Raw genomic sequence first — 144,179 nt, forward strand, 5'->3', positions numbered from 1 at the left:
CTCACCCTCACCACCACCACTCACCCTCACCACTCACCCTCACCACTCACCATTCACCCTCACCACTCACTCTCACTACTCACCCTCACCACCACCACTGACCCTCACCACTCACCACTGACCCTCACCACTCACCCTCAACACTCCCACTCACCACTCACCCTCATCACTCACTCTCACCACTCACCCTCACCACTCACCCTCACCACTCACCCTCACCACTCACACTCACCACTCACACTCACCACCTCACCCCTCTCCCTCACCACTCACCCTCACTACTCACCACTCACGCTCACCACTCACCCTCACCACTCACCCCTCTCCCTCACCACTCATCCTCACCACTCACCCTTCTCCCTCATCACTCACGCTCACTATTCACCCTCACCACTCACCCCTCTCCCTCACCACTCACCCTCACCACTCACCCCTCACTAAACACCACTCACAACCGTCACTCACCCTCACCACTCACCCTCACTCACCCTCACCAATCATCTTCACTACTCACGACTCACCACTCACCACTCACTCTCACCACTCACGCTCACCCCTCTCCCTCACCACTCACCCCTCTCCCTCACAACTCACGCTCACCACTGACCCTCACCCTCACCACTCACCCTCACCACTCACCCTCACCAATCATCCTCACTACTCACCACTCTTCCTCACCACTCACCCTCACCACTGACCCTCACTACTCACCCTCACCAATCATCCTCACTACTCACCACTCATCCTCACCACTCACCCTCACCACTCACCCCTCTCCCTCACCACTCACCCTCACCACTCAACCCTCTCCCTCACCACTCACCCTCACCACTCACCCTCACCAATCACCCTCACCGCTCACCACTCACCCTCACCACTCACCCTCACCACTCACCACTCCCCGCTCACCCTCACCACTCACCCCTCACTAATCACCACTCGCCCTCACCACTCACCCTCACCAATCACCACTCACCCTCACTGCTCACCCTCACCACTCACGCTCACCCTCACCACTCACCCCTCACTAAACACCACTTACAACCGCCACTCGCCCTCACCACTCACCCTCACTCACCCTCACCAATCATCTTCACTACTCACGACTCACCACTCACCCTCACCACTCACCACTCACTCTTACCACTCACGCTCACCACTCTCCCTTACCACTCACCCCTCTCCCTCACCACTCACGCTCACAACTGACCCTCACCCTCACCACTCACCCTCACCATTATTCTTTGTTTTTTTTCGGTAAAGTCACGTATAAAGATAAAATAATAAATTAAATAATAGCATACGACGTTTCGATTGCAACACAAGCAATCATCATCAGGTATAAATGAAATAGCAACAAAAAATCTAACCAGAAAACTATAGACAGACATATAAGCAGACAGATATCACCAAGATACATAGAGAGAGTAACACAGGTACAGAGAGGGGGGTCGTCTCTGTGGGGTGGCCTTAAATAGACAGAGGGGGGGCGGAGGTAGAGAGGGGGAGGGTATAGAGAAAAAATGTACATGTCAATGAGTACGAAGAGACGCGTAGTAAAGTAAGAGAGAGGGAGAAAGAACGCACTAAATTAAACAACCTAGCAAAATATCGAAATGTTATGTAATACAACACAGAGAGTCGGTCAACACACAATTAACGCATAGCCTGGTCGATTACATAAAAAAACGAGTGTAGACACCGGGCTTTGACAATACCTTAGTATATGTGTATATATGTAAGGTTATTAAGAAATATATTTTTCACCCGGGCAATGCCGGGTACTTCTGCTAGTTGTTTATAAATATCTACCGTTGGTAGAACAGGACCCTGCGGGGTGGGCTGGTAGGAACGAATAACCAAAGAATATAAACAATGTATTAATACACTTGTTTAGCCAGGAAAGCCCCACTGAGTTGAAATGTTTTTGTAGGGTCCTGGCAAGTGTTTGCAGTAGGGGGCGATGTTGCTACACCGAATCGGACGATACGAAGGGAGACTTTGAGGCCTATTTCTATGCTTTAGGCCTAGCTGTAGGCTTTAGGTCGCTGTGAGTTAATTTGTAATTTAAATGTTTTAATTATTTATGTAAAAGCTTGAAATTTAAATGTTTCTATTTAAAAGCATCAGGGAATGTAACATTGTGAAACATTAACTCCCTTTCACACACGCAGGGGCACAATACGAAGGGAGAGTTTGTGGCCTAATTCTAGGCTTTAGGCCTAGCTGTAGGCTTTAGGTCGCTGTGAGTTAATGTTTAATTTAAATGTTTTTATTATTTATGTAAAAGCTTTAAATTTAAATGTTTCTATTTTAAAACATCAGGGAATGTAACATTATTAAACATTAACTCCCTTTCACACACGCGGGGGTACGATACGAAGGGAGACTGTGAGGCCTAATTCTAGGCTTTAGGCCTAGCTGTAGGCTTTAGGGCGCTGTGAGTTTTGTATTTAATTTCACAGTTTTAATTATTTAATTTCAAAGTTTTAATTAAAAGCTATCTCAGGGAATTATAAGGGAATGTTACACTTGTTTAGCCAGGAAAGCCTCATTAATTTAAATGTTTTAATTAAAAGCTATCTGAGGGAATTATAAGGGAATGTTACACTTGTTTAGCCAGGAAAGCGTCACTGAGTGTAAAGGTTTTTGTAGGGTCATGCCAAGTGTTTGCAGTAGGGGGCGATGTTGCTACACGGACGGACGGACGATATAATCTATTGGTGTCTGGTCCACTTCGTTCCTACCAGTAACAGGACCCTGCGGGGTGGGCTGGTAGGAATAATACTTAGTACCGGTACAGGGATATCGACCGGGTATAGAGGAGTTAAAGAAAAAATTATCGTGCACAAATAAGGCGATTAAATGTATCTCGTCTCTGTGTTAATAAGCCTGCTGCACTAGGCCTCGCGAAGCCTGCTGCACTAGGCCTCGCGCCGTGCTTTTCGTGCACAAATAAGGCGATTAAATGTATCTCGTCTCTGTGTTAATAAATGTTTCTTGTCTCTGTGTTAAAAAAAACGTGCTGCGTTTCAGTAAAGTAATTTTTTAAATAAACGTGCTGCGTTTCATCTCTGTGTTAATAAGCCTGCCGCACTAGGCCTCGCGAAGCCTGCCGCACTAGGCCTCGCGCCGTGCTTTTCGTGCACAAATAAGGCGAGTAAATGTATCTCGTCTCTGTGTTAATAAATGTTTCTTGTCTCTGTGTTAAAAAAACGTGCTGCGTTTCAGTAAAGTCATTTTTAAAATAAACGTGCTGCGTTTCATCTCTGTGTTAATAAGCCTGCCGCACTAGGCCTCACGAAGCCTGCCGCACTAGGCCTCGCGCCGTGCTTTTCGTGCACAAATAAGGCGATTAAATGTATCTCGTCTCTGTGTTAATAAATGTTTCTTGTCTCTGTGTTAAAAAAACGTGCTGCGTTTCAGTAAAGTAATTTTTTTTTAAATAAACATGCTGCGTTTCATCTCTGTGTTAATAAGCCTGCCGCAATAGGCCTCGCGAAGCCTGCCGCACTAGGCCTCGCGCCGTGCTTTTCGTGCACAAATAAGGCGATTAAATGTATCTCGTCTCTGTGTTAATAAATGTTTCTTGTCTCTGTTAAAAAACGTGCTGCGTTTCAGTAAAGTAATTTTTTTTTAAATAAACGTGCTGCGTTTCATCTCTGTGTTAATAAGCCTGCCGCACTAGGCCTCGCGAAGCCTGCCGCACTAGGCCTCGCGCCGTGCTTTTCGTGCACAAATAAGGCGATTAAATGTATCTCGTCTCTGTGTTAATAAATGTTTCTTGTCTCTGTGTTAAAAAATCGTGCTGCGTTTCAGTAAAGTAATTTTTTTTAAAAAATAAACGTGCTGCGTTTCATCTCTGTGTTAATAAGCCTGCCGCACTAGGCCTCGCGAAGCCTGCCGCACTAGGCCTCGCGCCGTGCTTTTCGTGCAAAAATAAGGCGATTAAATGTATCTCGTCTCTGTGTTAATAAATGTTTCTTGTCTCTGTGTTAAAAAAACGTGCTGCGTTTCAGTAAAGTAATTTTTTAAATAAACGTGCTGCGTTTCAGTCAAGTAATTTTGAAGCGAAGTTTAAAGTTTTGCCGTGATGCGCCGGAAGCGACGGCCATCTTGTTTAATTCACAGATCGCAGGGGGAGCGGGCGGCCATCTTGTCGGACAGGGTCATGCCAAGTGTTTGCAGTAGGGGGCGATGTTGATACACGGACGGATGGACACGGACGGACGGACGGACGGGCGGACGGACGGACGCGGACGGACGGACGAACGGACGCGGACGGATGGATGCGGACGGACGGACGGACGCGGACGGACGGACGGACACATTAATCTATTGGTGGTCTGGTCCACTTCGTTCCTACCAGTATAAGGCAGTTATATCACTTTCACGGGAAGGCCAATAACATGACAAGGTTTTTCTTAATTAGAACATATTGTCAGGTCACTCACAACAGCCCCTAGTGGCAATGTCACGAGCCGCCACAGCTGATGAGCAATGAACAGGCAGGGAGGTCGGGATAAAAGGGTCAGAGATAATCATCATCAGCCACGATCAGTCCACTGCTGGATGAAGGCCTCCTCCCCAAGCCGCCTCTGTATGTATGTTGGTCTTCTTTCACACCGTACGTAGCCAATCGCAGGTGCGGGGGAAGGCCAACAAACTAAATGCAAAAATCGGTTCTAAACAAATGAGTTTTGGACCAAGATGATTTTAAAAGTGGATAGCTCCAGGGGCTTCGTAATAAAGGAAGAGCGTTCCAGACGGCCGCAGATGCGCATCTTAAAGCGTGGTGTTAGCCAGTGAGCCGCTGCTCGGGTGACCTCTCGAGACAAGTTGCAACGAACCACCTATAGCACCTACACACCAGCTGATGTCATCGCTCCATCTCCTCGGTAGACGTGCACTGGGACGCGTTCCATCCCTTGGCAGGGTTTCCGTCTTTATTCTTGACCGTGGGTCATCATTTTGGACGTCGTATCTCTTACACTTCGATAACGGTGCAGTTTGTTGGTGGCCGCTTTGACGTGTTTAGCCCTATGTCCAAAACAGGGGTCGGCAACCAAAATAAGAAGAGGCATTTTTTGTTCCAGTTGGGTTAAAAACGTTACATTTCAAGAGCCGCGATGTATTTGAGTACGAGATGGTTGGTCCTTAATCGTCACGAAGCAGTCCTCAACGAGCCGCATGTTGCCGAACTCATTATTTTATTCTATTCTAGATTTGAAGCTTTCGTGACTGCAAGGAATCATATTCTTAGGTTTTTTCTCATTATTGTTGCAAGGGGCTACTAATTATATTATCCCTTGGTTTAAAACTCAAAATAGACAACATAGAAACGTAGATAAATGTTTCTTACCCATATTTTTTATTTATATATTTTAAATAATTATTCTTTTGATTTATGCATGATATAATTTTTCTAAGAAAGAGGACCTATATATTCAACTTGTTAAAGAGGGGGTGGCCTCCTTGCCTCCTACTCCATCTGGCAGTTCACCAGCATACTCTTAGGTTTTTTCGGTAAAGTCACGTAGGTAAAAATAAAAAGAAATAATAAAAGAGTAGACATTTAATAATTATTTTATTTCTGTTATTAAAAAGAATTATTTAATTTCTATTATTTCTATTATTTTATTATTTATTTTTATTATTTCCCCCCTTATATTTTTTTACCTACGTGACTTTACCGAAAAAAACCTAAGAGTATGAATCCTTGCAGTCACGAAAGCTTCAAATCTAGAATTAGTTCACCAGCATTTGCTTCAAGAGGCCTGACTGCTGATGAGACAATGGGCGTCGAAACCGGTGCACAGTTTTGTTTGTACAGAGCCAACTTTTTTTAAAAGTATGCGCTCTCGGGAAGGCCCATGGGGGGGGGGGGGGTGGTGCGACGACGTAGCTGTCTAAAGAAACACTTTTATAAATTAGCTGTGCACGTAGAGAGAGAAAGGCACGAAATGCGAAGGAGACGACGATGCATCGTCTCCTTAAAGTCTCCATTTACGAATCGCGTTTCTCGCGCGCCGCGGGTCCCCTCGCGGCCGCCGTCGCGCACTGTGCCCGGCTACAGTAGGTGCAACAATGAGCGCGCATGGAGACGAGGTCCCCGAGCGAGAGGAGGTGAAGAACGACGAAAGGAACGAGAACGACAAGGAAAACGACGGAGACGACGACGAAGACGGCGAGCAGAGCTCCGAGCCCAGGACCGCCGACGATAGCGGCGCCAGGTGACCCCAATCGCGGGCACGGCGCGGAGCCGCGAGGCCCGGGGCCTGCGTCGAACCTGGCTGATGGTGGTCAGGGGCAGGGTCAGACTTGGGGGTAGAGGCACTGTGTAGGTGTAAGGACTATGCCTAGGTGTAGGGTTAGATTAGGTGCAGAGGTAGTTTACTGGTAGGGTTCCGTTAGCGGCTGAGTTAGGTTATGGGTAGAGTTAAATAGTTCGACTGTTAGGTTAGAGGTAGGGTTTTATTACAGGTAGAAGTCGTTTATGGGTAGATGAGGGTTAGGGGGTTTTAGGATTATATTTAGGATAATCTTATACTCGGGTAGAGGTAGTTTAGGGGTAGATTAGCGTTGTGGTTATGCTAGGGCTAAGGTTACATTGGGCCTATAGCTGGCTATGGGCAAATGGTTTATCTATATGGTTTGGGTTAGATAAGGGATACGGTTAGATTTGAGATAAGGCTGGGGTTTAGGATCGGCTAGGGTTAGGTGTTCGGTTCGGAGTAGAGTTAGATTAGTTAATTTAGAGTTAACGATCGGGGTTAGGGTTCCATTTATATAGTGTTTTTGTGAAATTCAGGTTGTGGCTCAGGGTTGAGAGTTAAGTTAGTGTTAGGGGAAATTATGATAAAGTCTAGAGTCAGGGATGCTGTAACGTATGGAGAGTTGGTCACTTTCTGCTTTATTTACACGAGGTCTCCATTGTGTCCGGTGCTTCCTCTCTGCAGCCGCGCCCGTTTCCCCCTCCTCCCACACAAACATCCCTGATATCTATCCCTCTGGCTCCACCTTGTCATAACCTCACCACACACATTATGCATGCCTTGATATCATTATGCATACAATACATGTCTTAGTAGTAGGTTTTTACCCTTTTAAACTGGTACAAAACTGACACCTTTATTCAAGGCATCATGTTTGCAATAACCACAACACAAGTAGTCAAAAAAGCAAACAAAGAAACAACTCTGATAATGATAATAATATGCACTGTCCTTGAAGTTGACTGGTCCACACCCGAGACGGCTTTCTTTAGAGCCTAGTCCCCATTGGTGTTGGACCAGATGACACCAGAAGGCGTACAACTCAAACACAGTGCAATATCAGAGTATTGAGAGCTCGGGGTAAGCATTTACACTATGAGATCTCTTTTACCAGTGGCAAAATATAGTAGTAGGTTTTTACCCTTTTAAACTGGTACAAAACTGACACCTTTATTCAAGGCATCATGTTTACAATAACCACAACACAAGTAGTCAAAAAAGCGAACAAAAAGAAGCAACTCTGATAATGATAATAATGTGCACTGTCCTTGAAGTTGATTGGTCCACACCCGAGACGGCTTTCTTTAGAGCCTAGTCCCCATTGGTGTTGGACCAGATGACACCACTGGTAAAAGAGATCTCATAGTGTAAATGCTTACCCCGAGCTCTCAATACTCTGATATTGCACTGTGTTTGAGTTGTACGCCTTCTGGTGTCATCTGGTCCAACACCAATCAACTTCAAGGACAGTGAATATTATTATCATTATCAGAGTTGCTTCTTTTTGTTTGCTTTTTTGACTACTTGTGTTGTGGTTATTGCAAACATGATGCCTTGAATAAAGGTGTCAGTTTTGTACCAGTTTAAAAGGGTAAAAACCTACTACTACTATATTTTGCCACTGGTAAAAGAGATCTTATAGAATACATGTCTTTTTTACAGTAACTGAATTACAACAAACATTTGATGTAATCACTTTTAAGTGATGTTGCTAATGGCTGGTTTTCTGTACATTTATCTATTTTCTGTACATTTTTCTTTCATATAAAATAGCACTGACTTGGGAGTGTCTGGTGGACCTGGAAAGACTCCGATCAGTTTGCTGCAAGAGTACGGAACCAGGATCGGAAAAACCCCCGTGTATGATTTACTGAAGGCTGAGGGTCAGGCACATCAGCCAAACTTTACCTTCAGGGTTTCCGTTGGTGACGTGAGCTGCATTGGTGAGTATTTGGGTGAATGTGCTGTTTTGGATATGTGCAAACGTTTGATACCTCTGCGATTAGCATTTATATATTCCAATATTTATTTTGTATCCTGCATCTATTCAGTTTTGTGTGTGTATTGTCATTAACATTGTTTCTCATTAGGACAGGGACCAAGCAAGAAGGCAGCCAAGCATAAAGCAGCTGAAGCTGCCCTGAACATCCTTAAATGTGAATCAATGCAGGGAGACGCTGCTTCATGTGACAACGGTCACAGGTGAATAATATTGAGTATTGGCGTATTTTCAGTTATTGTTATTTTTGTGGTAAATGTGGTTGTTCATTGCTCATAATTGTATTTAAATTGATCTCATCCTGCAGTCTGGTTCACGTTGAAAATGGAAGTTCTTTGCCATCTCAGCCAAACTCAGACAACAACCCTGTTGGTGCATTACAGGTCTGTTTTAATATTTCCTGGCATGTAATTAACACTTTACCAATGTGTGATGAGAATATAAAGTGAGTTTATAGAAAAATTATCTTTGGATTTGCAAACAAGTTCCTTTTGTACATTTTGGATCTTGCTGGCAGACAACTACAGTATCTGTTATTTATTGCTTTATACTTTAGATTTTTAGTGCAATAACTATGGAATTGTTTTTAATCCTGCATACTGTGTACAAGCACTGTAAACTAAAGTGCCGCCTGTCTGATTGTAGGAGCTGGTGGTGCTGAAAGGTTGGCGTCTCCCGGAGTACACGGTAACTCACGAATCTGGCCCCGCACACAGGAAGGAATTTACAATGACCTGCCGTGTGGAAAGCTTCATAGAAACAGGTGGGTCCCAAGATATGTTTTAAAATAATGCAAGTGATAATTTACAGTGAAATAAATATAAAGCTATCATTCAAACATACAATAATTCAATACATATTCTGTTAATGTTTTGGTTGATTGATGGTGTGCTCAGGCAGTGGAACTTCAAAGAAGTTGGCTAAAAGGAATGCTGCAGCGCAGATGCTAACACGGATCCGGGACCTGGTTCCGGAAAGGCGGGAGGCTGCTGAAGCTGAATGTGACGATGGAGACCATGCTCCACTGGTTAGCAGCTGAGCATGTTTGAGGTTGTGGGGTTAGGTATCAAAATACTAAGAATATTATTGTGTGGCATGAAAATTAAACTGATTAAAAAATCCATTGACTTACATCCAAAATGATAAGGTTCCTACATAACTTTGGAAACTAATGTATATGTATACTAAATGCATTTTAAAATGCATTATTTACAGTTAATGACAATCATGTTATAAGAATAGGTTTTCCCTTTTTTCTGGCAACAAACAGGTGTTAAGATGTTGAAACACCAAACTGAAACCTTTTACAAGGAATCATGTCTGCATTAACCACAATACTTGTAGTCAGAGTGGAAAAAAAAACACTGATAATATATGCAGTCTTTGAAACCGATTGGTCCACACCAGAGACATCTTTCTTTTGAGCGTAGTCTCAAAACGGTGTTAGACCAGAGAATGCCAAAAGGCATATATTGTATTTGCAATATCTGGAAGATAATGTAAAATGTTACCTTGCTCAAACAAGTGTGAGGCAGTGCCTCGTCTCTTGATGGATGTGAGATTTGGAAAATCTACAATCCTATAGAAGTGGGCAGGCTTTCAGTAGGACAACCACTTCTGTAATGCCAATAAATGATGCTCATTGACCCTGAAGGGGCCAACATTTGGGGAATACACAAACTGAAGCATATTTTGTGACATAAAACCCATGCTATTTAAATCTTATTTGTAATATTAAAGCCTGGTTTAAAAACAAAATTAAACCAAACATGTGATATTTGTAATTTTATTAATGACATGTATTTTCAACCAATGGAAATTTAAAACATTGCTTTAGTTTTTTTATACTGGCATAACATACGTATTGACACAATAAAAATAGGTTTTAAATCATGCTAAAAGATTCAGTCTTTATTGGAGCACTTGTTAAATTAAATAGGCTTACATATTTTCTTACTTTTAAACAAATATACATCACAACAATGCTGAGTGACAATTCTAACAATACAAATTTTCATTTTACAAGAGTTTTGATTGCAGAAATGGCTTTTCCTTGTTTATTTTGTATTACCCACAGTTGTACCGTGAGTTCCTGCTATGTTTTTATATCTTGTATTTCAATAACAGAATACATTACATTTTGTATGGGAGCTCTTAGTAAATATCGTAGCAGGAGTTCTGTCCCATGGTCTTATTCTCAGATGTATAAACATTAGCACAGGCTCTGGCTTGACTGATTTGCGGAACTGTTCTTTTAGTCTTGATTTGAAGCTTTCGTGACTGCAGGAATTCATACTCTTTGGTTCTTTCGGTAAAGTCACGTAGGTATAAAATAAAATAAATCACGTTTCGGGCGCAACACAAGCGTCCGTCATCAGGTGTTGCAGTCAAAGTAGAATGGCCTTGGGTTATTTTTTACACATTTGAGGGATGAGTCTTACCACAAGTGCAAATATGCCAAGAAGAGATGATACAGGTTTGCCATCTACATCTTCAAAATGACTTGAAAGACATTGCATTTATTTTTTCTGTTTTATGCATGAAAAAAAGGCCATTACTTGAAACTTGCCTACTATATATTTACATTTAAGACAGTTTTTTTTAAAAATTAATGAATGTATTTTTTTATTTGTGCACTCACCATATAGTTTTCATGCTTAACCGGAACAAGGATGCAGTCCCATTTGAATGTTGAACTTGTTGCCATTGTCTAATATGGATTATACATATGTCTATTGTAACTTCATGTAGCTGGGGAGGGATTTACAAACTTGCTGTGCTTTGCTACCTTATCAATGCAGTGCATGCATTTACACGTTTTGTCGCGTTTGTAACAAAGCTACAACCTTGTGTTGAGAACAAGGATAAAACCTTAGAACGTGAAAGTGCTGTTGCCACGGTGTTGTAAGGGCACTTGTATGTTGTGAAAATCCTTTATAGTCTATTACAGGTAATATTTTTTTGCAAAGCTTGTCAAGAGGGGAGTTTTAATGCAAATTATCTTTCGTAGTTCCCACTTACCCAGCAAAACAACAAGTTACATTTATCCAGTTTTATTATACTATTGGCATTACTGTTGGGTTGCAGTAAAGTCGATGAGTGGGTGTTGAGAGATGTTGCCATGTTGCTGCAGGCGTGTGGCTCACGGGGCAAGGTCACTCAGGGCTGCACCTGGGACTCGCTGAGAAACTCTGCCGGGGAGAAAATTGGTTACCTGAAGAAGGTTCCATTAGACGCGCTGGGTGAAGGCTATTGCAAGCTGCTGCAGGAGCTTGCCCATGAGCAGCGATTCCACATCACGTACTTTGATCTGGGTGAGTTAGGCACAGTTCATTGTGAACTCTTGCAAAGTGCAATTGCTGCTAATAACATTGGTTTATACTAAAGCATGGGTAAATATGGAGTGTTATTGATAGTATATAAATCAGGCTCGTGAGCCTTTTATATATACATTAAAAAAAAGTATGCACATGTCTTCTTCCCACTTGCTGCCTTCCCTCCATGTCCAGACATGAGCCGGAGTGGAAGGTGTCAGTGCTTGGTGGAGCTCTCCACTCAACCAGTGGCTGTGTGTCATGGCTCTGGAAATCTTCTTGGTGAGGCCCATGCTAAAGCAGCCTATAGTGCCCTGCAGTATCTCAAGCTCATGGCTGGTCGCAAGCAGTAATGAAACGAGTGGTGGCAACATAGCGATGGTAAAAATCATAGTAGCATACAAAGTCATGGTCTCAAGAGTTGTAGATAGAGCAGACAGAGGCTGACAAGTTATGTTACAGTAACTTGATGGCATGGATTACCATACATGCGCCCATGGTGACTACCTCGAGCACGTGCATATCGTTTTTGAAACCAATAGAAAATGTTCATAAGAAAGCATTGCTGTTCATAACAATTGACAATTATTTTTCTCATTTTCTGCCAAGGAGTTATTTTTTAAATCTAGTATTAGTTTTTTATATTAGTTCTTATGTTGGTGTTTAACACCAGGAATGCTGCTAAACGTGAATGCTCAAGTGAAATTAGTCTCATGGCACGAATAGAAAATGTTCAATAAACTTTTACATTTTCATTCCTTTGACCTGCATTTGTCCAGTGAATGTTGTGTATATCACTTGTTATATTTGCATGTGCCTTCCTAAGTTATGGTTTTACAATGTATTTATGTGTTAAGTGTAAGATATCGTTTTAATATTCTTAAAGCCTCATTTCAACAAGCGCTGCCCAAACATGCAATCCTCACAATGGAAAAATTTGTTTACTCATTTATTGAGGCCTTAATCAAGTGGTTTAGTAATTTCTTTGAATGGGAGAATAAATGACAGATTTACATTACGGATTTCATGGGATCTTTTCTTTTACAATAGAAAGCAATACGTGATACCATTACCATATTTTTGGCCAGTTTGGACTTAATTTTGTAAGGAACTAAAGAGTGCATGTTTGTACTTCTGTAATAATCCTTCTTGAGACGGCTTCGGAATCAGTCCTTTTATTTCCACTTCCACAATACACTTTACTCACTCACTCTCCGTTGCTGGCAGACAACGGAGAGAGGACAGACTTCACACTAAGTCCCCACCGCGCACGTGGCACCCAGAGCCCCCGTACATGCGTGACCCTGCTCTTCTTGGTTCCCAGTCTGCCCCCGATCGTTCTTTCTCACTCGCTCTTAATCCCTTCGTCACGTGGTCCCCCCAGCCAATCGTTCATGGACAGCCTTGACCATTCTCGATGGTTCCCTGTCAATCCCGGGACCACGCCTCTCATCCGGCTCCCCATTAGCTGGGGCCCCGAATGGCTAGGCCAATCACTCCTGATGACATGCCGTGATCACGCCTGGGCCATGCTCCCTATCTCAACCCTTATTGGCTACAAGCAGGACTGGCAAGCCAATCCCCACGTGAACCCTCTATGGCTGTTATTACACTTCTATTACAAGCCATTACAAGGTTGGAAAGCAGTTTACCCATCTTGGGTTCGAAATATAAATTGTCTGACGATGGAGATTGTATGACCATACGTCACCAGGCTTCTCAGTATGGGTTAATGAAGGGCGTGCCCAGAACAAGTTCACATATTACTCACCACTGATGCTGGCCAGGAAGCCAAAACGAACTCGAAGTGCAGAGTAACTTCGAAGTGCACCAGTGCTGCATTCCCAATTATTGAAAATAATTTTTTAAAATGGTAGTATTACAAATGTAAACACTACATATGGTGTACCCAAAATAATTTTAATTATCACGCAATTCCACTAAACTGAATTGTTTCTACAGGGTTATGGCTATTTAGAATATAAAAAATGCTGCTATAGTTGAGGAATGTTTTTCAGATTCATTAAAAAACCAAACTCAAGAGAATAAGTTGCAGGAGTTTTTATGATGTACTTTATTGTAAACAGCCCAAAGATTGCACTTAAGAAAGGCACAGCCAAATATCATATACAAACGAATCCTATGATCTACAGCAGAGTTCAATACTGTATCTACAACCACACCCGTGGTTCTATCTACATATGAAACGCATGGCAAGAACATTGTTATAGGTCTGGCAGTAACTATTTCAAGTATGCTGTGTTTGTAAAGTAAATGTCTTTAAAGTTATGATTTCACACAAGGTGTCCCTTTATAAGAGTAACATTTAATGCCTTGCAATTGTATTGCAGTATAATCTTCTATAAGTAAAGATGGATTGTTACAAGTTATGTTGTCTCTTTTAACCTATCCCTTTTGGGGTTGATACAAAGAGTGCCACTTTGTGGAATATTCATTTTGGTTGTCCTATGGAAAATCTGGTTAATGTAACAATGCGGAATTCCCACCACTGGCTCGGTACCACCAGCCATACGTGCATCAGAGAAACAGGTGTTTTTAGTTCGAATAAACGGAAGTCAAAATCCTAATTAATTCATTTTTGGCGACTCCGTCCCACCTGGCGCGGATCATTCTGTTACGTCGTCCAAGCACAGCGAGGGCGAATGCGCAGAAGAAACAATATTTTTAAACTTTGATTAGCGCATCGTGTAGAGCTCGTCGAAAGGAATAGATTGCCGTATCGTTTGCCTTCAACAGACATAAAATGACGCTGCAACGCAGTTTATGCGAGAGCCGGGGGCTTAAGGGGCCCCGGGGTCCCACCATAAGGTTGATTTGTAAATGCAGTAAACACTTTCCAAAATTTTACAGCCATAGGTTTTTGTTTCACCATGTATATTTGGCGAATACCACAGGGGAAAAATCACTTTGGAACACATCGTGAGCAGGATCTTCAAGGGGTTTATACAATTGTTCACGGTCAATGTCAATTGAGACTTGATATTTTGTTTACCTTGAACATGGACTGTAACCATGACGTTGTTTGCTACAAAAAATACAGTAGTGTTTCCAGGCAAGTACAGGTATCTGTAACCTGTGTTAAGAATAGTTCCAATTAGTACTGCTCCTATAACTGCAAAATACCTGCTTGTTTAGCATATGCATTATTATCCCACAGCCGTTTTATTGAATGCCAATACACCACTTACAGGTTCTAAATATAAATAGCTGCTGAAAACAAATTCTTGCAAGCAAGTGCTTGGGCGTTTACTAGATATACAATTCTCTACAATAATTTTGACAGTACAGGCAAGTAGTCACATCTAGGATGTACGTTACCTGTTTGTACCATGTATACTTTAGATAATGTAAATTACACAGGCCCAGAAAAAAAGATACTTCCCCATAAATATTTAAGACGATTTCAAAGAAAGACTGATTTAATGTTAGATTAAATATAAATACAGCATATGCATATCTTATTCCAGGAGTGGGCATATGACATTTTGGAACATGGTTAAAGTAACTGAAACATTTGTGCTTTACCTCAAGCCCTTCTGCCGAGAAAACTAAAAATGAAATTATTTTGTGTCTCGACTTAAAGCTTCCGTGACTTACAGGAAGTCATATTCTTGGGTCTTTCGGTAAAGTCACGTAGATAGGTTCAAAGAAAATAATAAAAAATAACAGACTACGACGTTTCGATCGCAACACAAGCGGTCGTCTTCAGGAAGCGGGGGGGGGGGGGGGGCGATCGAAACGGAGTTTTATTTTTGATTATTTTCTTTGAACCTATCTATGTGACTTTACCGAAAGACCCAAGAATATTTGGTGTCTATTTGGCTTTTGAATACATTTTTACTCAACATATCACTTGCAGTATGCCGATAACGCCATTACACTGCAATAATGTCATTACATAATTCTACATTGCAATATATTGTTAATCCATAAAACCACAACCTACTCTCTTTAGACTATCCAACCGTTTCAAATGATTGGTTACATGCTCTTACAGTCTTGTTAGGTTTAGGGTAGGGACCTTTGTTAAAATCACCGAATATTTTCATCCATCTTCAGTAACGCACTCATGCATATTTGGGACCAGATAATTGCATATTCCCTCATCGCAAAAGATATGCCTAGAAGTAAAGTTGCACTTTGGATGTCAAGGATAACATAGTAAAATGCAGCTCGATAAAGCCTAGGCTTCACTATGTTCTCCTTGTGCTGTGTCACCAGAGGACAGGATTGTCTATTTTGCTGAATCCTGGATCTTTCCTGAGCTCCCAGTACGTGTTGTTCATCAGCCATTCCTCCCGGCTGTCATGTGTAATATTTTTTCTGCAAAAACAATCAAGAGACACAAAACAAAGTTCAGTGTGTGATCAATATTTCAAGAAATTCTAAAACAATAGAAGATGTCGATTTGTTTGGTTGTCACATTTTTTTTACTCGAAAGCTTTGAGTGCATTTATTCTTCTGTGGTTTTCTTTGACTCAGCAGTTGTGTTGTTGCCTTTAATTACACGACAAATGTAATGTGTGATCACATCAGAGCCTCTTTCAATAGTAATTGCCTGCATCATCCATCAAACTCCCCCTAACATAAAATATACCATACCAAAATGCTTGCTTATAGGTGTATGAGAAAGTAATACATTTTAGCAAAGCTCTGTTAAACACAGCTCAGTTTTGTCAACATACATCATAACAATGCAGAGTGGTATTTGACACTGTCGTCGTGGAAGGGATGTGGGACACACCTGAAGAAGCGTGGTGTGTAAAGTATGTTCTTGTCCTCCATGAGGCGGCGCTTTTCGCGCTGGAACTCCTCGATGCGCAGCTTTTCCTGCTGGGCAGACTCCACATTGCCCTCCTCCAGGAATCTGTTGACACATTTGAAGTACAAGTTGGCATGTTCAGGTGAACAAAACCATAAGCCCAATGCTGGAGGAATAGCATGGGAAGGAAAACACGTTTTTTATGGTACGCCTTTATACATTTGTAATGCGGGCGTAAACGACCTCCCGGAAGTGACGTCATGGGGGGAGGAGTTACGTCACGTGGGGGAGAGGGGAAGGGTCTATAAGGGGGGTAACCGGAAGCAGTCGGGAGTGATCGGGGACTGGGAAAAGTGAGAGGCCACGCAGGGCGAAGGGTGAAAGAGAGTGGCGAGGTCGCCACACACCCGAGCCACGAGGATCGGCACCGTCGGCCAACGGTGACCGACCCTGGGGCAGGAGGAGCAGCGAGGAGGCTGCAGAGAGCAGCGGGTCTGTAAGGGAGGAGTCGGCAGCAGGGGTCTGCACGACGTGACAGCGGCGGCTCTGCTAGGAGGAAGTTGGGCTACGTGAGCGACAGCAGCCTGGGGCTGCAGAGTGGGGGCTACGTGAGCGACAGCAGCCTGGGGCTGCAGAGTGGAGAGTTTATAGGGGAGTACCGTGAGGAAAAGAGATCGAACCCAAATAAAGGACACAGGACAGAGAGAAGCGTCCGAGTCTTTTATTACACATTTATGGCCAAAAAACAGCGCATCTTGTAATCGCTGAATTAAGTTTGTCAGGAGAAAGTAGAATGAGACTTGCCTCTGGTCAGGTCGGAAACGCGTGTCCGTGGGAGGAAGGTGTGGCCGCAGCACAGGGTCGAGCTCGTTGAGTTCGATGGCGAAACGCGTGAATCCGTAGTACAGCTCGTGATCCTGGGGCAGGGAGCCTGGGGACATTGGTGGATGCATTTAGTGCAGTGGTAGTCGAGGTTATTTCAGTGAATGATGGGGGAATCGTTGGCGTCAATGTGCTTTCAACTGGAGTGGAATCATTTATGTCAGAATGAGTTATGGGGCTGTTGGATGTTTTTTTTTTCTGGAAAGGTGAAAATGAATTTTTTTTAATGAAAATATTTTTGTCAGAAGCTACCACTTGCATAAATATAATAATGTAATGCTAGCCATTTTTTGTCTCTTGTAGGGGTAATGTATGTATTTTAGTGAAGTATATACTGTATCCCTGTCCTCTGCAAGCACAAACCCCATCCCCACAATTTTTTAATTCAATTAAAGCAAGACACAAAAGGTGTAAAAAGCACTCAGCCTTTGTGTATTATACACAAAAACATCCTTTTTCAGAAGATATGCATTGTAATCCTCTTGTCTTTCATTACCATCCAAAATTTCTTAGCAATGTGACCAACTGACAGCAACAGCAATGCAGTGGTAGATATATGTGGACCGGTTTCATCCTAATTGGGACTCACCAGTTGTACAATGTGATGTTTACCTGGCCTCCAGATGCAGCGTGCTGAGCGCTGAGCACCACAGTACATCCCCTCGTTCCATTTGCCAAAGAGGCGGTGCAGCACACGGCCGTTTTGATCCGTCACGGTGCCTTGAACCTGGTTTGCCTCCGAGCTCCAGTAACTTGCCTAGACCAGGGCGGAGAACCACGTTTTAGTCGGCCAATTTGAGTTAGTAATGAGTGCTGTGACTAGGCAGCCAGATAGGTACCTTGATGAAGTTGATCTTGCACTGGCACACATTGCTCTTCTTGTTCTTAATGATAACTTCTCCGTAGTGCTCGATCCAGCGCTGGCCTCCCATAATGTTGTGGATGCAGGAGGTCACTTTGTTCCACTCGTATTCATCTCCATACCTGGGATGGCATGCCCAAGTATTGGAACAGCACCGAAACAGTAAGAAATCTACAAACAATATAGCGTTCTTCTCATGCTTAGCATCTGTCATTCTGTGAGTTAATGAGCAACGAGAAGTCATTGTTTCGTGAAGGTTGTTCAGCAGGAAGTGGCAATAACACTCACTTGAGCAACTTGACATTCACTGTGCCCACAGGGATAATTTCCATCGACTTTCCCCAGAACTTGTTCTTCAGACGCACATCTGCGTGCAAACATATCGTCACAAATCACATCTCTCCTGTTCACTTATGCATGCTATGTTTCCATTATTTCCCCATCGAATAAAATATTATTTACAAATGCTGGAAAATGTAAACACTGGCTTTTAAGGGTTTTAACATTTTTTTTTTACATTTCATTGCACGTTCTTCGAGGGGTTTTCCCATCATTCAGCAGTTTCGACTCTTAGTTCAATATTTAAGTGATTTTAAAACGTTAATTACCATTACAAGGAGATGGCATGGAAATGTATTTTCTCTATATACAAAGGTTTCCTTACAAAACTGTGTTCTGTGAATTTATAAAAAAAAGAACAATGGACAGCTTAATGTTATCACAATAATCAATTTACATATACAAAACTAAGCCAGTTTAATTATAACAGGATAAGATTTCAGAGATATTCACCTAAACATAGAGCTTTCATAATAAATGGATTTGTCCTCAACGATTGTTATAACAACGACCAACTTGTATTGCAGAATTCGTATATTTATTACATAAATATACCTACACACAATTTGTTTTTTTTGTTGCAATACGAATAAAGGAATTAACTTGAGGTGAAAAAACCTCATAGCTTTAACAGCTTTGTACAGGATGCCAAGCCAATCAGCTGAACTACAAATCCAATTCCACTACTCACCTTGCCAGAGGACAAATTTTTTTGAATCGCAGTGGCAGACAGAAATTGGAGGGTGGTGGCTGACCTAGAAAGATAGACCAGGAACAGGAAAAACAGCATAATTCAAATTCTGCTGATCAAAGCATACAACTTACTGTTAGCACAATTAAATTAATGTAAAGTCTTGATCTGATATACGGATAAAAAACACAAACTGTGCGGAGTAAAATTCAGACAGCATGACTGTTATATTTTATCACTCTGTACTATTTTTTTATATGAGCGTACCTGCGATTAGCACGGTTGGCTACATACGGTACGAAAGAATATTATATTCTTGGTTCTTTTGGTAAATTCATGTAGAAGGGAAATTATAAAAATAAAACAATAAAATACGTATGAAGTTTAATATACATACTGGATTCACCATTTTCAAAAATTTTAACCAGTACAATGGGTAAAACTAATGTAAAAAAAACATTTGTAGTTGAAATGCATTCACTAGAATTTGCTAAAGAAACATTCCTCTATGACCAATTTTTACGCAAGAGAAAATATCATCACTTGGAAGTAACTATACTTGCATTCTATACATTTTTGTTTACTAACATATACTGCCAAGTACCCTTTGTTGGTGTACCTTTGCCCAACTATGTTTATCTTAATGGCTCATCTGGCCTTTTATTCTATTGTGTCCTCTAACGATCCATGCGCATGGCTGTCGCAACGATCTCTTTTTGCACCTGCTCTGCGATGAAGCGGAAGCCGCGGTCCTCTCGAATGCACTCGTATGTCTCGCCGAGCACAGGGTTGAACGGTTTTCCTCCAGCGCGGGAGATGGTGGAGGCATAGGTGGACACGGCAAAGGTTGCCACCAACACCTGTGTAAGCAAAGTTGAGATTTGCTACATCATGTGGCTAGCATAACGGAGTGATGACTGCATTGCGGAAAAACAAATCAGGGATGTGATGTATTGAGGCGTGTTGGAAATGCGTCATTAGTGAGATCTGCTGTCCACGAATTCAAATCACATGAGTGTTCTTTAAATGTTAAAGATGCATACCAGTTATATTCATTATTGTTCATGCAGTGTCTCATGCCTTGTAAATTTTACAGTACGATATTTATTTTAGAAAACTTTTCTAATATACCAGGATGGCCCATTTTATAGTAAAAAGAGCAACCACTTCCTGTGTGCTTGAACATGCACTCGGTTTATAATTTATGAGAGCTATACTGACCTTTTCATCTGTAATAAACAGACGCCCGGGCCTTCAACACTGCCTTGTTAATAATAATAAAGAAAGTGATTTGTTGCTTTAAATTTGGGAACTATTTAAGGTTGTTCCAGCATAAAATAGCAAATCGTGCCTCACGTGCACAAGCACGATCACTAAGTATGCATCGCAAGCACAAGCAGGTACCATGCGCTGGGCTGGGTCGTCAGTATCTGCAGCGCGGTCCAGTAGATCGCTGTATTCCATCTCCTCGCACAGCCTCTGCAGCACATTTAATGGCTCGTTGAGCTCCACGGGCATGGCCACTTTGGAGAGGTCCTTGCCAATGTTCTTGCGCAGGATGTCCCAGAGGCCAATGCTGCTGGTGTCAGCCGCGGGGGCAGGCAGGTGCATGCGGCGTCCCGTCTGAAACTCGCGGTTGCCATCAAATGTCTCTGGATTGCTCGGAGCTGCATATAAACACAACGCACGTAAGGAATGTTGGGTGCTTTTAAAGCTGTTTCCTTATTAGACCAAACATTATTACATATAAAAGCAAGGCTGCCGTGTATCACATAAAAGATTAAGCATTTATCAATACCACAGCCACTCACTGCTGCAGTTGCCTTCGCTACTAGCCTGGAGGTGTATACATTTATCTTTACGTAAGGAAATTTTTATGCTTTATTAAGATAAACTTTCTTGTATTTTTATAAACACAGCTTTTTAGCTTGTCATAGACCAGCCCACTGCCAACGAATAATTTACTTGTATACAATGATTATCAGTGTTGTAAAAACCCTACTGTTACTATTGTTACAAACGTTATCATTTTAAAATATGTTATGAAACCATTCTAAAATTATAACAATGATTAGTTTTACAGACAGCGTCCTATACGCCGGGCGTCTCAGAGCACCTTACACAACATCTCATCTGAAACATCTATTAACACGAAGGTATTTCACAAAGCGGATGCAGAGGGTAAGCATGACCATTTTCCTGCAAAGCACAGTAAAAATATCCACTGTATGCAGCAGATATCCAGGGATGCTTCTTGGCAGCAATGGTTAAAAAAACAATATTAATGTCTTACATCATATTCTTTCTTACATCATACTTTCTTTCCTTTCCAATCCATGCATGGCTATACAAAAGCCAACATACCATACAAATGTCCAAGTATGCTCCAGCTTGACAGATGGATTCCCATCAGAATATTTTTTTTATAAAAGTGTGTGCATGAGCGTAAATCACTGCAGCAGCCTCCGCAGGCTGTAAGCAATCGAGGTGTGAGCGAGGTCACGGCAGGGGCGAGATTGTGCACACGTGAACGCACCATTGCTCTGCTGAGACTTGAAGCTGGCTCGGCTGCCTGTGTCCTCCGAGATCGTGTCGCTGACGTCATCACTTATGCTCGAATCGTCATCGTCCGTAGCCTTTGGAGGACAGTGCACATTGAATTGGGTTTGCGAGCAACCATTGGGGAATCGGCGGCCCCAATTACACGACCACCGAGTCTTTAGGGGCAACAACTATATTCTCCCAATTAATGTTCTAATAATAGAACAAAATTAGAAAAGAATAAGTGATTCACAGCTGTGTACACTTTACATTTTTGACAAGAGGAAATATATTACTGCTATCCAGTTATGCTTGACAGTTTAGGTGTTCATTTTCTGCTTCGGTGAACGTATTCTAAAAAACAAGATAATTTTACTGTTACAGAGAACAATACATATTTAGATGTTTTAGCTAGCTGTCCTTTGGAAAATATTGAGGTTAACAGAGAAGGGTGTTTTATGTGTATACCGGGAGAGGAAAGGTGGGCTTGGGTGGTGAGTGGTGGGAGTGATACTAGGATGATAACCAGTCAGCCTGATAGTTAGTGATGGTATTTAATTAACTTGTAATTTTATGATTGACTCTTAACTTCTACTTCAAATATAAACTAAAACTATTTCAACATAATTTATATTTTACCATTTAAGGCACACTGAGCTATATAGCTCTTTTTAATAAGTGACCAGGCCACAAATAATAGCTGAACAAAGTGGCTTATGTGAAAATTTATAGCAGCCAAATACTCTAAACGGATGTTTCTAAATGTGGAGGGAAAAACTGGACAACCCAGAGAAAAAACCACGTGACTATGGGAAGAACATGCAAATTCCAAATGTACAACAGGCATCAGGGTCGGTATCAAACCCACGACCTCCTGTATACTAGGCGAGGTAGCTAACATCTCACCACCGTGGTGCCCTGAGACAATAATTTTTTTTTACAGCATCTGAAAGTGGTGCTGTAATAAATTCCAGTACCAAGTCAGAGATCTCTGTAAGAAAATGAGTATTTATTTGGTGGCATTGTGCACACAAATAAACTCATACTAGGTTATTTAGCCAGAAAAAGTGGAACCATCGACAGTAGTGTATTCTCAATGTGTTTGCCTATTGATCTTTGCATTGGACAGCACTCATCAGCTTGGACGGCACTCAGGCAATCTTCAACCGCTATTTACTTCCCACAAAGTATTTTTCAATGTTACACCCCAGAAGGATGATGGATAGAGTAAATTCTCCACCTGGAATTAAATGAAAACCGTTTGACAGTAATAGCACCTTTATCGCCAGCTGAAGTTGCCGAAGGAAGGGGTGAAGGTGTGCAGCCAGTTGTCTCACCTCTGATGAGCTTGAGGATCGCAGCACCTCCTGGGCATCATAGAATTCGCTCTCTGACACGGAGAGCTGACTTTCAGACAGCTGGGCCAGGAGAGGCCGCCCGAGCATCGGCCGCTCAGTCGCCTGTTGCCCACACCCACACGAGTGCGTAGTGTCGCGTTACACAGCCATGATGGGACGCTACTGCACACTGGCGATTGCCATGTAGTTTTGCAATAACTTTATCCGAACAATACTTATTCTTGAGTGTGGGGCTTCCTTCAATGATAGGTCTTATTAGACTCAGTCATGTGCTTGACAATGTTATGACTTGCTGCAATTGGATCAATCAGTGTGAAATTCGACAGCACTGATAAATGTAGCACGGACAGTTGTACCGTTTATAACGCTTAAAGATATGCTCACTCTATGCAGCCAGTGATTTCGCACATGACCAATTAGTGGCCAAAAAGGGGAAATATTATAGTTTGGTAAAATCTTTATTGAATAAAACAAACACAAATAGTTCGGTTAGGTTTTGAGAAGGAATAACTCAGAATATTTTAAAGCAATATGTTATGGTTATTATAAAGCTTTTAATCAACAAATACATCCATTGATGCAAGTGGTTCTTACATTGATAATGAAAATAGAAAGAGCAAGTGTGCATATCTTTAATATCCTGTTCAAAACAGTCCAGTATAATATGTAATCATGTATATACGCTTGCATTCTATACATGCTGTATAAACGCACATACAACCGTTTGATACCATGTATAAAGTGCAGCAGGGAATGGTCATGAAGGGATGACCAAAGTGGATATAGGGCTATGAAAGCAGGGTAACATGTAGGACTGATAGGGAATACAGTTGCACAGGAATGCAGATTGGGCATCATTATGGAGAATACAATGTAGCAGTGGATAGAGAATGGCTGGATAATATATAATGCAAATTAAACAGTACGTTTATTGGAACATGCAACATTGCGTGACTCTTGAATATCCAAAATATAAAACAAAAAATAATCCCGCTTATTCTTGGCGTACTAAACATTCGTGTTTAGTAAACAGTGTTTAGTGTCCCACTAGAGTTGCAGTATTATGAAGAGCAACAGACTTTCAATGTGCGTTAGGCAGAGCAAGTGGTGATGTCATCACAAAAAAGTGCTGTGATTCTTGTTCACGGAAACACGATACACATAAATCATGCCGCATATAGCACTTCACATCACTTGTCTGTCATTTGAGTCAGCGTATTTGATTAATGCCTCTCAACACATGTTAATGCCCATAAGCTGTTATGCGTTACTTTTTCCAGTGTAGCCAACATGTAATGGACTAGCATGTTCAAATGTGTTTATTCGAAAGAAATCAGCAGCTCCTAAATATTTTTGAATATTCAAAAGTCAAATAATGTTTACGCATACTAACATAATTCACGTGCGTATATACCGTGCATGATAGTATATACTGCAAGTAATGGACAAGCATTTCCATGCTCACTGAGAAATACACTGTTCATACGCAGGTTTTAATTCCATGCAAATGGAATGGTCTACGATATTTTTGAACACTCACTAATTCTGCACCAGTGGGAGCTGCTATGAGCTCACTCAGGTTGGACTCAACGTGAATTCTGCTCAACCGGTTCGTCAGCTCCATATTGAGTGCTACCGCCTGGCGACATGGGACAACACAGACGTGTATGCGCATGACCACAGCTGCTTGCGTAGTGTGTGCCAAAGATGAACACATGCCACTGCACAGCAGCGCACGAGCAAAGTAAAGTTAATTAAGTTTGGATTACCCAGGCCACAAACTCCAGGTTGATCAGATTAATGTCCATTCTTGGAATAAATAATTAATATGTACGTTACTCGGTGTACTGATAGGCGATTGTCAATACTCTATGTCTGAAATAGTCCAGAAATTAAAGTGTAAATTATGTGCAAACCTTTTTTTATTGTTTTTTGTGTCAGGATAGAAAATGTATTCCTTACCAATTTTGGTTAAACAGATGTTACACATAACACTTACAAGGGGGAAGCTTTTTACACTATGCACTATCTACAATATAGAATATAAATGCACTATATACTACACATACATAATAGAAATACACTATATCATCAGCCATTATAAATCCACTTCTGCTTGAAGGCATGTCGTCATGATCCCTTGTGGTCCAGTGAAGGAACAATCCATCTTGCTCCTGTGTATGAGCTGAGCTCATTGCTCCATCTATGTGGTGGTCATTCTCCAACGTTTGCCCTTTTAAGGCTGCCTTCCCAGGACTCATGTATGCACAATGTATCCAGCACTCATTAAAAGGCTACGTCGACAGACGGCAGGCCCAAGACCAGTTATGATATCACTCGTAACTCACGTTCGTCGTGGCTGGGAATCGAGTCACCAGGTTCATAGCGTAGTGCACTAACCACCGTGCCACTGCTACACTCCACACAATGTATTCCTGGACCTTGTCTATAGCCAAAAATAAAAATCCAGCTCGTTTTAGTCTGAATTGATTTAAGATTTTATATATATGTATTCTTCTATCGTGGGCACTACATGAATAGAATGAATAACGATCTTGGCAGTCAAGTATCAGTGGGCACTGCCATTATGCTGCACTATTTTATGTGGATGGGCATCACGTGAAAACGTTGACTTTAGAATGGTTCGTAGAACCTAATAACTCCCAATATAAACTTTCCAGTACTGCTTTGTGCAAGGACTAATGCTTTTGTTTCAAACATATTTTCATGCAAATGTGCAGAGCAAATTGATGTAAAAACATTTATTCACAAAATTAGCATAGCCTCTCTTTATTGAATCATTTATGATTTAGGTGCCTTTATTTGATTTGATTTGCTAATGTGATGAGAGGTTGACAATCGCCTATTAATACAGTTGCAAAGATGTGAATTAATGGCTTGATTTCTATCCCCTTAAAATGTTTACAGGTAAGAGAGCCACAAACCTTGGGGCTCTCGCTTTGCAATGGATAACCCAAACTCTCACATTGCACTGTAAAGAGAGTTGTGAGTGTGTCAGAAAGCGTAAGTTAAGCACTGGAAAGCGAGTTGTGAACGAGGGGTGTGAATGTGCAAGAGGTCGTTCTGTGGAGTCCGTTACCTGCGAGAGAGACTTGCGCAGAGTCATCAAGTGTACAGCGGCGCCTGCTCCCAGTGACTCCTGCTCGAGCTTCTTCCCCTTCTCCCGCTCGGAGCTGAGTGCCATGTGCACTGCGCACAGACTCGTGTGCACTGCACGGGGATGGAAGAGAAAAAACAAACCCGACAAATCTGTGACTGCACACTTAGCTAGAGATAGTGAGCACGACAATGGTTGATCCAAAGATCCACTGCTCCACCATGGGTGGAAGCTATTATGACCCCACCATCTGAAATTCTCCCCATAGGCAACTCCACCAGGTCCTCTCCTCTCTGCTTTAAAGTCTGTGTTCAACACCTTCCTCTTCATCCGTTCTTTCAGATCCATAAATTGGGCCATTTCCTTCCTTCCCTTGCTCAGTCCTCCCTCCCATTCCCTCCTTTGTATTTCCAAGGTCTGAGACGTTTGTTACGTTATGAGCACATTATAAATATAAGCGGTTGTTATTTTTGCTTAAACATGCCATTGCATGCAGTAATTTTCAAATACATGAGGCAGGAGCACCTTGATAAGCCAGCAACATCTAAAACGTTTGCATGGCCGTGTGGAAGAATCTTACGCACCTCGCTGTGCCAGGGAGTAAAAGTCCTGGCAAAGCCTCCCATGCTCGGGTGAAATGTTGAGTCCATCTGACAGGCTGGTGGAGTAGTTGGCTAGGACCGCATCTGAACCCGCAGATGCCAGGTTTGGGTTGGAGGCATGGGATCGCAGCGGAGATGTGGGCATGCTGTTGGGAACCTGGAAGCGAGAAAGCCAAAGGATACTTCTCAGTGTTCATGGACGTCGAAATAAATGCTCCTGCACCCGAAGATTAATACTGTACAATTTGATGAGGAGCATCACGCAGACGAGGCTACTGCGTCAGAAGGGGAGCGAAGACCTCACACATATCATTACTTGTATACAATGAGATAACATGATACGGTTTGGATTACATATTGAATGTAGGATGAAATGAAGGGAAATAATCTCTTCGGCATGCATGTGAATATCCAAATCGATAAAAACAGCCAATGTTAAGCACTGTTGTCAAATATAGATACCATTTACCAGTGAAACATGCGCATACCTGACAATCCAAAGCTGTGCAATTTTTATACCGAAGGTGTTCGACTGTAATGTTGGGTTTTCATGTGAAATTGACATCTCACTTATGCGTGTGCTTCACAGCAACAGGTCAGTGCGTCGGTATTAACACAAAAGGGTACCACGCGTTATTCCAGAAACACCATGGACACCAAAGCTTAGCACCGCGCGTGAGCAGGGATTCAGCAAAGCGGCTCGGCGATACCTGCAGCAGCGGTTTGTTATCTTTGAGGGAGGACTTGGCTCTCCACCGCCGGCTCACACGCTTCTCTTTCTTGCCGTTCTCGAGGCATGCCGCCTACAGCAAGCGTATTAGTGCGTTAGTGCCCCGCCACCAAGTGCACATGCCAACATCAACTCGCTAAGCCTCTTCGCACCTTGCAAGAGCATGCTTGCAAAAGTACCGCAAATTATTTGGCTGACTTATGGTAAGGGCGGTTCAATGTCCATTTAGTCACAGTTGGATTCTAATTTAGATGCCGCTCACATAATTGCACTATACAGACCAGACATGCTGCAGCTGAGTCTTGTAAGAATCATGGGCCGTGTGTCAGTATCAGCCAACCAAGTGCCATGTTCTAAATTGAGCTTAAGACGTGGGTCTTAAGGAACCAGACTGAATTTTTATTGGTTGACTTTTAGTCACGATTTACAACTGGGCCAGCGTAAACCAAACTGAAGATAAACGCGATTTATAATACTTGCATCAATCTTGCAATTGCTAAGAGGCTTAAAAGCACACACAAACACACCAACATGCTGTGTTATGGAAACCCACAACTGTTGTTCACTGAAGTAAATTATAAAACATCACAAGTGCACCATACTGTGTTGCTTACAGTTTGTAATCCAGCTCTATCAGATCAATATTTTTTACAGATACAGGCTGTGTAGGCTGGGGAAAAATGGGGTCATCTGAGGCTTGGAAGCAGCTGATAACACTGAACCTTCTCCTTATAATAGGTCTAAGTGTTCAATAAATAATCCTTATCGTCCCCCTAGATACATAATGCAGAACTGCATTCAATAAGGATGCACATATGACATTTATTTTGTATGTAAATGCAATAAAAATACAATGTGAAAGGTCATGTACAGAAAGTATATGCTTCAGGAAAGTGCGGATAAAAAACGACCCCAGTCTTGGTATTTTCAGTTCATGTGCAGCAGCGAGATATGCATGATAGCAGGACTGGACCATGAGGAATGGTGACATCATGAGGAGGCTTTCAACAAGCAGATATACAATGGCCGATGACGATGGTGGTGATGATTGGTATTCATCAAGATTTTAACGTGAGAAATTTTATTTCAGTAATTTGGGGCTTTCAATAGACTCTTTAAAATAAAATAAAAACTCTCATTCAAGATCTATGGCTTTTTGTCCTGTTACTGAAACAGCCAGAATAACCACACAGAAATGGTTAAGTACGGTCTTTGACTTTATCCATGCCTGACATGTGGTGTGCTGTTGGCGTTGACCTTTAGAAAAAGGTCACAGTATCCTCATGCAGCAGGTAAATGCATCAACTGTATTCTCAGCTAAAAAGTCATTTGGCATTTTCAATAATCGCTTTTTGGTCAAATATAATATAAACCCACATGATACTCGCACTGTACATGAATAATTGACTTATGCCAATTTTTCTGTGTGAGATACATGGAAAATACTTTGAAAGTTCACTCATGCCCATTTACAGAAGTGCACAGGAAATATCATGCGTTTTGCGTTGTGGGGGTCCAACAGGATGTGCACGTCAGTATGGCCCAAACTTGCTTGCCTCATCCGTGGCAGATGCACACACAGTGAGTCACACAGTGCCTCTGCATGCCTGCACCTGCACACTGAGTACAGAAGTCAGTCTGTGCCAACTTGCATTGTGCGCACGTATGAACACACATTACACGCCTTCACTGTTAAATCCAAAAACTTGTAAAGCAGAGTCAGGAAAACACTTCCTTCAGTTGCCAAAATAATGTCTGTGCACAACACAACACACCGTAAGGATCAGCACAAGGTCACTGCATAATTCACTGTGCAGTGCAGCACAATCTCTTAAGAGGGTTCTTGGGTGATTGACAGATATTCATGACATCACTCCTGCAGTGTTTTGTTTGCTGAGCATGTGTTCCTCCTGCCAGGGGTACCTGGATGTCGCTGAAGGAGGTGGCCGACTGTGACTTGTGTAGACTCTCGAGGCCGTGCAGCATTTGCTCCATGTCGCCGAGCCCACTTTGGCAATGCAAGAGGTCTGCGGGGGGGGGGGGGGAGAAAAAACACAGAAAGAGATCAATTGTGCAACACGCCACGTACAAAAGCATCGTGTTCATGAAAAATAGATTGTAGGATAGGGATGAATGAAAAGACGATGCTTTTATTCGGTAAATTCAAACTAGAGGAATTCATGCCGTATCGTATATGATGCATACATTGTTTATTTTCAGTGTTCCATTAATGAGCTCCATGTAAACATGCGGTCATTGCACACTTATGGGTACTGTAGCTGAGTATTGTATTATACAATTCGAAGCCTGGTTTATGCATGGTTCATTCCTTCGATGAGAGCTTTTTAATGTTTTCATATTCAAGGCCACTGAGGATGAATCCCATGCATGTATTCGTTGCGTTCTGCTACATGTGTGGCAGAGCTCCCTAAGCAGGCATGTATGAGGTTAATTCAAACACGGATGCTGAGTTAAATGCTCTTCATCTACAAATTAATACCACCAACGGAATACGTTGTGGGGGGTAGCCTGAAGGTCGAAGTCAATTTCACACCCTGACTTAAAGTTTTCGTGACTGCAGGAAAGATTTTCAAAATCATGAGCAAACACAAGATCCAGGTTCGATTCAACCCAGTTACATAAAATTCGTGATCTGATCCCATTTGTGAAGGATGTGATCCCTGACATGCAATACCCCGGTGTCTACAAACTAAGCTGTGTCTGCGGCAGCAGTTACATTGGGGAAACTAAGTGACATGTCTTGGACCGTGTTCGTGAACATAAGGCAGATCTGAAACACGGTAGGACCAATACCTCAGCCGTGGTTGATCATTGTTTTAACGCTGTGGGCACACATGAAATAGATTTTTCCCAAGACGAAGGTAGTCTGCAAACCCACTGGCTATCAACAGAGATTCGTTCATGAAGCCATCCAGATATATAAGCAGACAATTTCAACCGAGAAGAAGGGTACAAACTGAGCAATCATTCGAACGACGTTATTAACCAGTTTAAGTCATAACTGGCTGTGATGTTTCCATCCTACCTGCCGATGTTAGCAGTTATTTCCGACTCTCTGAGTTACATACACGCTAAATGTCTCACTAACACAGCAACCGTTGCTCCCTGTCCTCGAGTTGGCGGTGTCCCTCGTTTTTTAACGAGCTGGATGTCTCACTAGCACAGCCACCGTTGCGGTGGCTCGCTTACATTGACATGCTAATCTCCCACAATACAATGGCCACCTGGCCACCTCCACAGCTGCGTCGTCGTGGAGATATATCAGCTCTCTGATCTTACATTTACATGCAAATTCCATCTCTAGCACCGCCCACTTACACTTGGGCTAAACCCATTTCAAGCCTATATAACATCCTGCTTCAGAAGCTCTCCCGCTATATTTTTTCACCTGATGACGATTGCTTGTGTTGCGATCGAAACGTCGTGATATTTTATTACTTTTCTATCTACGTGGCTTTACCGAAAGAGCCAAAGAATATCAATTCCGCACCATTCAAAAAAGGATTAATTTGGCACATCTGTAAGAATTACATCGCTCCCACAAATATATACTTCTGATGTCAGCCCAGCAAAGGCATGTGACCTTAAGATTGCTGGTAACATGATACATGATTAACTTTTAACATGCCACAATGTGAGAATAGGTTTTCCCCTTTTTTCTGGCAACAAAATAGGTGTTAAGATACTCTTTGGTTCTTTCGGTAAAGCCACGTAGATAGGAAAATAACTAATAGATCACGACGTTTCGATCGCAACACAAACAATCGTCTTCAGGTGAAACAATACAGGCAGGCGGACTGCTGAGGCAGGAAGAAATGTAACGAGAGAGCTACTGCAACTAAAGGTTATATACGTTTGTGGTGGGTACAACCCAAGGGTAAGTGGGCGGGGCTAGGGATGGAATTTCCAAGTAAATGTAAGATGCAGAGCTAGCATACCTCGGCTAATCCGAGGGGGGGAGGGAGGGGAGGGGGAGGGGCTGCCATAACGGGCGAGAGGGTGTGGGTGAAATTTACAGAGGGAACAAGGTGATAGAGAGAAAAAAGAAACAAAAGATCAAAACATAGCAAACTTAGAAATGTAATGCAACTCAGAGAGTCGGCCAACACAAAAGTTAACACTTTCCTGGTTGATCAATGTCCTTCCAAAGACTGCAAAATTTTGCTTCCATTCTCTCGGTTAAGTCATGTATTGTGGTTAATGCAGACATAATTCATTGTAAAAGGTTTCAGTTTGGTGTTTTAACATCTTAATACCTGTTTTGTTGCCATAAAAAAGGGGAAAACCGATTATCATATTTTGGTACTGCTAAAGGAGGTCCCATGATGCCACAATCCATTGAGCCCAATTATTTTTCGATTTTTTTTGGCCATGGAAAATGCTGTACATGAAGCAGCAGACTGTACTGCGAGCCTAAACTCAACTCAAATGGGGCACGAAGTGCAGGGAGGGTAATGATTTGTACCTCGGTCACATTTCTCCATGTCCTGGGAGTCGTGGTACCACCCAGCAAGGCGTGATTGGGGCCCCAGGGAGGCTTGTCGATGCAGGCTGCTCTGCCGACGCTATCACCACAACCACACACACACATACGCGCACCTATAAAGCGGACGTTTGAATAGATTGTTTTAAATTACATGTGTAAATGCCGCAGACAAATGCATTATAAACCCTGAAAAGTATCTCATGCTCTTCAAGCACTGCGTCACATTATGTTAGGTGTTTTCATTATTATTACAACGGCACAGAACCACAGAAAGGTTTAATATGGGCAAAACAATGTCACAGCAGTCACTAAATACAAACAGAAAGATGACTTTGAGCCAACATATTTCGTTGTCAATATTGGGCTGGAAATATTCGTAACAAACAAAACATAAATATACCCTGTATAACCTGAACAGACATTTGGGGGAAGTGCTGTTAGCGAGCACCTAAAAAGGTTGGCACGGCACACAAAGGGGTGGGTGGCCAGAACCACGCCTGGCCACCTTTGGCTCCCTAGTGGCAATGTTTATACACCACACCATTACTCATTTGGGGCTGAGTCGACAGTTCAAGTATTAGCCACTGTTATTGGTCGTGAGCAGGTATCGAACTAATGTGGCTGGCTTTGGAGTGCAGCGAGCTAAACCATTGCGCCACTGCCGCCCTATATTATATTCATAATACACAGACAATGAGGAATAAGCTTGTACCACGCCTCCCCCTTGATCCTGCTCTCTCTGAAGTCCACCGACTATTGCTGCTGCATGCAGCGCAACAGTGATGCCCAAAATGTCATTACTCTTTGGTTCTTCCGGTAAAGTCACATAGAAAGAAATTTAATAAAATAGTAATAGAATACGACGTTTGGATTGCAACAAGCAACCATCATCAGGTACATATGAATGAGAAAACAAACATAGTAAACTTCGAAATATAATGCAATACAACACAGAGAGTCGGCCAACAAAACAGTCAACACCCCACCTGGTTGATTACATTCTTCCAAAGATTGCTAAATTTGAGAGAGAGACAACACATAGACACGGAGACACACCTGATGATGGTTACTTATGTTGCAATCGAAACGTCGTATTACATTATTATTCTATTAAATTTATTTTTATGTGACTTTACCAAAAGAACCAAATAATAATTCCTGCAGTCATGTTTAGGAGATTTTAAAACTCACTCACACAGCTTATATTTAAAATATTACGGGTGCATCGCAGGTGTGTGAGGGATAGTGGCGACTGGGGAGCCCTTCATCCAACAATAGATTGATCATGGTTAATGATGCTGTGTGTGAACCTTCAAGAGGTTAATGTGTATAAATCATAATTTGGAATGTATTCCCATACACCTATGATTTAAATGAAAAATAAACACAAACCTTGATGAAACATTACAAGTGTCAGTTAGAAGAGACACTAAGGCACTTTAAACATTAAATATTATCACTGTTTGCAGAACCAGCAGCATTAAGTAGTTCACTGCAAATAGTTTACATTGCTCTATGCAACCCGAAGCAGCTTAACTTGTTTACGGGAATGTCCAAAGGAAGTGGTTATTTTGCAATGTGTGCAATCTCTATATACATTAAGGATATGATCTCACATTGTCAACCGCACAGCTTCCTTGGCTGCAAAAGTGAAACTGATAGTAAACTTGCAAGCTCTACCTCGTAAAATAGCATATATACTTTCAAATATTTTGCCAACTCAAGTCGGGGAAAATTGCTTAATAACGAAATGCATTAAGACTTGTTACGGCTCGTGAAAGGTGGCAGCAGCTTGGGGAGGGCCTTACATCCAGCAATGACTTTACCATGGTTTATGATGATGAGACAGGTTAAGCAGTTGTATTTTATCCTGTTATAGTGTATGGCTTTTGTAGGATGCATGTGCTGTATTTCTATAAGTATCTCTTTGACTATCATTAAATATTTCATTTAATTTAACATAAAAAAATAAAAGTCACATTTGGGTGTAACATTTTTGGCACATTGGAGTAGTTAAGCCACAAGGCTAAATAGCCCTAAACCATCACATCGAAACGTGGGGCTACACCCAAACCCGGAATGTGAAGATTTCCAGCCCAGGTGATGCGACCACAATTCACATGTAGCAGTGGAAAATCAAAAAGTCTAACACATGCGCAACCAACATGTTCGACACACCAGAATGCACCTGTATGCAGGTGAGCGTGGTGTGAATGAAGCACATTATATATAGCAGGCACACGGTTAATGAGAATAATGTGACATGCTGACATGTGCAAGTGTGCTTGCCTGTCCAGCCACGGCACATACAGGGGTGTCTCCATCAACCGAAGGGGCCTTGGAGATGCTGAACTGCCGGTGCTGCCGGTGGTGGCGCAGACTCGACACCCATTGCTCAAAGTGCTCCTTGGACTTTGTCTGGAAGCAGACACCGACAAATGGTACATACCTACTATAATCACCCAGGAATGTCTGTCCTTAATGCTCGTGACGTCACTCCACATCGACCAGCCCCCCTAATTAATATTCATGAGCAGGTGACGTCGTCCAAATGGACACCCCCCCCACCCCTCCTCATTAATAATCATGCGCAAGTGACGTCACTCCACATCAAACAGCCCCCTCATTCATAATAATGAGCAGATGACGTCCTCCAAATGGACACCCCCCCATTATTACCTACTATGAGCCAAGAATATCTGTGTGTATCGCTCGTGACGTCACTCCACGTCGACCAGCCCCCCTCATTAATAATCATGAACAGGTTACGTCCTCCACATGGACCCCCCCCCCCCCTCATTAATAATCATGAGCAGGTAACGTCATAGGGATCCGAGAGGCCTACGTCGGGGCCTACGTCGAGGCCCACGTGGGGGCCTACATAGAAGCCTACGTCGGGGCCTACGTCAAGGCCTACGTCGAGGCCTACTTCGTGGCCTACGTCGGGGCCTAAGTCGAGGCTACTTCGAGGCCTACGTCGGGGCCCACGTGGGGGCCTACGTGGGGGCCTACGTCGGGGCCTACGTCGAGGCCTACGTGGAGGCCTACATAGAGGCCTACGTCGGGGCCCACGTGGGGGCCTACATAGAGGCCTACGTCGGGGCCTACGTCGAGGCCTACGTGGAGGCCTACATAGAGGCCTACGTCGGGGCCCACGTGGAGGCCTACATAGAGGCCTACGTCGGGGCCCACGTCGAGGCCCACGTGGGGGCCTACATAGAGGCCTACGTCGGGGCCTACGTCGAGGCCTACGTCGAGGCCTACTTCGTGGCCTACGTCGGGGCCTAAGTCGAGGCTACTTCGAGGCCTACGTCGGGGCCCACGTGGGGGCCTACGTGGGGGCCTACGTCGGGGCCTACGTCGAGGCCTACGTGGAGGCCTACATAGAGGCCTACGTCGGGGCCCACGTGGGGGCCTACATAGAGGCCTACGTCGGGGCCTACGTCGAGGCCTACGTGGAGGCCTACATAGAGGCCTACGTCGGGGCCCACGTGGAGGCCTACATAGAGGCCTACGTCGGGGCCCACGTCGAGGCCCACGTGGGGGCCTACATAGAGGCCTACGTCGGGGCCTACGTCGAGGCCTACGTCGAGGCCTACTTCGTGGCCTACGTCGGGGCCTAAGTCGAGGCTACTTCGAGGCCTACGTCGGGGCCCACGTGGGGGCCTACGTGGGGGCCTACGTCGGGGCCTACGTCGAGGCCTACGTGGAGGCCTACATAGAGGCCTACGTCGGGGCCCACGTGGGGGCCTACATAGAGGCCTACGTCGGGGCCTACGTCGAGGCCTACGTGGAGGCCTACATAGAGGCCTACGTCGGGGCCCACGTGGAGGCCTACATAGAGGCCTACGTCGGGGCCCACGTCGAGGCCCACGTGGGGGCCTACATAGAGGCCTACGTCGGGGCCTACGTCGAGGCCCACGTGGAGGCCTACATAGAGGCCTACGTGGAGGCCTACATAGAGGCCTACGTCGGGGCCCACGTCAAGGCCCACGTGGGGGCCTACATAGAAGCCTACGTCGGGGCCTACGTCGAGGCCTACTTCGAGGCCTACGTCGGGGCCTACGTCGAGGCCTACTTCGAGGCCTACGTCGGGGCCCACGTGGGGGCCTACGTGGGGGCCTACGTCGAGGCCTACGTGGAGGGTGCTCGTCAATGGAAGCAGAACAATGAAGCTGATGGGCCAAACATCTCGCCTCTCCACGTCCACATCACGCAACTATTCGGCCTCGGCGCCTCCAGGCCGCACGCCCCCTGCTGCTCTGCTGTAGTACACACAGCTGCGGCTGCTTCGTGTATGACTCCTGCAACTGCAGTTGGGTCGGCTGCAGCTGCTACAACAGCTACAACAACAACAATAGCAGCTGCAACAACAACAGCAGCTGCAACAACAACAGCAGCTGCAACAACAACAGCAGCTGCAACAACAACAGCAGCTGCAACAACAACAGCAGCTGCAACAACAACAGCAGCTGCAACAACAACAGCAGCTGCAACAACAACAGCAGCTGCAACAACAACAGCAGCAAGATGGCGGCGGCGTGTGCGGCCGTGTGTGCGTTGTGCTGCATGGGTGTGGGCTGTGCGTGAGAGTGGGTGAGGGTGAGCTGCGTGTGAGTGAGCTGTGTGTGTGTTTAAATTTAGTGTTTTAAAGATGTCAATTCACCTGCTGTGTATCTTACTACTGTCCCTCCCGGCCATATCTAGTGCCACACTCAACTCTACAAACGGCTACCCGCGTTACTTCGCGTCAATACTTATTGCTAAATTTGCCACTACACCTGCTAATGAAACAACTTATAGACACTTCTACACTCCATCATTGTATCCTTTTAAACCCTATCTTTGTCCCATTACTTCACCAGCACTCCTTCCAAACTTCATTCTGCTCTTAAAAATAACACCATCTGCGAGCTGCTGCTATTCGTCCAAGGTTCGTCGCTCTTCATCCTTTCACAGAAAATACCTGTGCAAACTATTAATTCTACTTTTCTTATTTCTGGGTGGTATTGAGCTTCATCCTGGCCCAAATGTAAAGAACTCATATAATTCTGTAGATTTTTCTGGCAGAAAAGGTGTTGGTGTTCTACATGTCAACATCAGAGGGCTTTTGATTAAATTAAGTCAACTAAAACTAGAAGTAGCAAATCTTGACCCGGACATATTTTGCCTAACAGAAACATTTCTCACTCCTGCCGTCAATGACTTGCAGATTACGATTGACAACTACAACCTTTTTCGGCTTGACCGAGGATCTAAAGGAGGTGGAATTGCCATCTATGTTCGTAATACTATTGCATGTTCACCAGCTCACTCCTTGTTTAAAAAATGTTGCTTTGAAGGTCTGGCTCTCAGAATAACTCTCCCTAATAATCAACACATATTGGTAGTGTGCTGCTATAGACCGCCTAGTGGTAAGGATGTTGAAGCTGCATCTGCACTGAGAGAGCTTATTGGGGGCCTCCCTAAAGGTGAAATAGTTTTAGTGGGTGATCTAAATTGGAATTGGCTAAACCCGCCGGCCGTGGCCACAAATTTTGCAGATGAATTTAACCTGTTTCAATTAATAAATGTCCCCACAAGACCCAACCTAAAAAATCCGGGACAGTCATCTCTGCTTGACGTCCTATTGACAAATGCCCCTCACAATTTCGCACTGACTGGTGTTCTAGGTAATAACCTTAGTGATCACTCCTTCATTTTTGGGGTGAGATCATCAGCCAGACACAAAGCCCCCCCTAAATTGGTTGAGAAGCACTCCATGAGACACTTCAGCATACAGGCATTTACTAATGATGTGCTTCACTCGGATATTGACAAGGTCTGTGATATTCCAAACCTGACTACGGCTTGGGAGACCTTCAGGTACACGTTTCTACAAATTCTTAACAAACATGCTCCGTTGGTTAAATTTAAAACTAAAGGCAATCGTCCACCATGGTTTGATCCTTTGATTACAAAACTCATGAAAACTAGAGACAAGGCTTGGGCATGTGCTCAGAAAAGTAATTTGGTTAATGACTGGCTAGAATACAGGATTTTAAGGAATAGATGCGTCAAAAAAATACGGCATGCAAAAAATGACTACTTCTCTTCTACTCTCCTTGAATCTCATGGAAATGCCAGGATTTTCTGGAAAACAATCAAATGTATCGAAAAGGCATCCAAAACAGATCATCTGCCCGTTCAGCTTAACCGAAATGGGGAATATTTTTCAGATCCCCAAAAAATAGTTGACAATTTTAACCTTCATTTTTCTGAAGCTGGTACCCTATTTGATAATCTATTGGGAGTCACCCCTGCTCATGCAAATTCCTACACCCCTATCCAAACATTAAGCGAATTTAGTTTTCAGCCAATCCACGAAAGTAATGTTCTGAAACAACTGTCCTTCCTCAAAGGGTCCTCCTCTACCGGAGCAGATAGTATTCCCGTCTTTGCTCTACTAAGTGTTGGTCACCTAATATACAAACCTATAGCCCATATTTTCAACTTGTCCATCAAAGAAGCATCAGTTCCTCTAGAATGGAAACATTCCTATGTTCGTCCACTTCACAAAGGGGGCCCTAAAGATGATCCAAATAACTACCGACCTATCTCAATTTTGTCCCCGTTGATGAAAATTTTTGAAAAATTATTGAACTACCAAATTATCAGTTTCCTGTCCGCCAACAATCTATTACATCTAAAACAATCTGGGTTCCGAAAAAAATACAGCACCACATCTGCTGCATTAGACTCTATGAATCACATTTACAGTAGCCTTGATAATAAGCAGTACTGCGCCTGTCTTTTTCTTGACTTGTCCAAAGCTTTTGATACAGTAGACCACAACATCCTGCTTAGTAAAATAAGTTGCCTCGGTTTTTCCGAAAACACAGTAAAATGGTTAAAAAATTACCTCTTTTCTCGCACCCAAACTGTATTCACAGATGGTTGGAGGTCAAACAGTGTTAAGATAACAAAAGGGGTTCCACAGGGTTCCATTCTCGGCCCCCTCTTGTTCTCTCTTTATGTAAATGACTTGGGCACTGAACTGGATTATTCCAGGGTAAATCTTTTTGCAGATGACACGGTACTAATTACTGCTGGCCGCTCTCCGGATGACGTGATTGCTAAGCTCCAGAGTGATTTCAACAAACTACAACATCAGCTAGTTGCTCTTAAACTAGTCCTAAATCCTGCCAAAACCAAGGTGCTATGCTTCTCACCAGGACTAAAGCGGGAAGTTATTTTCCCCAAATTACATTCCTTAAATAATGATCAAATAGAGCAAGTTAAGATCTATAAGTATCTTGGGATCATCCTGGATTCAAAACTGAATTTTGAAGATCACATTGATTATATTGGGAAAAAGACAAAAATTAAAATTGGTTTTCTATATCGACACAAGCACTGCTTCCCCCCTATGTTCCGTTTGGAATTGATTAAAGCTACCATACTGCCTCTACTTGATTACTGTGACATTGTTTATAAATCAGCCCCAAGTACTGTACTGAAGAAGCTTGACTCAATGTATCACTCGGCCTTAAGATTTGCATTGAACTGCCCATATAGGACTCACCACTGTGACCTCTACATTGGGTCAAACTTAACATCTCTGAATGTTCGACGGCTTGTGCACCAGATCTTATTTATTCATGATGTACTTGCAAAAGAATCTGCAGATTACCTGCTGGATCTCATCTCTGTTTCAAAGAACAAATTTGACCTAAGGTCTACACTCATTTACCAGCTTAATATTCCCTATTGCCGTACATATACTGGAGGAAGGGCCTTTGCTATTGATGCCCCCAGGGTCTGGAATGCTGTTGCCAATAAATTGAAACTTGAGTCACTACCTATGAGATCTTCACTCAAAACTGCTCTAGAGGAGTTGTACACCCCTAGCTGCCAGTGCTATTCAGTGACCTAAAATAAAATGTTTCGCTCCGGATGATCGCTACAAAGTATGACCTGTGTTTTGATTTAGTGTGCTGATCTTAAAGGTGGAGTGACTCATGCAGCCAGCTATGGCTGCAGGGTTTTGGTAGTACATGTTGTTTATGCCATTTATTGTCAAAATTCTGTCACAGTTCCTATGATTGCTTTTTCATTGCTTTCATGGCTTTATTTTGGTGATTTCGAAAAGTGTATTGGTTTAGCCATGTTTGTTTGTTGTAGTACAGAGTTAGACTGATGGCCTTAATCTAAGCTGTCGTGTGGTTGTTGTTGTTGTTGTTTGACTTGCATCCCACTGGGATTTTTGCACACAGCGTTGGTGTACGGTGTTTTTTCTGCAATATTTTGCTGTCTTTTCTTGGATTTTCTGTTTGCACTTAGTCACATATTCACTTTAAGATGTTTTTTGTTCATGTTTTTGTTTTTTGTTTGTTGCGGTTGCACCCGATTCAAGAGCTGAATGGCTCACAGGGCTATACCTAATAAATGAACTTGAACTTGAACTTGAACAGCTCCCCTCATTAATAATCATTAACAGCTCACGTCCTCCAAATGTACACACCCCCCCCCCCCCCCAATTCATAATAATTAGTGGCTGACGTCACTCCACATTTGGGGCCGAGGTGCCTCATCCCCCCCTCCTCGGCAGCAACCTACAACCATCACTACAAAGGCAGAACCCTCACGTCACGCAATATCTCCGTAACGATATTGAGACATCAAAGTAAAAAGGACGTCATGATGAACAAGGGATTATAACCTTGAAATGAAATAGGTCTGTGTCACCACGCCCTTACAAATTGCACACACATTAATGCAATGATTATTACGTCGTGGTCTGCTTTTCGCTTGCATGTTTAAGATTTACTGCAATACACCTGTTCTTGGACGGGCAAAAGGCTAGTTCATTAATAATAGCTGAAAGACATCTAATTGTGTACTTTCATAGATTTGAAATGTATATAATTTCAAGAATAGGCTTGATGATAGCTGGCACTACCGATATGTGGGATTTCCCTGAAGGTTACTGCACATACCTTGAGGTGGTAAATGCTCTCCTCATTATCCAAATCAATGCAGCCGGCCTTTCGCTTGATGGACATGACAGACAGACCAAGGTCCATGGAGCCACGCAGCCTGCCCCGCTGTACCTACACGAACACAGAGACGCAGCCGCACCTTCAGAGTTTACTAATGCGCAAATTAACCACTAATGGGACAGACTCCTCAGTGCTGCCTGTGAATTGTGTTAGAATAAAAGTAGTAGACTATGGCAGGTTATCGTCACACAAGTGTGTAATTCATCATTTGAGGAAAAGCAATGGTAGACCACAAAGAGATCATGCATAAGATGTCCAGTAGCAGAGCTATGGGGTGGGCCTGTAAAGACAGAAAATCAAGTAGGTTATCACCTATCAGCAGAGCCGGCCCAGCCACTAAGCGATCCTTGCAATTGCAAAGGGCCCCGTGGCCAGCAGAGGGCCCCCTAGAGTCACTGCTAGCTAGTGGGTGAAAACAATCATACATCAAAGGGGCCTCCAACCAAATTTTGCTTAGGGCCCCCAAAGGTCTAGGGCCGGTTCTGCCTATCAGTATAGACTTAAGTGCATTTCCATAATCCAGGTACTCCAGTTTAATTTCACATAAAATATACTCAATAAGGAATTTACCAAGTATTCCAACTAGGAGCCTTCTGAAAAAGAGTCTTGAGACTCATGGGCATTCTTTGATATGGTAAAGGTGCAGCTCTTGAATTCTTGCTTAATTGAATGTTGGCAGGTTCTCAACTCGAGGAAGCCCCTCTATATATTCTGGGTAAATAAAAAGTAATTGGATAAAAAATGTAATGTGTTGTGGAGAATACTGAGATAGCTTGTGTGTGGCAGTCGTGAATATGATGGTATTATTGGACAATTCAATAATAATTTATATCAAGGTACAATTTTCTCCCAAATGTCGCATTTGTGAGGGAAATCATCAGAAGTTGGGCAGGCAGATAGGGTCAAAGTGACGCATCTTGCTTCCACTTCCTGCGTGCGCATTGTGCCCTATGCTACATTAGAAATAGTGTATTTATCCACAAGAGGTTTTTAGGGTTAGATCGCATAAATATATAAATGTGTTGTTAAAACCCGCCACCACCCGACACAGCCAACTAGTAAGGGTTGTCACGTAAACAGAACATGCCAATTTGTCACTAGTACAGTAAACCGGTGTGTTGGAGAGCCAAGCCATAACATTCACAGTCTGAGTACGACGTTTCGCCAGTAATTACAACTAGCGTCATTAAATACAGTGTATTTCATTTGACTGCGCGGAAAGGAACACGTGCATAACCAGAAGTTTGTTTATCATTGTGTGGAAATTTTTCATTTTACAGTTAAGACAAAAATAATTTTCTCAAGCATATGTCCAAAAAAACCTCCAAATTATATGACAATACTCTGGTGTTATATGTGAGACGGTATAATACATTAGATGCAAATGTTAATGTGTGATGCGCATGATAGCTAGACAACATAATCCTCACTATCCTGCCTTACAAAATTGTGTGAAAATGCTTGAGAGCACCGAATCAGCACGCATTTTCGCTTGAGCGTAAACACAACTTCAGTGAATATTAACCAAATCAGTGAGGCAATTACTCAAAAAACCCATTACCTTCAAGTCTTTGTGTATTACATTGTAAACATTTTAAGTTTAGTAATTCTGAATCAGAAACACTGATACATGTGGCTTCCTTTGTATGCATCTGGGGAATTATTTTTGTTTTAATGTTTGACATAGAGGTAGTTCATAAACTTGAATGCATGCTTTAGGTGCAAGGTGTAGGTACAGCCCTCCAATTTATTGCTAATGCCACTGTTGGCAGAAGGGCCTCCTTCATGCTGGCCAGATGTCTTGGATGAAATGTAAATACCCACTTTATCCTACTACAGGTGAAATGCCGATTGACTAACTGTGGCATACCCATTTATACTGCTGGATGGAGAGGCGGTGGGAATTTAAGAAATTTGCCCATTTTTAAACAACCGCACCAGATCGAATCAATCCGGCAATCTTTGGATTGCAATCCAGTATGCTAACCATTACACGACAAAAGCACTCTTTGAATTGTTAGAATAGCTAAAAGTATTGAAGGGTAGGTGGTGTTGAGGGAAAACGTAATGCTAATGAAGCCCAAATGAGAATGGTAACATATATCAAAGGGACACATGAGGAAGCAATGAGTATATGTGTGGCATGTAAGTGGAACGAGGGTGTCATCACCTTGCAAGACTAATTGTGAGGTATAACCATAAAATATGAATTACGAGCATATTAGAATAACCAATTAGTGTATGTCAACATTTGCAATCACACATTGTGTTGTTCTGTATTGGGGTAATTCTTTCATGCTATTACCAATGACCAAAATACATGCAATTATTAATTGCAACATGTGTACATATCATTGCTTTACATGGTTTAATTCCCTATGGGGCTGAATTGTATTTAATTAGATGTGCTAAATGGTTTAGGTGTGATATTTAATAACATGGATTCCTCACATATAGTAACATATTTAAGTCGACTTTATGGTATTAACAGGTAAAATAGACATATGGCATAGGATATTCTGTCCAATATTATTATTTCAATATCAGGGTTTCATAAACTATAAAAAAAAATGGGTTGTATTTATTCACAGTGTTAAGGTATGTCATTACTTTGATATACGTACTGTATATATATTGAATATGGACGTCAACCAAATACATAATCTTAGCTCTAGATTGAAATTCATTTCATTAGAACTGCTTTTGTGTTTAGTTTGTTCTCCTTCCCCCACACGGAAGAAGTTAAACATAAGTATAACATACACGTACAGTATGCAGTATACAATTTTCATCGGAATGTCGCTTTTACTGTCCGTGTGACAGTAAAGGCGGTTTGTGGATGAACAGGCTGCTTGTTGGCTATAAGATGAGCGCCATGATAACACACAATAATATACTCGACACTTCACATTTCACTCTGGTTGCTACTTACATCTATGGGTGTCTTTGCGTACTTCAGGATCCCGTTATCCAAAGTGAAGAAACGCTGAGAAACAAAAACATATCAACAAGACATGATGTTGGCTTGCCTCATACCATGCGTGATTCATTAAGACTTGCCGATCCAAACCAACATTTGTGCCCTACTTACTGTTTTAAATGGTCTTTCACATTGGCTTGATATGACCATGACATGATCATTCTCAAAGGGGGAATGTGGAACATGTGCACTGCACATTTGTTCTTGCCCAGTTATCTGGCTTTACGACGGTCCAGATATGAAATCGAGCAGTCAATGTAATGTACGTCTAGTTATTTACAAATACAAAACAGAAATGCGCCTTTCTCTCGTGAGTGGATGATTAGAGCAGACAAGTACTGAAGCAAACCATTACAATTTTAGTGTCTCCCAAAGTACCTGGTGCCAGCCCTTCAGGGGCCATTTGCGTTTCTTATGTAGGCAACCTTCCTTCCGAACCGGTGGTGTCAAACTGCCCTGGCACTCATTCATTCCATCCACAACTTCCCAAACTTCTCCATCGTCCTGGAAAATCAAAGACATAAAAACACATACATATAAAACACAACCACAAACATTTCTAAGTAAGACTGTCGTGGCAACTGATGTTAATGAGCACTTATCAAGGTCAGTGTGGCACACAAGAGGATAATTTGGCCAGTTACTTAGTATAGGCTGAATCTACCTAGAGGGAGCTCATATCGAGTTCATATATACACTTGTCTTGTGTTGTAGGAACTGAATACCGGTTCCTGGAATGATAGAATAATGCACACACATCTATACATCACAATAATAGTTATGCCAATAATAGGTATATGTACCGAAATGCATGGATATTTTCCAGGAATGGAAATCTATAATAAATGCATGGGAATCCTTGAACAATTACTAGCATCTCAAACATTACAATCAGTGCTATTTTTCTATGTCTAATATTCATTCACTTTTGGCAAGTAACACTGCTTTGAATTGTCAAAGGCTAATCAATACAATTGAGTGCCCTGAATTGTAATGCTTATTATTTCATAATCGAGCCTGCAATCTTTTTTTAGAGTTCAACATTAACAGTGCAAAGTTTATGTACGTATGTATGTTCAGCTTCTTTTGTACCGTACGTAGCCAACCATGCTAATTTGAGGTATTGATAACCATTGCAGTTCATCTTCTACTTTATCAAATGAAAATTGTAAATTTATTTATATTTTCAGAATCCTCGTTTAAATAATGATCATCATTATCAGCTATGACCAATTCACTGCTGGAAAATGACCTGCCAAAGCCGTTGGCATCTGTCACGGTCCTGCGAGGGAACGATTCACCAAGCACCTGCACACAAGTTTATTTTCTAGTTTTAATAGTTAGTGTAATGAGGCACAGCCAAAAAAAACATCTCACTTTGCTAATGGTGAAGAATGATGATGTGATCTTCAGTCTCAGACTGATAGCTGATTTACCAAGAAAAAGTGCCTACTTATTTCAAAACCTTTTAGCTGTCAATCACCTATCTGGGTGCAGGATTGTGCTTAAGATAAAATGAGAGAGTGGGGGGTGTGCACTGCTTGGCTTGCTGGACATGAATAATTCCCTTTGTCTTTTGTCATTCTTCAGTGCCATGCGAGGTTGCGAGCATTATGTATCTACAATTCAGTCACGCATAGAACACCCGTGTTTATAATAACACCAAAAAAGGAGGCGAAGACCTATATGCAGTTGAGTATAATGACAGGAAAGGAATTTGAGCTGGAATCCTGTCCTTTTCAATAAAAAGGCGCTGTTAATGTTTCTTTGATCCTAATCAAACTGTGAACATTTTTTTGTAAAGGTGCAATGTCAGAGCAAAGGGAGAAGCAATGGATTGAAGCATACTTAATAGAGCAGTTATGCTGCTGGACAATAATTGTTTTGGCCATCAAGTACATTGAGGTTTGTGTCAGAAAATATGCTCTATAAAATAAACTCGTAATTATGTTAATCATTATTGACAGAGCATGATAATGATGCTTTTTCAGGAGGGTCATGCATTGGGATACATTGGCGAATTCCTTCATGAACGTTTTAAATGTGGAAACAATCAAGTACCAAGTAAAAAAGATATGTGCATGTGAGGAGAAAGCACTACAAACTCAAATTCTGGAACGGAACAATTGCCCTCCACCCCTACCGTCATCAGTGGGAACGGGTGGAGGGAACAGGGTTATGGGAGTTGGGGGCCCTATAAAATATTCCATTAGAAATGAATCCCTGGTGCTCATGATGATGGTAACGATGAGGGCGAGTAAAATTCCATCACAGCAAATAACGCCTGTTGGAACAGAATAAGACGTGGCGTGTGTATGTGGTGCTTCCCACCTGCTGTCTGTCTCTCTGCGAGGAGCTGCTCTTGCCTTGCGCTGGGGGCTGCGACCCAGCTGACCCTCGGCTTTCACTGCTTGCACTTTTACTCATGTCCAAGGAGCAGTCTTCTTTTCTATCTCGAAATCACGATGACGACTTTAGTCCCAAAGAAGGTCCTGCCCTTCCGTGAAACTGGCCCTTTGAGCACAACCTTGAGCTTTTGTTTGTTGGCTTCACAGGCCGATGGAGAACATGTTAAATGATGATGTCACCGCTCGCAGTGTATTAGGCCAGATCCCCTCTCTCTTAAGAATTAAATGCGCTCCAGTCTTGCTTCATGCGAGATCACTTTGTCATGGGGGATGGTCTCTTAATGCAAATGTCAAACCCAAGGGAGGAATAAAAGAACATTGCCCTGCTCTTCCAGCATATATTTATTGATGAGTGGTTTTGACCATGTAAATCACCCTTTCTGTTGGCTCTTCCGTGAGTGGGTTCTGCCAGATGTTCTCTTAGTTTGCTACCGAGGTCACAGATGTGTAAATTTCCTTCAGAAATAACCTCTCTGTGTGGTTGAATAGCGTGCACGGCACCACGGTTCCTGAAAGAAAATGCAATCAAGTGAATGCCTCTAAAAAGTCATCAGGATGAAATGTATTTTTAATTTCCTAAGCCCTGAGTAATGTGGCACTCACCATCACACGGTAACTAATAATCATATCCTGCTTTTCCTATCAAACAACGCAAGCATTTTAATTGTGCCTTTTCATGTTGGTTTATACCGAGAGACTGCACACCGCTTTCTAAATGCAACGTGATAGAAACCTGCTTATGAAAAACAACAGGATAGTAACTCTGCGTGGAGCCACACACTGCAGTCAACGATATCTTGTAAAGCTCCGACGAGTTCCTTCACATCAACACAAGCCTAATGAATGTTTCAATCACGTATCGTGCTTTGGCAATAACTCCTGCAGAGACTCTACCAGGAATGAGGTGAATGCAAAATGCAGCAGCATTCTGACATGAGAAATGTGCTGTCCTATCAATCACGATGTGGGGGCAGGGTTGAAAGTAGTTATTGGAACTGTACAAAGCACACATGCAGTAATGGAACTACTCAACACACTATCCGCAGCAGCAAACAACATCATCAAACACAGGCATCTGTGCAAAATTATCTGAGCTGCCCTGAGAACACTGTCCTCTGCTTATTAAATTACATTCAAACTCGAATAAACCCCATCTACCTTAAGTGCCAGTTCGTATTAGGAATTGTACTACTGTATAGACTTACTTCACGTTAATCTGCGTTACGTCCTCACACTCTCTGCAGAATTTGCTTTTAAGGTATTGTGTCCTCATTCAGCTCTCAGCTTTGCAAACAAAGAGCCAATTTTAGGCCCTGTCCTATTATTAATTGTGCCTTTTACAAGTCACTTGAAATACAGAATGTATTCATTTTACTCCGAAGCTTTAAATTACACAGTTGAAGGTTAGATCATTAAAATGGGACTATTACTGCAAATAGAGTATGGTAATAGGAAATTAGCCTGACTGTTTAAAAATATCACCCACGATTAAGAGGGGGTTTGGTAGCGTAACATAAATCAAATTCCATAATCGTGTTGAGATTTTTCTGCAGTGGTTATTCATGTTCGTAAGGTTAACTCTGAAGCTCGCTGTGACATGGTGTGTCAAAATTTGCTAGGCCAAGTAGCATGCTCGGGTGTAAACTGGCCCGTGCACTTTGGGTGTGGTCTGTATTCTGTGGGAGCCTCATGGACCCAAATGAAAATGCTTGTGCGAAATTACCCACTGCATTTTTTCCCATACAAATCACTCTGCGTTCCCTTGGTCATGATCACGTAACATAAATTCCAGCCATTCTCAATCTACAAATGGATGAAGGCTTCCCCACACCTTGTTGGTCATGGGTGTTTTTACTACCATACTGCAACTCTGTTCGTTAGTGCAGGTTAGTAAAGGGGTGAGAGGGGAGTTTCAAATTGTATTTATTCAACCAAATAAGAACTCAAGATATTAGGATGAGTCTTATATGCAAGAGTGGCCTTGGGCATTAATCTGCCAGTAGGGGGCGATGATTGCTATGTATAATCCCCACTGAGTAATTTCCAGGTAATTTTAGAATGTGGAAAATTTAGACCCTAACGCCAGCACACAATGGCTTACTATTGCGAATGACGTGGTTACCTTAAATATCCACTGCAAATCATACGACGCATATTGTTTTGGTCATTACAGTCAGTAATTATCAAAGCGGCCACTGGATTCAAATCGTTAACCTCTGCAATGCGTGGCAAATACTCAACCGCTGTGCCATGTCACAATACAGAAGACAGGCAACAGACAGGAATGGTTCGAATATCAATCGTCACTGATGCTAGCAATGGCTATAAATTTAACTTGGGTTGTCAGGTTCATAAGACAGCACACCAATCATTGTACCGCCGCTCACCCCCACCAACTAAATTAATAAACCTTGCAACACATTTGTATATTTTTTCAGTCTGTGCAGTTAAATTGTTTTAAATTGACCATTAAAGAGCTGCCTTAGTCTACAATACACGTATTTAATGGCTGAATTAGACACTGGTATTGCTTACCTCACATACTCCTATAATGTAGATCTTCCAGTCACCATGCCTCACATCAAGCCAAACAAGACTGATAAATCCTCCTCCCCGTGCCTCATTAAATATCTCTACATTTATTACAGGAAAAGGTATATGTGCAGCCCTGCAATTACTTGCACATGCCATTACTAATGGCAGGGCCTCCAGAGGAATCCTTAGAGCCCCTCCAGAGGGCATTTGGCCTACTCTTCCACACTGGTCAGACATCTGTACCCCACTAAATGTGACATTCTAGATTTGAAGCTTTCGTGACTGCAAGGATTCATACTCTGTTTTTTTCGATAAATGCACGTAGGTAAAACAATTAATAAAATAAAATAAATGAAAACTAAATTAAATCACGACGTTTCGGAGGCAACACAAGCCTCCCTCATCAGGTGTAAAAAGGCACAGCAAAATAACTGTATAGTTATTTAACTGTGCAGTTATTTTGCTGTGCCTTTAGCTGTTTTCATTTATTATATTTTATTAATTATTTTACCTACAATTAATGAAAAATCAGAGATTATAAATGTGACATGCCAATCAGCAAAATATGGTGTACCCATTTATACTCTTGGGTGGATACAGGCAGGCGGATTTAAACAAAACTTGACCATAATTTCCACTGTCACACCAGGAGATCAAACTGGTGACCTTTGGATTGCAAGTCCAGTGTGATAACCATTACACCAATGATTTGATTATCATAAACAGTCTCTATAAAAGATTAACTTGAGCACAAAATAACGTCATGCTGCATCAACTGATTTGCATGCCCAAAACATATGGCAAGTTGTGACATCTGCGCTCATCAAGCAACTGAACTTCCATTATTGAACAAATAAATCTAAACATTAATATGTATGTATTCTTTGTGAATTGGGTTAACATAGCCACCTCCGCGCCCTTATGGAGGCCGCTCTCCGATCTTACATGAACATGCTGATCTCTCACATTAACATCATTAGCCCCGCCCACTTCGTTTATGACCCTTGGGCGACACCCATTTTAAACCTTTAAAACAGTCTGCCTCAGCAGCTGTCCCCCTCTTTTTTCTTCCTGATGACGAATGCTTGTGTTGCGATCGAAACGTTGTAGTGACTTTACCGAAAGATCCAAAGAATATGAATTCCTACAGTCCTGAAAGTTTTAAGTCAATAATTAATACGTGTGATATACCTAAGCAATTCAAAGGCACTCTTAGATGACAGGTGCCAAAACCTGATGCAGTTTTCTTACAGTCTACAAAGTTAATATTTTATAATACGCCACAATCAAAACATCTGCTCAAATATGCAGCATTTTATTATTGAGACTACTGAAATATTTTAACACCTACCAAATATCAAACAGAGTTGCACCTCATGCACTAAATTATACAGTTTAATATATATATACCCAAGGCTGAAATTACATTAAATTTGAGGCGTTGACAGCGACATTAATTTATTATAAAAGAGTCAATGACGAATGGGAGGTGCTCCTGACAGCACGATATTGCAGCTCAGCTCACACAATTAGAATTCATAGACCCTAGGCCATAATGTTTAATCTTTGGTCGAAATATCGGTGCCATAAAACATTCTGCCCATTGTGATATTTTAGTTACCCAATTCTTTTCATTCGGGAGAGTGGTGGTGCAATGTTTAGCACACTGCAGTCTGAACCCAGGTAACCGGAGTTGTATTCTTGGCGACAACTAACATCAGTGGCGAGCGATTTGTGAATTGGGTCAGGGCCTTCACCAACCTGCTCTGAATAGCATCGTTACGTAAGGGGAGGCCTTCATCCAGCAGTGGATTGACAAAGGGCTGTAGATGTATTACGTTATTTGTATTGCAGATAATTACATTGCAAGGGTTACACATCACACCAAAAATCAGTCTGCCACTATGTCTACTGATAACATGCTGCTAAAATACCATTGTGAATGTTTTTCATCTATCACTTTTAGAATATACAATTCCAGAGAAAAGGAATGTATGTTGATGTATTGAGGCTCGCTATACATTTCGATCACTTTATTCTCCTACACACGCATGCAGCACTTAAGTTCTTAAACTCCAAAGGCAATCAGAAAATCATCGTGCAATTGAGTTCTCTAAAAGGCGCACTGACCATTACATTTTAAACTAAAAGCACAAAACATCACAATATTGCACTTATTACCACAGCACCAAAACAAATATGTTCAATCAGTTAATATATTAATCTATTTTAAATCCATGTTACAATGCATGTTTAGTAAGATACCTGAATGATTGGTGGTTTACAGGGAATACATTAAAACCTGTAACCAGAACAAGGGTATCCTCACTCCTCATCATAACAGGTAAAGTACGACAAAGCCATCATCACTCAGGACACCTTGAAGGCCATCTAATCTTGTACAATTTGCTTGGAAGGATTTATGGAGTTGAGCACGTCGGTAAGCTACTATGTACGCAGGAATAACGTAGCCTCTTTTCATGGCGATAGAAAAATGTGCACCAAAGTCTATCAAGGAATGCGTATCAAAATCTTCCACTAAAATTACATCAAAACACAACAATTCAATTCGACAATGAGCTAGAAATCCAGCACTAAATTGTGTCATAATCGCTGGATTTGTCTCATTATGAACAATGCGTTGTCATGTTAACTAATCTTTGTGTAAAAACTGCATATACAGTACAACCAAAAGCCACATTCTAGAAATATTAAGCAAATTATTTGCTGATACTGCATTGGTAGTAGTGCACAAGCACATACAAACACTGAACACATTCGCCAATAACGCTGCCTTCAAAGGAAAAATATAAAACACCAAAGGACAAAAAAATGACATCACACATTAAAATTGTTTCATCCAAGTTCGATAATAGTATCCCAAATATGTATATGCAACACACGAGTCATTAGACAAATGCACAGGAATGCAATGTATCCGAGTTACACAGCAAGCATTACTTGAATATTTAATGTTAGCAGGTATTTTTTGTCTTTGAGACTAAATCACTGAGAATGTGCCTGCTGCCGCAATCTATATGTATACACTGTATGTGTATACATATAGATTGTACCGTATAATAAATGATATGTGAAATACAGCAAAGGAAATTGCTTACAAAATTAACCTTTACCGATTACCCCCCTTTCTGCGTAACTTAAATTCCAAATCAGAATTATTAAATGCAATGTAACTTATTACATTCGAACACCACAGTAATACATTCACAGTAAACACAACAAAAACATCCTGTACTTGCCTCTCAGTGTTTGTAAAGAGCAACCCGCCTTCCTTAACGCCTTTGGAGCTCAAAATATGCGCCCGATGCTGTCAACGCTTACAAAAAAAAGTAGCAATGCCAAAACTCGACCCCGACCCCTCTCGTCCAATGGGAAGGCGGCTCACACCACCACCACCCCCACCCCACAACGTTGCCGTGTGCGATGATTGGGGGAGGGGGTCAGGGGTCAGCTAGACCACCACACAACAAGCACCGTGCGTGCGTGGCCGGTGGGGCACTGCCTGCCGGCAAGCTGGAGACAGAGAGAGACAGAGAGAGCACGCGGGGCGACGGCAAGCAGTGGGCGGTCACTGGCGAGAGCCCTTGACACGCAAGGAGCTCATGATGACGGGGGGGCTGTGGCCGGGTTCCTCCTCCCAACCTGCCTCGCCCCGTCTGCCTTAGGCAAGACGGCCTAACGAGGGTGGGGGGGGGGAGCGGCAGCAGGAGGAAGAAGACGACTAAGTATGAGGGAAATGGCACTGTACCTTGTTAGCCAGCCATCAAAGCCGGGCTTTTGAAGGCTACCGACATGAATCATAGGACCCCCCCCCACCCACAACATCAACACGTGGCCGTTTGTGGGGGATGTGGTGGTGGGTTCTCTCTTAAAGCGATTCTGTGTTGGCCTTATCAAGGTTACAAATGAATGGTTTGTGAATGCTAATTTGAGCGTATGTTGCCCGCCCCAGGTACTGGTTAAACTTGTTGCATGAATGCGAAAGGCGGGACGAATGAAGGAACATTGCCCGCGTAATGTACTATACAACGTAAATGCCCCTTTTATTTTGTTCCGTGAGGCAGAATGCAGCATTGTGTTTTTTTGACCATGGTTTTGTGAGGAAAAAAAACCGACTACACCATCTCAGTATTGTACTATAAATCCAGATCCATGAAATTAAGTCTTAGGTAGCAGAGGCCAAAAATTACGTATTACGGTTCCAAAGGCCAAATCGATAACATTTAGTGATACAACATTTAGTGATGCAGAGTGATGCAGGGTTGTTCAGCTGACATTGACGCAGAGTTACAATTAGTTGTATGGTTCAGATGAGTAAAACAATCACCAGTACAGCACATGCTTGAGAATATATCGAAAGCACGTACAATTACACTTACACCTGAATCGTGTCGGCTATGGGGATTGTTTTACCATACTTCAACAGGTTGGTCAATGCACGGTGGTGAATGGGGGGAGACCAGGACCAGTTCAGATATAATTAGGATTCATGGATTCAGTTAGTACCGGTAGTGCTTGCAACTGCTATTAACATCACCGCTTCACCGTGGGTGGACATAAGGGTACCTATTTTAACATCGCTAAATGTTAGTGTAACACTGTGTACTTACGTGCACTTTCCAGCAGAGCAAACCTTGGGGGTTATTACGAAAACAGGAAAACTGCTATCCTCACATCAGACACAAATGCTTCAGAAAAATATATATTCCAGGAGCGAAGAAATCATTCGCGGCTAAAACATATCACAAATATACAAACACAGACATAATTTCAACCGTGATGATGGTTACAAACTGAGTAATCATTGGAAAGATGTGATTAACCATGCAAAAAAGATTTAACTACACTTATTTGGCCAATCTTATTTGACAGACAACTATTACAGGTTTACCATGTTTAGTTGTTTTCTCCTTTTCACAGGTTGAGTCACAAACCGTACCTCTCCATAACAAAGGCTCACCCTCTTAAGCCTCACCTTACCATATGAATAAAAAGTGTGCTGTACTTGGCCCTTCCCCCCTCTCCAACCATTATATAAACGGAGTGGTAGCTCCTGCAATCTCTCATTTGCTTGATACAGCTGTCGTGGTTGTGACGGTTCCACCTGAAGACGGAGGCTTGTGTTGCCTCCGAAACGTCGTGATTTTTATTTTATTTTACTTTTATTAATTTTAATGTTTTACCTACGTGACTTTACCGAAAACACCTAAGAATATGAATCCTTGCAGTCACGAAAGCTTCAAATCTAGAATTCAAATAATGTGCACTCTGCTCAAGTATAATGGACACATTTGAAATGAGGCGCATTTGACAGTCCCACACAACTTGCCTCAACACCAAGGCCTTCTGAGAATACAGCACTTTGTATGCCTGTTGCTAAGCAACTGCATTCTCACAAAAGAATGCATTTTTGGTTAGACTTCGAAAATGTTTTTATTACAAGGAATCGCATGTATTTACCATGGTTAGTTTTAAGTGTACCCTCCGATTATCGCGATTGGCTACGTACGGTGCGAAAGAAGTTCAACAACACACACTGACTGCCCATATAACACTGCACTTAAGCGTACTCTAAATGTAAACTATTTTCTGAATGGTCCAATTCCGACGGATGTTTCAATCATCAATCGGCAAGAGACCACTCACTTTTCTATGAATACAGTATATGCTAAATGTATGCTATTGTACAAACATGATGACATTGCTCCACCACTGCAGCAAACACCCGGTAATTTGATTAAAATATAATTCACCTTGCCAAACATGATGCCGACTGCTAAAATAATAAGATTGTTTATTCATCAAACCTCAATCATCTTTTTCCATCTACCTGGAAACGCAGTTTTTCATAAACGGCTTAACAAGACATACCTCCACTATTTCAACACTTTCACAAATACGACCCTCCACTGTTTTAATGCACCGTATCGCGTGTATAGCCACAAGTATTGTTAGCGAACACCCCTTAATGCCAACACAGAACACGGGTTGGTGTTGCCTCCAGCCACTCCAGCCACTGGTGTCAAAAGTGCTGATATTCGCAGTGCTTCGAGGTACACAAGATGGTTGTCTGCCAGATACGCACGCATGCCAGGACTTTTTAAAAGACCATGTGGCACATCAACCAGAATCGAATCCAGGAAACCGAGTTATCGCACAGGTGAGCCACTACTCTTCCCTAATTAAATACGTGCGCGCATGCTGAATCAGAATGTATTTATACTGAAGGAATCCAATGATCTATGAAGATATTTTTGCACAGATGTCCGGTATGGAGGGGTTTAGAAAGTTACAATACATAAACATGATAGGAGTACAGAATATAGGAAAGGTGAGCAAATCACAAAAACTCGTTTTATTTAAACTATTAAAATTTTACCAGGTAAAGCCCACTGAACTTATTCACTTATTTTTGAGAAGCAACCTGGTCACAAACGATCGCTCAACGAAGTGACTTATCATTGGGAAGTTTATAGCAGCCAAATAATCTAAACAAGTGTAGTAAACGTGTAGCTGTTAGCGAGGACCTAAGGTGATTGTAGCTGATACTTCACCTGGCTAACCCAGTGCTGATACAGGATAAATGTAGGCTTTTTCACTGCCTACTATCAATACCAGCACCCTCCACACAAAATTACCATTAGTACATCCAGGAATACATTTTAACTTAAATATTTCATTCTGATAAACATACGAGCAGTATGCAAGATGTTCAGTAATATTTACAGGTCTTGCATTAGCAAATACGGTCGTGGCTGATTGTCACGCATGTCAGTTCAAATTAAGTGAAATAGTATATACTGTGATCTCTATAGCATGTTGATACAGCACAGAATGACAGCAATGTATATAGCCTTTACTTCTCTCCAACTTTTTCATTTTCACATTTTACACACAAATCAAACCATATGCTATCATTACAAGTCTATCTAAAACAGATGTCAGGTCAGTGTGACATCCATTTTTATCTCTTATTTGTATAATCGAGCATACTTCAACTACCGTACTGTACAATAACCAACACAATGTATACACTATACATTCTAAAACGTTTACAGTTCCGGATACAACAAAATAAAACCCCAACACTTATCGAAAGCTCAAAACCTCACCACCGGGGAGGTGCGATCTAACCACATCCTCAAGAATACAGTATTACAACTCCCAGGTGTTCAGTATAATTCAATAGGTTCAGTGTTGAATATCTCTAGCATTTGCCTGTCATCAAATCGCCCTGACTATTCCTAATCTCGTCAAAAGCTCATAATCTAAGCAGCGTTGAGTCTGAATAGTGCTAGCATCGGTGATTTATAAGGGGCACGGGAATCCCGGGTGGTAAAAGAAGCGGATCACAATCTGCCAGGAAGCCCTTCGCGTAGGCGCGCTGCGAGATCGTTTGGCGAGATCGCGTGGGAAGGGGGGTGTCACGTCATAGCTCCCACCGCAAAACAACAGCCAATCAGCTGCCACGCAAGGCGATACCTCGTGCCACGCGGTAGCGCTGGAGTCCCTTTGCAAAATGGCCGCCGGCTACGTCATCGCTCCCGTGCGTCCAAGCCGGGCAGTGCGGCTTTGACGTACGTTATTCAGAATCTTTATTCTTTATACCGGAGGAATCCGATGAGCGATAGACCAATTTTTTGTTTGTTACAGATGGCCAGTAGGGGCACGGGGTCAGAACGTTCCAACAATAAAGAATAAAAAAAACACAATATGTATATGAAAGGTAAACAAATAACTTAAAAAAAAACATACGAATAAAACTAAAGTATTTTAGTTTATCTTACCATGTAAAGCCCACCGAGCTATTAGTTTATTTTTCGCAAGCGACCTGTCACGTGGAAATTTATATCCAAAAAATAATCTAACATTTATTTACGTTTTCAATGCGAGGATTTTTCTTTTAAGGAACGCGAGTCGTAATTTTTGTGTGCACGAGTGTGTGCATGTCATTCTTCGAGTGTATTAGGGGCCGTCCATAAATGGCGACAGAGTCTGAATGAAACAGCTGTTTCATTCAGACTCTGTCGCCTCGACGGACCTGGTTTTCACCTGCTTGCGTTGTGGCCGAAACGTCGTGAGAATAATTTTATTATGTTTTATTTTTATTATTTTATTACTTCCCTTCTACGCGACTTTACCGAAAAAACCAAGAAGATGAATCCCTGCAGTCACGAAAGCTTTAAATCAAAATTTAAACGGACTGTATAATAAACATGAGGGGAAAACCAAGCATTACTTTTCGTTTCACTAAAACCACGTTTCCAGTTCTATTCTATGATATTTAGGATTTATATAGCGCCCTTTCGATGGCGATATATACAAATACACTGTTACACAACTACAGTTTTAAGGTCTGAGTGCAAAGGTTAAAACACAGCAATGTATATCTCCCCTTCCAAAGTAAAACTGAAGTCGTTAAAAGCATATAGGGCAGGGGTCCTCAAACTTTTTAAACAGGGGGCCAGTTCACTGTCCCTCAGACCGTTGGAGGGCCGGACTATAGTTAAAAAAAACTATGAACAAATTCCTATGCACACTGCATATATCTTATTTTGAAGTGAAGAAACAAAACGGGAACAAATACAAAATTAAAAATGAAGAACAGTAAAGTTAAATCAACAAACTTGCCAGTATTTCAATGGGAACTATGGGCCTGCTTTTGGCTAATGAGATGGTCAATGTCCGGTTCCATATTTGTCACTGCTAGTCGTAACAAGTGATGCAAGTGTGCATCCGTTAGTCTAGATCTGGTTGGAGATTTCAAATGTTTCATTCTGGAAAAAGTTTGTTCACAGACCTAAGCGCTGCCAAAGATGGTTGCCATTTTGAGTGCATGGTTCCTGAGATGAGGATATGTCTCAGAGGGGAGAAATGTATAGAAATTATGAAGGCTGCTTTACTTGAATGCGTCTTTCAGAGTCACAATTCTGCAGTTCAGCCAGTTCCATTTGGTAAATTGTATCCACATTTTCAATGTCAATAGAAAATGGGTTACAGAAAAGCTGTATGTCCTGTTCATGGAGATGAAGCTCTTTAAATCTAAATTGGAACTCCTTTTGCAATTTTTCCAGTGAATCCACACGTTTTGTTTTGGAATGCAACCAATGGTTTTTCCGCTAACAGATTTTGAGTTGTGGGGAGATGGCAGAAGTTTTCCTCCTTCACTTGTATGATGAGGAGGCCTAATTTCACTTCAAATGCTTTGACATGTGATTGCATATCACAGATGAGCTTCCCCTTTCCTTGAAGTTGCACATTGAAACTGTTGAGTAGCTCTGTTACATCTGTCAGAAAGGCAAGGTGCCATTTCCATTCTGCATCATTGAGCTCTGGTACTTCTTTGTTTTTTGAAAACAGAAAAGCTGTAATCTGTGGAAGTAAGTCATAGAAACGTTTCAAAACTCTCCCTCGACTCAGCCAACGGACTTCTGTGTGGTACAGAACATCTTCATAGTCAACATTTAGCTCAGACAGAAATTCCTGAAATTGTCTGTGGTTTAGTGCATGAGCTCTAATGAAGTTAACAGAGTCCCACTTCAGTGATTTACTACACAGCGCTTGTTGGTGGATGAGGCAGTGTATGGCTATTGGATGAGAATGGTTATGTTTGTCCATCTCTTGGTTAATGCGAGCAATTACTCCTTTCTTAGACCCCACCATGCTAGGAGCACTATCAGTTGTCACACTGGCTAGTTTAGCCCAGTTCAGCTCCAAACCATTCACAGTTTGGCAAACCGTTTCATAGATATCCTCTCCTGTAGTTGTTCCTTTGATGCTTTGCAGTGCAGCAAGCTCTTCTGTGACTTCGAAATAGTCATTCGTCCCACGAATAAAAATTAGAAGTTGTGCAGAATCACGAACATCATTGCTTTCGTCGAGTGCCAAGGAAAAATAGGAAAGTTTTTTTGTGGAGTTTTGCAAATGCTGATGGAAATTGTCTCCCATTTCTTCAATCCTCCGTGTAATTGTAGGTCCTGAAAGACTCATTGTACTAAATAAATCGGCCTTCTCTGGACACATCTCTTTGGCAACAGAAAGAAGGCATTCTTTAACAAATTATCCCTCAACGAATGGTCTGCCAGTGCACACTATTAGCTTGGCAACTTGAAAACTTGCTCGCAGTGATGACATATTTAGCTGCTTCTGCTTCACAAAAGTATTTTGCTGAGTTGTTAATGTATTTTTCAGTTTTAATATTTTATCTTTTCTCACTTCTCCGACCAAACAATCATATTTATCTTTATGTTGAGTTTCATAGTGTCGACGTAAATTGTATTCTTTGAACACAGACACTATATTCTGGCATATCAGACACACAGCTCTTTCCTTGTACTGCATGAAAAAGTAATCATAAGTCCACTGTTTTTTGAATATCCTACACTCCGAGTCAATTTTTCTCTTTCTTGACATCATTGTTTCCTAGGGAGTCAAAATTGCTATTAGTAAAATACCAATATATATACAGCGCTACAAAAACAATATACCAGCAATAACTTTGCCCACACAGAGACATACAGACTGCACTGCCCATCAATGCAGTCTGATTGGGGGAACTCCGCTTTTACCCCAGGCTCACACTGGTGCGGGTGCCATTAAAAAGTTAATTACACCTGCAGTTTTGTTCACAGATCGTAGTGCGATCTGCAAACTCGCATAGGAATCTGATCGCATGGGGGAGAAGACCCATGCGATCCGATTCCACTGCAGGAAAAAATAAGGCACATGTGCCTTTTTTCTTCCGAATCTAATGCAAATTCAGCCATACAAGCATATGGCTGAACTCGCACTGCTCAGAGATCGCAACAGTATGAACAGGGGCTTACACAACATACAACATATAACCTCATAATTGAATAGCAATCAGAATATAAATGCACTTACTGTCATTTAAATTGGGTTTCCTACTCCTCGGCTGTCTGTAACTGACCAGCACGGGAAAACAGCAGGCAGCTCCTCCAGAGATCAGAGATCACTCTGTTATTACCCCTCTATCATTTACTCAGCACACGGGAATATCACTGGGAGTGGAGCCGAGGGGCAAGTGAGGGAGCTGAAGGAGGGAGAGCCAGTCAAGCGCAGCCAGGGGAGGGCTGGCAGCCTTAGGCCTGGGGGGCAAGTCCAGTCAATTGGCCCATTGAACCATTCACCAGCGCAGCCCAATGAGTGCCCACCGCCGCAGCTCAATCATTGCTCACCAGCGCAGCCAAATCAGTGCTCACCACGGCAGCCCAATGAGTGCTCACCAGCGCAGCCCAATGAGTGCTCACCAGCGCAGCCCAATTAGTGCTCACCAGCGCAGCCCAATTAGTGCTCACCAGCGCAGCCCAATTAGTGCTCACCAGCGCAGCCCAATTAGTGACCATGGGCCGGATAAATGCCCTCGGTGGGCCGCATGTGGCCCGCGGGCCGTAGTTTGAGGACCCCTGATATAGGGGATACGTTTAAAATTATTGCAGAGTTTTCAGAACTGTTGATCTCTCATGCTGCGCAGTAAATTAGCAGCTGAAGTAAAAAAAAATGCTTCTGGGGATAAGGGACACAATTGCAGGGTAAAACTGTACAATTACAGTAAGATACTTCAAGGGTTGAAATACAGACCAACACATGTTTTTAGGGTGATGCCATATGACAAGAATGTTCCAAATAGGAATCAAAGGAGGATTCTGGAAGGTGCATTCATTGTGGTTAGGGAACGAGCCAGACCTCAGCTGGATGCAGTTGAAAGAGAATCATAGATGACATGAGCGTGTAGAATAAGAAACGGATATTTAGGATGCTTTTATATTGGTCACGCATGCAATATCGTGTGTGGAATAGCACACTTGGAAGTTATTTATTGTGATATCTGTCTGCCAGTGCACATTCCTCTCAGGGGCTGTGGAGCCAGACTCGGTGCTGCTGCTTCACACCGCAGGACAAGGCTGGGGTGCTTTTGACATTGAACAAACGGACTGGTTCTTCTTACCGTATTATCAGTGCAAATACAGCGATGTGGGCTGTACAAGCCACTTGCATGCAACGTTTCAAATTGCTATTAATACTGCACTGTAAGTAGATAATACATAAATAGCTAACGAGGTAAGTAAATGGGTAACAAAATATGTTGAGTGCTAAAATATCCATGAGCAAATGCTTAACATCAGTTGAAATAAACAGCACACGCATGGCACTATCAAGGTAATACACACCAATATATTATTATATGTGAAGTACCGTTGATGACTCTTGGACACCGTTGGTGAGGCACACGTATTTATTCCGTACAAGTAGTCACAACTGTGGACATACAATACTAGAGGGGGTATCGGCCCCCTCACCCGGCTAGCTGGGAATACACTGCTAGCTATCTCTGACCTACCTCCTAGTCCTCCACTAACGGGCTAGGGGAGGCTGTCTGGCCCGACACTGGTAAGTCGGGCTATGGTACCCGGAGTCCCAGAGCACTAGCTCTGGTTCTCGGGACCACGCCGCTGGCTCGGTCCTGCGCGGCCCTGACAAGGGCGGCGTCCCAGGGGAGTCCAGGGCTCTAGCTAGACGATCTTTGGTCTTCACTGGTTTAGCTTTAACATTCTGCCCCGAGCCCTCTGACACATCCCCCTTTATACTCCACCCCCGCTGAGGGGTGGGGCCCCGGGCTGCCTGGTGCGGACGTCGTTGAGAGCACCCCCCCCGTGCACTCACGTAGCCCCGCCCACTGTGTTTGTTTCCCATAAGCTGCCATGCATAACGGCTCTCTCTCTAACACCCCTACATCACCCCCCCCCCCCCCCGCATAGCTTGCAGCCGTCCCGGCTGCCAACATACAAAAAACGACAATAAAAGCGCATTTACCCCCTGACCGCGCGTGTGCCTCACTATTTTTCAACATAACGCGAAGAGAACAACAACAAGAACCAGAAAACCCCGAAGGGAAAACAACCCGACGCACCCCCCCCGAATAAATACGAATTCCGTAAAAGCAACGTATATACAAATCGCAAGGAACCCCCAACACACACACAACACAACACAATGTGCCAGGAGCACACCACCGACGCAGCGCACAGTAACCATACACGTGAAAATAAAAAATAAAAAAATTTTCTTCTTTTTGTGCATCACAAGAGTCTGCGCATTCTTGCGCGCGTCCTTGCCGCAGGCCCGTCACACGGGGCAACCCCGGATGGCGGACCATCCGGTGGCAGCTGTCCATTTCGAAGTGAGTCTGCGCTTGATGTCGCGAGACCCTCGGCATCCCCCGTAGGGGTTGTTGGGCGGGAGCCCGTCATTCCTGGTGCACCTGGGGGCGGGACAGCCGGCAACACATCAGGCGAGAGCAGCAGAGACGGACCCTTTGAGTCGGCCGACCCCCCACATGTTTGGCCACGCGTGTGTGGAGTGGGGCCTCGCACCGCAACTAAGGGTTTCAGCCTAGAGGGGTGCACAAACCACCGGCGCTTCCCCCATTTGATGCGAACGCACTGAGGCCGCAAAACCTCGACCACCTCGACGGGGCCCCGCCACGGCCGCACCAGTTTTGAGGAGGTCGCGAGTGGTACCTGGGGACAGTGCAGCCATGCCCTGTCCCCCGGCTTTCACTGTAGCACGTGCGCGCGACCCAGTCTGAGGCGCTCATTCGCTTTCTGACGCCTGTCGGAATTTAGCATGGCAGCATCCCGTGCCTCAGTCAATTTCGCAAGGTTAAATTTAACATGGTTGGCCAATTTAGTTTTTCCCTGCGGCGCGGGGATCTGCAGCTGTGCCCGAACAGGTGGGTCAGGTTCGCGGCCATACATGAGGAAGAAGGGTGAAAATCCCGTCGCAGCACGGGGGGCCAATCTGTATGCTGCCAGGACCCCTTGAATTTTCAAGTCCCAATCGGTCTGTGAGTCCGAAACCTGCTGCAACAACATAGACGTGATGGTTCGATGCAGACGCTCGACCATCCCGTCAGTTTGCGGGTGATAGGGAGAGGTACGAATTTTTTTAGTTCCCAGGAGCTCACAGACCTGTTGGAGGAGTTTGCCGGAAAAAATTTTTCCCTGGTCGGTCAGCAGCCGCTCCGGAGCACCTTTGTCCATGACATAACCTTGGACAAAGGCCTCCACGATGGCTGCTGCCGACTGGTTGGCCAGGGGCCAGGCCATAGGCCAGCGCGTAAAGTATTCCACCCCGGTCAACAAATATCTATTGCCCCTAGGGGTGGCGGGAAATGGCCCCAGAATATCCAGCGCGACAAGTTCGTTCACTCTCGAGACTCTGATAGACTGCAAAGGCAGGTTTGACTCCCGTGCTGGTGGTTTTCGCTGCACACACCGAGGGCATGATGCCAACAGATCTGCGACATCCCTCGTCATGCCTGGCCAAAAAAAATCAAGCTGGAGCAAGGCGAGGGTCTTTTGGGTACCCAGGTGGAGGAGGCGCTCATGAGCAGCCCACACCACCCTACCCCGTAACCCAGAAGGGACCACCAGCCGGTGTCGATGGAATTTCCCGTCCCAATGCATCAGCAACCCCGCGTGCATTTCCCATGCGTCGGCATCACCCGTCCCCCGCCCCGCCTCCCCGGCGCGACGACGCGACGCGAGGAGGGAGGTATCCTCCATCTGGAGGCACCCCTATTCATTAACAGGCAAACCCAGCAGGGAATCTTTTCCCTGTTGTGCGATAGAATTTGGAAGCAATGTTTCGTCGGCGGCGGCGGCCGCCAGGACCGGAACCGGCATGTCCCCTGCTGGCTTGCAACGTCCCGACCCCAGGAGGCATGCACATTCGGAGGTGGTTGGCATGCGCGACAGAGCGTCCGCGTTGGTGTGGCGAACGCCCTTACGGTAGGTGGTTTCGAAATCAAAATCCTGGAGGATCTCCAACCATCGGGACAATTGTTGGATGAAATAGACAATTGCCAACAGTTCCCTACGGGTGACACAATATCTTTGCTCCGCTGGAGACAACACCCGACTGCCGTACGCAACCACCCGTTCCACGCCGTCAACCACTTGGGAAAGCACGCCCCCAATACCCGTGTTGCTCGCATCGGTGTCGAGCAAAAATGGTTCAGAAAAATCGGGGTAAATCAAGGGAGGAGCTTTTACCAGGGCGTCCCGAAGGGAGCAGAAAGCAGCCTCCTCCTCCTGACCCCAGTGGAACCGAACCCCTTTTGATGTTAAAGCGTGTAGGGGTTTGGCAATCGTCGCAAAATCAGCGACGAACCGTCGGTAATACGACGTGAAGCCAATGAAACTCCTGACCTCTCCCATCGAGGTGGGAGTCGGCCAGGAGCTGACACACTGCGTTTTGGCGGGATCGGTAGCAATACCTGAGCGCCCCACGATGTGCCCCAAATAACGCACCGAATCGCGTAACAAATGACATTTTTGGGGTTTGAATTTCAAATTAGCAGCCCGCATCTTTAGGAAAACCGCCCGCAACCTCTGGAGATGTTCGTCAAAAGTTTTACTAAAGACAATAACGTCATCCAAATAAATCAGGCAAGACTCCCATTGCAATCCAGCCAAAACCAATTCCATCAAACGCTGGAAAGTTGCCGGCGCTGAGTGTAAGCCCATCGGCAACCGGTTGAATTGGAACAGGCCGTGCGGTGTACGGAAAGCAGTTTTAGGCTTTGAATCATCGTCCAGAGGAAGCTGCCAGAATCCCGAAAGTAAATCCAGTGTGGAGAAGAATCGCGCTCCCGCCAAGGCGTCCAGCGATTCGTCCATCCGTGGGAGCGGGTATGCGTCGGCAACCGAAATTTTGTTAAGGCGCCGAAAATCAACGCAAAACCGCAACGAGCCGTCCTGCTTTTTAACCAGGACGATCGGCGCTCCCCAAGGGCTGGTGGAAGGAGAAATGATGTCGGCGGCTAACATGTCATCAATAGCCAATTTGACATGGTCCTTTTCGGCGGGACTTAACCGAAACGGATTTTGGCGTATTGGCGCGCTGTCACCCGTGTCAATATGGTGACGCAGCAGATGAGTGCAACCCAAATCGTATTTGTCCCGACTGAAAACGTCGGAAAATTCCCGCAGTAGCGTTCTAAGCTGTTGGCGCTCTGAATTTGACAGGTCCGTCGATCCCGCACAAAGCGCATCGAGCCACCCTCCATCGCTGTCCGAATGTGGGTGCGGCCGGGGAGCAGTGCCGACGTGATTTGCAACAGGTTCCTCGCAGGGCACCGGCGTCGCGTGAGCAAGCACCGTCCCTTGAGGAACTACCACTGTCTGCGACCCCACATTGAGGACCGCAATGAAAGGGTCCCCGTCCCCTCTTACGACGGTCTGGGCCGGAATCAAATGAGGTCCACTAACCCCGGCCCTAGATGGTCCCAGCAGAATTCCCAATGCCCTCAGCGAAGGGCCGACGAAGTTTTAGAGGCACCAACATTTGAGCTCCCGGCGGCACACGAACTGTTTTAACGACGAACGCTGGTACTGTTACGAACGCCGCCCGAGCCGCAGTAGGGGAAGGCAGGAACGCCATGCGTCGTCCCGACGGGAGCTCAATGCATCCCTGGTCTATTAAAATACGAATCGGCATTTTGCCCAAGAAGTCCGTCCCCAGCAGGCACGGAACCGCCAGCGAGGAGGAAACAAAAATCGGGCCCGACAATTTGATATCCCCGATACAAATTTGCGCTCGAATCTGTCCAATGATGCCAAGAGAGCCCCCGTTAGCAGCATAGAATGGGACGTTAACCGGCAGTAAAGGACGGCTCTGGACAGGTAGAATATTGTAAATGAGTTCGGAAATGATGGTCGCCGATGCCCCCGTATCGACCAGGATGCGTACCTCCACCCCGTCAATGTGTCCCACCACGGCCGACGACCCCGACGACGCGGCCACAACGCGATGGGCCAACATGGACCACTGCCTGGGTTCGATTTGAGTCCCCATAGTGGTGCGTGTTGGCCCGTCGCAGCGCAATGTCGGCCCCCCGTTCGTTGCGGTGTGCGAGTGTGTGACGAGTGTGTGCTTGGGCCAAACATGAGGGGTGCCGCGACTCGCCGGATTATGTTGATAGAGCTTGGGAGGAGGAGGGCCGGCGTCCTGTCGAGGCGTCGTCTCGCGCTGCCGAGGAGAGCGGCACCCCAAGGCGACATGGCCCCGGACGCCGCAGTTGAAGCAACGCGGGAGCGCTGGCGGCGATGACGGACGGTCGAAGCGGCTCGACCCATCCCAGCCCGACCGTGCTCCCGTCCCCTGCTGCCGTCGACGGTCGACGGCGTAAACCTCCTCCGCCGGGAGGGTGGCTGCAGCCACCGCACGCCCGGCCGCTGCCCTGCTGGCTTTCCGACGCTGTGACAGCAGGTTGGCGTGGAGGAGCCGCGCAGCCTGGAGGGAACTCATCTCCGTGTCCTCCTGTGCAACGACGGCGATGTCCAGGTCGTCTGCCAGCAGGAGGATTTTTTCTGTGACCATGGCATCCACGCCGTCGTCGTCCATTCGAGGGAAGGCCGTCTTCGCCAGTGCCAGGAGACTCGTCCTGTACGCCAGGGGCGACTCCTTTGTACCCCGCTGGCGATCGTAAAACTGCTGCCTGCATTCCGCTGAAGGTCCGTAGACCCCGGCCAGCAACTGCAGCGCCATCTGTAGCGTGGAGCGCTTCTCCCTCGGCGCCGATGTAAGGGCGGCGAGTGCGTCGCTGTCGAGGAGCGCCGGCAGCGCGCAGAGAGCCTCAGCATCCGACCACCGTGCCATTTCTTGGTGGGCGAGGAAGCGTCGCTGGAAGCCGCCCCAGTCGCCCTCCGCGCCAACAAACTCTTTGAGCGGAGGCAGCCGTTGGTGCAGCGCAGCGGTCGCCATGGAAGCTCGCAGGCTGCTGTCCCCGTAACTCGGCTGCGCTTCGGCGCGAACGGCAGATGGTATCGCCTGTCGCAGCCGTGATGATGCTCCCTCCGCTGGCGGTGACGCGGCAGCCCCAGCGAGAGCGATGTTGGACCCGAGGTTCAGGCCGGCCACGCCCTCAGCAGCTGCTGCGGCAATGGCGGGAGATTCAAAGTTTGAATCCGTTGAGATGGCGGGAAGGCGCATCGGACGTCGGTTCTCCTCGCCCCGTGGTGGTCCACCAGCCCCCAGCCGCGTGATGTGTTCGAGTGTGGCGGCAGCGGCGTAAAGCAGCTCCGCCAGCCTCGCATGAGCCAGCCTCAGCCCTTCTGATGGCGGCTCCTCTTCATCCTGATGCCCCGGTAAGAATGCGTCCGGCCCCGGCTGCACGATGTCTTGTTGAGCCGTCTCGGGCTCGACAATTTCAGCGGTGTCCTCCACCTGCGGTACTCCGGGTCGAGCTGTCCGGCGCGTGTCCATGTTCGTAGTTGTTCTGACACCAGATGAAGTACCGTTGATGACTCTTGGACACCGTTGGTGAGGCACACGTATTTATTCCGTACAAGTGTCACAACTGTGGACATACAATACTAGAGGGGGTATCGGCCCCCTCACCCGGCTAGCTGGGAATACACTGCTAGCTATCTCTGACCTACCTCCTAGTCCTCCACTAACGGGCTAGGGGAGGCTGTCTGGCCCAACACTGGTAAGTCGGGCTACGGTACCCGGAGTCCCAGAGCACTAGCTCTGGTTCTCGGGACCACGCCGCTGGCTCAGTCCTGCGCGGCCCTGACAAGGGCGGCGTCCCAGGGGAGTCCAGGGCTCTAGCTAGACGATCTTTGGTCTTCACTGGTTTAGCTTTAACATTCTGCCCCGAGCCCTCTGACACATCCCCCTTTATACTCCACCCCCGCTGAGGGGTGGGGCCCCGGGCTGCCTGGTGCGGACGTCGTTGAGAGCACACCCCCCGTGCACTCACGTAGCCCCGCCCACTGTGTTTGTTTCCCATAAGCTGCCATGCATAACGGCTCTCTCTCTAACACCCCTACATATGTACAATGGGTTATTCGTACCAACATCACATTAGTACGCTGTATAATTTAACAAGATGCAAAATTGTATAACGTAAAGTTTCTCACCGAGGGTCAGGCTCTGTGATCCTATATTGAGATGTTTGGCCAAATCCACGCATAAGTGTTCAGTATACAATCATGACTTGAAGGAAAACAGAATTACAGTACTGTAAGTGATATTTTCTAATCACTGTTATGAGGCTAAATTGGGTACACTGCTTGTCGTAAGATACTTTCTCACTATTGATCTAATTTCGTATTTGCTGTGTTATGATATTTTATTACATTGTTGTACTCTGTTTAACACGTAGGCTTCTGCGACCAATATCATCCATAATACAGGTTTTTTTGGGTTAAATCGCATAAAAACCTGTATTATGGATTGTTGTACTCTTATTTGTTAAAAAGGTTACGCGTCCCAGTATTTAAACACAAAAATATATATTAAAGTTACCCTTTAAAAGATGATTCATGTTTACGTGACAAATTTGGCATGTACCCTCACCTTTCTGCCAAACTGCCACGTGTACTGACAAACATGACACTGCACTTGCCTGAAATCTGAGTCAACATTTTTCAGAAACACTTTGTGAATATGTATTGAATGTAATTGTTTACAACTAAACATTTTCCAGTGATATTTAACGGTCAAAAAACACAAGACTGTAATACAAATATTATATTGCTGTTTATGCGAAAGTGAGAGCTATGGATGCATACTGCATTAGACACAAGTACGGCAATGTTAAATTATTTACTGTACAGTACAGTAGTTTTTTTATTTATTTCACGTTTCTCGGACATGACTGCACTTGCAAGGGTACATTCCTGCATACCACGTTTTCCATGAACTGAAATGTTGACAAAATATAGTCACTGGCTTTAAATAATGCCTTAAATACTGTAAAAATATTACGCAAGACCTCTTCAATCAAGTACTTAAGTAATTCAGGATCATTAAACAGTTCCAATATGTAATAACTCACAGGAACATGTTTACATGCAGTGAGGTGCAAACAATGGAACTTTATCAAAGGGTTAACAAAGTCTGCAATGCAAATTACTGCACCCATTAAACACAAATCAAATGTCATGAATTAAATAAAAAATTTAAAACCATAAAAATGCTGGCCCAGTAAGATGTATACGTATTAAAAGTTGAATTCAATACATTATATAGAATTTGGACCAGCAAACTTGTTTTTATTATTCTACCAGGTGAGCATTCCAAGTTGTATTTGTAAATGTTATACTTAGCTTGTATAAATGTATTTACATTTCAACAGTTATGATGTGCCATAAAACGTTGTCATGGAGGTCACAAAGAAAAATGGACTGAAAATCACATTTTATATTTTCCATGGGAGTAAGGTGAGTGCGTTACAATCCATAGTGGTTTCTGATTGTGTTGGCATTGGCAATTAAGTGGTATTCCATGCAGTTATAGTTAGAACACGAGTCATGTAAGCCATTCTCAGAATCTGTCTCCAGCTTGTTATGCATGAAAATTGGGACACTTAGACAAACAAGAAGTAGGCTGTCAGCAAAGTGGTGTGTGTACTTCATTATGAAGCTGGCAAAATGAGTTTGATTACTGGTCAAGGCTAACATCAGTGATAGGAGATATCTGAACCAGTCTCGGATGTCCCATTCACCAACCCGTATTGGTGAAATATGACCAAACTTCCATAACTCACATGGTGTGGGGATTTTTTAAAATCTTGCAGTGGTTTAACAAAGACTAAATTATTAAATCATAGAGAAATTTGCCACATTCTCAGTGATTTGGTCAGACCTCAGAAGCGAACAGGGTTATGCCTGGGTTGTCCTTGAATGGGTGTGTTATCGACTGCGGGGCTACGTTGGGAGCAGCAGAAGGCAGTGCGGTAAAATCCACTGTTGTAATGTATGCTCACTGCCTTCACCAGCCTGTACTGACAAGCTTGGTGAAGTATGATCGAATAACCCCCATGCCCCATATAGTATGGGGACGTTCGCATCCAGCTGTGGTTTTATGCGCAATAGACAATGAGTTCCTTTCATTAACTACAGTACGTTGGGTCAAATGTAGAACAGTAAATAAGCCATCATGACCTGACACATTGCCATTACCAGAGAGGGCAGAAGCATCAATTGTTTATTTTAAAAAGCTGTGGTACATCATTTACTTGACCAGGATTATTTTATGTAAGTACACGTAACCAAATGAGTCAGTTAAAGTCTGCTCACAACCACCTAGACTGGTTATAATGAGTAAAACTGTTGACCTTTTGTACTTGGCGAGGCATTTAAGAGCTTCTCTGGTGTCCTTTTACATCAAAATGAGCTGTTGGTTGATCATAAGATTACCCTGGACACTTCTGGTTCCGAAAGTTCAAAATGATCTAAGAACAGTAAACAGTGAAGCTGTATAAAAGTTTTGCATGGTACTGTGATGTGTAATATGACAGTTAGATTTTAAGCATTAATGAGTACGATGGGATTCATTTTAAATGCAAAGAAAGCCAATATACCATACTGTCATATATAGATAATACAGTATCTGTAAGCTTTTTCAGAACTTTCCTTAATACATTAATGGGTATCAGTGTATGCAGAGATGGATGTAGATCTATAATGATTACAGCCCATAGTCCTATGGTGAATGGGACTACATGTAATTCAGCAGTGTAATAATACAAGGCTAACACAGCATTTGTGCTCTGATTCTTCCAGTCTTTGTTGAGAACCAAAGTATAATTATGGTACTTGGCACAGCATGCACCTCCAAAAAAATCCTGTTCCTCCAAAACTCTTTGCGGTTTGAAGTTAGTCAACACAAACATTTAAGAACACATATATAATCCCTTAAATCTGTTTATTTGTTGTGCTGCCCTGTTATTTTTTCTATTTCCTGCCCATGAGAGATGTGACTGGTTATTTTAACTGTTAGGTCATGTAAAGGACAGCACCTTCATTGATCATTTAACTTCTGTTAGAGCTTGCATTGCAAAGCCTCATGTGGTCACCCATGCCCGGAATCTTAGCCGTGGAATTTATAGAAGCACAGCAATCATTTTGATTGCACCACAAAAAGTATGAGCACACACACACACTACCTTCTCGCTGTCACAGCCATGTGCAGCGTTTGGACAGTGTGATCATCGGCTCCGGCATTAGAGAAAGGCACGTTATTTACGGGACGACAATCTATTCACGTTAGCTAATCGCATTACACCTCTGGCGGACTGCACATTTTGCAGTGACTGCAATTTGGCCACCGTGAAAAGCATTGTGTTGACAAGTGAGGGCGTGGATCCATTACTGTTGGCTGCACCACTGGTCAGAATACACAAGACGACGTGCAACACATTTGGCAAATTTAACAATGTACACAAACCACACAAACTCTGATTATACAGTATACGACTTAATAAGGAGGGTTGCTGAAATTTAGAAGCAGAACATAAGTATGAAATCTCAGAATAGAACGTCTGCAAACACCACGTCTACAGTCTGTCCAGGCTGTGACATTAAACCACGTGCAATTCTCCATAACATATGTATATCCAGTGGCCTGAAAACGCTTATAAATCAATCAAGGGGACAATGGAACAAAGTGCAAACCCTCCCTGTTATCTGCACATATTCTGCAGAATGTATAGCTTGATATTATAATTCAACGATTGTGTTGATCATGTCTCTGGTATGGTGGTATAGGCGTCTAAAGCAACTGTGGCTCACAATTAAAAACTACTTGTTTAAATTAAAACTAAATCTATCACACTGTGGGACTCCAATGATAGTCATGGGATATTTATGAAGTTAACCTCACAATAGCCTACAAAGCTTTGCTTAACAAGTATATATTTTGTAGGACACTCCAATGTTGCCTATTGAGATAGCTATAAATTGTAAAGCAAATAGCACTTAAAATAGATAATGAACAAAATTCAAAAGGAATCTAAAATGTTATCGATATCAATAAACGGCTCCATACAATTGTAGTGGCTTCAACTGAGTCGCAGATGTAGAGTTTGGAGGCAGCGCATTTATTTAGTTCCAACACACGGGGTAACTTCCCCTTAACAGAATAACCTCGGGAGGTGACCACCCAGCTAACTATTGTTACCATGTAACGGTTACTACGGACCCGGGACCAACAGCATCTGCCCGGGTCCACGTGCTGGAAGACTCGTAGAACGGAGATCGTAGACTAAGGGCTCTTTTCCCAGGATGAACAATCGCGATCCCTCTCGGGACTTGGCTTATAATTCTCTGCGGCGGGGCTGGCTTCGCCCTTGGCCACGCCCCCCTTCCAGAACCGTCGGGAAGAGTACCATGGTCTCACACGACCCTCTCCTTCGGTCGGCACCCACACACCGTGCCCCTCTAGGGCCAGTACTGCACCCACAGCATGGTGACATCCAGCGATGTCGCTACACAATGAATCAGCTTCCATTTTTATATGTATTAAAGAAGAATGTATTTGGGACGTAACCCTTAATTAATGAGAATTCAATTACCATCATATACAGACTACGCTGGCATGTGATGCATTGTACCTAACTGTGTATATTCACAACCAGAGTGTTCCTGTCAATATGTAGTGTAATAGCGCCGGCTGGTGACAAGCAGTGGCAACTGCGGTGAACAAACAATACACATGCTGGTGAGCATATACACGGGTGTGTCGGCAGGGCGGAGGAACTGGGGCAAGGGTCATGGAGGGTCCCATCTGGAAGCCTCTGGAACCTGCTTGTGAGTTCGAGAAGGGGCCGAGAGCGGGAGCTCGAGGCCGTCGGTTTTGGGATTGGATCGTCTCGTCGTTGCTGTCGTCTCGTCGCCATCATCGCTGCTGTCTTTCCTCGATATAGCGCTGCTAGATAGCCTGTTAGCTGTCTCGGTCAGCACCATCCATGTTAGACGCCTAGTTTTTTGTATAGGCTAGCGACTGTAGATTGTGCAGGCAAAATCGTCTGTGTTCAATAAAAAAAGGTGCCTCTACAAACCTCGTCTCCGAACTCACTGACATTACATATACAATAGTGCGTAAACTATGTCACGACCAGTGCCAGAGGCCAGCATGCTTATGGGGACAACAGCTTGCTACTGCCCTGTAGATTTGCAACGATCCAAAAACAAAATTACATGTGATGCTCACTCTGTCCTAAATATGTTTTAAATGTGACTCTTTGCAAGACGTTTAGTCTTGCTCTGCTCATAACCAAATCCATAAGGTTGCCAACTCTGAGGTACACAAATTGGAATCTATCCTGGGAAGAAAAATATCTCATTACCGGAAGATGGGAGATCTACATGCAAACACATTGTCTTGAGTGCCGTATTATTATGTAACTGATAAAAAAAACAAGACTTTTAATGTTGCAGAACTACTTTCAGATTTCCCAGGTCAGCTACCTCAAAAACAGGCCGATTTTGGAAAAACAGGACAAGTGGTGATATTATTTCCCCATTACCCCCATTGTGTATATCCTTGTATACTCTGTAGTAATATGGAGAGTTTTTATGGATTAGTTGCTCTATACTTTAGTAACTTGGAATATTTTGGTACACGTGGCCACATTCAAACGTCCAAGTCTCATAAATTGCTGCACTGCTGTGCAATATACTCCATGCTGTAAAAACAATTGTGCAAAGTTTGCTTCAGTGTGTAGCTGTCAGTAGATATATCCTCATCACACTACAGTACAATATACACCTATTTATATTATTGTAATATATGTCGAATGAGTTTCAGTCGTTCCTTGTCTTTTTATATCACAATGCAGGATAAAAACAGTGGAATACCATAATCTCAGCACATAATGCCAACCCATCATCCCTAGACATTATCTCAGCGCATCATTTTCACAGTACATAATGACATCATCACACGTGCCTTTCATCGTCTCAAGCATCATGAGAAGCCATGGCTGCATGGTTGATAATGACTATGCATATTGGACATGTCAGGACCCAGATGTTGCCTTCAGCGAGCGCAGATGCGAACACATTCACGTGTAGAAATGGCTGACTGCATAAAGTAAGCAACTTTCCCTTAAAATAAACTACAGCACAAGTCCCCACTCTCAAACTTTCATCATTATCATCACGATCCATGGGCAGATATCACGTAGGTGCCCACTGCACATTTCGAAATTTGTTTTCACAGATTGAAACAGTGCTAAATCTCAGTGGCCCTTAAGGCCTGTGGTGTATTTCACCGACGCACGCATGGAATTCCGTGAGAGGTGGCAATATAGCAAAGGGAGCCATGTCACAACAAGGCGATTCTTTATCGCGATCTCACGCACAATGCATGTGACTCAGAGTATTACGCAAAATCTCACCCCGTGGCTAAGTCACGACACTTGGCGCACATTGCGTGTCCACGTGTGTATAAATGAATTGTGTTGCCTATATAATGGGTCACACACTGCTGTCTTTGGGATGTACGTATGAAAAGTGTCAACGTGTGAATGCATGCATTGTGTTATAGAAAGTGTACACACATATACGCTGTTGTCTTTGGGATGTGTATGAATTTCATTAATTCAATTGCTTTTTTCGGTAAAAACTCGCCCCCATTAACGAGGGCATCTCAGTAGTATACGTTAAACGAAGGTAGTCCTACCTATAAAATAAAGACACGTATTAAAATATCAAAATAAGAGGACATACTCAAGGAAAAACGAAAAGAATAAAAATAGTCTTGCAGAGTATCCTGAACTGTTTGGTGCTCGGAGCCAATCTGAGGGCCGGTGGAAAAGAGTTACAGATCTCAGGTGCCACACTTGAGAAGGCCCTACACGTATGTGTACTTGCATTGTGGTGTCTATAGAATGTGTATACACACGTAGGATATGTGCATTAAATGCATGTGCTTGTGCGCACACATAGATTGTATACCCTATACAAAGGTAGAGTTGTGAGTATACAAGCTGCGCCTTGGATCATTGTGAACAGAAACTGATTTTTGGAGGGACACTTCTTGATAAGGCAGCAGATTGCAGCATATACCCTGTATAGAGCAGCGATCCAAATGAGCAAAATGTATTGATAATAGGGAACAACACATTAATGTGCCTCGAGAATGACGTTTCAATCATTACATATTACCTGGTATGCCATGGTTTGGAAATATGGACACTTGACAGATTGAACACAAACTGAAAACAATCTGCAAAAAGGTCGCATCGAGGGGAGCATCTCGTGGCACGCGTTACATCATATCCACCGTAAAAACTAACTAACGTGAAACGTGTTTTCGTCCATCACATCCCTAATGAGGGATGGCGGCTGATGGACGGCGCAGGCGACGGAATGACAGCCAAAGGAGGAAGAGATGGGGGGGGGGGTCATTTTTCATTTCATTTGTTTGGTATAGCCCGGTGAGCCATTCGGCTCTTGAATCTGGGTGCAACCGCAACAAACAAAAAACATAAATAAGAAAACATCTTAAAGTAACTATGCACAAACAGAAAAATCCAGGAAAAAACTGCAAAGTCTCCCAGAAAAAAAGCACCGTACACCAACGCTGTGAGTGGGTGGGACTGGGACGGACGAACGAGTTCAGCTCCGTGCGCAGGAGCGAGACGAGATGGAATCGTGGCATCGCCTGACCACGAGGGATGGTGGCGGCTTAGGGGGAGCACCTTCATCCAGCAGCAGATAAGATCACGGGTTGATATTCACATTGACGACGACGGCTGCTGCTACTCCGTGTTAACCGCGCATTAAACACAATGCGTAGTGCCGTGCTGTGTGCATCCGTGTGCCGACAACACAATGCGTAGTGCCGTGCTGTGTGCGTCCTTGTGTCGTGTCGACAACACAATGCGTAGTGCCGTGCTGTGTGCATCTGTCGGTCAAGGACTCACCTCGCCGTGTTCACCCACGAGCCTCGAGTTGCCGTCGACGATGTCCGGCCTTTTACGCACAACGCAGCCGGCGATTGTGTAGCTGCACAGGTTGTATTACTGTAGTGTGTGGCCTACTACACTTGTGTGAGGTCACCGTTTCCGCCGTGAGATAAGGATGGCTGCTAGTAAACTACTAAATATAGCCCTCTAAGCAACCTTGGGCAGTTTGAGTGTCAGTATCACTGTCAACGTGTGTCTCTGTGTGTTGTTGTAATTCGGCGTGTGTATCGGTGTGTGTGTGTTCAAGTGTGTAACCGTGTGTGTCAATGTGGATGTGTGTGTTAATGTGGATGTGTGTGTTAATTGTGTAATTGTCAATGTTTGTCACTGTGTATGGTAGCTGTCGATGTGTGGAACTGTAATTATGTGTGTCAGTGCGTTGTGTAACAGTGCGGTTGTCAATGTGTGATGAACTATATGTGTAGCTGTGTGCCTGTCAATTTAACTATAAAATCTATCAATGTGTGCAACTATATGTGTCTATGTCCGCGTGTAACTATGTGGATGTAACTCTATGTATGTATGTATGGGTGTGTCTTTGTAACTGTACATATATAACTTACCGTGTATATGTCCGTATACGTAACTCTGCCTCTGTATAACTAACGTATGCGTGTGTAATTCTATTCGTGTCTAAACATTAAGTAGCTACGTGTGTTTACCTCTCTGTGTGTAACTCTTTATGTGTCTTTGAAACTGCGCGTGCGAGTCTGTGCTAGACCTGCGTGTGTGTGTGTAACTATCAGTGAATTCCGTGAATCCCGTGCATGTTGAGTGTCCATCCGCTGTTGTGTGCACTTCCGCACCGGGGTGCCCGCCTCCTGCTCTGGGGGGGGGGGCTGCCGGGCTGGGCCGAGCTACCACGGAGGGAACGGAGCCGAACAAATTCGCTCACTCACTCCCTTCTCTTCTCTCTCACGCTCCCATCACGCCCTCAACCTCCCTCCTTTCCCCCTCCCAGCCACTCACAAGCCTTCTTCCCCCAACCCTCCCATCACCCTGCTCTCATCTGCCTCCCACCATCTCCCCCAACCCTCCCATCACCCTGCTCTCATCTGCCTCCCACCATCTCCGCCAACCCTCCAATCACCCTGCTCTCATCTGCCTCCCACCATCTCCCCCAACCCTCCCATCACACTGCTCTCATCTGCCTCCCACCATCTCCCCCAACCCTCCCATCACCCTGCTTTCATCTGCCTCCCACCATCTCCCCCAACCCTCCCATCACCCTGCTCTCATCTGCCTCCCACCATCTCCCCCAACCCTCCCATCACACTGCTCTCATCTGCCTCCCACCATCTCCCCCAACCCTCCCATCATCACCCTGCTCTTCCATCTCCCATTTCCCTCCCGTGAATCTTTTATTTTGCAATGCCCTTGGAGAGGGACAATAAGCACGGAGTCATTAAAACCGAGGTCGAAAGAAGGCGCCAATCATTGAAATTGTAGTTTGTGTGTTTTTTATTTATATTTTTTATTGTGCCCTTCATTCTCTTTACTAAGCATCTGTGAATACAGTACATGCCATTTTATTGTCGCCCATTCCATTTTCCACTTTAAATATTCTGTATGTGCATTGCAATCGAATACAATCAGATTCCAAAGTTGAATTGGCAATGATCTATTTGTAATGCGGGCGTAAACGGCTTCGCGGATATGACGTCATGGGAGGAGGAGTTAGGTCACGTGGGAGAGAGGGGTGAGGTCTTAAGGGAGAGATACCAGAAGAGACGGGAGAGTGTGGGAGACTGAGTTAGAGTGAGGCCACGCAGGGCGGAGGTCGAGGAGTGGCGAGATCGCCACACACGGGGGAGTAAGACTTGGCACCGTCGGCCAGCGGTGACCAAGCGCGGAGGAACGACGGGCAGCAGTGGAGCTGCAGTGAGGGCGAGCCCCGCCGCCCCTCCGACCCCGTCGCAGACACGATCGCGACGCACCCCCGACGCTGGGCCTTCAGGGACACGGGACCGGGACGTTGACGGGCCTCCAATAGCGACAGGAGGACTTCATCCTGTCGCTCCTAAAACCCCGTCACGTTCCCGGTCTGCAGGAGGGCCGCCGCCCGTCCGGGACGGACCGGCGACCCGAACGCGCTCAAAGTCCCTTACATTTCGTTAAAATTTTACTGTTGTGTTGTTGTTGTTGTTATATTTATTGTATGCTTCGTTGTCCTTGAATGTGTGATGGTTGTGTTTGCTCGCATTACTTGTCTCGTTATTGTTCAGCCGAGGTCGGCTGGATTTTCTCTACGGGGGAGGGTGGTGTAATGCGGGCGTAAACGGCTTCGCGGATATGACATCATGGGAGGAGGAGTTAGGTCACGTGGGAGAGAGGGGTGAGGTCTTAAGGGAGAGATACCGGAAGAGACGGGAGAGTGTGGGAGACTGAGTTAGAGTGAGGCCACGCAGGGCGGAGGTCGAGGAGTGGCGAGATCGCCACACACACGGGGGAGTAAGACTTGGCACCGTCGGCCAGCGGTGACCAAGCGCGGAGGAACGACGGGCAGCAGTGGAGCTGCAGTGAGGGCAGCCGGAGGACTGCACAGGGGGTCTGCAGCGGAGCTGCAGAGGTGTGGAGGCTAAGGGAACGAGGGCAGCTACGGAGCTGCCAAGGGGAGAGCTCTGAGCGAGGGCCGTGCGGGAAAGGTGTAAAAACCCGAATAAAGGACGACGGAGACAGAACCAGGATCGAGTCCTTTATTACATATTCATCACACGATTCTTATAATGGTACGTGTCCCAATCTGCTCCGTTGCTGACATTCCATTCTCTCCAGTGTAGATGTACAGCCCTACAATTGCTCGCTCCCACCACTGCTGTTGGAAGAGCTACCACTAGGGGGAGCTCAATAGAGCCCTTTTAGAGGGAACTTGGCATACTCTTCCAAACTGGGCAGACGTAATCGTATAGGTGGGAGTATCCACATTTTACCACACCATATGTGACGTTCCGATCGACTGTGGTGGACCCATTTATGCTGCTGGGTGAATACGTTGGGGGGATTTAAGAAACTTGAACATTATTTTTACTCCAGCATTGTACTAAACATTACATCACAGTGTATTGTAAAAGATTTGATTTGGTAAACTAACCTATTTGGTGTTCAAACATTACATTCCCCGAATGAGATGTGGATAATCTATAGTCACTCGCGCATACCCTTGACTACTTTGCGCAAGAGCGCAGAAGCGTGGTCACCACATCTATGCCTCTATATAAGGAACGAAACAGACTTCTCCAAAAATCTGGCTGTCGCCTGATGAAGCTAGTTGTAGTTACTGGCGAAACGTCGTACTCAGTCTGTAAATGTTGTGGCTTGGCTCTTCAACACACCGGTGCACTGTACTAGTGACAAATTGGCATGTTCTGTTTACGTGACAACCCTTACTAGTTGGCTGTGTCGGGTAGTGGCGGGTTTTAACGACAAATTCATATATTTAGGTTATCTAACGCAAAACAAACTATTATGGATATTAGTCGCGAAAGCCTACGTGTTAAACTGACACTGTTCCCTTTCACAGATTTATCTTAACAGTGTCTGTCCAAGAAGCCACAGCACCACGGATAACAAGGACAGCACGGTGCAGATATATGGATGTGAGTGATGAACAATTGTGTAGCCTGGGAACTGGCGGCCATCAGAGACGCCACGGGCAATCTGATCTATATGTCTCCCTCTGTTACGTTCCCAGCAAGAACACAAAGGAAGTGTAAATTGTATTTCTATTTTTGTTTTCCACCCGACCCATCCAAAGCACCTCTCTGCCAAAAGTTGTCAAGTATGTCAGACAGGTCTTGCCGGTACTAACCACAGGTGTAGCCAATATAATTCCAAGTGTGTGAGTGTACATGTATCACTGTGTTTACATAACAATTATGTCTCCAATTCATCATCTTGGTCATGCATAGTTGGTGTGGGAGATCTGCAAATCTGGCAAAGATGACAAGAGCCTGCATGGAGATTAACCAGTACTTGAGTGCACGAGGCTTCCTTACTTTATGGATTTCTATGACATGTACGTTGATCAGCAGGTTGCGTGTGGTGGGGTAGAGTGTGGGTATTCACACCTCTTGCAAGTCGTCTGGCTAGCATGAAAGAGTAGGCCAAAATACCTTTTAGAGGAGATCGCTAGAGATCACACTAGTTGGGGACATTAAGCCAACAGTACAGTGACCAATCAATTGCAGGGCTGCACCTTTGCCTCTTATTTTACCCATGTCAAAAGGCAATAGCCGCCTTATCTGGCATAGAAGCCTTTAAAGGTATTCAGCCACTCTCTTAAAATAACAAGCAGTGTTTTTAAACACCAGGTCCTACATTTCCATTGTAAAGTAAGTGTGGTTAGAACATGTATGCTTGCCTTTGGTGCTACATGTTCTGAGATTATCGGGCAAGTTGTCTAATAACAATTTACATTTCAAGAATATGAAGGAATACATATGTGCAATCTAAGCAGCAATTTGTTTTCATTCACCAATGCTGTCATAGTTGGCTCGTATTTTATGCACAATTTGGTATTCTGATTTGACTGACAGTGTTAATGTATGTGTAGTGACATAGAATTGGTCACTACGTAGCATAGCGCTGGTCGCTGGCAGAGAAGGGGATCTGCAGTTGCAGTAGCCCTGTCTGACAGCAGGTCACGTGATAAACCAGAGAGAGATGTAGGGGAAAGGTTACAGAGGGGGCACGTGAGGGAAGCCCGGGAACCTGCTAGTAGGTTCTAGAAAGGGGGCGTGGCTATGGCGGAGCGCTGGCAGGATAAAAGGGGACCCCGAGCGAGAGCTCAGGGCTGTTGCTTGGTGTGGGATCCCGTCGTGCTGCTGGAGTCGTCACCGCCGTCTATATCTTCACCTGCTCGGCGTCGTCAGTCAGGCAGCCTGCAAGCTGTCCTGACTGGGAGCTGTAGTTACTCTGTGTGGACTGTGAAGGCTGTTAATAAAGAGTGCCTCTGACTCTTAGTGTCTCTGAGTCAGTAACTACATATGTACAAGAGTGAATGCTAATCTAGTTTGCAATTCATGCAGGTTACAGTGAGGCATGTGAATGGGCATATGTGACTCATTGCTGGAGGGATGATGTAAATGTATCTGCCGTGCACTCAATATGGATTAAAACAGTCTGGACTGTACATAGTATAACAACCTGATTTATTTAGATGTTTCTCCCACAAAAGAGAGTGGTGCCAAAGTAAGGATTGGAGGCAGCCACCCCTAACACAACTTTCATTCACATTTACTAAATCCCCTTCTCGAGTACAAATAGTGTCATTCTCGTTTTACATTTGTGGAGGCATCTGAGGTTCACCGAACACAATTCTGACAGGCCCCACTCACTCTCCCTTATCCTCTTTAAATTATAGTGCACTGCATACCATTAATGTTACGCTGAGTCCTCGTGTAGCAATTTTATAGAGCAATGACAGGACAATTGGCGTGAAGACCTTCCTCTCTGTCATTCCTTTGCTGCTCGGTGGTCCACCAATACGATCACTCTTCGAGTACAATTAAGTGCAACTTCTCCAAGTGAAAACAATCTGATAAAGATAATAGAGGTGTCAGTTGGCATGCCTATGTTGAAAAGCCAAAGGCAACTACCATGTTATAATCCTAGTCAACAATCCCCCCCCCCTAGCTCTAACCATACACCATCCATCATGAAGCATGTCGCAGGAAGCATAGCCACATCACTCAGTTGTCATCAAATGTTTTTCGGGGCTGACCAAGACTTGTGATAATCACAGATCATTTCTGGTTTGAGTGTGTAGCACATTTTGCTTTTTTTAAAAATTTGTGTTTCTCTATGTCACTCGCCAAGTATCACTATGCGTGGACCGGGGTCTACCATCAGAGGATCAAGCATCTCTGTGGTACTCCTCCTGGCTCGTGAGCCGCTGAGCCAGGCGGTGCCCTCGGCGAGGCGACAGGGAACGCATCAGCTCGGAGGCCAGGACAGCGACGGGCTCGTCAATAAAGTGTGGGCGGCCGACGCGCCAACAGCACAGCAGGGCCAGGGCCTGCTCACATTTGTCGTGTGACGAGCGGAGGCGCAGCGCCTGAATGCGACCACGTCCCACGCCCAGGCGCCGCACCACCTTTTCCACCTCGGCTGCACTCAGCTCCTGGGCGAGCCAACGCAGATCCCGCAGCCCAAGAGGTCCTGTCTCCAGACAATGGTGCATTCAGAGCATACACTCAAATTAAATGTGTACGTTTTCAAGTAATAGAGCCGTGTTCTTTCACGGAGAGCTGTTCATGACTTCCAGGGAGGTCTTTGTTTCAACAACAACATCCATTATATCAACATTTGCTAGCAGTGGCAAACAAGAGTTGCCTAAATGTTTATTGAGCAATGAACGTACTGACAAGATGAACCATCACGGAAGTTCTTTATTTTGTAAACCACCGAGCAGGTGCGTTTGAACAAACTGAAGTGGGGGTGGGGAATAAAGTTAAGGGGGCCAATTAAGGATATATAGTGGGCAACACAAATGGCTTCCATCCTCATACAAAATTTAGGCAAATTTAGGAGGCAGCTGCTTCCCCATCCCTGACACAGTTCCTATCTCCATGCCACTGACAAATACAGGTATCCCTAGATTTATGAAAGGGATGCATAAAACGAAATTTCGTAAATCGAAATGGCTTTTCCCATTAATTTTAGACAAAAAAATTGGGATGTGTTTCAGACATTCCAACTCTATTCCTAACCTAAAAATATACACCTATATAAATTTTCACAATACAAACATAATAAAGAACAAATATTAAAACGATTGAATAATATCTTCTTGGTTCTTTCGGTAAATATTGAATAATAATTAGTTTAAAACTAAAAAAAAATAAACTTTTTAGGGTACTAACCAAAAGATCTGCATGTTGTAATGACTGGAATGGTGATGTGGAGGCGTTATTGTTGTACTTTAAGGATATCTTTACACTGCTTCAGATGGATGATGATGCAGCCTCCCAGGTGCTTCGTGTTTGATTTCATGGCATGTGCCATGTGTATATCGCGCACGCATAAATTCGATTTCGTTAATCGAAAAGTGTCCAAAATTTCTCAATTGCATTAACACGAAATTTTATCAACCGAATGCTCATAAATCGAGGGATACCTGTATTCGAGTAGACTGTGATTATTCTTTGTGACTTATGGGAAAATATTTTTCATAAGTGAACAGCAAAGTGCCTCAACATAGCAAAAAACCAAGCACATTTTTCCGAGTCTACAAATTGATATTCTATTGTGACTTATGGAATTAAACATGTAATAGATGGGAAATAAATATATATATTATCGCTCAGCGTTCATATTGAAATACACTTTTATCAGATGAAATATGAATGGTGTCATTAAATTTTCATCGTTCTACGGGGATGCAATACGCTTGACTCACCATCCTCTGGGATGAGGCACTGGTACAGACTTGGCCCACGGTGGACCTGGCATTGTACCTGGAATATGACAACGCATTGAGATTTTTAAGTCGTCAATATAACACTCTCTAAAAGGCCGAATATATAATGTGTTTTTCTATGTCTCACAAATGTTTTTATATATACAGACAGCCCCCGGGTTGCTGAAGACTCGACTTACGGAAATCCGACCTTGTGGAAATTCTCCCATAAATCATGTTAAAAAAACATTAAATATGCGGAAATATTTGCGTTAGTTACAGCAGCGAAAGTAGTGCAGCGTGGTGAGGTTGCGGATAAATACCGCGGAGTGATTGCTTATGGTCTCAGCCAACATCGATCGGAGAAGTCTAGGCCGAGCCTAACGCACGGAAAAACGAACATTCGGAAGTGACTGCTTTCTGTTAACAATGTTAAAATGTTTCGTAGTATTCATACATAATTAGATAGATTATATGTTCCGTTAATTTAATAATGGGCAGTGTTAGGATGAAAGTGAAAGAATCATAGGAAGTGCAGAGCGTATGTACAGTGATACGATACAGGTAGCGATCGAAAACGGACGACAGCGCGATACAGTACTGAGAAAAAACGAACTAGTAATCGGGTAGGGTGAGGCACAACTATTTCCGACTATGGGATTTATCTTGATTTGGGGCTGGAAATTGTTCAGTTTCTGACATACGTAAAATTCCGGTTACGGATCGTTCTCGAAAACCTAACCCTTATATAACCCAAGGACTGCCTGTATAAAGTTTACCTATAAATATCTTGTTTTTATTATGGCTGAAGACAATATTTTTAGATGGTATTTTTGGCACACAAAGATGAAGGCATAGCATATATCTGTGCATTTATTGTGTATGTGACTACTACTGATCAGTGTAAATTAGACAATACACTTTGGAATTAAGCCCTGGGATTTTGGCATTCGTGTGCTCGCCTTCGGGAGGGTGAGTGCCAGCGAGCAGAGCTGCAGGTCCCCTCGCCCCCTGCTGGCAGTCGTGCTCGTCACATGCAGCGCGCCTCGGTAGTTCTGATGTCCGCGGTTCGCGAAGGGGTTCCGCTCACACAGACGCAGCTGCAGCCGAGAGTGACGATGAGCGTGGAACGTGAGCCTCTGCTCGCCCTCGGGAACAGCGACCGCAACCTCGCCCAACGCCATTTGAGTGCTGTAAATTCAGCCGCGTCAAATAAAATACTGTAACACACAAAAGTATTCGTTGGCAATGGTGTGGAGACACAGGCTTAAAATACTTTACCATCATCATTACTAACACACTGCATAAAAAGTGATACAAATATAGAGTATATCATCACCAGACATGATCAATCTGCTGCTGGATGAAGACCTCCCTTTAGCCGCCACCAGCTCTCGCAGAATTTGCGATGTAATGATGAGCCACCTCGCAGCTGCATATGCACTGAATTAATCAATACATCTCGGTGATGTAGTGTTCCATCCATGAAATATTAAAATGAACGTCGTGGCTAAGTAAATTTGAGGTGTTTGTTATGTAATATATAAGCAGAAAATTGTTAATTTATCAAATGTTTCTCAGAATTTTGTGGATTTTTTAAGCTACCACATTGAGATAAAAGTGAAAGTCTTCAATCCTCCCTCTGCTTGAAAATAGTGCGAGTGGCCAAAACATCGGCTTATCACGTTTCCATTAAAAGGGGAGTTGTCCCGATGACAGTGGTGAAGAAGTTGCATGCTCTTAAAAAGATGTGGTATGATCAAACTAGGCCCATGACTGAGAGGCCTTCATCCAGCAGTGACTTGACAATGGGCTGTACATTGTAAAACAATTTCCTGCACAGAATGAGCATTGAAGTAGTACTCATCTCCTGTTTAAAGCCCCGAGCCAGTGGTGAAAATTAAGCATTCCTATGGCAGGGGTCAGCCTATTCATATGACAACCACGGTTGATTTCCAAATATGTACTCGTTTTATCGACCCCAAAATTATGATGGGCTGAGTCAACCCTCAAACAGAATTTGAACATGCAATATTTTAAGTGTGAGCCGTTTGTTCTACTACTGAGCCACCCGGCAGGACTAGAAATTATACATACTGTATCATCTGTACATTGTGCAGATGGCCGCACCTATGGGAGAGCTCATTAAGGTTTACCGGGGACAGGAAGTTGACCGCAATGATGGGATTCATATCTGCCTTTGAACTGGTCACATGACAGCTTTGTGGTTTCTTTATCAACTACACAAGGATTATTTACTTTGTGAGGTCTTGATCCTGAAAGGTGCTATAAAAATGTAATGTAGATTTACTAAAATCAGTCAACCTAACCAATGCGTTGCAGGTATTTCCGATGGGAAAATCATTCCAAAGCAAAACATAACACAAACACTTAAAAAAACTACAAACTTGATTTGAAGCTTTCGTGACTGCAGGAATTAATCTTTGGTTCTTTCAGTAAAGTCACGTAGAAAGAAAATAAATTAAATAATAGAATACGACGTTTCGATTGCAACACAAGAAATCGTCATTAGGTAAGAGTGAATGAGAAAACAAACCTAGTCAACTTAGAAATATAGTGCAATACAACACTTAAAAATACTTTCTTTTTTGACATTTAGCGTCCAAAATGTATGAATATAGCTCTAAGTCAAATAAATTTTATCTTGCAAGGTATCATCATAAGACACTGTTTCACCTAGGTTAAGGTGACCCAATGACATTGTGCATAATTAGCACACCTGCAGAGTGGTAACGATGTTTCGATTGTACCCTGAGAAAAAACTGCTGTCATATTAATTTTACAGGACAGCCAATTTGCAGATGATGAAAACATGAAAGCAGCACTTCACGTTTATGCGTATTGATGCCTGCGCTGTGGTTACGTGACCCTGAAAGGGGGCGCATCTGACCTCATGCCAGTCCTGATAGGCATGACATTTCCAGTGCTTGTGAAGTGGAGATACAACTCCTGTCCTTCGTGCGCCAGGAAGGGATGGCTGGGCCCGGGAGGACCACTGAAGCCAGCCTTCTGCAGGGCCTCTTCAGCCTCCTCCAGTCCACTCAGTGCGCAGCATACCACAGCCAGCCGGCCTGCGTCCACCCCATGCCGCTGTGCCAGCACGACTGCCTGGCGCGACCGCACGGCCTCTACAACGGCTCCCGCCATTGCAACCCCGCGGCTCCGGGCCGCCAGCCTGAGCAGCAGCAGCCTGTGCGTGAGAGGGATGTGCACGAGGTCACTGGGCCAATCATGGAACATGGGAGCCATGATACATTGCATAGACTTTGAGCTTATGCCAGAACACAATCTAAATATATATGGTATAGGTCATTCATATCATTTTCAGATGGATGGTCCTGTAGTAAAGTGCCCATCTCATATAAAGAAGGTCAATTAATTAAAACAATTGTCTTAAGTTGATTCAGCCCATCATCTCGCTCGGGTCAGTAAAATTGTACAACTTTGTGGAATGTTAACTATGGCTGTCCTCTAGGGAGACTGACCCCTGCCGTTAAAATGTGGAATTTCCACCACTGGATCTACCCAATGCATTTCAGAGCAAAGATACACTGCTCTCTTTGTTATACGTTGCATTACTGTTTAATTGTACAGGAAATAATGGACCACCTTTACCTTGTAAGTATATCCTTAGGGCAATATTTACAGCCTCCTCAGCCATACTCGTTTAGCGCTCCATGTATTATGTTGTAAGCACGATATAAATAATTGTAAAAATCCACTTACGGTAATTTACTTGATTTCATTGCATGCAGCTGAAATGATGGCTAATGGGTAGCATTAATATAGTTGCTTGTACTTGGGCAAGATGCTTTGTGGCTTAGACGTAAAGGTCGTGCAGTTATTAAATATCCAAAAACTCTTTACCGAACTCGGCTTTGATTGGCTCACCTCCTCACTGGCCGGTGAAGCTCGACCTGCACAGAGTCACTCTTCCTGCTCAATATCCTCACGTCGCTGAGCTCAGTCCAGTGCCCTCCCACTGTGGGCTGGGCCACCAGGCGAAGGACCTCGTCATCCTGTTTTCTGATATGTCGAGTTGTCACTGTGTACACATGCACTCGTTAAATACAGATATCCAGTTTAAAAATGCACAGACTATTGGGCTCATGCCATTTCAACGGAGCAAAAGCATCATGGATAAAACGTACACTTAATACCAGTTTTAGAAAATAGCTGACACGTAAGCAATTAAATCTGTATCGTACAACCAGACAATTATTGTTGTAAATATCAACTTGGAAATTTAGGGGCCGCCCATAAATGACGTCACGCACCTAGGGGGGGAGGGGGGGTCAGACGTTTGTGACGATGTGTGACGAGGGGGGAATGGGGGGTTTGAGAAATGTGACGTCACATCAACATGCGCAACTTTAAATACATATTCTCTGAATAGAATTGTTATAACAACACTAATTTTGATTAATTTTCATTCTTAACTATTTGATTATTAAAATTTACTAAGGTCACCTTTTATTAATTCCACGAAGGAGCATTTTGCTTCTCCATGGGAGAATGGAGAAGCATAAATTGTGTAAAATGTTTTAATTATTGTTATTAAACATTTAGATTCTAATGATTCTACCAGGGCTTTTCATTCTGTGAAATAAATATGTGATTGTTATAAATGTACTCTCCATTTTGCTTCATTATACTACAAAGTGTCAAGTATTTTTTTATCGTTATAATTACTTTTAATATTTTATAATTATAAGAGAATTTCAATATAATGTTCTGAACATCTGCAGTTTTAGTTAGACGCTGAATATTTTCAAGTTAATTTCATGCTAAATTTCAGCTTTCCAACGCCTCCTTTTTAATACATGTTTTCTCCTACAACATCAGAGTGCAGTGCCACATTAAATACACACTACAATGACAATAGTTTAAAGTGATTTGAAGCATGTTTTATTTTCAAAATGGAAATGAGGTTTTGGAGGGGGGGGCAGAGCTTTGTGACGTCATATTTGAGGGGGGTTTGACTTTTGTGACGCCGTGTGACGAGGGGGGGAGGGGGTAAAAAATCGGCAAAAATCGCTTGACATCATTTATGGACGGCCCCTTAATACAGAATATGTAATTTGAAATCCACAAGTTTATTTTGAAATTGACAAGTCGTTATCAGCACTTTTGAGTGGGGATGTAAAAAGCTGGATATATGTTCTATTGGCATTAAATGTCCCTATTTGTTAGCCGCGTATTCATGTTAAGTCGTATATTTAGCCTGTGTGTTGTCACCATGCTGTGTTTGTTGAAATCGCCCTACCGCTTCTTCCCACGTGACTCGACACAGTAGGCACTGTCCTGGCCCTCACCCCGACAGCGAACCGGGGGCACGGCAACACCAAAACCAGCGGCCGCATAAATCTAGCAGCACCGCCGAGGCTCACGATGGGGCTTGTGGAAATTAAACACGCGTCGGCATCGGGGGGGTCCCGGGCGGTTTGCAAGCTCGCGACCACCGCCACTGGGACCGGCTGCACCTGTGGGATCCGATACCAGCAACGCCAAGTTATGCCATGCTCATAACTCAGACTGTGCCGTGCCGTCGCGACACAAACTCGTGACGTTATGTCAGCTGTTATGATGGCCACGGAGTATTCGCTCAGCACCACGGCAGGACCACGGTGTCCTCATTCGAGTCATTGGCGTACATTACAGGCATAGCCTTACACTTGCCCTCCTCAGTTAAGCATTGCATGCTTCAAATGCTCCAATTAAATGGAGCCGGGCGAATACATTTTGCATTTGTATGAGAATGTTATACTTAACATATACACTATTATTACACATGACATGGCATTTTAAAAATACAGTACACCTGCATATATATGAACTACCTAATTCGTGATTATGTAAGTTCTATAAGGCTAAAATGGTTAGTTTAGCTGGGCGGTGGTGGAGCACGCCTGTAATCGAGCACTGGAGGCGAAGGTTGGTGGATGGAACGTTTTACAAAATATTGCGAGACTCCCTTCCCATCGCCATCGAGGTAAAACACCTTAGCTCGCCAGCAGAATGCAATACAGCAAAGTGTGGACTGATATAATTGGTTCCTTCTGTATGGGATAGAGTGTTGCCCCCTTACATGCGTGGGATTTCTCCGGGTGCTCCTGTTTCCTCCCACATTTCTAAACACTCACTAATTGTCTGAAAACATATTCATATATAGAGAATAGGTTGATTGTTGGCACAGCCTGACAGCCATCCAGCCTGGTTTGTGGTTCCTCAGCGATTTTGAGTTGCAATTTGTATGAACAATGCTGCATAAAATGAATTATATTTTTAGTCCATTTGACACAGGTTAGGCGCGTGACATGTAATTGAAGCTCAATTAACGATTCATGTGTACTCTAAAGAGGGCAGATAATATGCTTGCACGCGTCTGCTGCATTGCATATATTACTGTGAATGTCAGTGGGTTTTTTCATGTTAACATAATTCTGACTTAATGGCTAGGGTATAATAAATAATTATTATATTTATTGCAGAATTAATGATAATTTATCCTGATAATCTATCTGGAGGCACGAGGCTTTATGCGACGGTCATAGATTGTGGCATACCATCATAAACCACGTATTGAAACAAAGAGAAAGTCAATTTCTTGGACTGCAATGCCCAGCTTGCCAATGTCACCAAAGCCTAGGAGCCATGGGCAGGCATGCAGTGAACTGAAAACAAACACGGGTCTCCCGCACCGCCTAGTAATTTAATGGCGGACGGCAAGTGCATCCACCGGATCAGGCAGCGTCATGGTTCTTAAAATATAGAATTAATAACAGCCATGGAAGAAAAGCCCTGCCTATGGCAAATCTCATTGTATCTCGGAAGTTAAGCAGGTTTGAGTCTACATGTAGTGCTTAGATGGGCGACCTCCGTGCATAAAACATGTGCTGTAGGCGCTGGGGCACCATGTTGCCAGCAGAGGGCAGTAGAGAAAAGTAAATTATTGGACTGAAATGTGCTCCAACATGTTTGCCCCCCCCCGACTCCTCAAAATCCCACATTGACAGCATGAACCATGGTTTAAATAATCCCCGCGATCCGCACATCATGGAGAGGCTGTCATTCAGCATTGGATCGGTAAATGCAGATTACTGTAAGTATAAAATCCCGAGTGAGATGTGTATCACGGTGATGACGCTCTCGCCCTGCTGGCAGCACCTGCAGTGACAGCTGCACGGATGATTTGGTGAAATCCTCTGGGACGTTGAGGAGGATGCGAGGATCGACGCTCGATTTGAAGGATCCTCCCTCCTTGTCCACCAGAAGGAGCTCATTGGTGAGACGCAGCACTACGGCTATGGTCGGTAGCTCGTGCAGCGAAAACTCGGCAAACACTTCATCCTGCGTTCCATTTGGCACACAACGTTTCAAGCTCACGCTCGCGCACTGCAATTGACAATTTTCACAGTGCGCAACTTCATCTGCCAGATACTTACCGTTGGAGACAACAACTCCCAAGGTGGCGGCTCACCTCGCTGTCCGGATAGACGCAGTCCAGAACTTTGGGTAGGATGACTTCCCACTGTGGACCACCGCGCCAGATCTTGCCCACGACCTCGCCTGCCAGGCTGCCGGGCCCACGCACGGTGTAGGGCACGCAGATGGTGACGGCTTGGGGCAGGCGCTGCCCCTTTGGCTGCAGGCACAGCACGTGGCTGAGCAGCTCTTGATAGTCATCCTCACTCTGCTGCTGATGATGCTGGTAACGATCACTGAGATAACACGAGACTCCCAGATCCTCCAGGAGGTGTTGGGGGCCACGGATAAGGCAGGCTACCTCCGGCTCACCATCCCAGCCCGTCATCAGCAAACTGCATACAAACATGGTGATGGGAGGGTGGCACGTTTTCTTCTTGACGTCTTATTGCTGATGTTGATGGTTGGGAAACTGCCTCCCTACCTAATGAGCGATTCCCTGACCTACAATGTTGTATATCACATTCTTAATTTATAATACGGTGATCTATACTATATTGTTACTGTTTTCTTTTGAATGGTTTCAGTGAGGATTTATTTTATACAAAATTATAGTACGGATTTTAAACTCACTCTCATTACAGACTTAACACGGCTGTGAATCCCCAGTACCAATAACCATTCAGTTGTGATGCCGCAGAACCTGTTCGCATTTTTCATGAGCCGACATCAAATTGTATCATTTCCCGGGTTTATGAAAAAAAACCTACTAGCTCTAACATTCATTGTAAGCAATTCAACACGTTTATATGTCACATAATACTTCACCACACCATTCGTTGAGTTAAGGGTTTTAAGGTAACGAAATCGACATAACAAGTACGTACTCAAATACGCATGATCAGATTTTAACATGGTATTACAAATATTATTTTGATGATGGCTAATGTGGTACGTTAGAATAAACTTTGCCAGGAATGCTTCTTTGTGACTGAGCAGAGCATCTCCGCATATTAAAACTGTGTGTGAAAATATTAAGGATAACTAAATCACTGCCAATGTTTTCATTCACATTGCTTTTAAGTAATTAATGTCCAACAGCTCTCGATTAATTATTTGTGATTTTTATTCATAATGCACAAACCTGGCCCTTTTTAGTTTTAGACTACGATATAAAGAATATACGGATATACTCCTTGTGTAAATAGCATAGATTGTGTATTGAACATAAAATGCGTTATGTTGTATATACAAGAGTGAATTTACCTTTTTGTCACGTATCCGTTAGTCTCCTTATCTTCTGTTTGTGCGATGTATTCTTTTGTAGTGTAGTTACAGAGTTCATTATCTTGTAGGTCACAAGGTAAGGAGCCAACCTGCTCATTCGCAAGCATGACTGAACTATAAAATGGGATCTCATTTTCATCGGGATCCAAGTGACTAACATGAGCGTCTTCACTGCATATACCAGGCACAACTTTGAGACTGGCCTGGTGCGCCTGAAACATAATTTCACTTTTTTTGTCATTGTGCTTCATTGCATTTTCCTGAGATTTGCCCGTGCTGTGACCATTTCCTTCGGCTTCACTGCTGTGTTTTAAACGTGCACGCTCTTCAATTTGCTCACTCATCTCGCGTGACTGGATGTCCGTGCTGCTTGCATCGAGACCTGTTTTATTAGTGTCACAATTATCTGAAATCTCATCGCTTTCCTCAAAGTCTGACTCTTGCATGTATAACTCATCCATGTATTTCATGACAGAGTGTATGTCCTGCTCATACACGTTGACTTCTTGTTGTTCTTCAGAACGTTCTCTAAACTGCGTGCTGTCTTCATGACACATGTCCCTTTCCTTGTGGCTTTCGTCTGTGGAGCTTGTGCTGTTTATCAAGTCGGTATCGTTTTCTACATTAGAACTTTCATGGCTTAACTTCGATTGAATGCCATGACTTCTGTCCAATCGAAATTCGCCCCTGGTGTTTTTCTTCTCACTATCTGAAATCTCTCCACTGTCGGAATCATCATGGTCGGTCGTGCGTTCCTTCCTCCTGCCCTGCAGCACTTCAGACCCCTCCGCGTTGCTATGAATGGTCTGTAAAGACCCCGTTAGATGATCTTCCGGAACTTGTACAAATGTGTATTTTTCTTGTCCATCAGTTACTTCACATTTTTCTCCACTCGAGACTTCGGAATCAATGTGTTCCATGGTGCTGCTCCAAACCAACCACTCTGGCACAAACACCTACAGCTACATCATCAAATGTAATGGATTGTAAACGCCGCCCAACCACCTTTTCCCCATAAGGCAGAGAGTTAAAGATGACGGTGGCACATTGTGTTGGCTTCTGATTATTGTCGCAGCAGCCATGTTTATATATACCCTATTCATTATATCTTATGTCCAATTTAAAACTGGTAATTTCATCTCACTCTCATATAATGCAGTGTTAATACACGTAATGAAAATTAATTAAATTCTGTAAAAAAATTACATTGAATGTAATGTATTACTTTGAGTATAAAAATAAATGTTGGATGTCAGTGTACCCAGGTAATTATGTAGTCACTATAGCTTCTTACATTTGTTAATATAAGGGCATTTCAAAGAATAACTTTTGTAAAAGTATTTGTAATTGGATATGAACGTGTAATAAACCACTGAACATTGTAATGGCGTAATGCTCAATAAAATGAAATCCCGTTGTTTACATAAAAGGCAAGTAAACATACAGTACGAGACATAATTTTAAGTTGCATTAAATACTTGGAGAATCCACACAACGATCGCTTATAAATTAGCCTTCGGGTGGCATTAATCATGGAATTGATACTCCGGAGAACAATGAGTTACACCTACTACGCTAATGCATTGTTCTTATAAAACTTGGCTCTAACATTAGCATTTGTAATTGCATACCCCGCGTCGTATATAATGCAGTGAAACAAAGAAAACATACCTGTTGATGTTCTCTATGAAAATACGTTAGTTGTCTTTCCTGGCCTGCGCGCCTGTCCTCGTTGCTATGTGCTTCTCCGTATACAAAGCAGCTTTCTTTTGTACCGCGGAACTGGAGACCAGATGCTGTCAGCAGCTCAGTAAATATTTATTCAGGACTTCCGGCATATGGGATCAAACCTTAATGTGTGCTTTGTAGTTTATACGTTTTCCAAAGCCGATTTAGATGCCCCATATGTGAAATTGTAAGAGTACTGGTTCATAAGAGCAAAATTTGGTTATAATTTTTTACTTGCGATGTCTGATCTAATTCATCACTCAAGTGTTTCAGTTTGGCCAGTGTAGTTACGATTTTCTTCTGTAGGTCCTGCCAGTCCACTCAGCAGCGACAATCCCCTTTGCTTTACTTGAGAATGCATTCAAATAAAAATATTCTTCTGAAGACAAGTGTATATGCAGATACATGTTTAGAACTCGGCTTAAGTCATGTAGTGTATTTAAAAACAAAAGGTAGCAAGACGTGAATGCAACATCAACATATATTACTAGCTTGTTTGCCCATCCTATGACGGAAGCTGTAATATTTACGAAAAAATTGAGCAGAATATAATTGTATCTTGTGTAAATTTAATGGCAGTGAATCTTGCACTAAAGTATGTCATCAAACACTTCACTGCATTTGACTGTAGCACTGTATTAATGGCAGTGAATCTGGCACAAAACGAAGTCATAAAACACTTCACTGCAGTTCACTGTAGCACTTTATTAATGGAAGTGATTCTTGCACAAAACTACGTCATAAAACACCGCACTTCATGTCCCTATATCACTGTATACAACTGACCTTCAATTTGTTCAAATCCACTGCTCTGATACTTTATTATCTTCTGATTTCGGTCGCTGGGGTTGAAATAAATTGGAAATCGATACAATATCTGGAAAATCACCGATAAATGTCTATCTTACCATAACGTAGAAGCATAAATTAGACTTACCTTTTGTCTCAAGTGCTGAAGAAATAAAGACACAAAATCCACTTTGTTGCTGCGTAGAATTATTAGATTAACTTTCAATAAAGAAACGTCAAACTTAAAGCGAATTTGCGAAAAAAAATTATTTCCACTCGACCTTCTCCGTTCGTGGAAAAATCCACATGAATATTATTAACGGGGGGGGGGGGGGGGTGCATGTGTGGTTTATGCCATTTTCACCTGAGGACGAGCGCTTGTGTTGCGTTCGAAACGTCGTGATTAATTTTAATTTTATTTCTACGTACGTGACTTTACCGAAAGAATCAATGAGTATAGTAATTCCTGCAGTCACGAAAGCTTCAATCCTAGATAAAAAATTAGCATGTTAATGTAAGATCGCCGAGCGGCCTCCAACGGCGAGCGCGCCGAGGTGGCTATGTAAATGTGAAAGATTAGCTTGTTAATGGCAGATCGCCTTGCAGCAACCTCGAGGTTGGAACGCGAGGTGGCTATGTGAGTGTGAGAAATTTAACCTGTTAATGTAAATCTAGAGCCGAAAATAACATCTAACATTGGAAGGTGGTAGGATGGAAACATCACAACCAGTTATGACTTAAACTGGTTAATAACGTCCTTCCAATGATTGCTCAGTTTGTACCCATCTTCTCGGTTGAAATTGTCTGTATATGTGGATGGCTTCATGAACGAATCTGTGTTGATAGCCAGTGGGTTTGCAAAGTACCTTTGTCTTTGAGAAATCAATTACATGTGAGCCCACCGAATTAAAACAATGATCAGCCATGGCAGAAGTATTTGTCCTACCGTGTTTCAGATCTGCCTTATATTCACGAACACGGTCCGAGACATGTCGCTTAGTTTCCCCAATGTAACTACTGCCGCAGACGCAGCTTAGCTTGTAGACGCCGGGGTATTGCACGTCAGGGATCACAGCCTTCACAGATGGGATCAGATCACGAATTTTATGTAATGTGTTAAATTGAACCTGGATATTGTGTTTGCTCATGATTTTCAAAATATTTTTGGTAACCCCTGCTATGTGTGGCAAGGTGATGGTTTTGATTGGATCCTCAGATGGTTCTTTCCCAACGGTTGGGGTGATAGCTTTATGGATTGAGTAGTCTGAATATCCATTCATCTTGAGAGCTTGGTGTACATGTTCCAGTTCACTGGCGAGGTGATGATGGTCGGAAATACATCGAGCTCTATGGTGTAGGGTTTTGATGAGGGAATTATTAAGGGAACGATGGTGGTGGGAGTCAGGTTTTAGATATGCATCCGTATGGGTGGCTTTCCTGTAGACAGTGTCCCATTGAGCCATCTGGTCTCTTTTCGATTAAAACATCCAAGAATGGTAGCTTGCTATCCTTTTCCATCTCCATGGTGAATTTGATGGCTGGGTGTATGGAATTGATGTGGTTGAGAAATTGGTTCAGAGCTGGTCGGCCATGTGGCCAGATGACGAACGTGTCATCTACGTACCTCTTCCACAAGAACGGACGTATAGTGGATGCCTGGATGGCATCTGTCTCAAATTTTTCCATGAAAACATTGCTACAACTGGAGATAAGGGAGACCCCATTGGAGTACCTTCAACCTGTTTGTAGAATGTTCCATTCCAGGTGAAGTGTTGGTGAAGCAGTGTCTCACCAGGGCCGGTACATCAGCATTCAGTCCTTGTTGGACCAAACCTTCAATGATTGCAATGGTGTCTACATCGAAACTAACGAGCAAATCACCTGGAGATAGTGAGAAATCCTTAATTAACAATACCAAGTGAGCTGAGTTAAGTACAGCTGAGGTGGTCTTACCAGTGAATGGTTGCAAGGTCTCAGACATAAATCGGGCCAGTTTGTAGGTGGGTGAGTCAATGGTGGAGACGATAGGACGAAGGGGTGTACCTTCTTTTTGGTAAGCCATACAATCTGCGTGATCTTGCAGCAGAGGGTTTTAAGGAAAATCGCTTTAGTTCGATTAAAGATGGCGAATCGGTGATACTGTTGGTTTTCGTAACGAAGATGTTGGTGGAATCTTTTAATTTGTCTATCATCCATCATTAAGTAGGTCCTGAATTTTATTGCATGTGGTTTTGTCCATGACCGTGCCATTGCCCTTGTCGGCTGAGACGTTGACAATGTCATCTCTCTTTATTGAGAAAGCTCAAAGAGCTCATCCTTATTGATGTTGCTAATAGGTGTCTTAGCGTTTTTTTAGGATTGCAGCGATTTCCGATCTTGCCACGTCTGCAGTAATGTGTCCCAAACCCTTAAGGGCTACGCCAACCTGGGCAATATCAACTGGGATGTGTTTAGGGGTGACTGCGAAATTCAACCCTTTAGCTAGAACCGATTTTAGGCCGTCAGAAATTGGACTGTTACTGATTGATAACAATCTTGTCAACGTCTAGCTTCTAGACGTGTGGATCTGGCTTCTTCTTGTAAAGGAGGTTGAACTTGGAAATCAGGTTATCTTTTCATTTAGCTGACATTGAGGCGGGTGAAGAGGCTGTCATGTTATCTACATGTTCCCAATCAGATGTAGACATTTTTTTACGTCAATGTTAAGTGTGATTTCAGTAGTCTTGTCTAAATTATCTAGTTCAAATCGGAGCAATCTTATTCTCTCCGAGATCAGGGCTAAGTTGGCCCTGAACAAGATCCGTTTAGCATTGGGAGAAGTGACAGCAGCAGATGTCAATGTAAAGGCGATCGGTATTACCTTAGTGTCGCGGCATCTCTTAAGGAATGTGAGCGACTCGATCAGATAATCCTTCTTGTCTCGGAGTTTGTTAAAAGATGTAACAGTTGTGTGGAAATCCTCCCCTTAGAGGCGGTTAAATCTTGACTCAAAGCTTTCATGGCTGCAGGAATTGGTTGGGTCTTTCAGTAAAGTCAAGTAGATAGGCTCAAAGAAAATCATGAGCCATTCAGTTCTAGTTGACCGAGCATTCACATTCCCCTTGCTCATGTCAACAAACTGAGATTTTTCAGAATGTAGTGGACAAAAGCAATATACTAGTAAAAGTATACTGTGCTCTACATGTGCTACCAGCAAATCACAAGGTGTAATGGTAAATTGGTGTATGGATCAGGGTCAGTTATCATTTAAATTGGTATAATACTGCCATATATCACTAAACTATGGCATTACACATTAAGTACTGCAATAAATCAATGTTATAAAATGGTCGTCTAGCAATTCACATAAAATCAAATGCATATCATTTATAAATAATAATGGGCTCCAGTTTTAACAGCAGTGGGTTCAGTTGATCTAATGATTTTGTGTCACAAATGTAATTACCATTCACACCCAACATCTTACATGGATCTCACAAACAGCAATAACACAAACTGCTATTATGGACAGACATTTTTATTTTTCACTTGCAATCAGGAAATCTAACATGATAAAAAATGCCAAGAACATTTGCATGAAATTTCACCTTGGAATTTAGATGCAATTACTAAATGTGGACAAAAAAAATACACGTAATGTGGCAAACAGCCTTAGACCAAATAACTAACGTACTAAATATTGTCAGACAGAATGGTCTGGATTTGAAAGATCAGTTAATGTCATTATTGTTAGGTTTCAGTCGCTCCCCAAGGTAATGGTCACAAGGTCTGACGCTATTGTCCCGTGGCCGGCCAGTCGTCATGGTCGGGTCGTGCGACTCGTCACATGGTCAGCGGACGTCACGAGTCAACAGTCCACTTGCTGCGGAAACAAAATCAGCCAGCAGTTTTCAAAAATGCACTCATTGTTTGCACAACAATATAATACAAAAAGTCAAATGAAAACGTTTCCATGCTCATACAAGCATCAGAAGGGTGCTCCATTCTCCAGGTGGCTCTGATCCAGGTGGGAATTCCACGTTCATATGGCAGGGTCAGTCTCTCCATAGGAGATCTACTGTTTACTTCCCAAAACAGTATGCAATTTATCACCTCCAAGGGATGATTGGCCGAGTTGTCCCCAGCAAGCAGAACTCGAACTCAACCTCCCGGTTGCGAGTTAATCATGTGGCCAGTGCCACCCGGCTGGATATATTATTACAGTATATAATATATACTAGCCTTTTGCCCGTCCAAAGACGGGTGTATTGCAGTAAATCTGAAACTTGCAAGTGAAAAGCAGACCGAGACGTGATATTCAATGCATCCATTTGTGTGCAATTTTTAAGGGCGCGGTGACACAGACCTATTTCATTTTAAAGGTTATAATCCCTTGTTCATCATGTCCTTTTTACATGTCTCAATAGCATTAGAGATCGCGTGACGTGAGGGTTCTGCCTTTGTAGTGAGGGTTATAAGTTGACGCCGAGGAGGGGGGAGGAGGTGCCTCGGGCCCCCCATGTGGAGTGACATCAGCCACTAATTATTATGAATGGAGGGTGGTGTCCATTTGGAGGACGTCACCTTATGATTATTAATGAGGGGGGAGGGTGCTCCATGTGGAGTGACGTCACCTGCTCATGATTAATGAGGGGGGCTGGTCGACGTGGAGTGACGTCATGAGCATTAAGGACATTCCTGGGTGATTATAGGTATTTTTCAATTTTTAAAAAATTCTTACAAAACTCGGGTAAATTCACTATACAGCAGCATAAATAATTTATAAAGGGCATAGAAATACTTACCTGAACTGAAGCATGGCAGTCAGTTATATTTCATAAAACTGAATGCACATAAGAGCTGCTTTTAAATCCCAATGCATTGTATTATGCTAAAGTAAAGATTGTAAACAAGGCACTAGCAAAATGCATCTCGACAGTCACGGAGTATTAATACCCCCATAAATATTAAAATAGAGAAGTATCTTAAGGTCTGATACATGCCATGTCATAACACAACTGATACTGAGTGGCATGTGACCATAAATCACAACACTGGTCAGATTTTTTGTGGGAGCCAGACCTCTTTTATGGGCCCTTGTCAATTGTCGTCATACAGGCATGCATATACACGCGCCAGCTTTGCTTTATACAGCCTTACCATCCGGCCGGTGGGTTTGTACCTTACCCGTGGTGCTAGTTTGTGCGTTGCCGCTTGCGTGCCTCATCCTTGGGTGGGTCGGCTGGCAACACCTTCATCTTCACTCCACACACCTCTTGGCCGTGAAGCGAATCCATGGCATCCTTAGCACAATCTCCATCCGCAAACTTCGCGTAGCCGTAGTTCTTTTGTGGCAAGACGTACACCTCAATCAAGTTCCCGTAACGACTACAGGCAGAGACCAAATCGCACATTACCCACCAATTCAATGGCATGGGGCCCAGTTCATTTATTGGTGGAAACTGCCCACACACTAATTGGGCCTGTGGACTTCAGGCAAAGACAGATTAAAAGAGCACATGCATGAGTTGTGTGCAATGTGTATGAAAAGTGCTGCAAATGTACGCAATGTGAATAAACATATGCAATTTTTAAGACATTATGTAAACTGCACAATTATCTGTTAAAGTATGTTACCAAAAGACATCGGTGAGGGCTTCCTGGGAAGGTGGCATGCCAGAGAAAACCAAGAAGAGCCTCTCCTTCATCTCACTGTCTTGTGAAGCGAGTGGTTGGCGTGGCGGCAGCTTAAAGTTCAGATATTGTGGCTCAGCTGTAGGGGTCGTAGCCATACCCATTTTAGGGGTATTGAAGGCCTAATGGAAAATTGTCACTTGGTTAATAAGCACACGACTAACATCCTTGCACATATTTATTCATGTAACACTCAAAACCACCCTTAAACTAGACAGGTGTTGGACAGCATACTCAAACTCACATTTCTCAGCAAAAAATCAACCGAAGAGCTACATGATTTCTTAATCTCCAAAGGTGTGGATGCTAGTATATGGAACTTGACTTTTTTATAATTGCATTAAATAACTATGATAAACACCAGTTACCTGCTGTGGCACCCCTTGAGCCATATTTCCATAATTTGAAGCCACAGTTGCCATCATTTGAGCAGTCACCAACTGCAAAGCCATCATCCCCAGCGGACTAAACCAGAAAGGACAACCAAACATTTCAAGATAATTATGAAAACCACACAAGGCACACGTGCGAAGCAAAACTTGGAAATACAATGTTTAATGAGATTATAAATACAGTGCTTCGTCAGTTGAGAATCTGTAGGTCTCACTTGCTCCCACTGGCAGCAGCCTCTGCATCCTCAATAAAGTTGACAGTGAGCTGAAAGCCTGGTGGATATTCAAACCGGTTCAGCTTCTCCCGGGCATAGATGGCCGAGGCTGGGTTATTGTATTTCAGATATGCAAATCCTGAACACACGGGTGAAAAAAACACTGGTAAATCATGAGATAGAAATTATCTAAACTTAAAATTTGAGAATAGCATGAATGAAATCAATAATTTGTCCAATAGTAATTAAGTATCAAGATTGTTTGAGAATTGGCTTATTTGTTTTTCATTAAATATTTTAACAGAGGTTAATCAGTGAATGATAAAACGGTACAGAGGTCACATACTGTAGCCAGTGTATGGGTCCCTCTGGACATCACAGTACTCCAACCCAGGAATGATACCAAACAGAGATAACATCTGCTCCTTTGTGACACCCACTGCCACTGCCACCGATAGGCAGCGTGAGATGGCAGGATCCGGCGTCTGTGCAGGGGGAACGGTGGCATTCCTCTGGTGAGTGAAGTCCCCTGACATAGCTGTGTTCAAGATGAGAAAAAAAATTGTTAACAAAACTCAGAAAATATACACGAATAGCAAATGCAAAAGAGAGATCACTATCCTGAAAGTGCCAGCAATATTTAAAATGTTTTTGTAAAGTACTGTGTATCGTATGTCTGTTATTGTTTAATATGCAAGAAGGCACAATGCTTTGTAAACTGTATAACAAAGATACATACCATGGGCAGATGGAGGAAAAGAGCCTTGCATGCGTGGCATGTCGCTATACCCTTCCCTGCCCCCATACGGTGGGTAACCACCATGAGCATGCTCCATATGGGAGTGCTGACTTTGAGAAGACCTATTCTTCGGATCTGCCAGGATGGCTTTGAATCCTAGATAAAAACACAAATTATAAACTTTTCAATATTTAAATTCTTTTGAAAGTTGTATATGAAATAAATATTCAAGCACACCGTTTTGAGTCCATGGTTCATTACATCAATTTCTTATATAAAAATTTAAGAATCCCTCATGGTGAAATGTTGGTGGTCCAACTTTGAAAGTCACCTTTGACTCTGAAAGTGTTGCTTGAACTGGCACATTGTCAGTCATAAAAGTTAAAACTCTATCCAAGGGCATTGAGACATTGCGGGTTTGCTTGTTACAAAGCTAAACACTAATTGGGCAGCTGAGATCTAAAAATAATTCAAGGCTATACGACAGCCAAAAAAAACCGCTCAGAATTTAGAAATGCATACTTTCATGTGTTTTATTATACTGCACGCAATTTCAAAACAACACTACGTGATTGCAGTTCATTGGAACATCCTGTAATTTTTTTATGAGACGATACAATGGCTTACTTTTGTCACAGTTTTCTATAGCTAAGGCAGCCTGTGAGGGCTTCAGAAAGCGAACGTATCCAAATCCTTTGCTGTCCTTGGTGTTTTTATCTTTCAGTATACTGCAGTATTCAATGTCTCCATATTCCTGTGAGAAAGAAGCAGACAATTGGGATGTTAAGACAAGTCCTGGAAAGGAAGAAAAACTTAATACAAATTATTTCAACATAACAAGGTAATGTCAGGCCTTCAAATAATGCATTGATAATAATCTATTTCTCCAAAAATTGGTCTGCTTCAAGTAATGTTCTCACCTGAAAATTTTCACGGAGGTCTTCCTCAGCGTAGGTCTTCGGGATCATGAGGAAAATGCGTGTGAGGTCTTCATCCTCCAAGTCCCTGTGGTTATTTGAGGCACGGGACTGAGCCACCATGGCCTGTAAGGCACACACATCACCATTACTTGATGAATACAGAAAGTTTCTCACAGTGCTTTGAGGAGACCCACACATGTGGCTAGTTCAGAGTAACATTAGGACCGATTGTTACTCATGTTGGGCGATTGTGAGACAATTAGTATTATGCTTATTTACCCAGGAAAGCATCACTTCGTCTCGGCACACAATGGCCTACTTTTTGAATGTCACAGGATCATTAACGTCCACGTATTTATTTTATGGTTAATACACCGGAATTATTAAACCAGGGCACCCTGATGAATGCAAACCACGAACCTCTGCACCAAGCAAAGCACGTGCTACTTTTTGTCATTAAATACCATTACAATTAACCATCATATAAACAAGTTTTAAAGTAAAGGAAATGAACATTAAACTAAAGTTCTATGAAGTTTTAAGGAGTTTCTTTAGTAATGAGAATGCAATACCATTAGCATAATGCAAAGGCATGATCATGGGGTGTTTACCATTCTTCGCAATTTTTTATCTTATCAAAAAAGCAAATTTACCACCATAAGCTAAGCGTTGCTGGACACTTCGCTCCTTTATACGAGTGAAATTAACAAACGTTCACGATACACTTAAAACTGACTCACATTTAATGCATATGGTTAGACGTTTGTATCCATGAAGTGAATACAAAACAATGGGTAAGATACACTTATCCATGGTTAAGGGATAGCTATTCCCAAGTTTAATTAACTTGCAAGTGCTCTAAATACTGTGATTTATACACATTTTGGAGTCGTCATCCCTTTCAACGGAGGCTCGGCAGACATAAAAATTAAACTAAACCACAATATCATGAACACGACAGTTGGTAATGCAAAACAAAAAAGCATTTCTGCATTAAAACGTTCGTGACTGCAGGAATTCATATTCAATAGTTATTTCGGTAAAGTCACGCAGATAGAAAAATAATAATAAAAAGTAAAGTGATTAAAAATATCACGACGTTTCGATCGCAACACAAGCGGTCGTCATCAGGAATAGGGAGGTTAGCCTTTGAGGGCAAGCTGTTTATAAAGGTTTAGAGATGCCCCGTCGTGATATTTTTTATCACTTTATTTTTTTCTATCTGCGCGACTTCACCGAAAGAACCATAGAATAAGCATTTCTGCAGTAAACTTTTACCCGGGAGACTGAAATTCATTACAAATATAGGCGCGTGCGTGACTTGGACAGGCTTCAGCACAGCACGCGCTCTGACAGGGAATGTCACAGTCTTGATTTACTAACAGGCGCGCTCTTTTCAAAACCTGCGTTCAACTTGCACATAAAAACCAAGATTTACGCAGGGGGGCTATATTTGAACAATTAATAGGGTACCAGTTTTGGCCGCCAGTGAATCCCGCTGCGATTTTCCAAGGTCATCTCAGGAGGAAAGAGCATGCCCACCGGCTGCCGTGATTATTTTGCCCCCCCCATAGCATCACAATCTGCTCTGCATTAATTAGGCTCTCCGACAGCCTCACAATGAAAAGCACCATCTAAGAGGCTTTAGTGCAACCCTAATAGGCGTTTTGTCCACGTAACTTCCTCCACTGACATTATTTATTTCGTTTTCCGGTATTGTAGGGAGGGGAGGGGGGGTTTGTCGTTTCATCATTTCCTTGTGACACACACGCGCCACAGTGATCACGACCTGTCAGCACAGCACTCACCACAGCCCCATCATACTCAACACCGCACCACTCACCACCGCTTCGTCATCACGCTCCCCACCACGCCAATAGCCACCCGCCTCATCACCCCCATCACATGCCAGCAAACACCAACCTCACCAGCACACTTCACCACACCACCCCTTGCTGTCCCATGAGAATCCGATGACTCCCCAGACCAGTGGCCACCTCTCCCCTTTCACATCACAGTCCGTTGCCTATGCGCACCGCATGGGTTCGATCCCGACCCCAGCTGTATATTTGGAGTTTGCATGTCTCTCTCCATGTGGTCGCGTGGAATTTTCTTCCCTGTCCTCTGGTTTTTCCCTTCCACATTTAGAATTAAACATTCGTTTAGAGTATTTTGGCTACTATAAATTTCCACACGATCAGCCCACTTCGTCGAGCTATCATTTGTGGCCAGGTCGCTTCTGAGCTACACAGCTCAGTGGGCCTTACCTGGTAAAATACATAACATCGTCTAGCATAGCACATGCTCCCTCCACACGCACACCACTACTCCTGCATGCAACTAGGATCACAGTCATTGCAGCAGCAGGCACCTTTGTAACCCACGCTCCCCCTCACACTTCTCAAGCTCGCAATACACACTCCAAAAACCGCTCAACATTCACCATCACGATCGGCCATGGTCAATTCGCTGCTGGATCAAGGCAGGGCCCCCACCCCCCACCTCATTCGCCGCCATCTCTCTGCCTTCCCACGCACAACCCTATACTGTATCCCTAACACACCATTGTACACCACCCACATGTCGCCCTTTGGGTGTCAGATACTGTTGGCCAGCACCGCGCCCGGCCGCCTTTGTCTCTCCAGAGCTGATGTTCAACACGCCGTGACATGCCCTCGTTGAGGCCGAGTCGACCCTGGGGCGGGCGGACGAGGCGGTAACGGATCTGAGGCCACCTGCCACACGATGGCGTCAATTGGACTCGAACCCCGAGTCCGTCGTGCGCACGAACCACTGCGCCACCGCTCCCCCACACAACACCGCGACTTTCACAGATTGTTAGGGTGAGCGCTGTTAGCCAGCACGGTACACGAGGGGGTGGGTGTCCAGCACCACGCCCGACCGCCTTTGTTTCCCCAGTGGCAATGTTTTTTACACATCACACTAGGTACTAATTTGAGGTTGAGTCGACCTAGGGGAGGCCCGGGACGGGTTTAAATCGGGTCGCCCGGGTTCTGCCTTGCGATAATCCTCTGCATTCACCCATCTATCCACACATGCACACCACGACCACCAACATCCCCCCACCCCCACCTTACTCTACCTCCACCGATGCACACCTCCTATCTCCACGTGCACACACCTCCACTACACTCCACGTGCACACACCACCCCGTCGCCTCGCACACCTTGATGGGCTTCCCGTCCCCGCTGAGCGGCTGCCCGTTCATCTCCTCCATGGCGCGGCACGCCTCGGAGGCGCGCGCGTACTTAATGAAGGCGATGCCTTTGTGCTCCTTAGTGTGCTTGTCTTTGACGATCCACAGGTCCTGCAGCTCGCCGAAGCGGCTGAACTTCTCGCGGATGTCGGCCTCGGACGTCGTCTTGCTCACGACGAGGAAGAGGCGGCTGTTGGGCGGATCGTCCAGGTTCATGGCGTGGTACCCGCGGTGACTGCCGCGCACGTCTCGGTCGGGGGACGCCATGCTCGCAACCCTCGTGGTGTCGTCTGCTCCGCCTTCACCGCCCTCCCGCACCCCACTCACCGAGACCCCACCCCCAAGACCAAAACCCCGCCTCCACTCATCAAGACCCCGCCCCCAAGACCAAAACCCCGCCTTCACTCATCAAGACCCCGCCCACTAATGCAAAGACCCCCGTCTCCAAGGCCCATACCCCATATTCTTAGGTTTTTTCGGTAAAGTCACGTAGGTAAAAAAATAAAATTAATACAAGTTAAATAAAATAAAAATCGCGACGTTTCGGAGGCAACACAAGCTTCCGTCTTCAGGTGGAACAGTCACAGCACGATAACTGTATCAAGTGAGAGAAATTCCAAGAAAACAGTCCTTGTATATATACTGGTTGAGGGTGGGAGGAGCCAAGGTAGACCCTGAAAATTATTTTTGTGAGGTTCGGTGCGGCTGAAGCACGCTGTTAGGAATGAGCCTTTGTTGTGTAGACTAGGTGCGGATGATGTAAAGGTGCATGTAAAAGGGACTGAGCCTTTTTGTTATGTAGAGATGATGCGGCTGAAATCGCTGCCAGGAAATTAGTCTTTGTTGTGTAGAATGGTTGACTGAGCCTATTATTATGTAGAGGTGGTGCGGCTTTTGAATCCTTGCAGTCACGAAAGCTTCAAATCTAGAATTAATGCCCAGACCCCACTCAACCAGAACCCCGCCCACAAGGCTAAGTCCATGCCCCTTTTTAAAACTTGGTCACGCCTGTAACAACTTCACCACGCCCTATAATGGCAACCCCTGCTCAGGAGCAATTAATAACCCAATCTTTGGTTCTTTCGGTAACGTCACGTAGGTATAAAATAAAATTAAAAAATAAATCACGACGTTTTGGGCGCAACACAAGCGTCCGTCATCAGGTGGGAAAGCATAGTCTGCTGCTGAGGCAGACTGTTTTAAAAGGTTTGAAATGGGTGTAGCCCAAGGGTCATAAAGACGTGGCCGGGGCTAGTGATGTTAATGTGAGAAATTAGAGGGCACGGAAGTAGCTATGTTAATGTGAGAGATTAACATTATGTTAATGTGAGAAATTAGCATGTAACTATAGAAAAGGAGGGTGAGCATGATAGATCTAAGAGAGAGGCATAGAGAGAGAGACAGATAGTCGGAAATAACAGCTGACAAAGGCAGGTAGGATGGAAACATCACAGTCAATGTAGTGTCAGAATGAGAATATTGATTTATATTCTTTGGGTCTTTTGGTGAAGTCGCGTAGATAGGTTCAAATAAAATAACAAACCTATCTACGTGACTATCGAAAGACCCAAATAATATGAATTCCTGCAGTCACGAAAGCTTCAAGTCAAGATGTATTTATTGACACTGGAGCTATCCGATGAGCTATAATGCTCCTTTTCAGAGATGTCCAGTCGGGGCGAGTAAGAACGTTACAACAACAGTTACAAAAAAATGTGATAGTAGTGCAAAGTATAAGAAAGGTACAAAAAATCACCCAAACACATACAGATACAACTAAACCACCCACATCATCCAGACAAAGCCCATTGAGGTGTTAACTTATTTTTCAAAAGCGACCTGGCAACAAATGATAGCACCACAAAGTGGCTTATCATTTGGACATTTATAGCAGCAAAATAATCGAAATAGTCTAAACGCATATTTATAAATGTGGAAGGGAAAACCCGGATAAAGGAATCCACGCGACCACGGGGAGAGAGACATGGACTGTACCATACCGTACCCGCCATTCAACTACCAAGTGGCGGTGACGTTACCCACAGCGCCTGTACCAGGCTAGGTGCACTTTGAGGCCACGTGAATTATTTTCAAGGCTCGCCGGCACAGACCCAGGTGCCATGGGTTTGACAGACTGAAATGACTGGCAGATGCACACCACCACCAGCAGTGGCCCCCTCTTAACTGTGCCAATTCGCTCGCCGTTGTTATGAGCGTCGCTCATCTTGCCCTCCGTTGTTGTTGGAGAGGAGGATGGGGGCAAACTTCCCTCCCAACTGACCAGTCGAGCGTCCCTTCACGAGCCTCCGCCACTCGCTGGCCTCCGTCACAGACAAACACACCCACCACGTTAAGCCCCACTCAATCGCTCCACGTCTCCATCCCATTGCCTTCTGCCTCCGTGTCGACCCCCCCCCCCCGTCCCTCTACCCCTACATGTTGAGTACTGGACTAAGAACGCGTGGGGTTAGGCGCTTGTGGGGGGAGTGGTAGTGCAATGGACAGCGCGCATTGCGCTACGCACCCTTCCACCCGAGTTCAGATTTTCCCCGCTCACGGCCAACAATAGGTGACACTTATCTGAACTGGTTCTGAGCCTCCGCTAGGTCGACTCAGCCTTAAATGAGTACCTCGTGCGGTGTGTAAACATCGCTACTAGGGAGACAAAGGCGTTCCGTACGTAGGTGTTGGCCATCCACCCCCTCGTGTGCCGTGCCGGCCCTCATAGGTGCTCGCTAACAGCACTTGCCCCAACAATCTGTTAAGGGATCTTTGTCTTTGGAAGGTGCTCATGATTCATGTGTTGCTCGTTATTTCTCTAAAGTAGATTATGGTCTTCAAAACACAGTGCAGCATAGCATTCGGTAATAAAAAATATATTGACTTCAAACATGGCATTTCTAGGAACTTGTATTTAAATAAAACACCATTTTAGTACTACTATTTAAATATTTGATTGTACGACAACTGTAACACTTAAGTATAAGTTAAATTGAATGCCAGCACAATTGTATAAATAACATCATTTTAAGTGGAGAAAGTAACATGTTTATAAAAAAAAAAGGCACAGGAATTATTGTGCCATGGGATGACTTCATTTGTAGCTTGCATCATGATGCCCTATAGGGCACACGTCACTGTAGTTTTTGTAGCTTCAGTACAATTTACAGCGTAGTAGAAGTAATTACACACGGCTAAAGGTACTGTGCGAAAGGCAACATTTATACACCTCAACATATCCTCGCGAACATAAATAAGCTGAATTTATGTTAAATTAACCTCTCAATAACTTGACTAATTGACATTCAAGTAAGAGGATTCAGTGCAACTATTCGTACAGAATATGACTCATGTACGTATGTATCTTACCAAAACCATGTCCTTATGGTCCATAACCATAACATTTTAGCACTTGGTGCATGTTACGCAGTTGCCGAGTTAAATAAGGAATGCTTTTTTTAAGTTGCCCGAACATTCCAAAGCAATACGACACAGCCAATAAATTACGTGATTTTCTACCAGGATATTCCATGAGAAAGAGTGATTTGGATCACCAACGTGACAAATACAAAGTACAATGAAGCAAAGCAATGATAAAACAAATACAAAAACACTCGCGTAAGCAATCGAAAATATTCGCAAACAAATCAACGTAAACAAAATATAAACATTACATTCTCTGTAGCAAAATTAGGCTCGGGAAAATTTCCTCCAGATTAATCATAGCAGAAATTTCAAAGCTAAGCCACATGAAACATTAAACTGATATCGGTTGACTATAGTAGAAATCATACGACTGTGTCTTCGCAAAAGTTTTGCTGATTTGCTGGTTGGCCACGCGCCACCCAGCACGCAAAGGTCAGAGGGCACACGGTTGGGGTCGCGCGGGGTGGGGGGCACCAAAAGGAAGCGCGGTTGGGGGTGCGTGGGGGGGGGGCGTAAGTGGGGGGAGTGGGCGACTGGGGGAATATGCGGTTGGGGAGTGGTCCTCGGGCTTGAGAAGTTGGGGAGGTGGGGACGTTGGAGGTGGGGGAGGAATACTTTTAAATGGTATACGTAAGATATATATTTTTTTAATGCTGATGTCCTGCCAGCCAGCAAAACTTCTTTCTAAAATAGTATGAAAAGTTATTGCTTTATTATTGTTTTCATGAACCTGAATGTAACATTTACACGTTATTTTATTTCATACTAGCAGCCCGCATGTCCCGTGGACATGACCCTTCCTCCAGCCAGCCAGCCAGAAAAACTAGTTTTTTCGAATCTATATATATAAAATCGCAAATCTGTCTGTCTGTCTGTGTGTGTGTCTGTGTGTCGCCGGACCATACGCAGTTTCATTGGACGGCGGTTGCCCCTGGCAACGGGTAGCAACGCATTCGCTGCGGGGTGGACGCCATTTTTAATTCCCGTTTAAAATATGCGCACGCATTAACACGCGACTCTGAGGTAAATTCATCAAAGTTTCACGTCCTCTTCACTCCCCTCCCACCCCAATGTGTGCAATTACTATTATAGGGTCGGTAGATAATACAATTATAGCGATTACACAGTATTATTGTAGCGCGGGGGGGGGGGGGGAACGCCACCCGTACCCAGCCTCAGCCGGGTGGGCAATTTAGGCGAGGCCGGAGGCTCTGCACGGTACTAGGCCTCGACACCCACCATGCGACTCTGAGGTAAATTCATCAAAGTTTCACGTCCTCTTCACTCCCCCCCCACCACAATGTGTGCAATTACTATTATAGGGTCGGTAGATAATACAATTATAGCGATTACACAGTATTATTGTAGCGCGGGGGGGGGGGGGTAAACGGCCCCGGTACCCAGCCTCAGCCGGTTGGGCAATCTAGGCGAGGCCGGAGGCTCTGCACAGTACTAGGCCTCGACACCCCACCCGTGTCAAGCGACGACTTTGTGGTATAAACTCGATATACCCAGCGTTGCCCAGGGGGAAAATACATTTAAAATCTTCTGAAAACTTTCAAACATTACATACCAATGAAAAAACAACTGTGTAATTACTTTTAAACCCGACGCGCCAAGAATCGATTCTCTGAATCGCACAAAAGAATCGAAAGTTGTAGATTGCTTTAGATTCGGACGATTCCCGTTTACTATAAGTTGATTAAAGTCGATATAAACTGCTACGAACGGGAAATATCCGGCGTTGACCGGGGCAAAAATGTAATTAAAAACTCCTGAAAAAATAAAAAAATAAAATAACAATGAAAATGAAACTCTATCATTCAAAATGTAAACCCCCAACATGCCAGGAATCGATTCTTTGATTCGCACAAAGGACTAATCGAAGGTTGTAAATTACTTTAGGATCGCGCTTCCTGTTTAATCTAAGTTGGTTATAGAGTTGATATAAACTGCTACGAATGGGAAATATCCGGCGTTGACTGGGGCAAAAATATAATGGTGATGGCGGTTGTGAGTGGCGATTGTGAGTGGTGATTAGTGAGTGGTGAGGGGAGGTTGAGTGGTGAGGGTGAGTGGTGAGGGTGAGTGGTGAGGGTGAGTGGTGAGGGTGAGTGTTGAGGGTGAGTGGTGAGTGGTGATTGGTGAGGGTGTGATTGGTGAGGATGAGTGGTGAGGGAGAGTGGTGAGGGAGAGTGGTGAGGGTGAATGGTGAGGGTGAGTGGTGAGTGGTGAAGGTGAGTGTTGAGGGTGAGTGGTGAGTGGTGATTGGTGAGGGTGTGATTGGTGAGGATGAGTGGTGAGGGAGAGTGGTGAGGGAGAGTGGTGAGGGTGAATGGTGAGGGTGAGTGGGGAGTGGTGAAGGTGAGTGTTGAGGGAGAGTGGTGAGGGACAGTGGTGAGGGTGAATGGTGAGGGTGAGTGGTGAGGGTGAGTGTTGAGGGTGAGTGGTGATTGGTGAGGGTGTGATTGGTGAGGATGAGTGGTGAGGGAGAGTGGTGAGGGAGAGTGGTGAGGGTGAATGGTGAGGGTGAGTGGTGAGTGGTGAAGGTGAGTGTTGAGGGTGAGTGGTGAGTGGTGATTGGTGAGGGTGTGATTGGTGAGGATGAGTGGTGAGGGAGAGTGGTGAGGGAGAGTGGTCAGGGTGTTATTGGTGAGGATGAGTGGTGAGGGAGAGTGGTGAGGGTGAATGGTGAGGGTGAGTGGTGAGTGGTGAGGGTGAGTGTTGAGGGTGAGTGGTGAGTGGTGATTGGTGAGGGTGTGATTGGTGACGATGAGTGGTGAGGGTGAGTGGTGAGGGTGAATGGTGAGGGTGAGTGGTGAGTGGTGAGGGTGTGTATATATGTAAGGTTATTAAGAAATATATTTTTCACCCGGACAACGCCGGGTACTACTGCTAGTATAATATAAAATCTGGGTAATGTATATTATACCCCACATATGCAAAGGCAAACATCTCCCATTTAGCCATACAGAATATTATTCGAAGCGCTATTAGCCAGCACCTTGCACATGCACACACCATTATAAGATAACCTTATTTGCCTCAAAAAAGTATTGATGTTACCACAATCCTTGCATGTGCCAGGCTTGGTGCTGGAGCATGGTGACATGTTGTGCAAAATCCCTTTAGTAATGTCATGGGACATAACCAATACACACTTGAGCGCGCACAAATTAGTCTTTCCCATAATCTGAGTGAGTATGGGGTCGATGATCGATAAACTTTTCCGATATCGTGCTTGCTTCTGTGGTTGGTTGGCCTCTCGTCGTTTTTGTTTCTGTTGCAAGTGATTTGTGTGAACGCTGTCTGGAGTTAAACTTGACCAGTATGCCAAAGCTGCGATCCACTGCCTCTGCCTGGACAACGGACAACTTCAGCACGCGTAGTGTAGCCATTGTAGACATCCAGCTATTGCCGTGAATGCTTGGCACAGGCTGCAACACTTCCACAGGCCTCGCAATGCGTACCTGCGGCACCTTCAACTGCAACACATGACCAATTTCACACCATTGAACGACACACGATACAGCAGCTCACCGATAGTAAAAATCATCAATGGATTAGCGGTTATGATATTTAGCCAATAATACAAACACTTTAATGTATACAAACACGTTTTTCTTTTCGGTTGCATATTTTTTCAATAATGATTATTATCAGAATTATTTATCCACGGAATTCTAGACGAGTGTCAACAAGTTTCAATACTTTTGTCAGGAATGCCCTGCTTGGAATACATATATGGACAAATCGTTATTGAGTATACTTGCATGTGGGGATAGGTGGAACACATTGATCAAATAATCTCTAAAAATCCATTGTCGCATGGATTTACCTGTGTTTTGACTCGGGATAGAAGGCCCTTTATATCACGAACAATCTTGTCGATTTCTACAGCCAAGGTTGCTTCGATTTGCTTCAGTTGATTGAGTTCTTTTTCATTCCTTTCTAATATGCTCTGAATGTTCTGCAGGCATTTTGTATACTTTGGGTCCTGGAAAGAAATGCATTGTTCAACTTACACGACTTAAGTATATATTTCAATGAAGGCTGATAATGCGATGAGGCTTTGCGGGATTTGCTACTCAACTTAAATCAAGTAGGTAGCTTCAGCAGATTAATTGTGCTGCCTATTGCCATATACTCTACTTTCAATGTAGACGTTTAGATAATATCCGTAGTCACGGGACTGCCTAGTATCACATTGCATACTTTTAAATTATATAATCAATACTATGTTGCTGCTTAGTCTAAACCATTAATATTATAATGACAGCATTGCACATGTCTAATCTTAACTTACAGTATATGCTTATGAGTAGGGACTGTTTATTGTGCAAACTCTATCAAATGTCACACGGGTCGCACTGACTGAGAAAATGTAAAATGATGGACACGATGCCTGGCCCAACCAATAGACAGTTTATTCTTTAATACCTTCATGCATTGTCACATCAACAACAATTTCCATATAAAGTGCTGGCTCTGACCATTCCAGTGACTTTCTCTGTAGGTTCCAATCTGTCAATACCACACTTGTGAATTACAGAGTTCATCCCCAAAGGGTATTTAGATTCTTACCATTTGTAAAGAGTCCTGGTCGCAGGAATCTATTCTCGTGGATACGGGTCCCTCCAGGATGTCACCATCCAGCTCCTCCACGCAGCGCCTATGAGCATTGCACTGCACCGTGAAGGTGCAATTAGACATACGCACATGTGACACGGCACATTGCGTTGTTTTTAAACAAACGCTTATTTAGGCATTACATAACCAGACTTAAAGTGTAGCCCCGTGTACACATATTGGATTCCCCTAAGTAACACATATATATAATTACAATGAGTTAAACCTGTTTAGAAAAGTAGTGGGCTTGGGCAGGCGCGTAACTATGGGGTATGTTGCAGCGTCATGCGATGCATAGGGGCCCCGTCGGCCACAAGGGGGCCCCGAATCAACAGATAAACAAATAAAACGTGTTAAGAATTTTTTTTCAAAAGAATGATCTGCGGTATACCATGGACGAATCCCGATTAACGCATCTGGCTATCATATCAATAGAGCAGCATAAAATTGCGCGATCCACCCCTTTTGAGGAAATGCTAGAGCGATGGGCCGGCAGGAAAGCAAGACGTATAGATAACTTAATTGTGAGTATTGTACTTTTATATCTTTTTTTTTTATTAATATTGAGACTCTAAACCAAATACACGGTATAACTAAAATAATAGATATAGTTATATCCTACGTATGATTGTATACGGGTTGAAAACATCTGTAGCGATTTCAGTAAACGTAATCTAGCGAAAGGAGGGGGGCCCACAGTCAGATCTTGCATACCCTCGTTGAAATAGGTAGTTGTGCGTCTAGGCTTGGGAAAGGCACGTCGCTAAAGGAGGTAATGGCTGATGACCCAGAATGATGACAAAGCCAAAGAATTAAACGCTTTTGAGAGTATATTCACAGAGGAGATGGAGCGATTAAATCAGCTCCAGTGCAACTGCGAGATGGATTGTTATATCTCAGGTTTGTGAGAGATGGCAGCAGCTTGGGGAGGCCTTCATCCAGCAGATGATTGACCTTGGCTGATGATGATGAGCACGACTATCTTGTATTATATGATTAATTTATATTAACCACTGAATTAAAAACATTAAATCCAGATTAGAACGGCAAATTTCATGATTTTGGCAATTTGAGTTTATGGTAGAAAAACATCTACTTCCCTGTGAAACGTCCTTCGGTTATGCCACAATGCAAATTTAATTTATTTACATAAGCAAATATTATAATTTGGAATATGTTTAGCATTTTGTGGGGAATGCTTTGCACATGCACCATTATTTGATGTGTGGCCGGGTTAAAGGTTACATTTTGTGTAGCTGAACTCAATGCGTCCAACATAGTCACTGGCTGCCACATCAGACGTGGTAAAATTTCCTGAGACATCTTCTGGAAAGGTTTTCAATGGTTATAATAGTTTATGATTGTTGTCATATCACTTTATCCAGCCTTTGTTCCAATTTCTATATAAAATAAGTCCACTCTTTCCATACAGCATCTTGAAATGTGGTCGGATTTCAACACTATAAAATCCACAGAGTAGTGTATATTGAATGACATTGTTATTGTGATTGTTTAACCATCAAAGCCTCACTGAATGTAATGACTTTTTTGAGGAGGGTCCTAGAAAGTTTTTGCAGTCGGCTGCAATTATTGCTTCGTATGTTCCATTGCATAATTTGCGGGTAGTTTGTAAACTTTCGACAAATTCAACCATGACGATGGCATATCCTGGCCTACTCTTGTGAATTACATCACGGGGTGTTTAAGGTTCACTGTGAAGCAGAGGGAGCGTATTTTCACGGTTAATTAATCCGCGCGCATTATTAAGCTACTGCTGGAATCGGATCGTGAACCTCCTCTGCAGCAAGCCGCGAACACCATTCGAAATAATCCAGTTAACACAGTCATGATCCACCAAATACATTTCTACAGCCTGCATGCCAAAGCATAAACGATATAATTAATGTACAGGGCCAGGCTATAGCACTATTTTAGCTGCTCATCTTAATATTGCAAACGCGTTAAACTGTATCAGTGTGACATGTACTGCATGCTTGTGTCGCAAAAACGGAAGTTGCACTTTACGCTGTAACAAGGAAATAATGGAGCCAATTTTTTTTGACTGGGTATTTCAAGAACTGTACACGAGAAGCTGGAACTCACGTGTTTGTCGAGCAGCAACACCATGGAGTTGTACATTTTCTCCGAGGCCAGGAAGCACCGGAAGAGAGGGCTCAGCGAATCCAGAGGTAGGGACGGGAACCCGAGAACGGTCGACCAGAGCAGCGTCACGGCCACGCAGCCTGTGGGCACAATGCGGCAGAGGCTCGAGAAGCCTTCTTCGGCACCCTCTCGTCGCGTCACTCTCGCGTCCACCGTGGCCACTCACCTACACTTGGTGTCTCCGTGCGCTTGCCAACACGAGTGACATACGTGTTGGCACCCATGCCACATTCAGTTTTCGTAGTGTGTGTCACAGCATGTGGTGGGGTAAAGTGTGGGTATTCACATTTATATTTAAAGATGTCTCACCAGCGTGGAAGAGTAGGTCAAATACCATCCATAGAGGGGATCAATAGAGACCCTTTTGCCAGCAGTGGCATGAGGAAGTAATTGCAGGGTTGCTATTTGCATTGTAATATATTAGCACAAGCTCTCCAAGTCCCAAGTCACCTCTGCAGAAGTGTCCCGCTCCTATTTGCGTATGAGAGAAAACCGCAGAACTCTGAATCTGGACATACGGTCACGAACCTCCTCGTTCTACTACCACTTCGCAAACTGGCAAGAGTAGGCGATCCTTGTGTGATCCACCAACTTCGCCCCCAATGCGCCGTGCCCAATTGGCAATTTATACAATCAATGAATTTCGCAGCACGCCTTGTGGTGATGGACGGCGTGCGGGTAATTCACGCACTAAGCCGAGTCAGATCGAACTCAAGTCTGCTCCCAGGTGGCTCACAAGCCATACTTTCCCACGCCTGCACCACTCGATGAGATTCATGACTCAATGAGGATGTCATCTGCCAGTGCCAGAAATTATTTTGGCACACACTGCGCAGGAGAAGTATTTGCGATGCCTCGCTATTAAACCAAATTCAGCTTAGTTCAAATGATTTTCTCAGTCCACTGCGATATGGAGGTCCTTCAGGAATTGTTTAACAATACTTCATCACGCTGGTCAGTGCGGGTTGGACCCGTACATATATCGCTCGCCCACTGATGTTAGCCATGAATGGACTCGAACTGAAGTAGCCTGGTTTTTGAGTGCAGTGCGCTAACCACTGCGCTACCGCTCCAACCTGCTGTTGGTGAATTATTAGCATTTTAATTAATTTACGATCATTGCTTAACACATTTAAAAGTTACAACTGCTCAGAATAGATAACGCTCGCTGCATGTGGTTCGCTTCCTTACCCATTCGGCAATGGGATGCCATGGGTCCTTGCAGTATCGTGCTGTAACCTCCCACTGCTTGCGACTGTCTGAGAGCGAAATTCGTCTGTGCCCAGGACCCAATTGTCATTTATATTCTCGCCACATAGTTGTGTTACTTCACCGGACGTCCCTGTTTAGGCTTCCGAGTGAGACAAAAAAATTAAGCACGCCCCTGATATGCAGAAGGTCACTTTGAGCAATTCCCGCAATCCTCACGCATTTACGTTCTCTGACGTACGCACACGGCCCTTGCGACCATCTGATAGACACCACCCTCTGACGTTTTTTAGGACATTGAGTCATGGGTGAAAATTCCCACAGGGCTTTGTGAATGAGATGCCACGCTGCCGAGAGCAGACATTGTGGATCTTGGCTGCGACCTGTTGTGTGGTCAGAGAAAATGAATCATTGAGACGGATGCTGGCCGTTTTCGTTCATTCATTAACCCAATGCATAGGCACGTTCAGTTCCTTAAACGACTTCCTCCAACAGTCGACGGGGGTTTCTCAGTGAATTACATACGTGTCATATTTTACAAAAATTGAAAAGACCACGGACGTTTTTTATTCCCTTTATGTGCCTTTGCTGAAATTTATGAAGATTTCGATGTCCAGTTGTATACATCAAAAGACCTGACAACCACCACCACCATCAATATTATCAGTCTTATCAAATTTATGAAGATTTCGATGTCCAGTTGTATACATCAAAAGACCTCACAACTACCACCACCATCAATATTATCAGCCTCACAAAGATATCGCCACCCCTCACAGCTCTGGGTTGTAAACGACAATCTATCATTTGTACATTCGTAGATTTCATCATCCCATCTCTGCGGTGGATGTAATCTCGGGCATATTCCCTCTTTTGCATCCTACTGTCCTCATTCTCAACCTTTGGCCATCAATTCTTCTAGAGAAGTGTCCTAACTCAAACCTACTTAATTTTATTAACAGTCATTAACACATTCCTGCGGAGAGAGCTGGTAGGAACGTTGGGTTGCTCGGTCAATGGCCAGGGTCAACGGCGGCGTGGTGTATTCCGCAAATATGCCCGACTGTGAGGGCGGGCACAAGCCGGCGTAAGCAGGTTAAACGTTGAATTTTATAAGGGCACCACGGGGTGACCAGCCCCTCCCCACCCAGCCCCACCCCTCCCACCCCCCACCCAGCTCCACCCTCCCCACCCAGCCCCTCCCCACCCTCCCCACTCAGCACCCCCCACCCTCCCCACCCAGCCCCTCCCCACCCTCCCCTCCCCACCCCTTCCTCCCCACCCAGCCCCTCCATGCACGACGGACGGACGGACACAATAATCCCCTGTGGGCTGGTGTAACCAGGAGGTTCCTACCAGTAAATTCCTAATGCATATACTATATAATCCATGTGTTCACTTTCTTTCAGTGTAATTCCCAGCATCCACCTGCCCATACTTCTGAGTGTACTTTTCAGGTTTTGCACATTTTTTTGTCGACGTTTCTAATCCATTTGCCACAGTAGATACTTTGAACAGATGTAAACGTTATTCTTTAAGCACATATATGTATTGTTTTTAATTACTCAGTTAAATGAAGAAAAATACCCAAACCTACTCTCGTTTGTCACTTTATTGCGTCGATTTAAACCATGTCTACTTTCCATAGCTGACCTAGGTTTACATGCATGATGTGTTTTCCAGTTGCATTCTTTTCCTAGAGATATCTTCACACTGCCATCATTAAAAAAGTGTGGTAAATCTGTGGACATCATCACAGATGCAGGGACCAGTTTTTGAAATAAAATAATCGGACCTAAATGAATACATATAATGACATGCCGTGATCATTCAATGGTGCCTCAATTACCCTTCTATTAAAAAACTGTAATTAAACTGATTTGTTGAATGATAGGCGCAATATCTGCTTATCATTTTACAAGGTCGCATTCATCACACACAAACTGCTTGCCACAAATCAACCACAATACCGTGCTGATCTCGTCAAGGAGCATACACCATCACGATAACTCCGGTCATCCTCACAGTGGCTTTTGACTAACCATCGAACGCACTTTCAGATGTGCTTCTGCGACCGTCCGGATCATTCTTACTTCCAACATTAGGGAGCCACTGGAGTTATGCACTTTTAAATCTAGGTTGAAAATTAATTTGTTTAAAACTGCTTTTTGTGTTTAGTATTGTTGTCCCTCTCCCACACCTCCGATTAGCATGGTTGGCTACATACGGTACAAAAGAAGTTTACCATACATACATCTTGAATGCCCCCATTACTCTCCGCCCAGAACTATAAATGATTATACCACAGTCGATTGGAAGGTTGCGTGTGGTGGGGTAAAGTGTGACTACTCACACCTTTTTCAAGACGTCAACCAGAATCTAAGAAAAGGCCAATCCCCTCAAGAGGGCTTTTCTAGAGCTCTATCAAGTGGAGATCCTTCCACAAGCAGAGGTGTGAGCAAGTATTTTTTGAGCCGCACATTTACGTTAACATCAGCCTATTATATTAGTATATAAATTGTTCACAACCATCATCAAAGTGAAAATGCCTATAATTATTGTAAGGCGACAATCGTCATCTCCTGATATTGCAGTACTTTCTAGTAGCACACTATAACTGCATTCAATGTCTAGCATTCAAATGCTGCTCAGCCCATGACCTCTGCAGAGTCAACAAAACAAGTTCTGTGCCACTTTTGTGGAAAGTCAGCAGTGGTTCTGCTCAGAATGCTGGTCCATTAGATGAGCACCATCCAGGCTAATTTTAATGTAGAGACACGAATTCTAATTTCTAATGGCTGCAGTTGTGTTATTGTGGTTCCACCAACTGATGATGCAGGAAGTGTTTTATTGTATGTGTCATGACATTGAATGCGTCACTGTAGCGCGTGGTGCTGGGAGATTGGAAGACAATGGAATTAGGGGTAGCAGCCCGTTCTACCAGTTGGACCTGTGGGCCAAGCTCGGATCCTTCTGGGGGATCCAGAAGGGTGCGTGGCCAAGGGCGGAGCCTGGCTACGCAGGGGAGAATACAAGGCGAGCTCCGACTCCCAGTCGGGACCTGCTGCTATCAGGAATGGAACTCGTCATGCTGCTGTCGTCGTGGTCTTCGCCTCTTCAAGCTGTAAGTCTGGAAGCATGTTGGCTGTCCCAACCCGGTATGGAATTATCCCCTATGGCTGTGAGAGCCAGAATAAAGAAGAGGGATAACGCCTTCTACAAGTGTCTCTGAATTAGTACACTACATTTGGTGTTAAGAGTGTTAACGATTTTATTTATTTATTTTAATTGTAGGGTTGTTCGGAACTAGATTCGAAGCTTTCGTGACTGCAGGAATTACTCTTTGATTATTTCGGTAAAGTCACGTAGAAATAAATTAAATTAAATAATAATAGAATACGATGTTTCGATTGCAACACAAGCAACCATCATCAGGTACAAATGAATGAGAAAAAAACATAGTAAACTTGGAAATATAATGCAGTACAACACAGAGAGTCGGCCAACACAACAGTCAACACCCCACCGGGTTGATTACGTTCTTCCAAAGATTGGTACATTTGAGAGAGAGACAAAACATAGACACGGAGATACACAGACAGACACACAAGCAGAGAGAGACTCACACAGAGACAAACAGAGAGAAACACACACATAGGCACACAGTAACACAACAACAACCGCCATTCGCCACTAAGTGGCGGTGACATCACCACGACGTTTGTGCCAGGCCATGTGCACGTTGAGGCCACGTGAAGTGTCGAACGGCCGCTGGCAGGAGGTCACGGGGCAGACCCAGGTGCCACGGGTCGACTGACTGAGATGACTGGCTGATGCATCACCTGTGCCCCCTACTGTGCCAACTTGCAGTGCTTTAGCCACCCGGCGCTCCGCTCATTGTTGTGAGCGTTGCTCCTCCGCCCTCCATTGTTGTTGGAGGCCGACTGCCACCAACTGCCCAGTGGCGTCTTTCACGAGCCTCCTCCACAGAGGCCGATCTTGACACCGCTGGTACCAGTGGGTGTTAGAGAGAGAGCCCGTTATGCATGGCAGCTTATGGCAAACAAACACAGTGGGCGGGGCTACGTGAGTGCACGGGGAGGTGCTCTCTACGACGTCTGCGCCAGGCACCCGGGGGGGCCCCACCCCCGGGGGGGCCCCACCCCTCAGCGGGGGGTTGAGTATAAAAGGGGATGTATCGGAGGGCTCGGGTTCTTGTTAAGCTAACCAGTGAAGACTGAAGACGTCTTAGCTAGAGCCCTGGACTCCCCTGGTTCGCCGTCCTTATTAGGGCCGAACAGGACCGAGCCAGCGGCGTGGTCCCGAGATCCAGAGCCGGTGCTCTTGTCAGCGCTGGTCTGGGACTCAGGGTACCGGGCCCGACTTACCAGTGTCGGGCCAGATAGCCTCCCCTAGCCCGTTAGAGGAGGACTAGGAGGCAGGCTAGGAAGTAGCTAGCGCGTGTATCCCCAGCTAGCCGAGTGAGGGGGCCGACACCCCCTCTAGTGTTGTATGCCACAACTGTGCTGTGTGAATAAACCCGTGTGCCTCCAACTCCGGCGTCCAAGAGTCATGAACTCTATTACATCTGGTGTCAGAAGTAAAGATCTACGAACATGGACACGCGCCGGACAGCTCGAGTCAGGGTACCGGAGGGGGAGGACACCATTGCAGTCGGGGAGCCCGGGACGGCTGAAGAAAACACGGAGCAGTCGGGGTCGGATGCGTCCACACCGCAGCAACAGGAGAATGGAGAGCCGTCGACAGAGGGGCTGAGGCAGGCACACGCTAAGCTGGCGGAGCTGCTGTACGCCGCTGCCGCCATGCTGGACCAGATCACACAGCTGGGGGCTGCTGGACCGCCACGGGGCGACGGCAGCCGGCGACCACAGCGCCTTCCCGCCATTTCGACGGAGCACCACTTTTAAAATCCCGCCATCGCCGCAGCTGTTGTTGAGGGCGTGGCCGAGTTGAGCATCGAGTCCAACGGCGGGCATACAGTACCTGCCGCGTCATCACCAACAGACGGCACGTCACCACGGGTGCGACCGGCGATGCCCTCGGTTGTTCGAGCCGCGGCACAGCCGGGTGGGGGAGATGGAGCCGCGGCACAGCTGGGTGGGGGAGACGGAGCCGCGGCACAGCCGGGTGGGGGAGACGGAGCCGCGGCACAGCCGGGTGGGGGAGACGGAGTTGCGGCACAGCCGGGTGGGGGAGACGGGGGAGTGCGACCTTCCGTGGCAGCCGCTGCGTTACATCAGCGGCTACCTCCACTCAAAGAATTTGTGGGCGAGGAAGGCGATTGGGGCGGCTTCCAGCGGCGCTTCCTCACTCACCAGGAAATGGCGCAGTGGACGGACGCCGAGGCTCTCCGCGCACTGCCGGCACTCCTCGACAGCGACGCCCTTGCCACTCTAACATCGGTACTGAAGGAGAGGCGCTCCACGCTGCAGACGGCGATGCAGCTGCTGGCTGCGGTCTACGGTCCGCCGTCGGACTGTCGCCAACTCTTTTACGATCGCCAGCGGGGGGCAAAGGAGTCGCCCCTGGCGTACCGCACAAGCCTCCTGGCACTGGCGAAGGCGGCCTTTCCACGGATGGACATCAAAGGTGTCGACGCCATGGTCACGGAAAAGATACTCCTGCTGGCGGACGACTTGGATATCGTCATCGTCGCACAAGACGACGCGGAGATGTGCTCCCTCCAAGTGGCACGACTCCTCCACGCAAACCTGCTCGCGCAACGACGGAAGGCCAGCAAGGCGGCGAGCGGGCGTGCCGTGGCTGCAGCCACCCTCCCGGCGGAAGAGATTTGCGCCATCGACCATCAACGGCAGCAGGGAGCGGGAGTACGGGCGGACCGGGGCGGTTCGGGCCATCTCGACCATCCATCGTCTTCGCCAGCGCTCCCGCGCTGTTACAACTGCGGCATCCGGGGCCATGTCGCCTCGGGGTGCCGCTCTCCTCGGCAGCAGGGGACGACACCTCGACGGGATGCCGGCCCTCTTCCCAAGCTCCGTCATCATAACCCGGCGAGTCGCGGCACCCCTCATGTTTGGCCCACGCACACGCCCGTCACACACTCAAACACCGCAGCGAATGGGGGGTCGATATCGCGCACCATCGCACCAACACGCACCACTCTGGGTACTCATATCGAACCCAGCCAGTGGTCCGTGTTGGCCCATCGTATTGTAGCCGCATCATCGGGGTCGTCTGCCGTTGTGGGGCACATCGACGGGGTTGAGGTGCGCATCCTGGTCGATACGGGAGCATCGGCGACCATTATTTCGGAATTGATTTACAATATTCTCCCTGTCCAGAGCCGTCCTTTGATGCACGTTAACGTGCCATTCTATGCTGCTAATGGGGGCTCACTTGGCATCATTGGACAAATTCGAGCCAAAATTTGTATCGGGGATATTAAATTGTCTGGGCCGATTTTTGTTTCCTCCTCGCTGGCGGTTCCGTGCCTGCTGGGGACGGACTTCCTGGCCAAAATGCCGATTAGGATATTAATCGACCAGGGATGCATTGAGCTCCCATCGTGCCGACGCATGGCGTTTCTGCCATCCCCCGTTACGAGTCGGACGGCGTTCGCGACGGTGCCGGCGTTCGTAGATAGAACGGTGCGCGTTCCTCCGGGGGCACAAATGTTGATTCCTTTGAAACTTCGGCGGCCCTTCGCTAAGGGCATTGGGGCCCAGGGGGTTCTGCTGGGGCCGTCTAGGGCCGGGGTTAGTGGACCTCATTTACTTCCGGCCCAGACCATAGTAAGAGGGGACGGAGACCCCTTCATCGCGGTCCTCAATGTGGGCTCGCAGACGGTGGTGGTCCCACAGGGGACCGTGCTTGCTCACGCAACGCCGGTGCCCTGTGAGGAACCCATCGCGAATCACGTGAGCGCTGTCCCTGCGCCGTGACCACATTCGGACAGCGATGAAGGGTGGCTCGAGACGCTTTGTGCGGGATCGACGGACCTGTCAAATTCAGAGCGTCAACAGCTTAAAACACTACTGCGGGAATTTTCCGACGTTTTCAGTCGGGACAAATACGATTTGGGCTGCACTCATCTGCTGCGTCACCATATTGATACGGGTGACAGTGCGCCAATACGCCAGAATCCTTTTCGGTTAAGTCCCGCCGAAAAGGACCATGTCAAATCGGCTGTTGATGACATGTTAGCCGCCGACATCATTTCTCCTTCCACCAGCCCTTGGGGAGCGCCGATCGTCCTAGTTAAGAAACAGGACGGCTCGTTGCGGTTTTGCGTTGATTTTCGGCGCCTTAACAAAATTTCGGTGGCCGACGCATACCCGCTCCTACGGATGGACGAATCTCTTGACGCCTTGGCGGGAGCGCGATTCTTCTCCACATTGGATTTACTTTTGGGATTCTGGCAGCTTCCTCTGGACGATGATTCAAAGCCTAAAACTGCTTTCCGTACACCGCACGGCCTGTTCCAATTCAACCGGTTGCCGATGGGACTCCACTCAGCGCCGGCAACTTTCCAGCGTTTGATGGAATTAGTTTTGGCTGGATTGCAATGGGACTCGTGCTTGATTTATTTGGATGACGTTATCGTCTTTAGTAAAACATTTGACGAACATCTCCAGAGGTTGCGGGCGGTTTTCCAAAAGATGCGGGCTGCTAATTTGAAATTCAAACCCCAAAAATGTCATCTGTTATGCGAATCGGTGCGTTATTTGGGACACATCGTGGGACGCTCAGGTATTGCTACCGATCCCGCCAAAACGCAGTGCGTCAGTTCCTGGCCGACTCCCACCTCGGTGGGAGAGGTCAGGAGTTTCATTGGCTTCGCGTCCTATTACCGACGGTTTGTCGCGGATTTTGCGACGATTGCGAAACCCCTACACGCTTTAACGTCAAAAGGGGTTCGGTTCCACTGGGGACAGGAGGAGGAGGCTGCTTTCCGCTCCCTTCGGGACGCTCTGGTGAAAGCTCCTCCCTTGGTTTACCCCGATTTTCTAAGCCCTTTTTGCTTGACACCGATGCGAGCAACACGGGTATTGGGGGCGTGCTTTCCCAGGTGGTTGACGGCGTGGAACGGGTGGTCGCGTACGGTAGTCGGGTGTTGTCTCCTGCGGAGCAAAGATATTGTGTCACCCGTCGGGAACTGTTGGCAATTATCTATTTCATCCAACAGTATCGCCCATATCTGTACGGTCGGCATTTCACCGTCCGCACAGATCATGCGGCACTACAGTACGCCCTGCGAGTTCAACAACCATCGGGACAATTGTCTCGATGGTTGGAGATTCTCCAGGACTGTGATTTTGAAACCACCTACCGTAAGGGCATTCGCCACACCAATGCGGACGCTCTGTCGCGCATGCCAACCACCTCCGAATGTGCATGCCTCCTGGGGTCTGGACGTTGCAGGCCTCCGGGGGACATATCGGTTCCGGTCTTGGCGGCCGCCGACGATGACGAAACATTGATTACTAATTCGATCGCACAACAGGGAAAAGATTCCCTGTTGGGGTTGCCCGTCACTGAATGGGGGCGCCTCCAGATGGAGGATACCTCCCTCCTCGGGTGGCGTCGTCGCGTCGGGGGTGCTGCGCGGGAGAGGGGTGATGCCAACGCATGGGAGATGGTGCAAGGTCTGCTGATGCATTGGGACGGGAAATCCCATCGACACCGGCTGGTGGTCCCGTCTGGGTTGCGGGGCAAGGTGGTGTGGGCCGCTCACGAGCGCCTCCTACACCTGGGGACCCAAAAGACCCTCGCCTTGCTCCAACTTGATTTTTTTTGGCCAGGCATGACGAGGGATGTCGGGGATTTATTGGGGTCATGCCCTCGGTGCGCGCAACGAAAACCGCCGGCACGGGAGTCTAACCCACCCTTGCAATCAATCAAAGTGTCCAGAATAAATGAGCTTGTCGCGCTGGATATTTTGGGCCCATTCCCCGCCACCCCCAGGGGCAATAGATATTTGTTGACTGGTGTGGAGTATTTTACGCGCTGGCCTATGGCCTGGCCCCTTGCCAATCAGTCGGCAGCAGCCATCGTGGAGGCCTTTGTTCAGGGATATGTCCTGGACAAAGGTGCTCCGGAGCGGCTGCTGACCGACCAGGGCAGAAATTTTTCCGGCAAACTACTCCAACAAGTCTGTGAGCTCCTGGGCACGAAGAAAATTCGTACCTCCCTGTATCACCCGCAAACTGACGGGATGGTCGAGCGCCTGCATCGCACCATCACGTCAATGTTGTCACAGCAGGTTTCGGACTCACAGACCGATTGGGACCTGCAAATTCAAGGGGTCTTGGCGGCATACCGAATGGCCCCCCATGCAGCTACGGGATTTTCCCCCTTCTACCTCATGTAAGGCCGCGAACCTGACCCGCCTGTTTGTGCCCAGCTGCAGATCCCCGCGCCGCAGAGTAAAACTAAATTGGCTGACCATGTAAAATTTAATCTGGCCAAATTAACTGAGGCACGGGATGCTGCAATGCAAAACTCTGACCGCCGTCAGAAAGCGAATGAGCGGCTCAGACTGGGTCGGGCGCACATGCTGCAGTGGAAGCCGGGGGACAAGGCATGGCTGCACTGTCCCCAGGTGCCACTTGCTACCTCCTCTAAGCTGGTGCGGCCGTGGCGGGGCCCTGTGGAGGTGGTCGAGGTTTTGCGACCGCAGTGCGTGCGCATCAAATGGGGGAAGCGGCAGTGGTTCGTGCACCCCTCTAGATTAAAACCCTTCGTTGCGGTACACATCCCCACTTCACACACGCGTGGCCAAACATGTGGGGGGTCGACCGACTCACTGGGTCCGTCTCCGTCGCTCTCACCTAACGCCTTGCTGGCTGTGCCACCTCCAGGTGCATCAGGAGTGACGGGCTCACGCCCGATCACCCCTCCTGGGGATGCCAAGGGTCACGCGGCGTCGGATGAGGACTCACTCCGAGACGGACAGTTGCCACCTGACGGTCCGCCACCCGGGGTTACCCCGTGTGAGGGGCCCGCTGCAAGGACGCGCGCTAAAATGCGCAGACTGTTGTGAGGCCGGAAGATGTGTACATAGGTTGTGTTCATTGTGTGTTGTGTGGGTGGTGTGTTTCCGGCTCATTGGATGTACATATGTTGGGTTCGCCATGTGTTGTGTGTGTGTTGGGTTCCCTGCAAATTGTATATAGGCTGTTTTTACGGAATTCGTATTTATTCGGGGGGGGGGGTGCGTCGGGTTGTTTTCTCTTCTCGCTGTTGCGTTCTTGTTGTGTTCTTGTTGTTGTTCTTGTTATTGTTGAAAAATAGTGAGGCACACACGCGGTCAGGGGGTAAATGCGCTTTTATTGTCATTTTGTTTGTATGTTGGCAGCTGGGACGGCTGCAAGCTATGCGGGGGGGGGGGGGGTGATGTAGGGGTGTTAGAGAGAGAGCCCGTTATGCATGGCAGCTTATGGCAAACAAACACAGTGGGCAGGGCTACGTGAGTGCACGGGGAGGTGCTCTCTACGACGTCCGCGCCAGGCACCCCGGAGGGGCCCCACCCCTCAGCGGGGGGTTGGGTATAAAAGGGGATGTATCGGAGGGCTCGGGGTTCTTGTTAAGCTAACCAGTGAAGACTGAAGACGTCTTAGCTAGAGCCCTGGAACCCCTGGTTCGCCGTCCTTATCAGGGCCGAACAGGACCGAGCCAGCGGCGTGGTCCCGAGATCCAGAGCCGGTGCTCTTGTCAGCGCTGGTCTGGGACTCAGGGTACCGGGCCCGACTTACCAGTGTCGGGCCAGATAGCCTCCCCTAGCCCGTTAGAGGAGGACTAGGAGGCAGGCTAGGAAGTAGCTAGCGCGTGTATCCCCAGCTAGCCGGGTGAGGGGGCCGACACCCCCTCTAGTGTTGTATGCCACAACTGTGCTGTGTGAATAAACCCGTGTGCCTCCAACTCCGGCGTCCAAGAGTCGTGAACTCTATTACACCAGTAATCGGCATGTCCACTCAGCTGCACGTCCTGCTGTACCACATCACTCTATCTCTTCTCTAGCCCATGCCGCGCCCGTTTAGCCCCCTCTCTCCGCCCGAACGAAAGCTGTTTAGGCATGTGGTGGCTGGGCATGCGGGCTACATGACCCAGCCAACGCAGCCTTGCCTGCCGGAGGAGCTCACCGATGGAACTTTGCCCAGATCTTTCAAGGATGTGTGAGCTCCTCACACAATCCAGCCTGGTTAAACCCAGGATGGATCGTAGGCAGGCCAGCCTAAATGTTTCTAACTGGCAAAGTTGCTCCATTAGGGGGGTCCACGTTTCGCAAGCTTAGAGAAGGGAGGGAATGACCATGGCCGAGAAGACCTGAAGCTTCATGAGAGCCCACCAAGTTGTAGCAATGAGACCAAGGTTCTCTGCAAACCTCCTGGCTACCATCAAAGGTTTGTACACGAAGCCATACAAATATACAAACACAGACATAATTTCAACCGTGATGATGGTTACAAACTGAGTAATCATTGGAAAGATGTGATTAACCATGCAAAAAAGATTTAACTACACTTATTTGACCAATCTTATTTGACAGACAACTATTACAGGTTTACCATGTTTCTCCTTTTCACACTATTGTTAGGTAGGCCAGGTTGAGTCACAAACCGTACCTCTCCATAACAAAGGCTCACCCTCTTAAGCCTCACCTTACCATATGAATAACAAGTAAACCCGTAAAAACAAAGTTTTTCACTATAAATCCTTTATATGCGTGGCGGCTAGAGTCCTCTCGTCCTCTGGCTTGAGATGGCTGCCACCTATGCGTCAGATGATTGTCTGCCACCATTAAGCAATTGGTAATTAAATATTTAATTTGTTTTCCCTAAACAGTGTAAAATTTTGGATTTCTTTTTTTCACGAAAATTAATTGTCACACACAACGAGTCTGTGTGAAAATGTCAGCTCGATTGGATCACGGGAAGTGGGTTAAAAAACGAGCGAATGATTTGGACGGTCCTAAGCAAGCAAGCGAACTTAATATAAAGGATTTAAAAATATATTCGCCTGTGGAGGACGCGGGGATCGATCCCGCGACCTTTGGCATGGGAAGCGAGGGCGCTACCACCTGCGCTACTCCGCCACGGCCTGTGGAGGGGTTACGCTCTGGGCTCTTACACTCTGACGTTCAGCCAAAGCCATGAATGCGTTATATTTGAATATATGTAAAATATATTTTTTTTGCCTAAAAAGTGTAAAATTTTGGGAATTTCTTTTCACGAACAATAATTGTCTGGCACAACGAGTCTGTGTGGAAAATGTCAGCTCGATTGGATCACGGGAAGTGGGTTAAAAAACGACCGAAAGATTTGCACGGTCCTAAGCAAGCACGCAAGCAAGCAAGCAAGCACGCGAACTTAATATAAAGGATTTAAAAAGTGTGCTGCACTTGCCACTTCCCCCCTCTCCAACCATTATATAAACGGAGTGGTAGTTCCTGCAATCTCTCATTTACTTGATACAGCTGTCATGGCTGTGACGGTTCCACCTGAAGACGGAGGCTTGTGTTGCCTCCGAAACGTCGTGATTTTTATTTTATTTTACTTTGATTAATTTTAATGTTTTACCTACGTGACTTTACCGAAAAAACCTAAGAATATGAATCCTTGCAGTCACGAAAGCATTAAATCTAGAATCTGTGCAGGACCGCCCTTTCCTGAAACCGCATTTGGGCTCCGCAAGCCTCTCCTCAGCGTGCCTAGCACGGCGATGTTGAATAATCCTTGGCAGGACCTTTCCCGGCACACTGAGGAGTGAGATGCCCCTGTAGTTGTTACAGTCTGTGTGGTCTCCCTTCAGGGCATCCTTCCAATCCTGCGGAACCCATCCAGTGGTCCAGCCTGTTGTTATGATGTCATGTAGGGCAGTCTGTGCACAAACGCCACCCTCCCTCAGCATTTCGCTTGGGAGATCATCTCTGCCCGGTGCGTTTCCTGTTCTCAGATCCTGGATCGCCTTCAGTACTTCCTCAACAGATGGCACCTCAGCCAGCTACTCACAGGGGGTGACTTCTTCTTCCAATATTTGAGGCACCGCAGCCTCAGTAGGGTCATCCCCACTTTGTGCTACAATGTTTTCCTGGCTGAGGGATTTCCCCTCCCCCAGGACCTCACAGAAATGCTCAGCAAATCTGCAAACTTGTTCCTGGGGGTCGGAGATTGGATCACCGTTTTTTCCCCTAATGATGGCAATAGGTGTGGCGCTGCAGGTTACTTTTTTGATGGAGTTAAATAGGGATTTGTGATCGCGGACCACTGAGGCAGACTCCATCTCCTCAGCAACCCGCGACCACCACCCATCCTTGCAGTGCCTCACGGCCCTCCGAACCTCCGAGCGAAGGTTGAGGTAAGCCTCCTCATTCTCTGACGTGGGGTGCTGTATTCGATTAGAGTGGGCCTGTCGTTTTTTCTCAACCATCCTGAACACCTCCTCTGTCAGCCAGGGTCTCTGGGGAGGTCTGGACCGCGTACCCAAAGCAGCCATTGCAGCTGCATGAGTCACAGTCCTAAACCTTGCCCATTTACCCTCGACATCAGGAGGAGTGGGGGACGATGCCAACCCCAGCCGCAAGCGATGATAAAATTCTTGCTTGCAACGTTCATCAGCTAACTGAGACCAGGCCACCTTAGGTTGGAATAGGGTCCTGGGTGTAGACCCACCACCGGAGTGGAAAAATGGCAGGCACATCTTACAGATGACAAGTCGATGGTCAGAGGGCAGATCAGCTCCACAGTAGGTCCTGGTGTCAAGGACATGGGCTCGCATCCGCTGGTCCGTCACTATGTAGTCCAGCAGATGTTCTTGCTTGGACCCGGCATGCATCCATGATGTTGTGTGGATGCGCCGATGCCTGAACAGCGTGTTGGTAATTACAAGCCCATGGGCTGCACAAAAATCTAGCTGCCTCTTACCGTTGTTATTGAGCTGATCTGGCTCATGCCTTCCAATCACTCCAGACCAGGTGCCAGCATAATGACCAACTCGGGAATTGAAGTCACCCAACAAGATGACTCTATCCCGAGGGGCCACTTTAGCCAGCACCTATGACAGGAGGTCATAGAAGGCATCTGACTCATCAGCCTTGCCTGCATCCCTCCACGGATGTTCGTCTTTGGTGGGGGCATAAGAAACCACAACCACCACTCCTCGCCTCCGGTTGATGGGAAGGTGAGCCCAAAGTAGCCTGGGGCTTACAGCTTCCCACACCTCACTGCCACGCTCCCACGCCCCCCTTCATTCTTTTGTTCAGAAGAAGAGCCACACCCTGTTGTTTGGCAGTCTCCTGCCCCGAGTAGAGGACTGTCCACCCCTCATGGTGGCAGGAGCCAGAGCCGGTCCACCGGACCTCCTGAATGCCCCAGAGATCCAGGCGGTACCGGTCCAGCTCCCGACAGAGGAGTGGCAGCCTCTCCTCCGCAGTGAGCGTTCGAACATTCTACGTGGCCATCCGTAGTGGCTTTTCGTTGTTTCTGGAGGAGCCCCGAGGGTAAAGATGCAATCTTCTTGCTCCGCCAAATGGGGTTTGGCCAGGAGACATCATAGACGCCTGTCCCCCTGGGGCCTCTGGCACAAGCTTATTAGTTAGATATTTCAGTCGTGGTTTAGTGGTAATTTATCTAAGGTGAAGGGGTTATCAGCCCCTCGCACCCGTCCAGAGCCCCCATTTAGCCACTGTGGTGGTCACAGACGCCATGAGGGGAGAGGCCAATCGGAATTGGCCCTCCCCCCCCACAGCACTGTCCATGACAGCGTTGCCCATCCGGCACCGCGAGGAGGTAGGTTGTTTCGCCAGACAGTAACACACACATAGGCACACTCTCTCAGATTTAGCAATCTTTGGAAGAACGTAATCAACTAGGTGGGGTGTTGACTGTTGTGAGGGAGGATCAGACGATAGTGAAGGGGGATCAGGAGCCCATCCTGCAAGTATTAAATGTTGGGCTGGGTACCGCGGTCATACAGGCAGGTACGGTGTTGGCCCACGCGAAGGCGGCGTGTTGTGGAGAAACGGATGATGTAACCACTCGGGTCGTGGCCCCGTTTGAACAGGAAGCGGTGTCAGATGACTCGTGGATGGATCCGTTGTGTGCGGGTAATCTGGATTTGTTGTGGGAGCAGAGGGGCGAGTTGCGGGCATTGCTTCGGGAATTCTCTGATGTATTTAGTAAGGGTAAATTTGATGTTGGCCACATATCCCTGATGTGTCACCATATTGATACAAGTGGCGCCGCTCCCATTCGTCAGAACTAATTTCGGTTTAATCCAAAGGAGAAAGACTACGTTCGTCAGGCGGTCGACGAGATGTTGGCCGCCAATATAATCTCCCTGTCCACCAGTCCGTGGAGTGCTCCCATTGTCCTGGTTAAAAAGAAGGAAGTTTGCGTTTTTTGTGTAGATTTTCCTAAATTAAATAAAGTTTCCGTGGCGGACCCGTATCTGCTCCCACGGATGAATGATTCATTGGATGCCCTGTCGTGGGCGAGGTTTTTCTCCACCCTGGATCTATTGTCAGAGTTTTGGCAGTTGACCCTGGATGAAAGTTCAAAACCTAAAACAGTGTTCTGGACACCTCAAGGGCTGTTTCAATTTAACGTGCTTCCAATGGGGCTTCACTTGGCTTTGGCCACGTTCCAGCGACTTATGGAGTTGGTACTGTCGGGGCTCCAATGTTGAGTCATGTCTGATCTATTTGGATGACGTAATTGTCTTTGGCCGCACGTTCCAGGAACATCTGCTGCGGTTGCGTGCGGTATTTGTTAAAATGCGGGCGGCTAATTTGACATTCAAGCTGCAGAAATGTTATCTCTTGCAAAAGTTGGTTCGCTACCTGGGTCACATTGTTAGCGAGTCCGGGATCGCCATGGACCCTGCAAAGACTGCATGCATGCGTGAGTGGCCAACCCCAATGTCGGTGGGTGAGGTCCGAAGTTTTATAGGGTTCGTGTCGTATTACTGCCGCTTCGTGCCCGGGTTTGCAATGATCGCAATGCCGATCCACGCTCTCACGGCAAAAGGCCAGAGGTTTCAGTGGAAGGAGGAGGAGGCCGCATTTATTACGTTGCGTGATGACCTTGTGAACGCACCCCCCCCCCCTTCGGTACCCCAATTTCACCTTGCCGTTTCTGTTGGATATGGATGCCAGTAATACCGGGATCGGCGCCGTGTTGTCGCAGGTGGAGAACGGGGTGGAGAGAGTGGTCGCTTATGGTAGCCGAGTGCTGTCCCCTGTCGAGCAGCGCTATTGTGTCACGCACCGCGAGTTGTTGGCTATCGTGCACTATGTACAGCAGTACTGCCCGTACCTCTACGGCAGGCAGTTCGTGGTATGCACGGACCACGCGGCTTTGTAATACCCACGACGCATTGACCAGCTGTCCTCAGCTTGCGCGATGGTTGGAAATTTTGCAAGATTATTCGTTTGAAGTCACCTATAGGAAAGAGTTGCGCCACTGCAATGCGGATGCTCTGTCACAGTTATCGCCGAAGAACCAGTGCGTGTGTTTTATGGGTGCCGGCCTTTGTAAGCAGGTGGATGTGGGGGAGCCGCGTGCCATTGTAGCGTCGGTGGATGCTCCGCCACCCGTAGTGGAGGTGGTACGCGAAAATATCATTGGTCTTGTGCACGAGGAATGGGGGTGCCTCATAGTGGAGGACACCTCCTTACTGAAAATACGGTTCCACGTTGGTGCACAGGGATACGGAGGTACAGCGGTACTATATCGTTGTGCCAATTGCTCTGCGGGATAGGGTAACGAGAGCTGCCCATATGCGGCTGATGCACCTAGGGGTGCAGAAAACATTATCGATGTTGAAACGTGACTTCTTTTGGCCCGGGATGTCAGAAGACGTCCACAACGTGCTTAAAGGTTGTGTGGAATGTGCTCGCCGGAAGCCCCCGCCAAGGCTGGCCCAACCAGCATTGCAATCTATCGGGGTGTCCCATGTAAATGAGCTCGTTGCCCTCGACATCCTCGGGCCATTTCCCACCACTCCGAGGGGAAATAAATTCTTGCTGGTAGGGGCCAAGTACCTGTCGCGGTGGCCGGTGGCATGACCCCTGCTGGATCAGTCGGCGGCGTCTATTATGGACACGTTCCTGCATGGTTACGTGTTGGATAAAGGGGCCCCGGAACGTCTCCTTATGGACCAAGGTCTAAATTTTTCTTCTAAATTGTTGCAAGAGGTATGTGACTTGTTGGGTACAAAGAAAATTCGAACTTCGCTCTATCATCCCCAGACTGACGGAATGGTAGAGTGTTTACATATAACTCTCATGTCCATGTTGTGCCAACAAGTCAATGAGGCATAGTTCGATTGGGACCTACACGTTCCGGGGGTTCTTGCGGCCTATAGGATGGCCCCTCATGCCTCGACCAGGTTCTCTCCAATTTTTTTTATGTACGGGAAATAATGTGAGTCCCCCATGCAAGCCTAGTTAAATATTGAGCCGAGCAAGAAGAGGGCCACTGTGCTGGGACTTATGAGCCTCACCCTTAAGTGTGGCAATTCGGCCAAGCGGCAGGCTGCGAATGAAAAACTGGCTGGACTTACGGAGTCTGGAAACCCGTGGAAGCCTGGGGAGGACATGACTGCATTGCCCCCAGGTGCCTCTAGGCACGTCTCCTAAATTACATAGGCCATGGCAAGGCCCGGTGGAGGTAATTGAGGTGAAGAGGCCACACTGTGTGCAGATCCAGGTTGGTTGCAAGCGTTGGTATGTGCACCCGTCACTACTGAAGCCCTATTTTCCACCTTATGTGGGCGTTTCATCGCCATCATCTGATGGCTGGGTGTTTGATGTGTCCGAAGGAACCGGACGTACGGTTACAGATTATGCGCCTCAGCAAAACTCTGTTCCTCCATCTGCAGGATCCCAGGGTCTGACGCGCGTGGAACCGCCGGCGGCGCCACCCACAGGCGGATCGGGGTGGACGGGACGACTGCCACCCGCTTCTTCTTTTCCTCCATCTTCATCCTGGGAGGGACCGCGCCCGTTGTGCCATATGAGGGGCCGGTGACAAGGACCAATTCCAAGACGGTTCAGTTCAGACAACCACCCCTACTCGTCATTCGGTTGCTGTTATTTTGGGGGCTGGAGTGTTACCATGCATTGTGAATGTTGCATGGATATTGTTGTGTTCGTTGTCCCGCTACGCGACGTATAAAGGTCAGCTGAGACGGCTCTTTTTTTTCACAGAATAACAACCTATGGTGTACCACCAGGCTAACTACACTAATTACAATGTAACTAGCTAAAATGTACCAGGACCAACAGCTCGGGTCCAGGTCCACATGTTGGAGACGTGTAGGACGTAGACGAAGGTTTCTTCATGATGAACAACAACGCCGGTCCCTCTGGGGGACCCGGCTTATATCCTCTGTGGCGTGGCTGGCTCCGCCCTTGGCCACGACCACCTTCCAGAATCCTTGAGCAGGATCTCGACCCTAACACGTGACCACCCCTAGTCCCCACTTGGGGCCCCTGTGTAGACTTAACTGGTCATGTGTCCTCTGGGGTGAACCAGAGTGCCACGGCCCTTAGTAACCCCATTTCCATGGCCGGCTAGCACCACGCTAAGCATGGTGCTATCCAGCGCTATCGATCAGCGCTCACTGAAACCCTCTAGGGCCGGTACTGCACCCACATCCTAGTGGTGTCCGCGATGTCAATACACCGCACGCCGTGCCTCTCTGGGCCGGTATTACACAGTGACATCCTCCAATGTCACTACATATGGATGCATTGCAATGACATGGCTACCTCGTGGACCGGGTCAAATGTGTAATCTGCATGCTGTGAATTGCATATGGGAAGCATGTGTCACCTCTTACAAAATATTCCAAACACGGTGGAAATTCCTGAAATGCATTGCATCACAGCTGCTTATTTTTGAATGGGAAAACGGAACAAACTTGTTTACGAATTATCAGAAAGCAGATAGCCATGTAAGCTTAAACTTTTTTTCAAGGATTGAGGACAATGCATTGCCGAGAAATCCTCCACATGCCATCGCCATCGCTCGTGGTATCGTCCATCTCATTCCTATTGCTCAAACATAGCGGGGGTCATTCTCTTAGACACATGTTCTCTTTTGGCTGCCATTCCGTCACCAGTCTCACCCATCAGCCACCATCCCGCATAGCAATTGTGATTTGCCTTGTTTAAAGTTCACTTATTTTTTTAAGCGACTGTGATGTCCATTATATGCGCCTACGATTAGTGTGGTTGGCTACGTACGGTGCGAAAGAAGTACAACATGCATGCGTTTCCTTTCCCTCCAATCCATGTAATTCTGTCTGTCAGCGTTAGAGCGTGCATCTCTGCAACGTTGGCCCAACGTTTGCAGTTTTCCTCGGACGGTAGTAGCACATGGGTTTAAGAAGTATATTAACACAAGCTGCCTGATAACAAGAAAGTACATCATCACCTGATTCTTCTTCTCAGACTTTTATTTGTGCATTTTGAAAAACATTTTTGCCTACCAGTGGTTAAAACTTAGTATTCCATAAAATATAAATTAAACCCGTATTTATCTGTAATACATAGCTGACAAATGAGTAAATATCCCTCTTATGAAGCATATAATGGGAATTAATAATTGTTACTTTTAAAATAAGTAAGGGCGTCTATTAAAATGATTACAATTGATCCACAACAGCAAATACAATCAACTTAAACATGGACTTTTAAACACAAAAATCGACCCGTATATTGTATTTGTGTAGGAGACAAACTGAATATTAAATCACAATTTTAAGCCAAATGTCCCATTACAATATGAATGATATTTATTAAAAGTAACTTTATAAATACTGCCACCAACTCCCTACCACCCCCAGCAGCATCACACCCCTTACGGACGACCTTTGTCCGCGAAGGGGCTAAACCACCGAAGAGCGGCTTTACACCATTAGAGCGAGACCAGCTGCGCTTGGCCCGCGACTGGAAAATGCTAGCTGACATTGGCCGGCAACTTGTGTTTCCTCCGGAGATCGCAACCACCACCCTAAGACCTGACATGGTGCTCTGGTCCCGTTCGCTCAAGAAGGTCTTCATCATTTAGCTCACAGTACCCTGGGAGGACTCAGTAGATGAGGCTTATGAGCGAAAACATCTGCGCTATGCCGATCTAGCTGCCGAAGCACGGCAACATGGCTGGAACACAGAAGTCCGACCAGTGGAGTTGGGCTGCAGAGGTTTTGTGGCAACATCTACAACCAGACTGCTTAGAGACCTGGGAATTAAGGGCCAGAGCCAGCGTTCGGCAATCAGAGCTGTATCGGAGGCGGCAGAAGGCAGCAGTCAGTGGCTCTGGATGAAGAGGAAAGACCCCAGCTGGGCCCCAAAGTGAGAGGGCCAGGAGGTATGCAGTCAACAATGCTTGACTCAGGGAGGAGGACGCCCCTGCCATGCATAGTCCCATGGGATGTTGGCTATCAACAACAAGGCAACTCCTATGACTAATTGGGAATGGGACGCAAGCGTAGGATTGATCACCCTGTCGCTGGCCGCCTTTGGGGAGGGTGTATAGTATGAAAGGCCGAAACACCCTAGGAACCAAAGGTTCACTACTGACGATGCGCTCCCCAAATTTCACCAGGCTCACTGTTCATGAACTCTTGGAAGTGCTTGCACAAAGGATAGTAACATCTCATCCTGTGTTCTTGGAATATATATAAAATACAAACTGCCCAAATATTAAGTAACATTTATTGTGTTAGATCGACAAGAGCCACAGTATCTAATATACCGTTATTTGAGTAGGCCTTTAGTTTCAAAATGAACGAATGAAAATATGGCTAAGCAATATTGTCATAATAATAATAATCAATAAATTACGTATCTATAAATAACTTGGAGAGCACAGACAAAGACATTCATATTTTGAGATACCTGTCATGCAGAAGCAAACGTCCGCACGTCGATCAAATAGAGCCGATGTAGTTGTGCGTAAGAGCGTGAGAACAATATATACAGGGTGTTTTAAATAGATGTACCAAATTTCAAAGCATTATATTTCACGATGGCAACATGTTACAATTACACAAGAAGTTACAAACGGTTTAATGAGTTATCAAGTTTTACTAACCATTTTATAAATGCTCTACAGTATATGTGCCCTCCACCTGCTGTACAGACAACATCGAGACGATAGTTGAATTCGTCCCAAACGCCTCTCAAAGTGTCTTCTTCCACTGAAGTCACCGATGCCGTTATTCTGTTTTTGAGGTCATCCAGATTAGTCGCTAATGGTGGCACAAAAACACGGTCTTCACATAATTTGAAACTCTAGGCATTCATGGGCGGTTCGTGGTTGCAGAGATATAGCGATTTCAAATTGGGCCCATCGTTTGGAAACACCCTTTATAATGACCACGTAATAATTCCTACAAATTACGATTACAGTAGAACTCCTCTTGTTTTATGCGATTGTGGAGGGGTGAACATCATGAAACCGATGTTATCTGCGAATTCACGACACTTATCTTCGAAAAAAATGTAGATAATAGGAAGAATAGCCATGTGGATAATAGGAGACATCGCAGGCCCGAAAGGTCTTGCGGGTATTAACAAGAGGCGTTGGAATGACCACGTAAATGATGCAATGAGCAAGTGGTGGTCAAAATTTGCGGTCATGCGCCGTGGCGGCTTAGGAGGCGCCTTCACCGTAGATCACGTTGAGGACTCGTGTGACGTGGTCGGAAAGATACTCGAATGAGTTAAGCACCGCGTGTGTCGCCGCGTGGAACCGGTAGCCATGCAGCTGTAGGTCTCCGCTCAAGAAGCATCCCAGCTCTCTATCCTGCACTGCCGCCGCTTGTGCGTTGTGCTGAAAAGGGGAAAACGCGATTACGGGAAGCTTTAACTCGACAGGGACACGTATTACAGCGTCATACGTATCATTGGTAACACGAATGCATTATACCGTACACGTTCATTTGTATATCTTTCTTCACTTGGTTTAATTAATTATACGAATTTCGATAATTGGATAAGGTGCCAATTCTTCTGAAAGGTAAAAAATGTAATGGTACACAAAGGGGTGGTTCTTCAATCAATTAATGCATGAAGGCCTCCATGTTGGTCATGGGGATTGTTTGGCTATACTTCAACACACTGGTCAGCAAGGGTTGATGAAGTGATGGAGGGGACTGTCAGGACTGGTTCCGATATCGCTTCTAATCCGTGGCCGTGAAGCAAAGTGTGCCAAACGACTAAAACCACACAATGCTCTAACCACTGGGTCACTGCAGAGCATAAACATGGTGTCAAGGTCAGAATCAGAATATTTATTTTGGAGGAATCCGATGAGCTATAATGCTCTTTTTCACATATGTCCAGTTTATATGAGAACTTTAAAAGCTACTGTGGTGGGTGATAAAAAAGGAAACGTAAACTATGTATACACACCTGTGGATCAATTAGCTGCTTCAGATCATTGATGTCGTTCAGTATTGAATTGACTTCTGGACCCACAGAGGTCGTGGTGCTCATAATCAGCTGCAGCGATGTCTCATAAGCTTGCAGGGCCGACGGGATGTTCTTGAGACACCTCTGCATAACACGCTGAAAGGCATATGAAAGCAATCTTAGATTTCACGGACAATCCTTTTACATGTGAAGTTATTCAGCTCACGCGGTGTTCAGCAAAGGTCTCTTTACTGCTGACCCACAGGTAGCGGCAGCCGGTCATACAGCAGGTAACACGCGGTCCAGCAACTCTACACTCAGAATTCTCCCCTGCTCTCTCTTTCTCTTCCTTTATCCCCGAGTCTCCTCTTCTTGCCAGTTAATCATTGCCCAGGGCTTTGCCCCAGATGATGATTAATTGGCAAGGCGCCTCCAAGTCTCCTACAGTCAATGGCGGAGCCAGGATTTTCAGCAATGAAAAATGATAGTAGTTGTTAGTAAGGACTTGTCCCTCCCTTGCTTTTTAGTCGAATTCGAACCGTGCGTGATCGGCATCGCGATCGCTGAAGGTATGCCTTCAGGGAAGTCGTGTACTGTATACGCAACTGCTCACAATTCTGAGTCACTTATAACTGCTTTGCCGTTACTTATTGCCAATTATGGACTCAGACTATTGTCCTATCATCTCATAGAGTCCCTGGCATGTCATAATATGCTACACAGTGGCAGTGGGGGTCCCAAAATGCCGATTTATTACTTATGGACCCCAATGATCCGATCTAAATTTGGGATTTCGATCGGATCATTGGGCGGGCACGTGCCCCCCCCCCCCCACTGGCTCCGCCAGTGCCTACATTACCTCTGCTCAGGGCTTTGCCCCCATATGATGATGAACAGGCAAGGCACTTGCATGTCTCCTGCACTTGTTTAAAATATCACATCCGTAATGTTATATAATTTGTCCTTAAATAAAGACACCATATGCTTGTATTCCAATGGTAAATGTGAGCTTCTTTTTCACTCTACTTTGCAAACAAGGAGACTGTTTAGGTCTCTGACATATCTTCGGGTTGTACCGCGCGTTGTTGGACATAATGTCCGACGTTTCGCTGAACGGGCTGGGAATTTCTTCAGGAACTGAATCAGTTCGGTTTCTGCACTTCCTGAAGAAGTTCCCTCAGCACGTGGAATGACATGTGGGACATCGCGCCGAACAACACGTGGTACAACCCGAAAGCACGACGAAGAGCCATACAGCGCACCCCGTGAAAATCCACGCAGGTAGTAATGCTACAGCTCTAACTTTACGAAACAGCACACCTAGTAGCATTAATTTGTGCATATTTATTTGGAGTGCAGTTTATTATTACTTGTAACCAAGATTATATGTTCAAGACATGCTATTTTATAATTCAGCTCCATAGACGAACACTCCCACGTGCTAAAGTGTTGAATTTCTGAGGATCGTACTCACAGCGCGTCCGTGAGACGGGCAGTTAGGAATGGCTGTGGGCAGCTGTAGCTTGGAGCACACGGGCTCGAAGCTGTCCCTGCATCCACTGTCATGGCATACCAGCCCTACCCGGAGCTGTTGGTAAATCAAGGTAAAACAATGACACAAGATAACACTAATTGCATTACACATCAAAATTCATCGCTGTGTATTTCATTACAAAGTACTGTATAAGTTGTAGCAATGCGCATGGCTTCATTCTCCCTCGATATTTTCCAGAATGCTGCCTGGGAGTCGGGATTATGGGCGTAAGGCACTGCCACTTGTGTACAAGGTAGGCCATAATACTCCTTTATTATTGTATTCTATATTCTTGTAATCCTATGGAACAGGATTATTAACAAATATATATGAGGATCACATGAGTGGAGGTGAACGTGATGTGCCAAAATAATTCCCGGAACAACGCTCCCCCGACTGTTACAATGAGGCACTGCCAAGGAATGCAGTGTAGGTTTATTCTATGTACGCTCATTACTTTTTAAATATAATTAACAGACGTTGCGGATTTCCAGTACTCACATGATTTTCAGTGGCTCTTGTCGAGTCCTTGTGCAGCTTTCCAGCAACAGCCCAACAGTTATCGATGGGCTGGCAGGGCCCCTTTTGCACTCTCCTCCCAAACACTGGGCTTGCCAAGACGCACATCACCATAGCGATGCAGGTCCACTTCCACACATTCACACCTGCACAGGGGGTGCAAATATGGAAATAATTATATCTCTACATCAAGTAGTAATGACAAGAATTCCCATGCGGTAAGACAAAACAGTTAACGAATGAAACAGTTGACATCTACACGATAAGCTGTTTGAGCACTGGCTTTTACAAGTTAATGGTGTGCATTAAGCCCTTGTTGTACATTATCGGACCGCGGGCATTATGAACCTTCAACGTCAAGAGACGCTTTGAAATTTTGCCTATTGTATTGTTTCCTTAATACATTTCTTGGCCGACCATTCCTCACAAATGGTTATAAATGTACTTACTCACTGCTCGTGTGAAAGACATGAAGTGCACGTTGCTGTCAGCATTCAATTACACACGTACACAATGCAAATGCTACTAACAAACAAACAATGAAAAAATACATGTAAATATACAATGTACATATACAAACCTTTAGGGCTTCTGAAATTTCTAGGCAATTGAAACATTTTAAAGTTTTTGTGAATGAGCTGAGCAAAGAACAAGTACAGAAGGCTTAACGTGTTCTGAAAACGAATGATCACTTGTATGCAGCAATGCTAATATTTATACCACTGACTTCCTATTGAATTTGTTTTTGCTTATTTACAACGTCTGATAAAATATCGTCTAATTAATTTAATTAAAACTGCAAAAAAACTCAATTTCGAAGGAAGAAGATTTTACTAATGGGGAAAGTCCTCCGCCACGTTACATGGAAGTGTTATTAATGCACAACTTGCACCGAGAGGGGAAATCTGACATTTTTAACACCATATTTAGAAATGCCACGTGGATTCTGGATAAATAATGTTAACTTTTTGGGCTCATCATAGGATTGTCACTGATGAGAAAACTAAATATTTGTTTTATTTGCTGTCAAATATGTCTAAAAAAAATATTGGTTCTGGCCACAATAAGTAAACAATTGCCTAACCAGTGTTAATTGTACCTGAAACTGAATTCTCAACAACAAATATCTGAAGCATATATCTGCTTTTGTGCCACAACTATTTAGTCGATATTGTAGAATTTCCTTTTTTGTCATAGACATTCACGACAAATATGGTTGGGCTGGTCACTTTCATTTCACCAATCTGTGAGCAATACAAATATAGAAATATGGTGTAAAATTGTAAGTAGAAACACAATTGTATTAACATAAAAATATCAATGTTTCCTTGTGGAAAATAAGTGTGGTGCTTGTAGTCAAAGCCCGAGCCATGATGGCAATTCCACCATCTTATTGCCAGAGCCACTATATCCATGCATTATATTTGTTGAGCGATTAACAGTGCCAGTTTTAACTACAGTATCAACAAAAAAAAGGAATGCATAAGAACAAAGTTTAATAAATCTTATGATTTCTATCAGCCCTTGTCTCCAAAATGTTTGATTACAGGCACGCCTCATCATGCAGAACGGTTTCATGTACATTGCTGCATATGCACGATATTATATTTTATTTTAATGGGGGGTAAAATGTACTAACTGCATGCAATGTGTACGTACTTAATCTGCACACGAATGGCTGTAAATTTCAGTCAGAAGCATCTCCCTGCTCAAACTCTGAGCAATGTGCATATCATTAGCACAAGCACTGTTAACTAACTTAAAAAGTGCTACTTATTTAATCGAACCTAGAGGAATGATAGGCTGAAACAACTTAAGACTCTTAAAGATTAACATTTGATTAATGTAACTTACCTCGGAAACTTTATTGAGAATACGCTGGAAAGGACACGCACATGGAGATGGAGTGATGTAATGGTTCATGTGCAGGATGGATCGTAACATTGAAACACTGTGATCGATGCTATGGTACGGAGAGGCATCCATCCAGGAGTGGATAGGCCATGGCTGATATGATGGACATTAAAACAAGCTTAATACATTTTTTCAAAGTGTTTAGATTGCCACTTAAAGTACATATGCAGTGTGAATATACCAAGAAGATTTAAGGTATTTAAAATGTGTGTTTATTCACCATCCGCGACACAACCTATTTCTTTTGCATCGTTAGTCTGGCCGTGACACGTGCCTGTAATTCAGTAGCACGCAGATGGGGATGGTGAATCATACAGAACACTCTTCTGAATGAGACGCATATGTTGGTACGGTAAACTAAGCAGCGGTAAGAAACAGTACAGCAAGTAGGTGTCTTACTTACTTGTGCATAGTTTGGGAGTTATACAATATGCTTGGGGATTGTTCCAGCACTCTTCTCAAGGTATCCGAAGACTCAGACGAGGTTGTATTGTGTCAGTGAAGGACTTTATTTAATCTGCCAACCAGGATTGTTACTGCATTTGTAATTGCACAAAGGGAACACGTGCGATAAACTATCAGATTATCGTAAAGAGGCGCCAAAAAGGTAACACGCAGTGCAAACTAGTAGTTAGATACTTTTAAAATTGTATTCATGCCAACAACAGCAACAACAGGAAGTAAAGAAAGGCACACAATTAGGACACACGACGTCCAGACGCCCAGCACAAACGAGCAATACAATACGATTAGCCCTGCTGGATGATCTGAGCTGCAACAGAGAACCAAGGCAATCGGAG

The 144,179-nt window shown here is 44.9% G+C and overlaps 4 protein-coding genes across 9 annotated transcripts; 1 reads left to right on the forward strand and 3 right to left on the reverse strand.

The window, feature by feature from the left end:
• The first annotated feature begins 6,071 nt into the window (after nt 1–6,071).
• On the forward strand, nt 6,072–12,343 carry LOC144932315 (RISC-loading complex subunit tarbp2-like). Its single transcript, XM_078856257.1, has 8 exons — nt 6,072–6,233; nt 8,049–8,218; nt 8,366–8,477; nt 8,582–8,657; nt 8,920–9,037; nt 9,171–9,301; nt 11,408–11,588; nt 11,784–12,343. The coding sequence occupies exons 1-8, from the start codon at nt 6,088–6,090 to the stop codon at nt 11,939–11,941; spliced, it is 1,092 nt and encodes a 363-aa protein (XP_078712383.1). The 5' UTR covers nt 6,072–6,087; the 3' UTR covers nt 11,942–12,343.
• Nucleotides 12,344–13,557: 1,214 nt separating this feature from the next.
• Nucleotides 13,558–76,712, reverse strand: LOC144932325 (oxysterol-binding protein-related protein 6-like). 6 transcript variants are annotated; one of them, XM_078856288.1, is made up of 23 exons: nt 75,733–76,712; nt 46,354–46,471; nt 44,401–44,526; nt 43,975–44,028; nt 40,980–41,093; nt 34,291–34,419; nt 31,981–32,080; nt 29,418–29,521; nt 27,475–27,567; nt 26,747–26,921; nt 26,145–26,275; nt 24,585–24,683; nt 23,024–23,146; nt 21,682–21,781; nt 20,550–20,812; nt 19,868–20,005; nt 19,146–19,209; nt 18,404–18,482; nt 18,093–18,237; nt 17,866–18,010; nt 17,176–17,302; nt 16,354–16,476; nt 13,558–15,932 (listed from the first exon to the last, which is right to left on the reverse strand). In XM_078856288.1, exons 2-23 carry the CDS (start codon nt 46,447–46,449, stop codon nt 15,824–15,826), a joined length of 2,637 nt encoding a protein of 878 aa, XP_078712414.1. In that variant the 5' UTR covers nt 46,450–46,471; nt 75,733–76,712; the 3' UTR covers nt 13,558–15,823. The 6 variants fall into 6 exon arrangements, with proteins under 6 accessions (XP_078712414.1, XP_078712408.1, XP_078712423.1 ...); XM_078856282.1 differs by having other exon boundaries at nt 46,354–46,475; XM_078856297.1 differs by having other exon boundaries at nt 34,312–34,419; nt 46,354–46,939.
• A 4,029-nt stretch (nt 76,713–80,741) lies between these two features.
• Nucleotides 80,742–84,430, reverse strand: LOC144934567 (death domain-containing protein 1-like). The gene is made up of 3 exons (XM_078860546.1): nt 84,136–84,430; nt 83,174–83,231; nt 80,742–81,933 (listed from the first exon to the last, which is right to left on the reverse strand). The coding sequence occupies exons 1-3, from the start codon at nt 84,355–84,357 to the stop codon at nt 81,629–81,631; spliced, it is 585 nt and encodes a 194-aa protein (XP_078716672.1). The 5' UTR covers nt 84,358–84,430; the 3' UTR covers nt 80,742–81,628.
• A 13,494-nt stretch (nt 84,431–97,924) lies between these two features.
• On the reverse strand, nt 97,925–105,902 carry RBM45 (RNA binding motif protein 45). The gene is made up of 10 exons (XM_078856321.1): nt 105,551–105,902; nt 102,363–102,485; nt 102,070–102,196; nt 101,443–101,598; nt 101,050–101,241; nt 100,704–100,842; nt 100,465–100,561; nt 100,040–100,218; nt 99,590–99,790; nt 97,925–98,285 (listed from the first exon to the last, which is right to left on the reverse strand). Exons 1-9 carry the CDS (start codon nt 105,845–105,847, stop codon nt 99,598–99,600), a joined length of 1,503 nt encoding a protein of 500 aa, XP_078712447.1. The 5' UTR covers nt 105,848–105,902; the 3' UTR covers nt 97,925–98,285; nt 99,590–99,597.
• Between the last annotated feature and the right edge of the window lie 38,277 nt (nt 105,903–144,179).

This window comes from Lampetra fluviatilis, chromosome 1 (assembly GCF_964198595.1).
Source record: "Lampetra fluviatilis chromosome 1, kcLamFluv1.1, whole genome shotgun sequence".
In the NCBI taxonomy this organism is placed as follows: domain Eukaryota; kingdom Metazoa; phylum Chordata; class Hyperoartia; order Petromyzontiformes; family Petromyzontidae; genus Lampetra; species Lampetra fluviatilis.

What these genes read in the sequence shown, in the direction of transcription:
- LOC144932315 (XM_078856257.1), top strand. Translation starts at nt 6,088, where the DNA reads ATGAGCGCGCATGGAGACGAGGTCCCCGAGCGAGAGGAGGTGAAGAAC. An exon ending in GCCGACGATAGCGGCGCCAG is followed by an intron (nt 6,234 to 8,048) that starts GTGACCCCAATC and finishes CATATAAAATAG; the next exon opens with CACTGACTTGGGAGTGTCTG. An exon ending in ACCCTGTTGGTGCATTACAG is followed by an intron (nt 8,658 to 8,919) that starts GTCTGTTTTAAT and finishes GTCTGATTGTAG; the next exon opens with GAGCTGGTGGTGCTGAAAGG.
- LOC144932325 (XM_078856288.1), bottom strand. Translation starts at nt 46,449, where the DNA reads ATGAGTAAAAGTGCAAGCAGTGAAAGCCGAGGGTCAGCTGGGTCGCAG. An exon ending in CTCCCACTGGTGCAGAATTA is followed by an intron (nt 23,147 to 24,584) that starts GTGAGTGTTCAA and finishes TGTGGGCAACAG; the next exon opens with GCGACTGAGCGGCCGATGCT. An exon ending in ACGACCCAGCCCAGCGCATG is followed by an intron (nt 20,006 to 20,549) that starts GTACCTGCTTGT and finishes TTGCTTACACAG; the next exon opens with GTGTTGGTGGCAACCTTTGC.
- LOC144934567 (XM_078860546.1), bottom strand. Translation starts at nt 84,357, where the DNA reads ATGGCGTTGGGCGAGGTTGCGGTCGCTGTTCCCGAGGGCGAGCAGAGG. An exon ending in TGGCACTCACCCTCCCGAAG is followed by an intron (nt 83,232 to 84,135) that starts GCGAGCACACGA and finishes GTCATATTCCAG; the next exon opens with GTACAATGCCAGGTCCACCG. An exon ending in GTGCCTCATCCCAGAGGATG is followed by an intron (nt 81,934 to 83,173) that starts GTGAGTCAAGCG and finishes GTCTGGAGACAG; the next exon opens with GACCTCTTGGGCTGCGGGAT.
- RBM45 (XM_078856321.1), bottom strand. Translation starts at nt 105,847, where the DNA reads ATGGCGTCCCCCGACCGAGACGTGCGCGGCAGTCACCGCGGGTACCAC. An exon ending in GGACCCATACACTGGCTACA is followed by an intron (nt 100,843 to 101,049) that starts GTATGTGACCTC and finishes CCGTGTGTTCAG; the next exon opens with GATTTGCATATCTGAAATAC. An exon ending in CTCAAGGGGTGCCACAGCAG is followed by an intron (nt 100,219 to 100,464) that starts GTAACTGGTGTT and finishes ATTTTCCATTAG; the next exon opens with GCCTTCAATACCCCTAAAAT.